The sequence below is a fragment of the Eretmochelys imbricata genome, chromosome 6, assembly GCF_965152235.1.
Source record: "Eretmochelys imbricata isolate rEreImb1 chromosome 6, rEreImb1.hap1, whole genome shotgun sequence".
Taxonomy (NCBI): domain Eukaryota; kingdom Metazoa; phylum Chordata; order Testudines; family Cheloniidae; genus Eretmochelys; species Eretmochelys imbricata.
The window spans coordinates 72,858,921-73,003,099 of NC_135577.1; the positions used below are offsets into that span (position 1 = coordinate 72,858,921).

Below are 144,179 nucleotides of genomic sequence, written 5' to 3' on the forward strand. Positions count from 1 at the left end.
TTACCCAGCCCAAAGAAAAAGCAAATGGGTAGAACACACACCCCCTATTTACTTTTAGGGGAAAAAAAAAAAACTCTGGGTTGGAAGACTGTGAATTTCCCTGCAGGAATTAAGTACCCTGCCTCCAGGCAAAGAAAACCTGCAATTCACAAAGATAATCCCCTTTTGTCTCTGCTTGGCCACAAAGCAGAGAAAAAACAAGCTGCTTTCAGTTTCAGCTGCTTTCTGGACTTCCTTTCCAAAGGAAAAAAAAAATTTCCTTTTTAAAATCTGTATTTCTAGTTCAAAAAATCTCAACTGGATCTCAAAATGATTTCAGGTTAATCCCACCTCTAACACCATGTCAAGGTTCCTCCCCCACTCTGAACTCTAGGGTACAGATGTGGGGACCTGCATGAAAAACCTCCTAAGATTATCTTTACCAGCTTAGGTCAAAACTTCCCCAAGGTACAAAATATTCCACCCCTTGTCCTTGGATTGGCCGCTACCACCACCAAACTAATACTGGTTACTGGGGAAGTGCTGTTTGGACGCATCTTTCCCCCCAAAATACTTCCCAAAACCTTGCACCCCACTTCCTGGACAAGGTTTGGTAAAAAGCCTCACCAATTTGCCTAGGTGACTACAGACCCAGACCCTTGGATCTTAAGAACAATGAACAATCCTCCCAACACTTGCACCCTCTCTTTCCTGGGAAATGTTGGATAAAAAGCCTCACCAATTTGCATAGGTGACCACAGACCCAAACCCTTGGATCTGAGAACAATGAAAAAGCATTCAGTTTTCTTACAAGAAGACTTTTAATAAAAATAGAAGTAAATAGAAATAAAGAAATCCCCCCTGTAAAATCAGGATGGTAGAGACCTTACAGGGTAATTAGATTCAAAAACATAGAGAACCCCTCTAGGCAAAACCTTAGGTTACAAAAAAGATACACAGACAGAAATAGTTATTCTATTCAGCACAATTCTTTTCTCAGCCATTTAAAGAAATCATAATCTAACACATACCTAGCTAGATTACTTACTAAAAGTTCTAAGACTCCATTCCTGGTCTATCCCCGGCAGAAACCAGCATATAGACAGACACACAGACCCTTTGTTTCTCTCCCTCCTCCCAGCTTTTGAAAGTATCTTGTCTCCTCATTGGTCATTTTGGTCAGGTGCCAGCGAGGTTACCTTTAGCTTCTTAACCCTTTACAGGTGAGAGGAGCTTTCCCCTGGCCAGGAGGGATTTCAAAGGGGTTTACCCTTCCCTTTATATTTATGACACACGTGTTACAAATTAATTAGCTGATGTTTACCAAGCACTTGGAAGATAAAAAGTGCCATACAAGCACTAAGTTTTGTTGCTAAAAATAAGCACAGAATAGAACACTTCAGTGCTATGAATATTAAGCCTATTTTAAGGATGAATAGGCTGGCAGAAAGCTTCTTGCCTAAGGTCACAAAAAAACAACAACAAAAAAACAAAAAAAAAAACCACAACCATCAGTGGCAGAGCCACTAGCCAAGGGCAGAAGCCAGGAGTGGGACTCCCAGTTCCTGATGAAAACATTGGTCCAATGTGACCTCAGCAAAAACTGAGCTGTGAAAGGCTTTAATGGAATCCTGGGGGATATCACAAAGGGGCCTTCTTGCACTTTCCTCTCCACTGGAGGGAGAAACACATGAGCTGCATTTAAAATAGACATAGGATAATTTATGTCCAAAATTTAGGTTTCACAAACAATTTTTTTAGAACAGATCAGTATAAAAGCTTGGAGTGGACAGAGTTAATTTTGAAAGGCTTATTTCCCTGCTCGGTTTCCAGCCCCAAAACACTGCAGTATCCTGGTAAAGTATGAAAGCTAGCAAGTAAAATGGATTAGAAATAAACAATTAAAAAGACAAAGAGATTGAATAGTCTATGTGTATTTTCTGGGTGGAGAGAAATGCAGAAGGAGTAAACAATTTAACTGGGGCAAAAATTGCTAATGTTGCATTCCCTTGGACCTTGGGGTATCAGAATTTCATTTGTTTTCCAGTCACCCATAGAATCTTCCACAGCAGACAAGATCAGAATTTCCAATGTAAAAAACAAGCAGGAGACAGAAACCCATTAAATAACCAATAGATAAACCATTTCAGGCCTCCATGCAACCACAAAAATGGCACACACTCAGTGGATTCGTGTTATGGGTGGTCTTTAAGGGGGTTTTCAGCAGGATGAACAGATGTCCCTGTTGATTGCAGGATCACCTGCTGCCAGACCTACACAGCTGAGACATTGGTGACACAGGATGCTCAGCCATCTCAGGCAGACTTCATCCCAAAAGAAACTGAGGCAGAACAATACATTTGTGAATCTGATTCTCCCACAGGATGGTTCAGCTTTCTCCTCTTAGACAAGGAAAAACCAAAACCCCCTCCACATTTGTTGCGTGCATGAAAATGGCTAAAATGGTAAAAATAATTTATGGCACTAATGTGCCATATAATCCCTTTTTATAGCCTGTAATTATTCAGTGTGCCATTAACACAACACTACTTATTAGCCTCAGTTCAGCACTGATACAGGAGGAAAGGGAATTTACAAGGTCATACTTCATTAAGGAAGAATTGCCACCCCTCAATCCCTTCCCTGAAGAAAAAAAACGAAAGGCCCATGACATCACAATGATGAAATATAAAGGTTTAATTGCTAAATCACCCTCATCCTGTAGCAATTACCTTTGTATTGAATGTGATTTCCCCCTATTATGAAATTAAGGCTCTAGTTCCTATTAGTAGCAGAACCCTGCTGATCCTCCTACTCTGTTGGAATTAGATGTAACCCTGTTGCTTAGGCATGAGGGGACGCACATATTTCATTGGGGGGAATAAAGAGGCTGCACATCACGTACTGATCATGAAGTAACATCCACATGTGTGTGGTCTTTTAATTTCCTTGCTTTTCCCTCATCCCCACTGGATTTTCCATGTTTGCCTGGATAATAACATTATGAAATATACAAAGGCAAATACATGTCGTGTTTTAATTTGCAGGTCCCTGGTGGTGATACAAGTCCTGCTAAGATAAAAGAGAACATGCTGGGTAGCATGGCTTATTAAAAATGGCATTTAAGAGATCGTCTGCTGTTCAAGATTGAGGTTTGAAATGGATTAGTGGACACTGAGTATCCGAATGCCCCTGACAAGGGAGAAGGATGTTGTGTAAAATTCTGCAATGTCAGATCATGGGATACATTTTCAAGCGCAGAACTCCAGACACCCGCACTGTGAACTTCTGTGGCTGTTGGCTGTTAACAGATTTTGAAGGCTGCCTAAATCAAGACTGGGTATCTTTAAATCAGTATTGGATGTCTTTCTAAAAGATATGTTATTACTCAGACAGGAATTATGGGCTTCATACAGAAGTTATTGATGAGGTTTTATGGCCTGTGTTATGCAGGCAGGCAGAGTAGTTGATCATAATAGTCTCTTCTGCCCTTAAAATCTATGAATTTTCATCTGTGATATTAACCCATCAGTTAGCCAGAAGAATTTTAGTTAGAATCTAGTTATTGCTGTCAAACCTAATCCCCTAGGTCTTCACCAGCTGAAATATTGAGAAATTGTTATACAAGACATTATAGCACACAGACCAATTGGGATGGGGCATCTCATTTCCAGGAGCTGGCTATCAGTTGCTCATGAAGTCAACTTAGAGTCATAGAAATGTAGGGCTGGAAGGAACCTCGAGAGGTCAGCTAGTCCAGCCCCCATGCTGAGGCAGAACAAAGTGAACCTAGACTATATCTAGTTTGTTTAACTTGCTCTTAAAAACCTCCAATGATAGGGATTCCACAACCTCCCTTGGAAGCCTGTTCCACTACTCAGCTATCCTTATAGTTAGAAAGTTTTTCCTAATATCTAACTTAAACTTCCCTTGCTGCAGATTAAGCCCATTACTACTTGTCATACCTTCCCTGGACATGGAGAGCAATTGATCACAGTCCACTTTGTAACAGCCCTTAATATATTTGAAGACTATTATCAGGTTATTTTCTAAAGGTTAAACATACCCAGTATTTTACCTTTTCTCATACAGCAGGTTTTTCAAACTTTTTCTCACTTCCTCTGGACTCTTTCCAATTTGTTCACATCTGTCTTGAAGTGGGGTGCCCAGAATTGGACACAGTACTCCAGCTGAGGGCTCACCAGTATGAAGTACAGCAGGACATTTACCACACTCCTGTTAAAATACCCCAGAATGACATTAGCCTTTTTTACAACTCTTATCGGCCTTGTCATAAATATAAAGGGAAGGGTAAACCCCTTTGAAATCCCTCCTGGCCAGGGGAAAGCTCCTCCCACCTGTAAAGGGTTAAGAAGCTTAAGGTAACCTCGCTGGCACCTGATCAAAATGACCAATGAGGAGACAAGATACTTTCAAAAGCTGGGAGGAGGGAGAGAAACAAAGGGTCTGTGTGTCTGTCTATATGCTGGTTTCTGCCGGGGATAGACCAGGAATGGAGTCTTAGAACTTTTAGTAAGTAATCTAGCTAGGTACATGTTAGATTATGATTTCTTTAAATGGCTGAGAAAAGAATTGTGCTGAATAGAATAACTATTTCTATCTGTGTATCTTTTTTGTAACTTAAGGTTTTGCCTAGAGGGGTTCTCTATGTTTTTGAATCTAATTACCCTGTAAGGTCTCTACCATCCTGATTTTACAGGGGGGATTTCTTTATTTCTATTTACTTCTATTTTTATTAAAAGTCTTCTTGTAAGAAAACTGAATGCTTTTTCATTGTTCTCAGATCCAAGGGTTTGGGTCTGTGGTCACCTATGCAAATTGGTGAGGCTTTTTATCCAACATCTCCCAGGAAAGGGGGGGTGCAAGTGTTGGGAGGATTGTTCATTGTTCTTAAGATCCAAGGGTCTGGGTCTGTAGTCACCTAGGCAAATTGGTGAGGCTTTTTACCAAACCTTGTCCAGGAAGTGGAGTGCAAGGTTTTGGGAAGTATTTTGGGGGGAAAGACGTGTCCAAACCACTCTTCCCCAGTAACCAGTATTAGTTTGGTGGTGGTAGCGGCCAATCCAAGGACAAAGGGTGGAATATTTTGTACCTTGGGGAAGTTTTGACCTAAGCTGGTAAAGATAAGCTTAGGAGGTTTTTCGTGCAGGTCCCCACATCTGTACCCTAGAGTTCAGAGTGGGGGAGGAACCTTGACAGGCCTGTTGACTCATATTCAGTTTATCAACTATAACCCCCAGATCCTTTTCGGCAGTAGCACCACCTAGCCAGTTATTCTCCATTTTGTAGTTGTGCATTTGATTTTTCCTTCCTAAGTGTAGTACTTTGCACTTGTCTTTATTGAATTTCAGTTTATCAAATCTTGATGCCAAGAACAGAGGAAGCCCATGCTGTGATGCCAGGGATGGAGAGTTTGGAAAAGAACCCAAGCCTTACTGTGAAAAGGGCAAGCAAGAGTACCTCTCCTCTGAAGTTAAATGGGGAGCATCTTGCAACATGGCACAGAATCACAGAAAGTCACTTTCTTCTAACACTGAATAAGGAAGGAACTTTATTAGGAAAACAAAAACATCATTATTCTGAAAGCTATTCTTTGTCCTCTTCCTGCTTAACTGTAGAACATCTGTCTAGAACCTTTCCCAGCCCTATCTTATCTGGCTGGTATGGTATTCATATCCTGGTATGAATTTAGAAAAATAGTACATGCATACTCACAGGGAGAACATGCTCTTATACCTGGGATGGAGGATATGGAAGAGTCGTTGGAATCTAAACAAACAGTATATTTAAACTTTAAAAAAAGAAAGAAAGCTGCACAACTTGTCCACAGTCCAATTATTGCTTTTCTGACTTGCTGTACCTTTTAGTTAATAAAACAGCTTTGGTCTCAGAGATTTCTCAAACATCATCACTAAAGGAACATTCATTATATTCCCATGCCATTTGTAACCATCACACTCACAGTAGTGTCTTTCATTAAGTCTAAAAATGTGGGTATTCCCAACCCCAAATCCATGCTAATTATCTCCCAATGAAATATAAATTTTTCTTATTTTCTCCTTCACAGAGCTGCCTTTGCATTTCCCAGCAAAGAACTGATATGATCAATAAGGTATCTTCATTATGAATAACAGTATTTAAATAAAAAGAAAAGGAGTACTTGTGGCACCTTAGAGACTAACAAATTTATTTGAGCATAAGCTTTCGTGAGCTACAGCTCACTTCATCAGATGCATTCAGAGGAAAATACAGTGGGGAGATTTATATACATAGAGAACATGAAACAATGGGTGTTACCATACACACTGTAACCAGAGTGATCCCTTAAGGTAAGCTATTACCAGCAGGAGAGCGGGGGGTGGAGGAAAGCTTTTTGTAGTGATAATCAAGGTGGGCCATTTCCAGCAGTTGACAAAACCCCGAGGCACCCAACTCGAATTGAAATCAATCAATCAATCAATCAAAAAAAAAATCCACTAGGCACCTACCTGCAGCTTTAAGCACCTAAATACCTTTAAAAGTCTGGCTGGTAGTCACATTGTGCCTCAGTTACCCATCTGTAAAAGGGGGATAAAAGCACTTCCTTATCTCACTGGGGTGTTGAGAGGATAAGTACATTACAGATTTTGAGGTGCTCAGATACTATGGTGATTAGGCCACATAAGTACCTAGATAGACTTCTGAACTCAATCCCTGGATCACTGACAGAACCATAGAACTGGAAGGGACCTCGAGAGGTCATCTAGTCCAGTCCCCTGCACTCAAGGCAGGACTAAGTATTATCTAGACCATCTCTGACAAGTGTTTGTCCAACCTGTTCTTAAAAATCCCCAATGATGGAGATTCCACATCCTCGCTAGGCAATTTATTCCAGTGCTTAACCACTCTGACAGTTAAGAAATTTTTCCTAATGTCCAACCTAAACCACCTTTGCTGCAATTTTAGCCCTTTGTTTTTTGTCCTATCCTCAGAGGTTAAGAACAACAATTTTTCTGCCTCCTCCTTGTAACAACCTTTTATGTACTTGAAAAAACTGTTATGTCCTCTCTCAGTCGTCTCTTCTCCAGACTGAACAAACCAGATTTTTTCAATCTTCCCTTGTAGGTCATGTTTTCTAGACCTTTAATCATTTTTGTTGCTCTTCTCTGGATTTTCTCCAATTTGTCCACTTATTTCCTGAAATGTGATGCCCAGAACTGGACACAATACTCCAGTTGAGGCCTAATCAGCGCGGAGTAGATAGAAAGGAAGAATTACTTCTCGTGTTTTGCTTACAATACTCCTGCTAATACATCCTAGAATGATGTTTGCTTTTTTTGCAACAGTGTTACACGGTTGACTCATATTTAGCTTGTGGTCCACTATGACCCCAGATCCATTTCCGCAGTACTCTTTCCTAGGCAGTCATTTCCCATTTTGTATGTGTGCAACTGATTGTTCCTTCTAAGTGGTGTACTTTGCATTTGTCCCTATTGAATTTCATACTATTTACTTCAGACCATTTCTCCAGTTTATCCGGATCATTTTGAATTTTAATCCTATCCTCCAAAGCACTTGCAACCCCTCCCAGCTTGGTATAGTCTGCAAACTTTATAAGTGTACTCTCTATGCCATTATCTAAATCATTGATGAAGATATTGAACAGAACTGGATCCAGAACCAATCCCTGCGGTACCCCACTCGTTATGCCCTTCCAGCATGATTGTGAACCACTGATAACTACTCTCTGGTAACGATTTTCCAACCAGTTATGCACCCACCTTACAGTAGCTCCATCTAGGTTGTATTTCCCTAGTTTGTTTATGAGAAGGTGATGCGAGACCGTATCAAAAGACTTGCTAAAGTCAAGATATACCACATCTACCGCTTCCCCACTATCCACAAGGCTTGTTACTCTGTCAAAGAAAGCTATCAGGATTTGTTCTTGACAAATCCATACTGACTGTTACTTATCACCTCATTATCTTCTAGGTGTTTGCAAATTGATTTCTTAATTATTTGCTCCATTATCTTTCTGGGTACAGAAGTTAAGCTGATTGGTCTGTAATTCCCCATGTTGTCCTTATTTCCCTTTGTATAGATGGGCACTATATTTGCTTTTATTTTACTTGTATGTATGGATCTTTAATCTATACAACACCAAGTCATTAAGTTCCACAGAAAATGCACGTTATACTTTTCAAGGTTGTCCTTCCTAAAAGTCTCTTAGCATCTAAAAATATAATTAAATAGAAAATTTGTAAAAAACACAGAAAAAATGTCAAGTCTTCAGTCTGGTTTGGAAGGATGCTACAGGTGGCTTATTAAGGAAGTGAATGATCCAAACTGTCAGATCATCAGGGCAGGCCCTGCCTCTCAAGATTGTATTTAGCAAGGTGGGACCAATTCATCATTCTTTACTCAAATGATCTGAACACATGGCAGCAGAGGACTGTATACAATAATATAAGAATATTTTACAGTAGCCACTCAAGACTGGAAGTTACTTAGTCGAAGTGGGTGGTCTTTAGAGAAACTTTCTTTCGTAGTGCTTTTAGTATTAACAGTAGAAGCTCAAGATGCACTAGACTACTAACAGGTAGCTATTTTGCTTTTTATTTTTAGCTCAGTTTGGACAATGAAGCTAGATTGATCAGTTTTGCTGTTTCTAGTCAGTTTCAGCAAACTTTAGCATTCAGGTCCTCATGCACTTGCAGAAGACTTCAACATTCTCTCAAAGCAAGGGAATGTTTGGGTTTTAAAAAAACAAACAAACTTGTGATTAGTTTTTTTTATTTATTTAGAAGCATTTCAGCTGTCTTTACAATAGGGAAAGCAAAAAATATCAATCCAGATCCGGAGCTTTTACATTATTAAATTGATTTACTTCTAAGAATTATTTGATCATTTGAACAGATTTGGGTTTTTGGAGATTGCTCTTGTGGTGGTGTGGATAGAGAACTTGAGAGACTGTTTTTACATAATAGACCCCGGTGTGTGTGCTGCTCTTCTTATGGGCTAAAACAGACTGGTAAGGCATAATATTAAAATTAAATAGGAAGTCACAGAATAAGTGGGGCTTTTATTCAGTATATCTCGTTAATCCAATATAAATTGTTTCCTTTATTAAATATCCTTTCCTCTTAAAAATGGATTAGCCACTGTCACTAGAGGCACTGAAGGAAAAACCATCTCATCACTATAGCAACAAGTTTTATGAATGTAACACTCACTTCTGCAATGGTTACCTTTGCTAAGTAGAATTCATTACATTGTCCCATTTTAAATCCACTGCTCCCAAACACTTTCCATTATTATTTCCATTGTACCAATGCCCAGAAGCACCACTACGATTTCAAGTCCTGTTCTTGTTTCCTTTGTGAAGTATCTTTGCTTAGCCACTAATGTGACTGAGTTTAATAGTTGACATACAAGTTCTTGGTGTGGGAGAAAAGTAGGGTTTTTGGGCTGGTTTGTTTTATGCCAGCCCCGACCTGTAAACTCCATTTCACATACTCCAGTATCTCTGCTTCCACTCTTGCCATTGACAAAGGTTTTTTGCACAACTGCAAGCTCTCACCAATTGATCTGCTGTGCTAGGCCCATATATGGCAAGACAGGAACTCATGTTTCAATTACGTATTGTTTGTAGGTTATTATTTAGGAGATGAATGCTCTATGTGTAAGAGAAGGAGATGGCAAAATAGAAGAATGGATGCATGAGCAAGCCCCGGGGCTTCATTCATTTTCCTCTTGTTGGATTTTTTTTTATACACTTGTTGAAAGTTCTCATTATGAACAGCAGCTGTTCACATTGAAAACTTTATATGGCGTCACTTTAAATTTTCATTGTAGGTGGCCAGCCCTCGTGGTCATTCTCAAATGAAGGAGCTCCTAGCAGGCATTTGGCACTGGGGTTAGGGAGGAGGCCGAGGGGATAATTTCAATCTTTATACACTATCGTTTCAATACAAAGCAGCTGGCATTGCAAGATTTGCTTGCCAGCATTTAAAATGTTCAGTGTGAGGCGCTGGCGTTGAAACCTTTAAACAGGCAAATCTTTCAAAGGTGGCTGGCTTCATCTACAGTGATTTAAATTATTACTTTTATTGTGATAGCGCCCAGAGTCCGCATTCAGAGATCATGACCCTGTTGTGGTAGGCACTGTAAACACATGATAAAATGAGACACATGGAGTTTATAACCTCAACAGTAATGGTGTGTAGTATCACTAGCTTTAATGGAAACCAATTTTTGTCAAAATTAGTCTAAGCATTCCATTCATTTAAAAAAATCCTTTAACTCCCTGGAAAGTTTGGCCTGTTAAAATCAAGCCATTTCAGATCAAAGGAGAACCCAAAAACATTAGACACTTCCATCAAAAATAAGTAATTTTAAGGACCTACTTAATCAAACTGCTCAATTCATTTTCAGCTTTCCACTTTTTTTTTCACTCCTGCCAAAATTTAAGCACAAAGTTACTGAGCAGCTCCATGATAAAACAGAGCACTCCTCATCAGAGGAGCTCAAAGCACTTTACAAAGGTAGATAATTACTCTCTCCCTATGTTACAAATGGAAAAACTGTGACCTGCCCAAAATCTTCCTCTGCTCCTGACTCAGAATGAACAATGCACAGGTCACCTCACTGACTAGCCTGTGCTGCCCTCTTCTGCTTAGCAAAAAGTGGACAGAGACTCATTTCCCCCTTTGAATGTCATCTATAACAAAAACAGGAAATCCTAGTTAAAATCAAGGGACTCTGCTACACAGCATTCAAAGCCATACTTGTCCAACTCTTGCCCCATCCTGTCAAGTAAAAGGGCTGGCTCTGGAGTTTCACCAGAATCAGAGGTGTTGGCTAACACTGGCAGCCTGGATGAAGTCTGATTTTGATGGGTCTTTCCCGCCGTACGTGTTCTCTAAGCACAGCACTTCTCTCTTTATGAGGATGTCAAAATCTGCCCAGAGATTGGAATTATTCAGCATCATAGAATATCAAGGTTGGAAGAGACCTCAGGAGGTCATCTAGTCCAACCCCTGCTCAAAGCAGGACCAATCCCCAAACTTTGCCCCAGATCCCAAATGGCCCCCTCAAGGATTGAGCTCACAACCCTGGGTTTAGCAGGCCAATGCTCAAAGCACTGAGCTAGCCCTCCCCCCCTCTTGAAGACCAGCTGTTCTTTAACCATTTGGATAGCTGTGATCCTGGCCATTTTCAGCTTCTCTCTGGCTTTCCGTGCATTCTCTTCAGTCAGATGGCTTAAAAGGCCATTTTGGACATGGCAAAAGGTCCATTCCTGGCTCTTGTGTGTCCATGTGAAGCTCCACAACTAGCTGCAGGAATTACATTTTATTTACTTGCTCTTTAGATAATTTAGATTAGTGATACTCAGACCCCAGTGGTTCAGGAGCCAAATTAGCGATCAACATTATCCAAAAGTGCCACAGTAGTGTGAATTCATTGTTTCATTTACTATAGTACTATATATTCATATGTAAATAGTATGACAGAGGAAATATTTAGTTTATTTTATTCTCAGACATAATGAGGGACCAGTATTATTATTTTATCAACTACAATTGGTTAATAACGTAGTAAAAGCATCAGATTGGTTAGTAATTAAACCACACGGCGTTTTACTATCATGTGCTGCAAAGAGCTGCAGGAGACACATTAAAGAGCCACTTGCGAGTTGGGAGCCTCAGTCTGAGGATCACTGATTTAGAGTAATTAGGAGTGGTAATGATCCCATTTATTGTGAGAAACTGACTTGCTGTGAGGTCTCCAGTTACTTACCTTTGTCAGCTTCCCCATTGTTTCAGTTGAGCTAATACCAGCATGAGAGAACCCGTTAGTGTTTGCAGAGCTCTTTAAAAAGGAACGGTATCTACAAAATAGTGTTTTGCTACAGTTCACAATGCATGTAGCATATGGCACTTTTCCAGAAAAGCAAGTCATATGATCTGTTCCCACCCCCAAACAAGGGTGAAATCCCCTTTTTGTATTTGGGGGCAGGAGAGGTGAGAGGGGTACAATAAAAATGAAAATTAATGCTATAATCAGGGATGGTCTCCTGTACTTACCTCCCATCTCACCCCCTCAAATACCCACCACAGCTAAGCCATTTCATGGTCCTTCACGTTTGTAAATTGACGCCTCATTTACAAATGACAGATGATCTCTGTGCTGCCTGTGCCTGTACCTTAGGCTCCAAATGCTGTTCATCTTCTGTCCAAGGAACATGCAGTCCTAGCCATTCATCACCTCCCTGGTTCTGCAGTCACAGAGACACTCTAGTGGAAACTGTGCTTAATCCGGGCCCTGCCTGATGGAAAGGAGACAAAGAGGCCATTCAGTATCCAAGAGAAGAATCTTAAGCATCAGTTTTCCTGGCACCAGCAGCAGAAGAAACTTGTATCAGGCTTTTCAAAATTCTTTATATTTGCCTTTAAAATGCCTCCTACCCAAATCTCTAGAATACCGGCAGAAATAGGAAAGAAGCCTGGGTACACTGACTGAAGTGCTTAACATTTGCTTTCATTATCAAAACCGTACAGGTGCTGGTGTGGGTATATTTTATTACTTACAGAAAATCATAGATACGAATGGTGTTTTCCAGAAGAAATACAGTGTCCCTGCCCCCAAAGAATTTACAAACTCAGGGATTAACTAACTCCCACTGAAGTCAATTTTAGATTTTTCATTTACTTCAAAGGGAGTGGGATTGGGCCATACATTTGGAGGAAGAGATGACAAGCACTGGAGAGGATGACTAGGGAGTAGGCAATAAAACCAGAGGGTCACCTGGCTGCAAGCTTCAGGACTCCTGTTTTCACTTGGTATTTATTTTTCTATTAATATGTATGATTAGTTTATAAACCTCCAAGAAAGAATGAATTTTGAGAAGGGAGATTAATATAATTTTATAAATACATACAGAAATGTTGTATTATCAATATATATGTATTATGTACATTCAGTCAGTACAGTGTATTAAGGAACCTATCATTTTGGCCACTTTTAAGTATATGATCGATAGATGATCCAAACCAAAACTCTGGATCCAATCATGCCTAAACTTTGCAGGAGTTCAGAGCTACATTTTTGACTTTGTGGCTGGCTTCTTTTTTTAAATGGTTGAACACCCCTGAACTCTACAGAAGTTCAGAACAAACCCAAACTTTGCAGCTCAGAGTCACCTCTAATCCTCTAACCCAGGGTTTCTCCAACTGAGGTCCATGGACCCCTGGGGGACTGTGAGGGTACTCTAGGGGGTCCGCAAGTCATGTCCGGGGCTGCTGGCCCTGCTGACCAACTCCTCCCCCTCCCTCCCAGTGCCTCCTGCATGTCGCAAAACAGCTGTTCAGTGGCGTGCAGGAGGGAGTGGGTGGAGTGGGGACGGGGCATACTCAGGGGTGGGGGCAGAAAGAGGCGGGGAAGAGGAGGAGCAGGAGTGGAGTGGGGATGGGAAGAGGTGGGGTGGGGGCAGGGCCTGGGGCTGAGCAGGGGGTTTTGGGATCCGTGAAAATTTTTTAATCAAAATGGGGGTCCTTGGTTTGCTAAAGCTTGAGAACCACTGCTCTAACCTGTGCTGGTTGTGAGGGGTATATGCAGCTTGCTAGAGGGACAGTTAGATGGTGCTTAGTGGGGCTTGACTAGAGATGAATAGTTCCTCTACATACAATACACAGTAGCGCAATACACACAGTAGAAGGACTAAAAAGGATTTTTCTCCTTGTTAAATGTGGCCTGCAAAGGGAAAAATTGAGGAGTTGTGCCCTTTATTTCTCAGTCTGGATGCCAAAGACTTGAAAAATGTTTGTTTAGTTTTTTCACTTTTCTTTTTAACATGAAAAATTCAAATCCTCTCTAGCCTGGAAGACTCTATGGTGATGGGAGAATCAGTGAAATGTTGACATTGTAAGAGTCAAAAAACTGAAAGTTAAGCGATTGAGAGGGGAGGGGATTTTTTGCCAGATAATTTAGAACTCTTTCGGTTTTTCTTTGTTTTTACTGAACACATTGAACTTCAGTAACTAATTAACATTTTGGATAAAGTATGGGTTTGTTAACTATCCTTATGGTTAGAAAGTTTTTTCTAACATCTAACCTAAATCTCTCCCTGCAGCAGATTAAGTCCATTACCTCTTGTCCTACGTTCAGTGGACATGGAGAACAACTGATCACAGTCTTCTTTATAACAGTCCTTAACATATTTTAAAACTTATCAGGTCCCCTTAGTCTTCTTTTCTCAAGACTAAACATGCCAAGGTTTTATAACCTTTCCTCACAGGTCAGGTTTTCTAAACCTTGTAACATTTTTGTTGCTCTCCTTTGGACTCTCCAATTTGTCCACAACTCTCGAAGTGTGGCACCCAGAGCTGGACTCAGTACTCCAGCTGACCCCTTATCAGTGCCAAGCAAAGCAGAACAACTACCTCCCCTATCCTGCATCTGACACTCCTGTTAATACACCCCACAATACTAGCCTTTTTTGCCACTGCATCACATTGTTGACTCATTCATTTGTGATCCTCTATAACTACCAGATCCTTTTCAGCAGTACTACCAACTTCGACAGTTATTCCCCATTTTGAAGCTGTGTTTGATTTTTCCTTCCTAAGTGTAGTATTTTGTACTTATCTTTACTAAATTTCAGCTTGTTGATTTCAGGCCAATTCTCCAATTTGTCAAGGTTGTTTTGAATTCTAATCCTGCCCTCCAAAGCGCTTGCAACCCCTCCTAGCTTGGTGTCATCTGCAAATTTTATAAGCATACTCTCCACTTCATAATCCAAATAATGAATGAAAAAATTGAATAGTTTGACTGTGAACCATTGATAGTGACTCAGTATGGGTTTTCAACCAGATATGCCATCATTTTATAGTAGTTTCATGTATACCACATTTCCCCACATTTTGCTTATGAATATGTCGCATGGGACTGTGTCAAAAACCTTACAAAAATCAAGATATATCACGTCTACTGCTTCCCCCTTAGCCACTAGGCCAGTTACCTGTCAAAGAAAGAAATTAGATTGTCTGGCATGATTTGTTCTTGACAAATCCATGTTGGCTATTCCATATTAACTTCTTATCCTCTAGGTGCTTACAAATGAATTAATAATTTGTTCCAGTATCTTTCCAGGTATTGAAGTAGACTGACTGGTACCTAATTCCCATGGTTCTCTTTGTTCCCTTAATGTGTTAGAGCTCATGATAAACATCCCTGAGACTTGTAAGAAATACTCCTATAAAACCAGAAAAGAGAAAATTTGGCATTCCTGATATTTCTTAGGGTTAAAACAAAAACAGATCTTATTTTTTTAAACACGGAAAAGAAAAATCTTTCAGACATTCTTTCTCCATCATAAACAAACAAACAGGCAAAAGCTCATTTGTAATAAATTCTTTGCAGATCATTTTTAAAGTTTTGCTATTCAAGCCTTGGTGGGATGTGCTTTCTATCTTAGCGGGATGTTGGTTGTTGAGTGTGCTCATCCATTAGTTCTGAGGAAGCTCTGTTGATGGTGCTGCTGTTACCTCAGAAAAGAACAAAGGAGCCATGATAAGTAAATGCAGTTGTGCTTCTCTTGAAGACAAGTGCTGGGTTTGTGAATAAGACCTTCAAGTTTCTAAACAATTATTGATCTGGGAAAATGGTGTTGGCTGAAAGGGAGAGAGAAAAAGGCTACATACCAACGGCAGCCACTGGAGGAGCACATCTGCCTCTATTCAAGCCATGATTTCTCTTTCTTGGTTGTCCTAGATTAGTTAATATGGGCCTATGCTAATGCTCACACTTTTTTCTGGAAGATTTTCCCTCCCTCTGCGCCTGATCCTGCCATCTTTAATCAGTCAAAACACTCAGCTACACATGCTACTTTGTCTGTGGCTCATTTTTCAGTTGTCACTTGAACGGGAAAAAGCTGTGGGAAAATTGTTAGGAGTATTCTGTCACTTTAATCTGACAGTCAGAATTGCTCCTGTCACTTTGCTGTGACACAATTACTGTCAGTTACAATTACACATGTTGTCGTGGCAGTTAAATGTAACCAACAACTTATGGCTTTTGTTCTCTGACTTGATAACACGATGGCATCCAGGAATTGTCCACTATCGAAATGAGGTGGTGGTCCCTTCTGGCCTTACCCCCTGTAAAATAAGTACCACAAGTCACAGAGTTTATGTCTACGGCGGAAAAGCTGTGCATGGTCTTGCCCATCTGAGCTAGCTTGGGTCACCGAGCAGTGCAGACAGTGCAGTGTGGGCTTCAGCACAGATCATACAAGCCTGGCCCAAACCCTGGCTCTGTACTTGGCTTGCTAGCCTGCGTTGTGTTACCTTCACTGCTACCATTACGCATGCTAACTGGAATAAAGCTAGCTCAGATAGGCTAGCTGATGTACAGCTTTTGCTCTGTAGAAATGCCTGGAGTCTTATGCTGCCAGAGACGCATTGGTAAGCCCTCTGTATTTCTCCATTTTACAGGTGGAGAACATGCCCTAGAATCCATCACTTGCCACAGAATTATCATAGAATAATAGAATATCGGTTGGAAGGGACCTCAGGAGGTCATTTAGTCCAACCCCCTGCTCAAAGCAGGACCAATCCCCAACTAAATCATGGAGCACTAAATTTCATTTAAAAAAATATTTTATATCCAAAATAAGAAAAGCGTAAAACCATGAAGCAAATGTAAACAGAGTGTTGTCTTTGTGAGACTGCAGACAGTATGAAACAATAGCTCTGAGGTCTGAACCGGCTCATTATCTCAGTGGACTTCATTCTGAAACCTAAGATGACAATTTAAATGTCAACATTCATCTGATGTGCCATAACCCTAAATCACCTCCAGTGCTTTCCCAGGTGCCAAATGCCCAGTATGCCCAAACCTCCAGCTTCCCCCAGCAACTTCTACAAGGTACTTACACATTTTCACTATAGATGTGGCCCACTGAAAATATGGAGCAGCATGCATTTAATATCTAAACAAGCAGCACATGGAGCTACTGCACTGGTTGTGCTAATCATTGTCATTTAGTTCATTAAAGCGTTACATTTGTTATTTAAATGAATCCACCATGAACTCCTGAGCCTGCCACACCACAGCGCTGAAGAAACCACAGGTCCTGCTGGAGAACATAGGTCCAGCCTGACAGATTACATGTTGCCTGGCCTATTAGCTCATACAGTCCATCTCTCTAGCAATGCACAATTGTCACACCTAGTGATCATAAGAATGGCTATATTGGGTCAGACTAGCCCATCTAGCCCAGTATTCTGTCTCTGACAGTGCCAATGCCAGATGCTTCAGAGGGAATGAACAGAACAGGGCAATTATTGAGTGATCCGTCCCCTGTAATCCAGTTCCAGCTTCTGGCACTCGGAGGCTTAGGGACAACCAGAGCTTGCAGCCCCAAAGACCTCTGTAGCAAGCCTAACCCCTCTGGTGTGTCAGGCCATAAATTCCATACCAATATCAGGTTCACAGAAAGAGTTCATTTAATATAAATATGAAAACAATTGAGACTAGGTCCAGTACTCCTCATGTTGCCTGCTTTGATACGAAATCCACTTCTCTTTTACATTGTCCCCATGTTTTCGATGTGCCATGGATTTGTGTTGCAATGCCTAGGGAAGCTAACAAGGGGAAGCTGGGGGATTTGGCCTTTGATTAAGGACCTGGTGGGGCTTTTAATATTTGGGAAGGCATGGAAGGTGGTTGGGATTGTGGGATAGAAACATTACCCGGCTGTTTCAGCTAAAACAATGCACAGTTAAATAGTTAATGCTGACAATCTTGTCATTGTTGGTTTTCAGTATTAACAAGTGCTAGTCACACACTTCTCTTAGAGCTATTGCTTCAGTCTGTCTCCAGACCCGGGTAGATAAACAAGCAAGGTACTGAGTAAAAGTAGATTGACTTTTGCAAAGATCTCTTTGCAACCAAAAGGATTGAAATAAACAAATAAAAAAATGTAAGAGCAATGATTCTGGAACAAAAGCCTGCAGTCATGGAAGCAGGAATACGCAGGGCTCTGCCTCCTGAACTTACTGTTCTGTGCAGTCCAGTTTAAATGTTACATGCAGAAGTTACCTCCTTCCTTTGGGAGACTATTCACAGCTTAATCAATTTTATTGTCAAGAAGCCTTTTTTTTCCTGATCTCACCCTACATTATCTCTCACTTCTATCAATTTTTCTGGTTTACAGGTAAAACTTGCACAGAGTTTTCTGTAAGGAACAGCACTGGTAACAAGGATTCTTGGTAAAGAAATTGAGGGCACTGTATGCTCTGGCAAAAAGCATAATCCTACAAAGAAGCAAGCCCTGGAGCTTTAATGAAACGTACCAGAAGGCTGGTAGGGGCAGTATAGAATTATAGAATCGTAGGACTGAAAGGGATCTTGAGAGGTCATCTAGTCCAGTCCCCTGCACTCAGGGCAGGACTAAGTCCCTGACAGGTGTTTTCTAACCTGCTCTTAAAAATCTCCAATGATGGAGATTCCACAGCCTCCCTAGGCAATTTATTCCAGTGCTTAACCACCCTGACAGGTAGGAAGTTTTTCCTAATGTCCAACCTAAACTGCCCTTGCTGTAATTTAAGCCCATTGCTTCTTGTCCTAGGAGGAGCCTCAGAGGTTAAGTAGAACAATTTTTCTCCCTCCTTCTTGTAACAATCTTTTATGTACTTGAAAACTATTATCATGTCCCCCGTTAGTCTTCTCTTTTGCAGGCTAAACAAACCCATTTTTTTCAAATCTTCCCTCATAGTCATGTTTTCTAGACCTTTAATCATTTTTGTTGTTCTTCTCTGGACTCTCTCAAGTTTGTCCACATCTTTCCCGAAATGTGGTGCCCAGAACTGGACACAATACTCCAGCTGAAACCTAGTCAGCACAGAGCAGAGTGGAAGAATTACTTCTCGTGTCTTGCTTACAACACTCCTGCTAATACATCCCACAAAGATGTTTGCTTTTTTGTGTGTGTGCAACATACCCTGTTCACTCATATTTAGCTTGTGATCCACTATGACCCCCAGATCCCTTAGAATCATAGAATATCAGGGTTGGAAGGGACCTCCGGAGGTCATCTAGTCCAACCCCCTGCTCAAAGCAGGACCAATCCCTAACTAAATCATCCCAGCCAGGGGTTTGTCAAGCCTGACCTTAAAAACTTCTAAGGAAGGAGATTCCACCACCTCCCTAGGTAACGCATTCCAGTGTTTCATCACCCTCCTAGTGAAAAAGTTTTTCCTAATATCCAACCTAAACCACCCCCACTGCAACTTGAGACCATTACTCCTTGTTCTGTCATCTCCTACCACTGAGAACAGTCTAGATCCATCCTCTTTGGAACCCCCTTTCAGGTAGTTGAAAGCAGCTATCAAATCCCCTCTCATTCTTTTTTTCCGCAGACTAAACAATCCCAGTTCCCTCAGCCTCTCCTCATAAGTCATGTGTTCCAGTCCCCTAATCATTTTTGTTGCTCTCCGCTGGACGTTTTCCAATTTTTCCCACATCCTTCTTGTAGTGTGGGGCCCAAAAGTGGACACAGTACTCCAGATGAGGCCTCACAAATATCGAATAGAGGGGAATGATCACATCCCTTGATCGGATGGCAATGCTCCTACTTATACATCCCAAAATGCCATTGGCCTTCTTGGCAACAAAGGTACACTGTTGACTCATATCCAGCTTCTTGTCCACTGTAACCCCTAGGTCCTTTTCTGAAGAACTGCTGCCGAGCCATTCGGCCCCTAGTCTGTAGCGGTGCATGGAATTCTTCCGTCCTAAGTGCAGGACTCTGCACTTGTCCTTGTTGACCCTCATCAGATTTCTTTTGGCCCAATCCTCTGATTTGTCCAGGGCCTTCTGTATCCTATCCCTACACTCCAATGTATCTACCTCTCCTCCCAGTTTAGTCTCATCTGCAAACTTGCTGAGGGTGCAATCCACACCATCCTTCAGATCATTAATGAAGATATTGAACAAAACCGGCCCGAGGACCGACCCTTGGGGCACTCCACTTGATACTGCCTGCCAACTAGACATGGAGCCATTGATCACTACCCGTTGAGCCCGAAAATCTAGCCAGCTTTCTGTCCGCCTTATCGTCCATTCATCCAGCCCATACTTCTTTAACTTGCTGACAAGAATATTGTGGGAGACCGTGCCAAAAGCTTTACTAAAGTCAAGGAACAACACGTCCACCGCTTTCCCCTCATCCACAGAGCCAGTTATCTCATCATAGAAGGCAATTAGATTAGTCAGGCATGACTTGCCCTTGGTGAATCCATGCTGACTGTTCCTGATCACCTTCCTCTCCTCCAAATGCTTCATAATGGATTCCTTGAGGACCTGCTCCATGATTTTTCCAGGGACTGAGGTGAGGCTGACTGGCCTGTAGTACCCAGGATCCTCCTTCTTCCCTTTTTTAAAGATGGGCACTACATTAGCCTTTTTCCAGTCGTCCGGGACGTCCCCCGATCACCATGAGTTTTCAGATAATGGCCAATGGCTCTGCAATCACATCCGCCAACTCCTTTAGCACCCTCGGGTGCAGCACATCCGGCCCCATGGACTTGTGCTCGTCCAGCTTTTCTAAATAGTCCTGAACCACTTCTTTCTTCACAGAGGGCTGGTCACCCCCTCCCCATGCTGTGCTGCCCAGTGCAGTAGTGTGGGAGCTGACCTTGTTCGTGAAGACGGAGGCAAAAAAAGTGTTGAGTACATTAGCTTTTTCCACATCCTCTGTCACTAGGTTGCCTCCCTCATTCACTAAGGGGCCCACACTTTCCTTGACTTTCTTCTTGTTGCTAACATACCTGAAGAAACCCTTCTTGTTACTCTTAACATCTCTTGCTAGCTGCGTCTCCAGGTGTGATTTGGCCTTCCTGATTTCACTCCTGCATGCCCGAGCAATATTTTTATACTTTTCCCTGGTCATCTGTCCAATCTTCCACTTCTTGTAAGCTTCTTTTTTGTGTTTAAGATCAGCAAGGATTTCACTGTTAAGCCAAGCTGGTTGCCTGCCATATTTACTATTCTTTTTACACATCGGGATGGTTTGTCCCTGTAACCTCAATAATAACCTTTCCGCAGTCCTCCTTCTGAGGAAGTCGTTTCCCATTTTGGATGAGAAGATTCCCTTTAAAAGCAGCTCAGGAGCTGCAGCCGCATCTTTCTAAAAAGCCAGGGAGGGCCTATCCACACTGCACCAGAGCATGTCTGAACCTGGTTACACAAACATGGCTGGTTGTCCACACAGCATTACTCCAGCAAGCAAAACTGTGTCTCAGCACTGCATGTCTTCACTTACCATGCTTCAAAACAGTCTTCGCAACAGTGCACTGTGCTTGTGCATACTTGCAAGCTCAGGTTACCGTGATAATGTTTACTGAATTTCACTTGGATTCCATCAATATCAGGAAGTGTTCTATAATTTGGAATTGTCTCTATGGATTATCTCCTACAACTTCATAACATTACCTTTGCCCAACAACCTAGATAAACTTATAATTTAATTGTATCCATAGGTGAAGAAAAAACAAACAAAACGAGCATTCTTTACGACAGCACAAAAAGAGACAGCCCAGAACTGGGATCCACAACACTCAAAATGCAGCTCTAAAAATCCACAAGAAAAGTCATTGTTCAGTCCACAGAGGTCTGTGCTGAGCTTTCACAGACCTGCAAGTTGTTTCTCTATATCCTCACTATCTGCCTACATAGCACCCCCATGGACCTGAAATTGGCAAGGACAGTTAATATGTGAGGAGTGGGTATTAGTGAATGTATGGGCTACAGAATAGCCTCCCGTGGCACTGATGGGGTTAAAGATAGGATGCATCACTGGAGCTCTGGGAGTGAAAGACAAGAGGACTGCCCTCACCAGAAGCTGGTTACACCACCCACTGTATTTATGACCTGCTGGGCTGGGGTCTGAGGCATTTTGCACATACTGTATGTGGTTACTGTGTGCTACCCCACCATCTCTCCCACAAACCACACCAATTTCCCCCTCTGCCCCGCGCTGTATACTGAGGTGCTAATTCAGTGTCTGTAACAGACATAATTCTTTTTTTCCCCTCCTCCCTTGTCTTGCTCCCAGGACTCATTCTCTCCCTTCCCTTGTGTAAGGGGTCCAGCTCCCATTAATGAAAAACAGTCCATCACGTCTATAAATTGCCCTTTCCACTTCCAAGGGCCTTCAGAGAGGAAATCACCCCATAATCCGAACTGCTCTGTGTCTGCCCAGATTGAGGGGCTTGGCTGAGCCTCATGGAGCAGCACTCAAGGCTCTGCTGAGTTTTGGAGATCTTCCTGGTTCTTTTCATCAGACCTCAAGGTAAGCAGCTCAAGGCACTGACCCCCATCCCAATGATCTCCGCTCCCTGCTGTGCCAGCCTGGCCATCCAGCAGCAGTGTTTCTCCAGGGAGCTATGCTTGGTGGGTGTGATACAGCTATAGGTGTTATGGGCCAAGCTTGCAGTTCTCAGTCCTTCTCAGAACAAAAGTCTCGTGGGGAGGGAGGGGGAGGAGGGTTTGGGGTTTGTTTGTTTTTTTGGTAACTTGAGTAAGGACTCCAGGATTTGGCTCCTTTTAAAGTAACGTTGATGATAGCTAGATCAGTTCCTACCCTCACTACCACACATAACATTCTGGCTATGCCTCCCAGTCATGAGTCTGCCACCAGATGGCAGACCTACCCAATAGTCAAGCACCCATCAAAGGTCCTACTTCCCGTCTCCTCCCCAAAATCCCAAACTTCAAACCGTCTCAAGATATACAAAACTATACTCGCCTCTGCCCTTTGGGGCCCTCTTCATTGGAGGCATTTTCTTCTTTTAGAGCGTAAACCTGGTTTTATAAGATTGCTGTAGAGACCTCCTGGACTGTGACGCTGGCAGATGACAGCATCACACCCCGCTGCAGATGTGTTTTTACACATGGAGGTAGCCACTGAGGAAAAGGCCATGGGATCACTCACCAGTTTCCTGGTGCAGATGGCTGCCCATGTAGAATGCTTCCTTGCCTGAGCCTGGTGCTACTGTCTGCAGGAGCAAGAAATGAAGACACTCAAGAGAGAGCGCACACACCAGAGAACGAACGAACACACAGGCTACTATTCCACTGTAAAAGAACACAGCAAGGCATGGCCAATATGGCTTCATCAAGGACTAATCAGAGATCTGGGGTATAATAGAAGCCTTCCTTGAAAGTGAGACAGAAGCAAAAGAGAATATAATCAGTTAATGCTGCAGAGAAAAGATAAAGGCAGGAAAAATGCAGAATTAGAGCAGCCAAAGAGGGTAAGGGTGTTTGTGTGGGTGGGGGTGTGTGTATCAGAAAGGGTATTACTAACATGGGGAAGTCAGAAAATCAGAAATTAGGTCCATTACTAGTTGATGAGCGAGGATACCATCAATAAATGCTCTTTGATGGTTGTGATGCCCAATGCCTCTCCAAATCTGTGCATGAGAAGGAAAATAAAAGGAGAGACATTTGAACAATTCAGAAGTAGTGAAGAGTTTGTGAACGCAGCTCCTGACAAACAGTATGACACACTTAGGAAATGGACCATGCACAAACCGGCAAGTCCAGAAATGTCCAACATTGTAGTATTTTCAAAATACAGAAATTAAAATAAGTATAGAGCTTCGTGGCTCAGGATGATCACTAGCTAACTCCCTGCATGCATCTCCCCCTCCTTGTGCCTTCACTGACTGCTGGTGGCTTTGCCAATAGATTGCGGTGGCCTAGTCACCGGATGGTGCACAGCCACATAACCTGCAATGCCAAGTTTTCCCACCCAACTAGCGGCCTTAAAAACCCATTTCCGCAGCCACCTCAATCTCCAAGCTTTCTCCAACCTGCTGAAACAGACGAAGTTCCTCTCCAGTGGATCCAATTCCCACAGCGAACCTGCCAACAGACTCAAAGAAGACACAATAGATAATTTGCATTAAATAAACCAGCTCAATTTAGATACATTTAGATTTGCACACAGAGCAATAGACAAAGAAAGTGAGTCCAGTGGATGGAGCACCAGCCTAGGAGTCAGAGGACCTGGCTTCTATTCCCAGCCCTGCCACTGACCTGCTGGGTGGCAAGTCACTTCACCCCTTCTGCCTCTGTTTCCTCTCCACCCTTTCTTTGTCCTGTCTATTTCGACTCTAAGCTCTTTGGGACAGGGACAGTCTCTCACTATGTGCATGTACAGTGCCCAGCACAACAGGGTCTATCTGTCACAGTTGGGGCCTCTAGGCGGTATTGTAATACAAATTACAGACATCCACTGATCTCCTGGTGATGTTGAAGGGACTCTCCCTTCCTCCCCCCACTCACAAGGTGATAATCTGTCATCCCTCAGAATGCTTTGCTAAATGCGTCTGTTCCAATGGGTGTTTCCGTCTGGTGGTCTGAAGGCACAGGACTTGGAGGCTGAGGGGTTTTGGCTTTTACCACTAAGAAGTCAACTTCTTTTTTATTTTTAATTCATTTGAGAGGAAGACATCCTCTCTCAGATACTCCTGGGATGGAGGCCACAGGAAACCAGATTAAAAAAAACAATGCCCCCATCTAGTGCTCACTCAGCATCTTCCTCCTTGGGTAGCTCTCTTGACACACACAAAGATACCGAACTACTTTCCCTATCCCTCTGTGGGCTCATTCTACAACCCTACAGATATCCACACCTCCATGAGTTCCCCCCCCACCCCACCCCTCGCTCCCAACTGCAAGTTTCCCATCAATCACACATACCAAGGTCGCACATTAACATCTGCTCCTAACCGACTCAATCTTGCTCGCTTCTGGTTCCTGGATTACTGGCATCTACTCAATTCTCCTCTTAAATTGTTCAAAGAGCCCCCCGGCCTGAAAACTGGCCAGTGCTGGAAGCCATATGGAATTCTAAGTGACTGCAGAAATAAAAACTGCACAACACTTGACATTTGTTTTCTAAATCAATACAATTTTTCAAATTTATTTTTTAAGAATTACTTCTAATATATCTTTCTCACAGAAGGAGGGTATAGGGAATGCTCTCATTCCATCTGTAAACACTGAAATACAGATCTGGGAAACCAGGGAAGAGACACAAAAAAGTGCATTTTACAAAATTCTCAACTAAAATATATTTTACATGTATTACATTTCAATTTAAATTCTACCGACTGCATTTTCAGTTTCAAAAAATATTTCCATATCTAATAGATTAAAAAAGCATGAAATATTCTCATTATGGATAAGACATTTTGATTCATTTACATGCTGTTTGCACAACAGCATAAGCAACCATGTGAGTCTTGAACAATGTTCTTGGCCTGAAGCAGATTCTGACATAACATCAGAAGAGAGAGGATTTCTCCTCTCCGGACAGGCGTGACAGCACATCCCAGAACCTGGGTAAATACAATTTTTCCTCTCCCCTTTGGGCAAGTTGGATTTCTTTTCCCGTCCCTGGAAAGGAGATAGGACAGGTGAGGGGGTGGGAAGGGAGGAACCAGGAGAAGTAAGATTTTCAGCAAGTGACTGTGGTTTCTGAGGCTGGATAGTAAACGCTTTACTGACTTTGCAGTAGTGTGCAGATTTGAGTTAGTAGGAGGGCTTGAGAAACCCTGTCACGACATCAGTAAATAAAGCTACTCCTTTTGCAAAAGAGGATCCCAGACATCTTAGCATGGTCTGTCCCTGACCCCATTGATCCTACTCAGGATGGCTCTCCAAGGGGTCCCAAATCTGACTCAGGACATATCAGCTCGTCCATATAAGCGTTCCTATCATCAATCTGGGCTGTTTCCCCTGTATTAGTCCCACTGCTCCATTTTCCCTGTGCACCCCTTTTCACCATGTAGCCACAAAAACTACCTCTCACCATGGGACCAGAAGGGCAGGCAGCAGCTACAGAAACTACAATATTGCTCCACAAACACACCACTGTATACTATGAGGGGGCAGGAGCTGTACCGTCCTCCCATCTAGAACCAGTGAGCATCCCCTCTATGATGCTTCTCACTTGGCCAAGTGAGAGCCCTGAGGTTCCTCCTGACCTGCCCTGTTGCTGTAGTGAAATGCGCTCTGTAGTGCCAATGGCCTGACCTCCTTATTCCAAGTAACTGTTAAGGAAAACACAGACAATTACTTGACACCAACAGTACCTTGAGGTATAAGTGGGATTAGATGCTTAAATTATGGATCTGTGCTCAGGTGCCTACTGTTAAACCTCTTGAAAATGAAGGCTTGGGAGTTTCTCTCTGGGGTGCACTGGCAGGGACTTTGGAATTTTTCATCATCCTCTGGAATATTGAGCAGGAATTGTCCACTGAGACCAGGTGAACATGTGCCACACTTCCAGGCATGGCCCTCATGGGCCTCAGACCTTCCCATCTTCTTTCGAGATCCTCTTGTCCTTCCATAAACATTCCCCTCTTTGGTATGTAGAGCAAATCTATGGATAACACCTGTACTAACAGAAACACAGGCTGCACTGTTTTCACTTAACGGAATTGAATGTGGTAGGGATATTTTCTCCAGGCCAGGTAGGCGTAGCCTCAGTGATCAGAGCAAGAGGGAAATCCCCTTGATTCCAGCTCCGTCAGTGTCCATGGTGAGTACAGGTAGTGCTACTTCCACTTAAAGGACAACAACGTTAAAGCAGTATGAACACTTCTATTGTTTAACACTAGTTCAGGCACCCCCAAAACTGAAAACACAGGTCCCTAGTTTAAATGAGTGACTCCAGCAGTCAGCAGGTACATGGATTGATACAGTGTTGATTCTCATTCTTTAAATTAGTGCAATCTACAAATGGATTCCCAGCTTTGTGTGACTGATTCAATGGACTCTGTTATGCTGTCCTTTGGTTTTCTTTAGAATTAACTTCAATAGTTTGTGTTAAGATAAACTAAAGTATCTCTAGGATCTATACACATAAGGCAAGAGGCAACAGTATCTGTAGGAATCAGGTAGCATTTTTCAACAACGCACACCTCTCATTGGTCAGTTCCTTTCAGAAGCAACCAAGCCACCCCGGTGAGCATGTTCAGATGTCAGTATAAGTGGTAGGGGAGGAGGATGGAAGGCAGTACCAAAAGAGAGCACTGCTAATTTTCTCAGCAGTATGACCATGCCCAAGACCAAAACAATCGTGTCAGGTGTCATTTTTAGGATGAAATAGCCAAAGGAAATATTTTTCATTTCTTCCCCTGCCTCTAGCTTACCCACCTATGGTGGAATGTGCGCATCTAGATTCTATATGGACTAAACTACAGCAAAGAAAACTGAACTTGGAAGGGAGAGAATAAACCATTTATACTGCTAGGGATAGCCTCTGATGTCAAGGAGGGCAAGGAGACAAGTATCCTGAAGAGAAGAAAAGCATGGCTTTCACCTACAGAGCAAACCTCGTGTGTTCCATATCTCACAACAGTACGTGTCTGCTGGAAGTGTGCCCTATTGGCCAAGGACCTCTGACAGACATGAAGCTTTCCATAAAGGCGTGAGGTAAGGCTTACTATCCCTCGCCCCGTTTTCTGCCTTGGAGCTGAAACAGAGTTCACGGCCTGCCTAAAGGCCCTAATCTGGGTAGTAAATCATAGACTGCAGAAAAACTGTATAGGGAAAAGGAGTCCCTCTCCCTTTACAAAGCAAAAACTATTCAATACGGCAGACAGCCACACTGCACCTGGCACAACTTCACGAGGAATTACTGGATTTTGAAGTAGCAGTGACATCAAGAATCCCCACACCCTGCCTTTTCTGCTGGGCAAGCATGGCTATCCTGTACCATGCAAATGAACCAGGCTTTGCCCTCTCTCTTCACATCAGGACATGAAAACCATGGACCTATCACAGCTTGACTCATACCTGCACCACAGCATCCCTCCTACATATTCTGACCACCCCCACCAATGATGGCTTTGGATTTAGTATACTGGCTTTTCTCCCCTGCAAAACCCCTCTCAATATATGCATCTCTATATACATATATAGATATAGATTTACATATGCAAGTACCTATATCTATATACATATATTTATTTATAGGTATATATTTTAATTTATCCTCTTTAATGAAGTGCTGTGCTTTGAACTGCTGGCCTTCCTTGACAGGGATCTGTTCCTGAATGCGGAAATCTTTTCAGTCCTTGAGGACAGAGTGCTTGGACGTTCCTTCTGGCCTGCAAGCAGTACTAGAAAAGTTGCTGAGCATGCATGGATGTCCCAGACAGTCAACCTGCCACTGGCTCTCTGGTGCCACTTATCATCACCATAGCTGGACTGAAGAGTTTTGCTACTGCGGATTCTTCAAGATGCGCCCATGTCGAAAATCATAGACATGGCGGCAGAGGAAAACCAGATCAGGATCAGTGTCCTCTGGCACCTTGCGATGTGGAGGGGTGGAATATTCTTCTGACGGAGGAACCATCATTGTTTTCCTGCCTGGGATCCCCTCGACACGACGCTTCGCCAAGGCACAAAATCTGCAATGTGATTAAATACAAAATGTCACAGGGAACCTTCATTTAGTGCCTTCACTGCTCAAGCTTTCACTTTTCCTGCTAAGGTCTCGAGCAGAAAGAGATTATAGTCTCTTCCAGCAGCTTAGGGTCACACCCATTATAGTATATTCCTGCCAGGCTACTGCAGGAGTGGGGAGGATAAAGTTATGGATTCTGGAATAGAACTATCCTTTCTCCAAAAAGATCTAGAGGTTGGTTTACAAGTTATAACTACTCTGAGCTTTACCAAATAGCACAATAGTTTAGATTTCCTGGCTGGTAGATTCTGTACAGTTTTACAGTATGGAGGATTACAACAGCCAATCTGCATTGTTTAACCACCTTTGTTTTATTTCTGTTGATCAGCACTGGAAAAAAATTATTGCTCAAATAAAGGTGATTAAGCAAGAACAGAAGCCAAGTCACAGAACACTCCATTCTCTGAGCCAACAAGGCCTTCTACTGGTCCTGCAGGATGACAAAACAAACTTAAATTAACGCATACTGGAGTTGGATACTCTGGAACAAGACCTGCCGTTTGTGAGCCTGGTGCAGGAGGAGGAATATGCCCTAGTGCATTATAGTACTTTAAAACAATGACTGGACATTTGCAGAAAAAAATGTGTGTGTATAAAATGATTCACCAGCCAGTCAACCTGATAATTATACCACAGTGTTTTAATTTATAAGCACTCACGGCAGAAGGCTCCTGGGCACCTTAAAAATATAAACATTTTAGCTCGAATGGAGAGAACGTGCACAAACAGAGCTGCGATCAGGAGCAGAACAAAGCATGCCACCCAAACACCAAGTAAAATAAAAAACCTTGAGCCTTGCCCAGTGGGATGACACAAACATTCAGTGGGGCGTGTTGAAAAGGACAGCATTCCTGGCCCTGCAGAGAAGGTCCTGCCTTCTGTACTTTCTCGAGTTTATTTATAGCGAAGCTGCTGTAAGAACCTCACTGAGCTCAGCTGTAGCAGCAGGACATAAGCAGACAATACCTGACGTAGAAGAGCCCTCTTACATGAGGCTATCTGAGTATAGCCATAAAATAATGATACACTAGCTGCCTGTTCTGCAAGTGAGAAACCTATGGAATGTGGGTGTAAAACTTGTAGGCGAAGACTCCTGCACAGTAGCCAAGCTTGTTCTGCAATAGCTGCAGAGCTGGAGCGGTTTAAGGGCACAAGTGTGCACATACCAGTAATCCCGCCTAAAGATCAAATGCTGGCATATCCATGCTAAGGTCGACATCACGAAGAAAGCGCCTACATCTGAAATATTTTGAAGATTAAAACCAAACAAACAACTATTGACCGCTGATGAAATATGGGCTTCGGGGATCAGACTGTGATTGAACACGATTCTCATGGTGAAAACTCTTCTCATTGTGCTTGGTACATACCCCAGAGACAGAGCTGCCATTGAAGCAGCAAAATCCTCCATCCACAGGTAAGATCTCCTTCCTATCTCGCTTGAGTTCAAACACTTACTTTGCAACGACTGTGGTAGCACTGAGATGGAATCACCATAAACAAAGCTTACGTAATTTTGGGCATCTGCTTACTAACCCAGCTGGTTGAACTCTCATCTGAATAGAGGCACTTAGGAATGGGGGAGGATATCTGAAAGATCTCAATGAAATGGATACCACAGATCATGCTACTTATCAGTTCTTCAAGTGGTTTCAAAGACACATTGTGCAACAGTGGTTATCTGAACAAGAATCCATATAGGAGGTTCTTCTGAGTCAGTGAATTCAGCTTTGCTGACCAGTTTGTGAAAACACCTTCCCACTGCCTTTGCTGGTGTCTTTAGACTCCCTGAGCATTCAAACCAGTTTAGCACAGGTCAGCAATGGACCGCTTGTACAGTGTGCAGAGAGGCACATTTCCAAGGAACACCGCCAACAGGTCCAGTTAGTACAAAATTTGTCAAGTTGGCTCCACTGTGCAGTAAAAATATCTCAGCATGTGGCCAGTGAGTCAGGAATTGCTCCTGTGGGTTCTGAAATGGGCAACCCCTCAGCATGCCGTAATTTATGAGGAAAGGCTGTATTCCAATCACAGCAGCTTCATGTCAGAGCTGATGCAACTTCACAAGTTCAAAGCAATTAGAGTAGGAACAAACCTGTCCTCTTTTGCTGGTGGTTTTTATCTGGACATACCAAGCACATTTGTAAGAACATCCTGTCTTTTTTTTTTTTCCAGGGACTCACTGTGTAAACAAGCTTTTCTTTACTACACTTTCATTCTATGGCTCACTTTAGCAAGTCCTTCTGAAAGGTAAGTTATACCAAAAGGAAAATGACAGAAAGTGGTCTTTCCAAATGATTTTAATTCCCCAATTACTCAAAGTGGATTTATTCCACTTTTATTGAAGTTCCATAAAGGCAATTCTAAATAGTTCAGCGCTGCTCTAGTTGCTTTAATGTAACATCTGCCTGCCTCTGTCAAGCCATGCCACAGGGAAATGGGACTCCTGTCCAGAAGTTTCAAACCAGTGCAGAAGCCCAATGGTATATTATTCCCAGTCACTCATGTCTGCTTTTTCGGGGAGTGAGTTATTAAAAAAGCAGCATGTAGTTCAGAACCAGGATGTACATGGTGTGCAAAAGAACTTTTGTAAAAATCAGTATAAGTTTAATTAAAAATAACTATTGTAGGAAATGACCTTCATTCTTAGAAACCCAGTGAAGCATTGGAACACAGCATAAGGAACAGTGTGAAACTGGCTAAGCTAGTTTTACTGCCCAAGATGAGCAAAGCATACAATGCAACCAACAGCACACAGTAAAAGCACATAAAATAGGATACATTTTTAAAGGGTTATTTTCCATTTTAATAACCTATGGTCTGGACTTTAGAGCTAATTTCTATTTTGCCACTGTTACTTTAAATGGTGCAATCTGTTAGAAAATACAGATACTCTGAAGTCCTTGGTCACTCAGACTGATTAAAAATAGCAAAAATTAAACCGTAAGGTCAGTTAAATACTTCTCTAGTCACTATATTGGGTGACCTAATGACCAAAACACCTGATACTATAGGCATGTCTACAAAGAGTGCTAAGGACAGCAAACACATTAGGCACATGCATTTTAGTTGAACTTGGAGCGCACATGTGCGTGTGGAGGAACTGTACAATATTGTATGGGTTTCTCTATTACACTCCAGTGTTGTAACTGAAATGTTACCGTGTTTTACTGTGTCTACTGATGAGCATGTTCCGTAGTAGAAAGGTCATGCATGTGTAAACACTTATAAACCGCTTAAAGGGTTTATAAAACACAAAGCAAAGAGATACCCAAAGAGCTAGAGCATGACAAACACGCCTAGATTAGCACAGCCCTCTCATTCACTAAACGTACTGCAAGTTTACCTAGGAGAGGTAGGCTGCAAAGCACACGCAGTCCTGCTGAATGAGGTCAGGTAATAGAAATGTTGAAAAGAACTGGTGATACAGAGATAACTTGCTGTTGCTTTTGCAACTTAAGAGCACCACCTACCTGCAGTACTCTGCAAAGGTCAGAACATAGCACTTTTCCTCAATGCAGGCAATACTGTTTTCATCCTGATGTCGGGATGCAAAGATCTCGTTCTGCAAACGGACATACAATGGGGACAGTCACTCAACTGGGCAGGAGCGCTTAGAGAGACAAAGCAGTCCTAGGTATACTCTCCTTAAAGAGGAGAAAGGCTATGCACACATGCAACAACACGCTTCTTAAAGAGAAAGCACAACCCCCTACAAGTCAGATGTTGCAATTAACCCAAACAATTTACAGTTACAATTTTATAGCCTAATTGTTTTAGTGACCAAAAGAACATTTAACATTTGACCAAAATGTTATAGCTTTCCCATCACATAAACTCACCACCATTCTACTTTATATTGTCAGGTCTCCACATGTATTGCAAATATCACTGTTCAGTAAGACAGCTGCCACCATCAGGCAGCTCAGAGATACTGCTTATAACCAAATCTCTCATTTCAAATGCAATTGAGAGGCTGTGACTTATATTGTGATAAGTGTTTCTCACCAGGTGACCTTTCAGAATGCTGCATTGAGCAATATGAAGGCAGCTTTTTCAAAAAATGCTCTTCCAATACCAGACTCAGCAAGAAGACAGCTCAGAGGGGAAAATGTCCTCTAATGTCTGTCAGGGAAGATACTACCACACAAGGCCCAAGATGCAAAGAAATCCAAAGTAAAGACAGAATTTTTCACCCCATCCAATCCCAGTGTCAAACCTCTAGAACTGCATGTGGGAAGACTGGAGAAATTGCATGGCAAAGAAGGAACCTTCTTACAATCCCCCCCTTTGTTTTGCAACTTAGGCAGAAGGCAGGAGCTCTCTTCCTCCCCCATTTCCAATACCCTGCAGGACAGTCTCAGTTTTCTCTTCCCTGCGCTGGAAATCTTTTCTGATTCATTTTCACAAATAAATTATATGAATGGAGTATGAATGGTATTTAGCCAACCTCTCCCACTAGCCTCTAAATTACTGTAGTGATCAGTCTCAGACTAAATAAATTGTCCCCTTTTTTTCTCCAACTCTCCCCCAGCAACTGAAAGAGCTATTCTAAGTGATGAAGAAATGGCAGTAGCCTCTTCTCCCCAGTTTGAGTCTCAAAAGGGTGCATCTGAAGCAGCTAGGGAGGGGTGGACAAGTGCTGCCACTGGGCATAGGCCAACCCAGCTGGAGCTAATTTAGTGAGTATTAGGTGTGGCAATCAGAAGCAAAGAGGATCTGGGGTAATAAGGGTGCTGTTGTGTAAGTGCCTGGAAGCAGCAGCCAGGAATGTGCTTCAGGGTTAGTTTCGCCTGGAGTCCTAGGGAAGCAGGGTAGGTGGAGGACAGGCTTCACTACAGCCTCAGGAGCAGGGTCAGAGTCTGGGAACGTGATCAACAACTAGACAAGCAACAAAAAACTAACCAACAAACAAACCCCAACCCGTAGAGGTGTGTGAATGTTTTGGTTTCCTCCTTGCATCAAGTTTACCTGAGTCATCCTTGGCAGCCCTATTCTACCTACTCAGCCCAGTGGCAGCTTCTCCTTTTAAAGCAGTTTTTGTATAGCAAGACAGGTGTGGGAGGAGGAAAATGAGGTAGTTCCTCCCTAACCCAACTTCTTGCTCTCTACGCACTAAAATGCAGTTAGATAACCTCAGATTTCATTTGTGGACTAAAATGTCACAAGGTACCAAACTGGTTTCCAAAAGAAAATTGGGGATTCTACATGTGGCATGCACAACTACTGAATGGAATTTAAAAACAGCACATTGTGGACTTTTTGTTGGATGGAAAAACGGCAGTAACTCATTCCTCTCTAATCTGTGTGCTCTTTTGGTTTAAAAATGTACCTTTCCCCCTCCATGCAAAACCAAGCAAAGCAACAGGCCTGGGTTTGAAGACATACTGGGTCACAAGTTTTACTTTTAAAAGTGAACCCTTTGTGCAGAAGGAGCACAGTATCCTTCTTAAGTCTGTTTTTAACCCTCCGAATAAATCCACCCTTTTCTGCCCTACACAGATTTACTTTCACATTATACAAAAAGGGAACAGGAGATTTTGGTCTAGTATGTCTAATTTCAGGCCAGAGGGACTGGACTGATTCCCTAAAAGAGGAGTTTTTAATAGAAAGTCAATTCAATTCATAGATTTAAGGAAAGAAGGGACCCATTCAGATCACCTAAATCGGATGTCCCACATAACACAGGCCAGAGATTCTCACCCAGTAATTCCTGCATCGAGCTCATAACTTCTAGTTGAACCAAAGCCTATCTTTTTGAAAGACATTCAGTCTTGATTTAATACAAAACACAGCATTTTCTGATTCCCAACACAGTGCACCTTCCCCTAGCTAAAGTCAAATAGCCTCTTTTATAAAGTGGCATAGGACTGTTTTCAGACCAGAGAAAATAGTAAATTTTAAAGCAAAGAAGGTCCTGTGAAAGGTACAGATACTTCTGTTACCACCCATCCTTGTAACTCACAGCATTAGATTGCTTGTGTCCTACGTGAAACACACTGGTTTTACCCATTCAACACAAAAATATGGCAGCATCTGTGGAGCAGCCAGGAGACCAGTGTGACAAGGATCCTGTCTCAATGTGTTAAGAAGGGCTAAGCATGAATGCTGAGCAGGGATGTTCATTCCACTCCCATCTCCCTGGAATAGAGTGGATCCTTGCCAAATATCCCCTAACCATCCCAACTAGGTATTTGGGATTGCTCACCTGATGCATGCTGGGATTGCGACCTCCCTGAGTGTGCTCCGGTCTGTAATACCACAGGAGACTCATCATTAGCTCCCCTGGAAGGAGACAAGAGACATTTTGAAGTCAGTCATGAAAACACGCATTAAGGAGTGTCACCATCCAGTTTCAGCTCTCCTGTTTCATCCATCAGCCCTTTTATTTCCATAGCTCTCACCTAACTGCAGCTATACAGTGATAAATATTTGATGTTGAGCTAAGTTTCCTTTTGTTATAGCAATTGACTAGGTAAAACAAGTGGTGTCACTATTCCATTGTACCCTCACCACCTAATAACTATTCACAGTCCCAGATGAAGAGGTCACTAGTCAACAAAGCCGAACTGTTTTATTCAAATATAAAATAGCAGCTGAACTGGGATTTGTCAAGTACACGGGTCCAAGGTTTAGGACTTGCAATATTTAGTCCTGGACAAATGCAAAAAGAGCACTACCATGGCACCAGCAGAGGCCTTACCATCTTAAGTTTTGCTATTTCACAAGCTGTCAGGGGTATGACTTGCTCTGTACCATTTGGCATACTAAGCTTCCAACTTAGACAAAGAATTAGGCTCTAGCCCTGGAGACCTGTCAGACATGGAATCTTACAATCAAAATCACACTATTCCAATTACCATTCAGCTTGTACCTATTACATGATTTTCAGTGCTAATATCAAGAACTTCTGCAGCTACAAATCAGTGCTTCATCTCCCAGATTACAAACTGTTTAGAATATTTGCACAATTAGTGGTTCATGAGATACCTGCTCCTACTAAATCATGTGGGAGAAATTGTTGCAAAGATCTTTAGTTGGTAGATCTGTACAGATGCTTTCAGGACAATTACTGATTCTGAGTTAATGACTAAAAAGATGAATTTTCAGTTCCTGTAGCAGAGGTCACCATGCACAGCTATAGGGCTCTGATTACCTAGCTCCTTCCCTTTATCACCCAAACCGGTAGTGGTGAGTTATTCTGGCAAATTAGCGTCCGCTACTCAATTCTGCCATTAACCCATTTCCACTCAGTTCTTTGGGATTTGACGGACAGAGGGTGAACATAATGTATTCTGGCTTTCTGCCCAGTACCTGTTTTTGGGTCTTCCCACAGCGCCGATATCTTTGCCACATAAGGCATAGATTTCTTTCGCGGTCCTGATTTCAAAAGGACTGTATCTCGTACCCGGATAATTTCCCCATCTCTCTCCACAGCCTGGTAGCTCTTACGAACAGCTGGCTCTGGCTCATTCTATAGTGTTGGCAGGGGAAAGAGAGGCAAAAAGTTAGGCTAGGAAATACTTTAGAACAACTAATCCAAGCTGCCTTTAATCGTCCTGGTCTTGATTAAAACAGTTCACTAAAAACCCTGTCCGAAGTGGTGCACCTTGGCTGCAAGAGCTCCCAGAGAGAAGTCACATAGCACAAATCCACCCATAGCATCTCTATATCCAGAGGGCAAATTTGAAAAGTGGGTGTGAACTATTTGCTAATGAACCTAGAAAAAAAAGCCACAGAACATTCTCCTGGGTTCAGGAATCAAGTGTCTTCAGATCAGGTATGGCCACCAGTCTGATGTTCAGAAGGGCTATGGAGAAAACGTAATGCTACTGCTTCGGTACAGTAGATTGCAGAATCTTCACCATGCCAGTTTAAGGATCAGTCTTAGTCTAAAAGGAAAAAGTAGTACTTCGAAACCGTCTCCCCCATTGTATTTTAAATTAATCAAAAGTGAGCATTCCTATACCTGTGCGCACACAAACCTGCTTTCAGGTAAGTGTTCTTCTGACCACAAATTTTTAATATTACCAACCTAGATATTGTAGGTTTCCAGCTGCTTATGCTACTGATGCAATTGGAGACTAAATCTGTTGTTTGTTTTGAAATATAATAGTTATGCTTCCTAAGAGACTGTTAAAAACTATTTGTAAGAATGCAACAACATGTAATATGTCCTCTTGAAAATACAGGCAAAGTGAAATCCACTTTACTAACGAAGTGAGGTCAAGGGGTTGTGACAACACAAATTGGGCTGGTGCAAAAACATTTGGGCTGAGTTATTTGTTTCTTGGCTTCTCATTCTTCTTCCAGCACTACAGCAGCACATGCCCTTGTCCCCAGCATGACAAATGAGCAAAGAAAAAGCCTAAAAGGTGAAGGTTGCTTTTTTGCTCTGTTCTCATCTGACCTCTTGGGCACGAGGAACAAGAGTAGCAGGCTCTGCCTCTATGGATACATCTACAGAACAGAACAAAACCCAAAGCCGACATTCCCACTCAGTCTGGAGCTTGGGCTCTGAAACTCAGCAAGGTGGTTGGTCTCAGAGCCCCAAGCTCCAGCCCTAGTGGGAATGTCTACACAGCTATTTTTAGCTCTGCCGTGCATGCCAGAGTGTGCAGACCTAGGCCCTGAGACTCTGCCACAGGGTTGTTTTTTTGCAGTGTAGATACACCCTCTGAGTTAAGAGCCACCTATTCTGCCCCAAGAAATGGGATAGTTTCCTTCAGATTTTTTCTTTCTTCCAAATTTGTGTGTACACTTTGATATTATGGATAAAATGAAACCGCAGAGCAGGGTAACCTCTGATGCAGCAGAGTTGCCTCACTGGGACAAATCTCTACTCCTACAGGCTCAGAAGGCCAGAGATCTGTTGAAGGGGGAAGCCTAGTTGGGAGAAGAACCCCCATGGAGAAGAAGAGCTGACTAGGCCCCATAAATAGGGCATAGAAGGGGTGCACTGGTGGGGCCCCCACTGGACTGACTTTGTGTCCTTCCCAAGGCCGCACACTGGGCAACAGAGGGGAGTTATTGCTGGAGCTACAGGCACCACCAATGCCTGACGAGACAAGCTCAAGCAGCTTGGCAGTTGCTATTTTTGCCTTAGAATTGCCCTTAGATTGCTGCTTCCTCTACTCCCTGTAGTGGGGCTAGAAGGTACCACTTGCCACTTCCCTGCTGGGGTTCACCGCTTCCACGATCCAGCACCTGTGTCCTGGCTTACAGGAGGCAGCTGTCCCTCTCTGACTACAAACCCAGCGGCACGCGCTCTCAATTATCTGGGAAGAGGAGCAGGAGAAGCATTCCCTTTGAATCCTAAACTCGACAGCATTGCTGCATGTCGCTGCATCTTCAGAGACAATTCCACCTCCGAGGTAGATGAAGCAACCCCAGTTTATAGATTACACTGTATTTTGGTAATAGCAACATATATATATATATATTTCCCTTTTAGGCTTTTTCTCTGCTTGCCTGTCATGCCAGACGCCAGGGCAGACCAGGGCATGTGCTGCTGCAGTACCGGAGAAAGAACGAGAAGCCAACAGTCAAGTGGCTCAGCCCCAAAGCCCAGCAAAAATGTTTTACACCAATCCAATTGTTCCCTTGTTAAAGAAATGCTGGATGACATCCAGTGAGATCGTGCTGTTACAGAGGTAACAGCAGGAGTGTCACTCTGGAGAATGCTCTTGTACCTGCAGGCAAGTCTACCTAACCTGAAATCCTGCAACCTCCCGTCCTTGTCCCTACAGGATCTCAGTTTACTGTGCAGCATGCTTGGAGGCATACATAGGAAAGCAGAATTTTTCCAGCACTTACCACAACATACACGGCCTTTTCGCAGGCTGCACCCACGGGTATCCAGCCATTGGTTGCTCTCCTCCTGCTGATGCGCTGCTGCTTTGGATGAGAGTGACCTCCTGCTGCTTTGCTATCACAGGCATGTAAACAGCCAGCAGTATTTCGAAGACCAGATTTGGAGCCACTGGGGGGCTTGGAGCTCTGTGGACACTCTCGGGCCATGGTCTGGGGTTCCGAGTTGGGGGTCTGCACGTGAGGAACTGGTTCTGCAGCTGGTGGAACACTGGGCACAGGACATCCTGAGAGCGGGTGGGCAGGTGATGCAGGGTGCCCTGCCACAGGGATTGTGAGGCTCAGCTGGTCCAGAGATTTGCAACTTTCTAACAAGAGGGGGAAAGGGGGAGAGTGATATATTTGTACTGCAGTTTCTTGATAACGACTAAATTAGCAGGATGATCCCAAGCTAAGCAATACTTTCCTAAGGAATTCTCTTTATTGCACTACTAGTAGTGGGCAATACTTCTATTTAAGTATGGACCTCCTGTACTAGGAAACATTTTGTACTACTGCTCAATTCTAAAAGCAATGACACTTGAGTATGCGGCTTTGAAAATGCACTGAAGTACAACCTCACTATGACAAACCCATTTGATATGCCCCTCGCTAGTGCCAGCCTCTCATGTACAAAGGGCTGGGTTAGCACCCTAAGTGATACTAGACTAGATACAGTGATTCCAGCCTGTCAACATACATGGAAAGGTGAGTAGCAAAAGGGCTTCCTGTGTGAGAGAAGTGAGAACTCGCAAAGGACTAAACTATACATTAACCATCTGTCAGGGATGGTCTACACGTACTCAACCGTGCCTCAGCACGGGGTGGTGGACTAGATGACCTCTTGGGGTCCCTTTTAGCCTTACATATCTATCCCCCCATACTAACCCAAAAGCCCAATTTCCTTCAAGGTGCCAGCGTAGGCACTAAGTTTAGTCAGTGAAAGTGAAGAGCTTTCTCTGATGAGATCCAGACCAATGATAAAACATGGGGCCGAACTTGAAACAAAGCATATGCTGTTACCTTTAGGACAGCCCTATATCCCAGAAGCAGACATATTTACTACCACAAGCTAGCAAGTCAGCTGACAAAGCCTTCCAAAAACATCCCAAAGCATTTTACAATGATAATACACATCCAAAATTTCCAGTGCCCGAAGCGTTCAATCCATGAAATAAGCCCGAGTAAAAAAAGAAAGAAGCTTAGATCTGAAGAAGTCTAGTGACACAGCATTATCAATTCCGGCAAGGAGGGAGCCCCAAGCTTAACAAACAGCCCAATACATAAGAAAATCCCCATGCTTCATAAATCTGAAAGCATGCATCCTGGAAATGCCAACAGGGCAGCTTCAGGCAATCTCAGACAGCACTAAGGTTCACAAAGACGGCTGCTTTGATACATCTGCAGGACCCCAAGTGCGCACCACCTTAAAAATAAAAGCAGTTTAAGAGAATCAGCGTAATAACTGATTCAATTTACAGAGTGAAGCATGGCTGAGGCTGCTCCAGACAGTGGGAAACTGCTGCCCTCTGCCTCCCACTCAGTGAGCTGTAAAAGGTTATGAAACAATCACCATCCTTGGAGATAGGAGCAGTAACAAAAGAAAAATGCATTCACAGATTAGCAGCAACAGCTATAAAAACAAGTATAGCTCATAGAGCTGGTCGGAAAGATTCTTGATCTCTCTGCTTGCTCCGTTTGTAGTCTGTAGTGCTACAGATGTAGAGCATTGTTCCCCTGGGAGGAGGAGTGTTTTCTGTCACTCAGCAGCTTCCCTCCGACTCTTTAGCTGATGGGGTTAGTGGGTGATTGTGATGGGTGTTTAAAGGATGGTGAAGCGGGAGGAAGAACATTGGAAGGTGCAGATGGGCACACAAGGAGAATGGAGCAGTTGTACTGATAAAGGAGAAACAGCCCAGAATGATGATGTGGGAAAGTCTCGGGAACTCTTAAATGGACAAGCTGATATTCTTGAATCAGATTTGGGACCACTTGGGCAGCCATCGTGAGTAGCGGTATTTAATGGTGTGAAGATTAGGAACTGAACTCTGGTGGCCTAGGCTCCCAGGCTAATTTCACAGATGACCTGGATAGTAATGTAGCAGCCTCATGGACATTGAGATCACAAGCTCTTTTCAGTTCCAAACTGAAGCATGACAAACAGCTTCACACTAATAGCTACCCGCCTTAAGAAAGGAAAGACTTCATTCAACAGGTGCTCAATAGGGCCACACGAACCCCATCATGTCCTACATTCCCATCTGCCATGCATATATTCCCACCACCGAAAATGATCTGCCCGGGTTTAACCTCTCTAGCATCCCTCCACCACCCATTAATTCATTGGTTTCAAGTGCTACCAATAAAGCATTTCCCATGTTTAAAAACAGACAATCATTGTGGCCAACTCCTCATCCAGTCTGCTCAGTCTTAACCCCGTTACCTTGCGTGCAGTTTTACATAGCAGGCTGCTGTCACTGGAACACAAGAGTAATCCCTCTCTCTCTCTCTCTGCTGGATATGGCACACAAGCACTGCTCACGGCACCAGCCTAATCCCTTCACCTGTATACAGCAGACCCCCATCATTCACCTACAAGTGAACACATCCTCCCCAGTAAATGAGACTGGCACCTCATTCTAACAACGCACTGTGCTATTCTGAGGACAAAATTAACACCTGTAAAGAGAAGGCTAGTATCTATGAGCAATACTTAACTAATCCCATCACTATCAGGATGACAGCGTTCAAAATTAGTTACCTTTTCAAGCAGTTTGGCCCCATTGGGTACCCAGCTAACCTCTCTAACAACAGACTGTAATCAACAAGAATATAGATGCAAGGTACTTGATATGTCAAGCTGGCAGCACTGGGGGATCAACCTTATCCCCTCTTCTCTGCATATGACATTATTCAGGTTAAAGTAATCCTTTAACTCATTGAAGCTGACGTTTCCAGGAAAGACTCAGATCTTTTTCACAAGTATCAACAAACCAGACCTAGAACATTAAACTTTATTTATGCTAGACGAGACCTCCCTCCACACTGCACTCAGCAAAAGCAGAAAATCTAGGGTATTCCAATTTTGCAGAATTCTAAATGGAAGTTACTCAGCAAGGAAGACAAGAGGGCCTGTCCACACCTTTGAACACACACAACCCAAATGCACCATATTTAAGAAGTGTGCTACCTTGCCACTTGCCTTTAAAAAGAAAAAACTATAGCAGGGAAAGTGTGGAGGAATACACCAGAGTTGGAGAAATCCTACCTGTGGGACAGACTGGCACTACTCATGGCACCTTAGCTAATCTATCAGATTTCCAAGAAGGGCTGACATCAATCTTCTCCCTCTGCATAAGACATCAACTTTTCTCTCTCTACATAGGAAATCACTCAGAGCACCACCAAAACATCCTCACACCCCTTTCATGTGAATGTTAAGCTAGCATCACTAAGGTGCTTGAACCAATTCCTTTTAGTAAAGTATAGATTGGCATGACTCAAGGCAGTATGTCAAAGATCAGTATTCTTATTTCTGAACTAGTCTTCTCACAAGTAGTATTCAGTTATTAAAACCCTTAGAGCTATTACTGAGACTTTAATGTACTGTCTAGCTGCCCAGCGTAGGGGGTCGGGGGTCACACCAGGACAGCAGAGATATATTTTGGAAAAAAAGGAAACCTACACTTCACTCAAGTGCTTCTGAGTTACAGCACCTTCTCAGAACAGAAGGAGGCCATAAAGCCCATCTCATCCTGTATTCTTGACTTAGAAGATTCATCCGCCTACCTAAAATCCATCAGCAGTTTGAATTGCATAAGTTAACCTTCCCTTTGAATCCTAAACTCTACAGCATTGCTGCATGTAGCTGCATCTTCAGAGACAATTCCATCTCCGAGGTAGATGAAGCAATCCCAGTTTAGAGATTACACTGTATTTTGGGAATAGCAACACACACCTCCTTTATAGCTTGGTGGCTTTTATACTGAAAATGTACTGGTAAACGATTGTCCTGTCACAATTCCGGTAGCCAGTTTTAAATATTTTGAACAGACATTTCTCTACATAGTGAAGGCAAAGCTCCTGGATAAAAACCGTAGTACAAAGACTATGGATACCACAGCTAGGGAAATAAAGCTACACAAATACCTGAACCATTTATTAAACATATTACGCTTCTGGGTTTCAGTGTTTAATGGGCTACACACACAATCAGGGGAAAGGACCTTATAGGATCTCAAGAATCCACTGACATTCAGTGAGTTAATTATCTCAATGTACAGGGTGCAGTTGTGTTACAAGTCTCACAGCTAACATCTTTTGGTGTTTTTCCAAACTGCGTTGTGTGACAGAGTGCTGGGCAACAGCAGCTGTACAGCACTCCGATCACTGGATCACCAGTTAAATCACCCCGAAGGAAACCTGGGGAGCAAAGCTGTGCCTAATTGATAGATTGGGGATGGGCAGGAGAGAGCTACAAGGCTAATGAATCCATCAGCCCAGAAAGTAGAAAACACACAGGAAGGATGTGCTCAGTGGGGAAGAGAGAGAGACTGAGAATGGTGGGCAGGCAGGCTTTTCAGGGTCAGAGGCAGAAACAGGAAAGCTCTTTCAGAAGGAAGATACTTTCTGTCTCCCCCCCTCCTTGGCTGAGAGAGCAAAGGATCATATGCTATTGTAAATACAGAGCTGCACAACTCTGGAAAGTTAGTTGGGAGAATACTGTAATACATTGCACAAGGTGTTTGACTAGAAGGTCTCCGAGCAGTTTGTGGCTACAGAAGAGACAGGAGCAGGACGGTGCCCTGTCACAGGTAGCACCTGCTGAAATACTCAGTAACTTTGGTGCGTTCAAAGGAAAGAAAAAACCCAAATAAGAAATTTTGTGAGATCCCAATAAAATGTATTTTGGGAATTTCACTGTTCGCAGATCAGGTACAGTGCAGAAGGCAGTGCCAGCTTCCACACACTGCTCTACCAGCATGCCTCAACCCTTCACTAAAGTGATCCCCTCTAGGGACAAATGGGTCATTCGATCTCCATGGTCTAGATCAGCCTTCGGATTCAACTGGAACTCTGAACTAGAGCTATACACACTGATGGCCAGTTGGCAAACTGGACCACTCTCCGCTAGGAACTAAACAGACCACCCCCTCATTTTCCATAGATTAGACAGATATTGTACTGTGGTTACCGCTAATCTGGGCAGAATTCAAACCAGGGACCACCTTCTTTCTGTCCCAAACCTTACCAGCCTTCTGATTCAATTTTTCCATCCACATAAAACATTTTACTGGAAACAGCCTTCAGTGGAAAAGGAAGGAATGTCATAACATCTGGAAGTGTAGCTGAATGCTGCATCTTCCTCAACAACAGAGAGTACATGTCCCAGATTTAGATGAACCGAATACATAGGGAGCATGCCTCTTACTTGGTCATACACAGGCAACAAGATGCCCCCCTCTGCTTATCAGTGCACTAATCTAACCTTCTTCACTTAGGCATGCTAAGACCTCTATTTGTTGTTTTGTCTTACCTGCTGCAAAAGGCATTTTGTAGGGGTAGCTGTTCCGTCCTGTATGCACACTGCTAATCCTGCTCTCTGGCACGTGCATAACTCCACAAAGGCTGTAACTGTTAACAGCTGTTCCTTCTCCACAACAGTATGGAGAGTTACACCAGTGAAGTGGCTGGAAAGGAGTACCTGATGGTAAGGAAGTTGGAGATACCAAAAGCCCCTCACAGGTAGACTGCGAAAGCTCATCCTTAGGGTAAACCGAGCAGTGAGAGTAGCCACTGTATCCACTTTGGCCATAATAAACATAAAACCCGTTCAATGGAGTCAAATCTGAAGATTCACAGAGACATCCACAATCCGTGTGATTTCCTGGCACAGGCAAGGGATGGAACTGCTGCACGGGGAAGGAAGGCTGATGAAACTCCTGTTTGGGAGTAGGAGATTTCTCCCCAGGTCTCCCATACTCAGGCTTCATGGAAGCTTGCCCACCCATAAGCAAAGGCAGTCTGTGATAGAAACCATCTGTGCTATCGTAGGAACTAGATAATGGTTCATAATTGAGAGATTCCATTTTTCCATGGGGACTAGGGGAGTCCTGATGGTCTGCTTTCCTAAAAGCACTTGCAGGAAATCCTTGCCAGCCATGTGGACCCTCCATTTTTACATTGGACATTTCCTTTTTGGATTTGACACAATTCTTCCTATTGGCTTTGGCCCACTTGAGCCTCGACTTTGAACAGTGGTTCTCAGACTTGCCCTCTCCATCTGATTTACTCCTCGGCTTCAGAGGTTGGTCTTTTTCATGGGTCAGTTTCAAAAATGCTACAGCATTGAGACTGGCCAATCTCTTTGGGGTGGGATGATAGGGAATTCCACTATCCTCCCTCTTTGTTCCATCTTCAAAGACATCATCCAATGAATGGTCAGAGCTATTACACTTCTGACTGGATCCATTCTGACTCTTTTCCTTAACTGTTTTTACAGCTGGTTTTCCCAATGAGGGCCAGTTGCCACTAGCTTTGCAGTGCAAGCCCTTAGTGCTACAATCTCCACTGGCTTTGACAGAGTCTTTCCGAAAACGCCTGCCAGATAATAAGCCATCATCCCGTTCAAACAGCAGGTTATTCACTGCCTCTGCATTCAGAGAGGCTAGTCTTCGTTTCCTGGGCTCCAAAGGAGCAGCACTGGGTTCCTGTTCTGTTCCAGGACAAGTTATTGTGCACTTTTCCCCAGATGGATCACTTTTCCCTGCTCCCAGAGTCTGAACTTGTTCTGGGAAACAGGGAGGTCTGAAGTCATCCATCCAACTGGAGAGGTCTCTTTTTGTGCCACTCTGGGTCTCTTTTGACAACGATCCAGCCACGTCCTCTAGTCTGGTGAGAAGCACTTTGCACGTTTTTTTGTCCACAGAAGTGATCAGACGTTTCCTTAATGGGTACGTCTTTCTGATCTCCTGCAAATTCCTGCTTTTGTTTACACCCATAAATCCATTCTGGCAGTTTTGAATATCAGTGGTCTCTCCTTGCTCACTGCACTCTGCCTCTGTCCTATCCATTCTTTCACCGTCTACTGGTGACAAATCTTGGCCAGCAGAACCAGATGGATGTTTTAGAAGGAAAAGTTGTTTCTTCCGGGCATGAGTCATAGGACCCGGTTTCACTCCTGTAAACAAACAGAAAAAAAAAGTCTATTAATATCATTGAAAGGGACCCATCTCCTCACAATATACCAAATAGGAAATATTTGAGGATGCTGGTTACTATACAAAATATAGTATTTCTGGGTCATGGCCAGTTTAAACCAATCAGAAAACAGGATGTAATGAGATGTGGTTTAACATTAAACCACAAAATATGACAGTAATTAAATATGTGACTGATACTGAAAACCCAAGAAGCCAGGAAAAATCAGGATTAAAGCCAAAACTCCATCCTGCCCTATTATGCCTAAGTACTATTACAAGTATGTTACATGAAAGTCCAGTCCCCAGTTAAATGGACATGATTTTTAATAAGTCACAGATATTAATCAAACTAATTAAAGTTAATATAAACCCATGCCCAAGGTGTATGGTATAAATACATTCTAGGTATATTTTTGATTACTCGTGTGTTGTTACAAACAGGGCTATTGCCCAGGACAATTAGACAAAAGATAAAAAGTTCACCTTACCAAGCCATGTGAAAGCTGAACTTTAAAGAAAGTCAAATGGACAGAGACAAACCAACTATAACACACAAACTTAGTAACAAATCTTTGTGCAGGTAAGAACGTGGCTAAGTGCTATGCTTAACAATTAGTTTGACATTTTAATTGTTTTAAAGACCAGCCACAACCTTTAAGTAAGCCATCTGATCTGTAGATAGGCCTGCATAATAACTGAATCCCAAGAATATGATTTTGGAAAGAAAAAAACTTTTATTCCACTGAGTTAAGGTCTAACCTTTCATTCAGATTTTGAGAGTCAAAAATGCTAAACATCAAAAACTGAGCTAACGCATAACAAAAATATAAAAGGGGAAGTTATAAGCATCTGTCTGCAGAACAGGAACACGTTCTTCTACCTGAATGGTTGAGTGAATGTATGATTGGTGTTTTCCTAGGATTTAAGTTCTAACTTTTTGCTAGCTTTGCATTTTAAAAATTATTTCTGAGTTGGGATTTTTTAGGATGGTTGAGACAACGTCTGTAGACTGACTCATTACCTCAGATGTCTCAAAATATCTATGGACTTGCCCACTGACTGGATATATTTTTGGGATCCATGGTCTTTGAGTCCATAATTACTGAAATGGGGAAGGTTCTTAATTTGCATAAGGGTGACGCCAGTGACTTTAGAAGGAGATGCAATTATGATCTGCCACGGGACTCCTGAGGAGGGATTCCCAGTGGGAGGAACCAGCCATAGCACCATCCTCAAAAACTGGAGGACAGGAAGAAGCTAATACTTTTTACTTTAGTTTTGTTGGCCACCATGGCTTGCTTGCAATGGCTGTTGCAGTGGCTGCTACAGGCCTTGGCTGCTGGCCTCTGGCCATGAGATGCCACCATGTCTGACCACATGGCCTGTGCTTCCTCCACCCACCCACGTGGCCACCAAGGGGTAGGAGTCCAGCAACATGCAACATCTAAGACTCGACATCTACAAGCAAGTAACTTCTACCCAATCAGCAAGTCCACCACTGTTAAAACCTGAGCCAACAAGAGCACCTACTAACTTTTCAACCACATGCCAGCTTTCTTAGGCTATCCACAAGTGTTGACACCCATCCTGCATATGTATCAGCCTTTTTGGTTTTGTTTTCTTTTCTAACTCTTTCTTAATGTTCTTCCACTTTTAACTCCAGCTGATCATAGAATCATAGACTTTAAGGTCAGAAGGGACTATTATGATCATCTAGTCTGACCTCCTGCACAACACAGGCCACGGAATCATAGAATCATAGAATATCAGGGTTAGAAGGGACCTCAGGAGGTCATCTAGTCCAACCCCCTGCTCAAAGTAGGACCATTCCCCAATTTTTGCCCCAGATCCCTAAATAGGCCCCTCAAGGATTGAACTCATAACCCTGGGTTTAGCAGGCCAATGCTTAAACCACTGGGCTATCCCTCCCCCCAAATCTCACCCACCAACTCCTGTAACAAACCCCTAACTTATGTCTAAGCTACCGAAGTCCTCAAATCGTGGTTTAAAGACTTCAAGGTACAGAGAATCCTCCAGCAAGTGACCCATGCCCCAAGCTGCAGAGGAAGGCGAAAAACCCCCAAGGCCTCTGCCAATCTGCCCTGGAGGAAAATTCCTTCCCGACCCCAAATATGGTGATCAGCTAATCCCTGAGCATGGGGGCAAGACTCATCAGCCAGACACCCAGGAAAGAATTCTCTGTAGTATCTCAGATCCCACCCCATCTAACATCTCATCACAGGCCACTGGGCATACCTACCGCTAGTAGTCGAAGATCAATTAATTGCCAAAATTAGGCTATCCCATCAAATCATCTCCTCCATAAACTTATCAAGCTTTGACTTGAAGCCAGATAGATCTTTTGACCCACTCCTCCCTTTGGAAGGCTGTTCCAGAACTTCACTCCTCTGATTGTTAGAAACGTTCATCTAATTTCAAGTCTAAACTTCCTGATGGCCAGTTTATATCCATTTGTTCTTGTGTCCACATTGGTATTGAGCTTAAATAATTCTTCTCCCTCCATGGTATTCATCCCTCTGATATATTTATAGAGAGCAATCATATCTCCTCTCAGCCTTCTTTTAGTTAGGCTAAACAAGCCAAGCTCATTGAGTCTCCTTTCATAAGACAGGTTTTCCATTCCTTGGATCATCTTAGTAGCCCTTCTCTGTACCTGTTCTAGTTTGCATTCATCCTTCTTAAACATGGGAGACCAGAACTGCGCACAATATTCCAGATGAGGTCTCGCCAGTGCCTTGTATGATGGTACTAACACCTCCTCATCTCTACTGGAAATACCTAGCCTGATGCATCCCAAGACAGCATTAGCTTTTTTCATGGCCATATCACATTGGCGGCTCATATTCATCCTGTGATCAACCAATACTCCAAGGTCCTTCTCCTCCTCTGTTACTTCCAAGTGATGCATCCCCAGTTCATACAGAAATTCTTGTTATTAATCCCTAAATGTATGACCTTGCACTTTTCACTATTAAAATTTCATCCTATTACTATTACTCCAGTTTACAAGGTCATCCAGATCTTCCTGTATGATATCCCGATCCTTCTCTGTATTGGCAATACCTCCCAGCTTTGTGTCATCTGCAAACTTTATTAGCACATTCCCGCTTTTTGTGCCAAGGTCAGTAATAAAAAGATTAAATAAGACTGGTCCCAAAACTGATCCCTGAGGAACTCCACTAGTAACCTCCTTCCGGTCTGACCTTTCAATGTGACCTGCTGTAGTCTCCCCTTTAACCAGTTCCTTATCCACCTTTCAATTTTCATACTGACCCCCATCTTTTCCAATTTAGCTAATAATTCTCCATGGGGAACTGTAACAAATGCCTTACTGAAATTGCGTTAAATTAGATCTACTGCGTTCCCTTTGTCTAAAAAATCTGCTACCTTCTCAAAGAAGGAGATCAGGTTGGTTTGACACAATCTACCTTTCGTAAAGCCATGTTGTATTTTGGCCCATTTACCATTGACCTCAATGGCTAGTAGTGAGCAGGCGTGTGTATGGATAAAACCCACAGGATCTGAGAATTGCGCCAATAGAACAATTCTGCCAGTACCTGAAACAGCCACAGATTAACCAACTTTGCTGACTGAAAGATCACACAGTATTTCATGGGTTAGAAGTTGTATGCTTATTCCTGAGAAATCATGTTAGTTTCCCCTAAATTTGTCATTCAAATTTTAAAAATAACAAGCTATCATCTTGAATTGTATTGGAACATTTCATATAACCCTATGACTGAGGATGGGTGGTGTGCAAGGTTGGCTATTACCTAACCACCATTAATTTTGGGAGAGCCCCCTTAACTGGCATCAAAGCTCAACATTAACTTGAAGCTGGGAGGGATTAGATCCTTCCTGTATCAGCTATTTGGCTGAAACATAAATATACTGACTGACATTGAGATTGATAATGTCCTCTCTCATTTTGGGGGCTCTCAGTTATGCCTGCCCAAATTATTAGATAAAGCTGTTGATTTAATCTGGTTTAAATCAACCTGATGTATTTTTTTTATATTATCTCACTTTTAATTTACTTATTTATATGTATTTTATTTGATTCTTTTGTTTAGTTAATAAAATACATAAATTAGAAACCTGTTTCGTTCAGATGTTTCTTTCAGACGTCAAAGTTCCAGAACTAACAAGTCCCAGGGTAAAAAAGAAGTAACTCAGCCTCAGACCCCTCCTATACTGATGGTCCACAGAACAGTCTCATAGTCCTTCCATACTTGGTGCTGAAAGAGGAACACTGCTGACTTTTGAGGGAAAGTTGATTTATGTACTGACCACTTCTTTCAGTAAGAGATGTAGGTTTTAGAACTTTTGAGGGCCTCGGATGGTGAATACCAGCTTGTCAACCTACCGGCTGACCAATTCCCCTTATTTTCTCATACATCAGTGGGCAAATTTAACTTCAAAAACATCAAGAATAATCAGAAATAGGCAACAAGATCTTCTGTTCCTCTATTTAAAAGAAATGAATTTTGTCATATTAAAGAAAAGTCTTTGACTTATCCAACAAACAGGTTCAGTAGTGGTAATGCAACCACCCTACACAAACCTGCCCTGGAGGAAGCCCTTCTACCAGACTGCATGGACAATTGATTTGTTTAGTATGGCTATTTCTGTGATCCTATTTCTTCTTGTTCCCATCAAAAGGGTAAGTCTCTGGCATAAGTGCTCTACAGAGAATTATCTCTAGGTTGTCCAGAGAGAGTCACTTGAACTCTGGACATCAGCTATCCCCTTCCTCTGCTAGCTCCCACCATTCCTTTGTAGGACTTAAGTCTAATCCCCCTTGAACAGGTATTTTTTCCCAATATTTTATAAATAAAATTAATAAAACAGTCGTATTTTAATTACTTCCAAGTCCAAAATGCCGGACTTAAATAGATGTTCAATTTTATTAATATTCCCCTCCTCTTTACCTTTTCTAGTGGCCAGTTACAACAAATTTCCCCTGAAACGAAAAAGAGTGATGCAGACTCATAAGGAGGTGGATTTTTCTGACAGTAAATATTACTCCTGAGGGAATTCTGTGCCAACAAATTAAAAATTCTGTGCACAATATTTTAAAATTCTGCAAAGTTTAGTTGCCAATAAATAAATGTGGAGGCTCCAGCATGGCAGAGGGCAGTACAGGCCACCGGCTGCATGGAAGTGGGAGATCACCCTGCAGACCCCTCCCCTCCATGGGACACGGACTCGGCGGTGAGGCTGCACCTGACCCTAGGGTGACCAGATGTCCCGATTTTATAGGGACAGTCCTAATACTTGGGGCTTTGTCTTATATAGGTGCCTACTAACCCCAACCCTGTCCCGATTTTTCACACTTGCTGTGTAATCACTCTACCTGACCCTGACAAAGTGCAAGAGCCAGGCCTGCCCCAGAAGCACCCCAGGGACCTGCCCTTCCACATCAGGTGTGGGCAGGCAGGCTCAGCCCAACAGGATCCAAGTGTGGAGGCACTTAGTGTGGGGGGATCTAGGTATGGGGGGGAGAGGGCTCTGTGTGGGGCAATCTGGGTGCAGGTGGCTCAGAGTGGGTAGTCCGGGTGTGGGGGGGATCTGGATGCACAGGGGCTCGTTGGAGGTGGGTTCCGGGAGCAGGGGCAATGGGACTCTGCAGGGGGGCCCAGGTGAAGGAGGTTGGGCTCAGCATGGAGCGTCTGGGTGTGAGGGGCTCACTGAAGGGGTCAGGTTGCCGCAGGAGTGGGGCTTGGTGGGGTGGGGATTCGGGTGCAGCTTGTTGGAGCTCAGTGGGGTGGGGGTCGAAGTGTGGGAGGCTCATTGGAGTGATCTAGGCACACAGGGGATGGGGTTCATCAGGTTGGGGTTCAAGAGCAGGGGGTGGTCTGTGTACAGGGGTGGGGGATCCAGGTGCAGGGGGGTGCGGCTCGGCAGAGGGTGATCTGCGTGCAAGGGGGAGGGGCTCAGCAGGGGTCTGGATGTAAGGGAGTGGGGCTTGGCAGAGAGGGCTGGGTGCGGGGGGGAGGGCTCACCAAGTGGGGGTTCTGTGTGCAGGGAGATAAATCTTGGCTGGGGGAGTGTCTGGGGCGTGTCCCAATGCACAGGGGTTGGGCAGATGGGGGAGCAGCTCCCTGTACAGTGACTCATTCACCCATGGCTGAGGAGCAATGGGGGACAGGACGCAGGGGTGGTCGGTGCAGAGCTGGGGGAGATTTCTAGGGGTGGGTCGGACCAGGCCCCGACCGCTCCGTGCAGGGGAAGGGTGCTTCTCCCCCACTCCCAGCCCAGCCAGGACTAATAATTGAGCCCGATGTAAGGTAGGAGCCGCTGGCCAGGGTGTCAGGTGCAGGGGGGCAGAGCTCAGCGGGGAAAGGGGATTTGGGTGCCGGGGAGGACTGGGTTTGAGGGGGGTCTGGGTATGGATGCCCGGGGTTGGGCAATTGTGGGATGGGTCTGACCCGGCACTGGCCGAGGCATCCCCAGCCCCATCCCACCCCACCCCGCAGTGACTTACCTCTCCATTGGCTCCTCCAGGCACCCGAAACAACACACCTGCACTGCTGGGGAGGGGTGAGTGGCCGCTCTTGCGGCTTCCCTTTGCTTCCCCATCAGAAAGTCATTTTTCTGCAAGGAAGCAAAGAAATCTGCAGTGGACATGAATTTTGTGCGCACACAGTGGCACAGAATTCCCCCAGGAGTAAAATAAGGAGCAGTTTACAGCCCAGGATACGTCCCTTGCAGGTTTGGTGGCATAGCCAGCGCTACCAAGAGACTAACTGCTTACAATTCTTTTCAAAAACTATAAATATGAATGCTTAAAATCATATGCCACCACCCCTGAAAACTACATTTAGTAAGATACCTTTCAATAGTAAGTATCACTTAGAATTCAGAAGAAAATTCATACACTCTCCCAACCTTGACTTTGAAATATATGTTCTACTGCACAATACCTAGGCAGAACATGGCAAGTTGTGGTTTATTTATAGCTAGTAGTTTAAAAAAATCATTCAGCATTGATGGACTCAAATCCCACAGATCAAGACACACTGAATTTATGGCTTATTACAACAATTTATAACCCACTAACAACCCCCTCCAGCTTCTCCCCTCCCCTCTTCCTTTCTTCCCTATGACTAGAAGGGTGTTAGGCCACTTCACCTTGAATGGTCCCTTGAAGTATGTGTTTACTTATGCTAAACAATCTGTTCCACCTTGCATTTAGCTGTGACACTCTGAGTAAGTTTCCCAGATCTAAGAGCTTGAAAACTGGTCTCTCTCACCAACAGGAATTGTTCCAATAAAACATATTACCTTACCCACCTTCTCTCTCTACACATCAAGAGAAGCATTTACATTAGTTTATCATGTGAAGAGATTGCAATAGGTATCTCTATACTAGAAAATAACACATTAAAAGGTAAAAGTATCAAGAATTAATATGTATCCAGATTCCATGCAATATGTTTAAGGCAGACTGATTTAAATCAAAGCAATTTAAATCATGGATTTTAATTATGATTTCAAGCAGCAAGAAGGAAACGTTGATTTTAATTGATTTTAGTTACGTTTTGCATTTGTACTTTTTAGTTCTTTTCCTAATGAAAAGTTGATTCTCACTGGTTGGTAACCATTAGAACATGTTGATTTGCAACTAAATATAGACTTTATACTAAATTTTGTACTTCTTTTTGCTAACCAGGAGGATATACTATATCTATACACAATTATTTAAGCAATTATATAGCTTAACTTACATTTATTCAGTCAGATTCTTAATTTTTACTATGTGAAAAATGGTGAATGAGGCATTTCTTACTTATTAGATTAATATTTTTACTAGTGATTTGTGTCAAGCCCGACACGGATGAAGGTTCAGATAAATAATAATAATTTAAAAAAAGCACTTTTAAAATCAAACAGAGCTACCTTAAGTGTGCTGGATACATGAGAAAAAAGTTTATCAGAAACGTTTCGCATTAAAACTAATTGGTTTATTAAACAAAGAAAGTATTATTTGTACTTAATGAATTGAACTGATTGTTTCCTGTTACCATGTCCTTCAAGATTTTAAAACTAGTAAATCTCACCCTCTCACTTTGAGATTTTATTCATAGATTGGAAGAAGAAGAAAGCTTTTCTGCTCTTTCAACTTCCAAACACTGTCTCTACTTTGAATGAACTAATCATTGAGCTGAACTGATTGAAATAAACTAACATGAAGAAGATATTCTCTTTGAACAGTACCTGCACAAGAGACTACTGCTGTCAAAAGCTAGTTTAGCACTTCAACAAAATCCAGTTGCAGAGGCTTAGCCAGTGACTTCCACCAGTTCAGTGGTTTAATTTTCTTTAAAACTTGGCAATAAACATGTACTCCTTAATTTTTTTTTATTTAATTGAAATGATTTTAACATACTATAAGTAGCTTAGGACTTAACATAGGTTGTCAATTTCAAATGTAATGTTTAATAAGTTTATTTTTAAAAAATTAACTTATATTTATTTTAAAATAATCTTTGTCTAAAAAATCATCTCAATTTTTACCTACCCTGAATCTGTTTCAAAGGTTTCAATTGAATTAGATCTTTGATATGATGAGTGATTATACACAGTACTTACACAACAATCACAAGCTTCTGCTTTTTAAAGGGGTCATGCATGCATATAATTCCAATTCTTGTTAACTGGTGTTATGGGGAAACATCAACTCCTTAAAAATTTCTCCCCATCTTTAAAAGTCAATTTCCCTTAAACATCACAAAAGGCTAATTGATATAAAAGACCAGATATTCAGATTTAGAGATGCAAAATGAATAAAAAATAAGTGCATTTTTGGCATTATAGCTGAACCTCTCCTTTAAACTTTTGGTGAACAAAGTGGTAGTTTAACCCACAGGTAATAAAACACTTTGAAAACTAGGTTTTTACCACCAAGTACAAGAGAGATGATATGGAAGCACAAGTCAGAAAGGCACAGTAAGAAGTGTTACTGAGGAATTCCATATTTTCTATTTAAAAGATTTCTACATTAAATTTACTCCGTTTAGAAACCAAAGAATGATTCCCCTGCCAGCCAACTGCGAGTACTGCATACTCAATTTAGGAACCAAAAAGTCAAGACGTTGTCTTTCTGGCTCACAGGTTATCACCAGTATCCTAGACTGCAGTCAAAGCTTTGATTAATTTTGCTGAAGATGGACAAAGCAGAATAGAATCCAGCTCATTTGCAAGTAATCTCACTTTTAATCACTGATTTAAATCTGCTCGCTATATGTAGTTAAGTAAGAGGATACCACTACTACATAGTCATTTTTCTGAGAACATCACCACCTTAAAGAGGACCTGCTACAATATACAGACGTTCTTGGAAGCAAAACACTATTCTCAAAAGTGCTTTTTGCTTTTAGTGCTAAGGAGAATCCTATTACCATACCTGTGGATGCCAGATCTACTAGGGCTTGTTACAAATGATAAACACGTAATCCAAAACATTTCTGGAGACATACTGCATCTGGGGTGCCGACGTCATCATGAAGAATACAAAACGAAGAGTTTAGAATCAGTGACTTGCACATCTAAAGTAACATCACTAACTTAAATCCATTCAAATATTTGGATTTTTCTCCTCCTGCCCCATCATCTTTCAGAAAAAATATTTTTTAGTCTTTCCACCTAGGTCAATCCCTCACATCAATAATTTTTGCTGCATTTTTTTGAATTTCCTACAATTTGTCACATAAAAAAGACACAGCAAGAGAGACTTCAAGGTTTTCACCTAGAGTTCTGTGTGATTGTGGATATAATAAGGTTGATATCATTAGAAGAGATATATCAGGATACAAGTGCAATGTATGACTGGATCATTAAACTGACAACATTGCCAATTCTCAGCATGAAGAAAAAACTGGACTATTTTAGCAATGCAAACATCATCCCACATTCTGAAAAGAACACTCAAAAGTTAGTACTCAACAGAACTCAAGTAATCTAGCAAGATTTATTATTAAACAAAAATACCAGAAAAAGTAGTACTATAATGTACTTAGTCTATGTTGTTAAAGGACAGTTCTTAATACTATGTGGATTTTCTAAAATCAAGTTTCCTTTGGCTCCAAATTTGTGCTACGTACAGTAGTTTGTAATAGCTACCTGGACAACCTGACTCAATATTTGGTGCCTAGTATTCTCCATCCCTTGCCACATCAACACACAACTTCCAGAGCCTTATTCAAACCTAGAACAATGACAGATGAGTATTATTTCATGGCTTAGTATCAAAACCACACAGGTTTACGAAAATACACAAGCTTCTGACCCTTGGTATGAAATACATTTCAGCAGGGAAATGACATCGTCAGGTTCTTCATCCCACTGCAGTCCCTGCTAACTAATGGATCCATGATAATGAACCAAAGAATTCACACAAATGACTTATACTTGTTGAGCCCTCGTGGAAACCTTGATAATCCAAGTGTTACAGTCCAGATCTAAGTTTAAGAGAACTAAAAATTAAGTTATCTAAGGCCACAACAGCACTACTCTGTACCTAAGGGAACAGAAGACAAAAAGATATTTAGATACACTACCTTGCATAATGACAGGTTTCAGAGTAACAGCCTTGTTAGTCTGTATTCGCAAAAAGAAAAGGAGTACTTGTGGCACCTTAGAGACTAACCAATTTATTTGAGCATGAGCTTTCGTGAGCTACAGCTCACTTCATCGGAAGCTCATGCTCAAATAAATTGGTTAGTCTCTAAGGTGCCACAAGTACTCCTTTTCTTTTTAGATACACTACTCATTTAAAAAAAGAAAGTATTTAATCACTAGTTCCCAGCTTGTCCTTACCACCCCAGTTACTCTAGAATTCACTAAACGGTAAACTATAGAACCACCACTTGCCAAAGAGTAAAATCACAAGAGAATTGATGCCTCATTAGCAGGAGAATAACCAAATGTGTTAACAGCTGCATTTTCTGTAATCATGCAGCTGCAGCATCTGTCTCGTACTCTGCATCCCTTGATTGCAAGTGAAATCAGGAGACAAACAAGCTTGGGACCATCCATTCAAGCACCCTCTTATTTAGTCTATTTCCTTTCCAAAGCTTTACCAAAAAGATATATTCGCTCCAAGGGACTTACACCAGGAGAGAGAAGGTTTAATTTCTGAGGTTTTTAAGCAATTGATCCAAGAGCATGGTTGAGTTAAACATTTGACACCTAGAACCAAAAAAGATTATATGGCACCACGATTCTTCCATGATTTTATGCACAGCATTGCTTTGTCTACTTTTAGGTCTGGTCAGCATAAGAAATTGCACTAATTTAAATTGGTGAAATTTCTGTGATCACACAAACCCTTCATCTGTAAAGTATCTTGTGTGCAGGGTTCTTCTCTCTTTTTTGTTCTTTATAGTGAGAACATACCGTTAGTACTCACAAAATGAAACTATCACATACCTTGGGGTGGTGAGGGGGAGAGCCTTGTCTGGTCAGCAGGAAGAAAAGAGTTATGGCTCCTTTAAGGGTTCCCCCTTCCTTCGTGTTGGGGAGGCATCACCTAGCTGGGAGCTCGCCAGAGGAAATCAGAGAAGCCACTGGCTCCCTGTGCACTAAGGCAAGGTGTATATGCCCTGTTCATCCAGACAGAGCCTTCTCTCACACCCTGAACAATATCATGCTCAGAATTTGAATTGCTCTGCAGGACACTGGAATAGACAATGGTACAGGAGGCTGGTTTAAAACAGGTAGTTCGCTATCTGTATGACTTCCTGTTTGTGGCCAGAGTAGATTTCGGAGTGTGCCAGCCTGCTGGCCTCATACTAGGCCCCTGATAGTACACTGGCAGTACCAATACAAGGAGAAAAGACATAGGACCCTCTATTAAGCTGACCCACTTAGGAACTGAGTTAGATACACAGGCTGGTATCTCTAGGCCCCTAGCAAATAAGCTAGCAGAACTTTTGGGATTGCCCCAGGGGGCCAGGGCATCCAAAGCAGTTACACTGCATGAACTGCAGGCTATTATTGGTCATCTTAATTTTGTATGCCAAGTACTGGCCCCAGGACAATCATCTTGTGCTCACCTCTCAACTACCACCTCTGGAATAACAAGGCCCAACCAATTTACAAAAAAGAGTGAATAAAGAAACAAAGGGGGATTTATGGGTCTGGGAACAGTTCCTGAATCACTGTAATGGAGTTTCCTTTTAGAAAAAAGAACAGATGCTAGAAGCAGACCTAAATATTCACTCTGATGCAGTAGGATGCATTGGGCTTGGGTTTTTAGTGTTTGTAAACACACATCAGGGCAAGTGGTGTTCTCAGAAATGGCTCACCCACTGGCTCCAAAAGGGGATTGTAAAGGACATAACATTCCTGGGATTCTTTCCCATTTTAGTTCCAGTGACAATTTAGGGGAAAGGAGCTCACAAGAGAGTGAGATTTTAGAGTGACAACCTGATGGTGGTACATGTTATCAATTGCCAGTCCTTTAGATCACTCAGTGTGATGAAGGTGGTGAGGGCATTCATCCTGCAGTGTTTAACTTAACATCTGTTTTACTGCTAAACATGTGCCCAGTATTAATAATGGTGTAGGCGATGCTTTGTCTTGATTACAGGTGGAGGGATTTTGAGACTTGTTATTGGGAACCAACAAGGAACCCGAACAGATGTTGCTAACACTGTGTAACCTTGGCACATGACTGCTACTGGATTTCACAGAGATCAGTAGCACTGCAAACATTTAGGGTTTATGAGAGGAGTTAATCAGTTTCAGCTGGATGCCTATTTTGACCTATTCCTGAAGATCAGGTTCTTCAGTATATGGCGCCATTGATAACATCATAGGCTGGCCTCAACCACCATCTCTTGGCCCTCATCGGGGATAAAAGGTTACCCAGGTTCTTGTAGCAGGTTGTTAGTTAAGAGATTGCTAGAGGAGTGGTCTCAATCCAAAGGCCCTAGGGAAGATGTGACAACTTTGTCACTATTCAGATATTTTGGGATCTGGAGTGAGTTCTTCACCAGACATGCCAATGAAGCCAGGAGGCATTCTAGTTCTTGGTGGTATTTTTTTTTTTTTTTGAGCATTTAGAGTCAGTGATCTGATGCCTGGGGTCAGCAAGGGATACCTCTAGTAGGGCTGTGGAGTTAGGGACTTTTTAAAAGGTAAACAATTAGTCACCTTAACTCTGAGATGTCAAAGACAAACCAAGGAGGGCAAGGGGACTCCATCGCGCCGCAAGAGGAGGCAACGCAGGGATTAGCCCATTAAGGACTTATATTGCACTGAGACTGACTGAGGATGGGCCTCTCTTCATGGTACCAGTTTGAGGCATTCTTTAAAGAGGGGCTTACAGCAGCAGCATTCCTGCTGTGAATTCAGGTCCTATTCATTGAAGCTTGCGGCAATGATAAGTGCAGCCCAACTGGGAACAGGGACTCAAGAGAGGCAGCCAGGCACTGGCATTCCAGTAAATGAGAATCAGAGTCCAACAGTGTGAATTGCTAATATTACTATGATTTCAGTTTTCAGGAGCAAGGGAGCGAGTCATGTGAACTGCTGTTTGGATCTGCGGACACAGTATTGTGCATTGGACCCACAGATGGGTTGCGGGATCACCTGGAGGGTCCCAGCTGGACCCTGATGGCAAGGCAAATGAATAGGGATGGAAGGACAGCTGTGCTCTGGGACTAGCTGATTCCCATCTTATGCTCTTTAACAGCCACTGAACATGATTATTGTACACCTGGGTGAAAATGAGTTGTGATTTTATAACTCATTCGCCAAGGCAAAGAGCTTTATGACAGATACAGGACTTTTTACTGGGGTCAGCCATAAATTGGTCTGAAATGCTGCAGCAGAGGATACAGCGGGGAGCTGCTAAGCTTCCACTGGTTGACAAGGCCACAAGATATGTGAATCTATAGGTGGCTAAATCTGTACACAAAGGGGGAGGATTGGTAATTATCCTTCAGAAAATATCATACTGGGCACCTGTGTTATTCAGCGAAGACAGGATATACCTCTCTGATTAGGAAGCAGGTATATTTTTGGTCAGTGGTAAGGAGGTAACTTAACTATCTGGGATGCCCGTCGGGGTGCAGGGGAGACAGCCAAGCTCATTGCTGGTGCCTGCTGGTGGCAGATGTCCAAATGAAGGTACTAGTTTTATAGGGAGTGTGGTTTCTTCACAAATTAGAGTTGGACAACATCCTTTCCCCAGCCCTTTAACCTTCCAACCAGGGTAGAGTGGTGGGGTCCCAGCAGGTTGGGAACAGCTTTGGAGGGATGGGAAGTTGATGGTCACCCTCAAATACGTGGAAACAAGTGAGGAAGAAATGAAGACCTGCACCATGCGTTACTGACAGAGGATTCCCAGATGAGTAAATACAGTTGTGGCCTAGTTAAGCCACACCCCTCACATTATGATAGATAATAAAACAAACTATCCTTTTCGTAATGGTTCCTACTTTGCTAGCTTTTTTCGATTGCTGTTGCACATTGAGAAGATATTTTCAGAGAACTATCCACAACTATTCCAAGATCTCTGAGTGGTAAAAGCTAATTTAGACCCCATAATTTTGTATGTACAGTTGGGATTTTTTTCTCCAACATGCAATACTTTGCACTCACCAACACTGAATCGCACCTGCCATTTTTGGGTTTGTCTACAGTACAACTAAACACCTGCGCCTGGCCCATGTCAGCTGACTCAAGCTCATGGCGCTCAGGCTGCAAGGCTGTAAAACTGTGGTATGGACACTGGGGCTTGGGCTGGAACCCAAGTTCTGGAGCCTTGAGAGAGGGGAGGGTCCCAGAGCTCAGGTTCCTACCTGAGCCCCAGTCTTCACACTGCAGTTTCATAGTCCAAGCCCACCTCAGCTGACACAGGGCAGCCACAAGGTGTTTAATTGCAGAGTAGACACATCGTTTGTTGCCCAGTAACTCGGTTTTATGAGATTCCTTTGTAACTCTCTGCAGTCAGCTTTGAACTTAGCTAGCATGAGTAATTTTATATGATCCACAAATTTTGCCACCTCACCCCTCACATCCTTTTCCAGTTCATTTTATGAATATGTTGATCAGCACAGGTCCCAATTCAGATACTTAGGGGACCCCACTATTTATTTATTCCCATTGTGAAAACTGACCATTCATACCTATCCTTTATTTCTTATCTTTTAACCAGTTAATGATCCATAAGAGGATCTTCCCTCTTATCCCATGACAGCTTACTTTGCTTAAGAGCCTTTAGTGAGGGACCTTCTGAAAGTCGAAGTACACTAAATCCAGTGGCTCACCCTTGTCCATGTTTGTTGACATCAAAGAATTCTAATAGATGGGTGAGGCATGACTTTCCTTTACAAAAGCCCTGTTACCTCTTCCCCAGCATATCATTGCTTTTCAGTACCTGAGAACACTTTTAAAAATAGAATAATTTTTCAGGCTGAAATTGAACTTTCTTGGTTTCAACCCAAAGTCCATCCCCCCACCCCAAAGCTTCACAAAAAGCTCTTCAGCCATCTGAGTAAGCTGAACACAGAAAGTGTTTTTACAGTGCCTTTTTTTTTGGGGGGGGGGGCGCTATAACTCAAGAATGGCTTGGTTTTATACCAGCACACTTTCTATGAATTGATTCCGAATGATTTTCAAGCAAATTTCTGGAAGTTTGCAAATACTGCACTGAGGAATGCGCAGTACACAGTTTAACTTCAGAAAGATGTATCAACTGGACCTGGAGGCCCCTATAGCTATCACAGAGCCAACGGAGGGAATTTGGAATTTTTATTCAGGGTCAGCACTGTTCACACCCTTGCCTGACAAAGGGTAGCTTTCTCTAACTTATTTTGAAAGCTAATGCTACAAACACTCACAGCACATAAAACTACAAAATGTAATAAACTACAGGATATAAAATACATTGCAATTACAGCCAGCCACTGATGTACAATAGCTACATCAGTTTGGATATAATCTCTGATTAATAGTTAAGCATGTTTGAGTGCAGTCCATATTTCCGTGGCTGACCAACTGAGCATTCTATACTTGCTAATTCTCTGTGAAAACTATTGTTATTTTAATAACTATTTGATTGCTTTAGAGGGTCTATCCTATACTTGATCATCTATTTTGATAACCTACTTAGTGGCAGAGCTCTGAATTGCGTTGCAGGAGACCAAAGTTTGACTTCTTCTGTGTCTCACTCTCCAAGGCCACAATGAACAACAGTTATTTTAAACAAATCATTACTTTGTAACCCTACTACCACAGCCTGATCTTATCACACACCAACCAGGCAAGCCTGGACATTGTCATTACTTGAGGAACCTCCATGCATGTTTGTTTGTTTTTTTAATATATGTATTTCAAATGCAATAAGGTTTAATTGAAATTCATAACCCAAATCAATTGTTGCTCTAACATTGTCTTCTTGAGATTTAGATTCAGAATTTAAGAATTTGTTGTCCTCAATCTCCATAAGAATACACCCATTCCCTTCACAAGGACACATTTTTGTGGGAAAAGATATCACAATCTAATTTCTACCCTGGTACTCTCAAGGTCTTTCGTAAAAACTATCAAAGAATCAAGCAATTTACTCTAATCTACTTTGAACAAAGAGATGCTATTCTTCTTTTAAACACTTATGGATGCGGATCAGATACTACAGCGATGGGCACCATTTACAAGAAATAAGATAAAATTTGGTGCTGAGATCCTAAGGGAAGCTTCTCAAAATTTCCCATTAAAAGGAAAATATGTTTTTGCTGGCTTGGGTGATTTTAGTAGCATCTGTCTAATGTACTTTTTTGAAAAAATGTGGGTTTTTTTTGCTTCAGTCCCAATGGCAAAACTATGCCCTATTCTAGTTTGAGTGACCACCAACTAAATTCAATATCCTACCATACTGTATTGAGGAACTATTGGCAACAGTAGAAATATGAGAATTAGGCAGCCAAAACAGCCAAATTACCAAAAATAGAAAAACTGTAGAGGCAAAGTTTGATTACACAAGTTTGGTCAAATAAAAACCAAGCCTCATTATCCCCTAAGCCTCCATTTAACACCAGTGTAATTTTTAAAGGCATAAGCACATGCACATGCAGCTCCCGGTGGGGTCGCCCAGTGTGGCAGGCAGCCAGGAACTGTTCTCCACTCCAGAAGTGTCTAGCCAATCTCAGCAGTTGCTCTCTGACGAGCAAGAAGCAGGAGAGGAAACGCCTGATGTGGTCTTCAGGAACACTCCACAGGCCCGGCAGAGTGTCTCCGCCAGATAAGAAAGTGCCCAAGACGCAGCAAAGACGACATGTTCCAGGAGGTATCACACTGCTCCAATGCAGAGAAAAGGGAATGCAAAGAGTTCTGGGAAGCCGAATGGCAGGACAGAAAAAAGAATCAGGAGTTTGTTAAGGATGCAACTAAGCAGATGTTTAAAGTAATGGAGGAGCATATGCAGATGCTGAAGTCCTTCTCCTGCTGACAATAGCCCACCTTAATCGACTGGTCTGGTTAAGAGTTGGTATGGCAACCCCCATTTTTTCCATGTTCTGTGTGTGTGCACACGCGTGTGTATATCTTCCTACTGTATTTTCCACTGCATGCATCTGATGAAGTGGGCTTTAGCACACAAAAGCTTATACTCAAATAAATTTGTTAGTCTCTAAGGTGCCACAAGCACTCCTCGTTCTTTCTGCTGATACAGATTAACACGGCTACCACTCTGAAACATGCATCTTCTGTTGCTCATAGTTTTGCCAAGCAACATAGTGAAATGCTGGCCAGTTGTACTGATGCTATTCAGAACTATGGGCAGCAGTGAAACTGTCAAAAATCACATCAGTTTCATACTGCTACCATTACCAGGCAAAGCTATGAACAGAGGCAAGCACTGAGTTATTCACTGGGGAAGAGGAGACCCCAAAACCAAATGGGGCAAGGGATGACAGTAGAACTCTTCCCTCTCCATCCCCCTTGAAACAGCTAGGAGATTCTGGTGCAATGGGAGAGTACAGGGGCATTTCTCTCTCTCTCTCTCTGTCACAGCAACAAGCGTCTTCTCTCTTCCAGCAGGCTTTGAAAGGAAGGTAGGGGTGCTGGCGGCGAGAGATTATGGAGCTTCAAATTAGACATCTAGTCAGAGGCCAATACAGGATATGGAGATCCAAAGCAGGGTCCAGGGACAACACCTTGGCAGAAATCCAGGGTGGATTGATTTAAATCACTCGTCAGGAAGACTCGATTTAATCATGGATTTCTACATAAAAGCGCATTCTTGTTGGTTGTTATAACCTTAATACATATTCTTCACAACTCAGAGATAGATGTAGGTTTCATTTTTAGACGGTATACACTATACACTTTTAAGGTGATTTATTTTGAAAAAACTTTTCAGATTAGTTTTACAGCTATATCAGAAAATGAATGATTAGTTATTTCATTTACCAAAAGGTAAATGAAGCAGATCTTTATGAAGTCATTGGGGGGTGAACTATCTCCAGTTCAACAGGTTAATCATTAATATTTGGAGGATTTTCTTGACATGCTATATTAGGAGGAGAACATAACCAGACAGACATTTAAATTGTCTTATTTAACTAAACAACGTTATGTATTCTGGATTTTTTTCTTCAGCAGCAAACAAATAATATTTTAACAAAACAAGCACATGAATTTTTGAATGTAGTTAAACACTCAAGTTTTTTAAAATCAGGTTTGTTTGGGTTAAAATTGTTAACTAAAATAGTTAAATGAAATATTAAAAAAAATTAAATCGACTGTGTCAGCCAGGTCAACATGAGAAACTTAAAATATTGGCTTCTACAGCTAACTCAGTCGTCTTCACCTTCATTTTCCTGTTTGTTCACAGTCTGGGAAAGAAAAACAAGCTTTCCTCCTTTTTCAGGTCCCAAACTATTTCTCAATTTGGAATGAATTAGTCCAAAGGAAGAAAATATTCTTTCTACAGCAGCAGAAGAAGCTACTGCTGTTAAAAGTGAGATTATCACTTCAACAGTCTCTGAATCCAAGTGCTTAAGTGACTTCCACCACTTCACTGGTGTGACTTTCTTTAAAACATCATCAGCAAACATGTATTTCTTGAATGGTTCTTATTCCCTAACTGGGTCTCTCTTATGGCCTGCTGCCATTATAGGTTTTCCCCTCTAGTGAGAGAATGGTATGGTAGATCTCAAATCAATGAAGGCTATACTCAGAAAGACCTCAAGACTTCTGAAATATGCTGCTCAAACAGTTTCACTTTTGTTTCTACTGCCTGTCCCTCCCTTCTCACATTTATCTCCAGACTTCTTCTCCTTGTCCAGATCTATTCTGTCCCCAACACTCTTCCATTCATTGAACTTTTTGAAACTTTGCACTTTTAGAGAGAGGTAAGGGATTGACTCTGTGTACACAAATTTGCAGAGGGACAATAGGGTTGACTTCTGTTATTTCTCACCTCTATATATTAATTTATTTATTTAAAAACATTTTTGCTGCTAACAAGCATGTTATCTCTGGAGACACAAATCCACAGTTTGAGAACTGAAAAACTAAGCATCTCTGATGGTAATCTTCCAGACCAGGGGTGGCCAACCTGTGGCTCTTCAGAAGTTAATATGTGGTTCCTTGTATAGGCACCGACTCTGGGGCTGGAGCTACAGGTGCCAACTTTCCAACGTGTGGTGGGGTGCTCACTGCTCAACCTCTGGCTCTGCCACATACCCTGCCCCCACTCCACCCCTTCCCACCCCCTCCCCTGAGCCTGCCATGCCCTTGCACACACACACCCCTCCTCACCCCCTGCATGTCACAAAACAGCTGATCAGGAGGCACGGGGAGGCGCTGATCGGCAGGGCTGCTGGCTGGGGGGAGAGCTCATGGGGGACTGCTCATGTATTACCGTGGCTCTTGGGCAATGTACATTGGTAAATTCTGGCTCCTTCTCAGGCTCAGGTTGGCCACCCCTGTTCTAGACTGAGCACTGAGTCCCACTGGGTAGGTAGAAAGATTCACCTAAATAATCTATATAGAAGCCCCTGGAACCCCAGATTGGGTCCCTAATCAATGAACTATTGGAACTCATTCACAAAACTTTTCTTAAACATTACATGACTACAATGTCTCATACTAAAGAATTAATAATCCCTATTCCATGACAAAATATCTTTGAGCTATAATGTATCTATCTTTAGATGTTTTTTTTCTCAAAAAAACCATTTTATCAAAAAAATCTGATTTAAATAAAAAAATTGGATTTATTTTATTTTTAAATCATTGGTTTTTATCCACCCTGCAGAAATCCCAGAACACAAATTCCCCCAATGACTGGAGATGGTAAGGGGTGTGCTTCTTACAAGATACAGTCCCTTGTTCACAATTCTCTCTTCTCCAGGCAGTAAGTTGAAGAGTTAGGTTTCAAATGCGTTCATTGACTTTTGGTACCCAATCTGACTCACCTTGGGCCGGATTTTCAGCGGTACTGAACACCGACGACTCCAACTGAAGTCAATGGGAGTTGCAGCTGCAGACATTCGGCACCTCTGAAAATCAGGCTCAAAGTCTCTCAAGTTTGGCACCCGTAAAATGAGGCCAGCATCCACTTTTAACATTTTGGCCTTAGTCGACCGGCTAGTGGGTGTCTGACATTTTTCAAAACCCTGGTCATAATATCCCTCTGCAATGTTCACAACCCAACCATTGCAGTACTGCACTTACGAATCCTTGGGGAGTTGGATGGGGGAGGTAAATCCCTTCCTATCCTTCCCAGTTTAGGGGTGTGGATAATGCCACTTTGCACTCTTAGCCTGATCCTGCAGGGGTTCCAATTTTTTAATTTTTATTCCCACTATTGAGTCTCAGGGTGCATAAAAATAGGTTTGAAAAAAAAAGTCAGCTTTTATTTAAATTACAGTTTTTTGGTTTTTTTTTTTTTTTTTAAAATGAACCTATTTAAAAATAAAATTTCAAATTATGGCAATGTATGTTAAGATCTAAACTTACCCTTGGCTATACAATAATTTAAAATTTTATAAAAAGAACATTAAGCCATACATATGCTATCTCTCCCGAGTGAAACTATGAGAGATAGCCACTGGATTAGACAAGATTATGAAGCTGTCTGGCAAGTCTCCACTCATGAGGATACACAATGGAGCCGATGACACAGAATCGCATGGAACTGTTCAAATTAGAGAGGACCTCAGGCACCTTGGAAGGTATCAAAAGAAAAGGAGTCCAAGTGATTTCATTGGAAAGTCTACCAATCCAATGAGCAAGAGAAGGCAGAAAATACAGGAGGTGAATTTTGGCTGCACAGTTGATGAGAAGCTACAGGAAGAGGTTTTGTGGAACATTGGCCCATATTTCAGTGAAAAAGGGAGCAATAAAAACAGGATGGCCGGCATCTCACAGATTGGGGGCTAACCTTCTCTGTAGGAGACTAGCTGGAGCAGCTAGGAGGGCACTGAAATACCAACACAAGAAGAGGTGCTAAGGAGGCAAATGCAGTACAAAACTCACACTCAAGATGTCATGAACAAATTGAATTGATGTGACAAAATACGTGAAGACAAGACATGTTTCCACTGCTTATATGCCAATGCTAGTTGTTAACCGGACTTAAGAGGAATCAGAAATTCTTATTGATGAGGGAAAAATATATACAATTGGCAATACTGAAACCTGGTGGGACAATTCACATGACGGGTTATCACCTATTCAGGAAGAACAGAATAGGTAAAAAATGTGTGCATGGCAGGCCACTCTACATTAAGACACCATTACCTGTTTTATAGTTATTGATAATTCAGAATCACAGGATCTTGATTACATATGGATCAATTTGGTAACTAACAAAGCCCAGCATGTGGTCTAGTGGGGGTGTTTTACAGGCCACCGAATCAAACCAGAGAACAGAGTGAGTTATTCCTTACAGACAGGTGCTTAATGTATTGACAGAAATGGTGCTGTTATTGAGGAATTCAATTTAGGAGACATATGCTGGAGGTCTCATGCAGCAATCAATGTATAGTGTAATCAGAAGTTATGAAGACTAGAAAATGGTTAAAGGAAGCTAAAGACAGAGAAAAATCCATGGCTAGCCAGGCTAAGGACAATAAGAAGGCACTTCTAAAGAATATTAGAAACTAAATAATTCCTAGAAATGGTATGGGGTAAATGGTGGATTCTCTGTAACCTGAAGTCTTTAAATTGTGATTTGAGGACTTCAGTAACTCAGGCAGAGGTTATGGGTCTATTGCTAGAGTGGGTGGCTGAGGTTCTGTGGCCTGTGATGTGCAGGAGATCAGACCAGATGATCATGATGATCCCTCTGGCCTTAGTCCATTAATGTATGTTTATTGCCAAGTTTTAAAGAAAGTCATATCAATGAACTGGTGGAAGCATCTGAAACCAGGGTTTATTGAAGTGCTAAACCAGTTTTTGACACCAGTAGCCTTTTCTACAGATGCAGACAGAATATTTTCTTCATTTCAGTTTATTTAAATTAGTTCAGTTCAATGACTAGTTCACTCAGTGATGAAAAAGCAGGAAAGCTTTTTTTCTTTTTCCAATCTATGAGTAAAAACTAAGTGTAGGAGGGTGAGATCTACCAGTTCTAAAATCTTGGAGAACATGGTAACCACAAGCAATTAGTTCAGTTAATTAATTAACTACACCCACATTCTTTGTTTATTAAGTCAGTATCAAAACATTTTTTACATTTAAAAAGCTTTTCTCTTATGTATCCAGGACTTAAGGCAGTTGCGCTTAATAAAAGTGTTTTTGTGCATTTAAATTTGTGAAATTCCAGCCAGCCAGTTTGACACACATCAAATACAAAATTAATCTGGTAAATATGAAATGAATCCTTCAACATTTTCTAACAATAAAAAGAACGTAAAAATTAAGACTCAGAATAAATGTAAATTAAATAAACATTTATAGATATAGTGTATCCTCCTGGTTAGCAAAAAGCAGCAAATTTAGTGTAAATGCTATATTTATTTAGGAATCAACATGTCTTAATGGATTACCAACTAATAAAACAACTTTTCTTTTGAAAAATAACTAAAAACAAAAACTTTTACTACGAGTAAAATACTTTACTACTAGTCATTACTAAAAAGAAACCAAAAATGCAAAACGTGATTAATATCTATTTTTTAAAATCAAGGTTTCCTGGTTGCTGATTTAAATGAAAAAAAAAAATTGGTAATTTAAACACTTTTGATTTACGTAAATCCACGCTGCTCAGTTATTCATCTTGAAGTCTGGCCCAAAAGCAAGTGTTATTTCTCCTGTGCTGTAACTCTAATTCGACATTTGTGTCCCTATGGGCGCTACGCTTCAGCAGTGCATGCACCTCTCAAACCCTCAATCAGAGGCCTCTAGCTAACAGAGCCCGTTTGGTCTATGCAGCCCTTGTGGCAGACACAGAGGCTATATAGGCATGCATGGGCAAATTGCCCTCAGCTGCTTCTCTACTCAGTCATCCCCTAGGCAACAACCAAAGGAGAGGGGAAAGAGGGCAGATAGTGGAGCACCCATGGGGATGCACATCTTGAAGAATGACAGTTACCGCACGGGGTGAGTAACACTTCCATCTTCAAGGGAGGGGGGCTGAGCACCTGCAGACTCATAACAGGAACAGATACAACCCGAAATCAATTTTGAAAATCGGAGCAGAAATGGGAGCCCCCCCTTTAGATCTATTTGCAAAGGATATGAAGAGCCCAGACTATCTCCTAAACTGCTAAGGGAGTTCTTTATGTGCAAAGGGACTGCCAGCTGCCCTGGTCAGAAAACAGGCAGTTCTCAACTAGCCTGGAAAGCATAGGAGCATAGCCTTGCACGACTGCTGAATGCTGCCATATGGCCAAAGAGTTGAAGACAGATCCTTATTGATGTCCAAGGACTTCCTTGAAATCATCCCTATCAGTGTTGACAGAGTCACAAATCTGTCTAAAAGGAGGTACACTCTGGCTGTCACAGAGTCTAAGTATGCTCCTATATAAACTGGATCCTTTGCAGCGGTACTAACATGGATTTCTTTGCATTCATCAGTAAGCCCAACTCTCATAACACAGCAAGGGCCTTCTGAGTGGATGAGAACACTGCCTCAAAAGAGTGGCCTTTGAGAAGCCAAATGTTAAGATACAGGAAGACGAGAATCACTTCCTGCCAAAAGGTAAGCCACCAGTACCGTTAGAACCTTCAAAAAAAAAAACACCCTTGGGGTCAAAGATAGGCAGAAGGGAAACACTCAATACTGGAAATGACCTCGGTCTGCGGCAAAGTGTGGTTATTTCTTGTGTGATAGGTTTATAGTTTTATGGAAGTAGGCATCCTGCAGGTTGAGGGACAAAAACCAGTTCCTTTCCTCTAGAAAAGAGGTTCTAGTTGCTAGAGTCATCATCCTGAACTTTTGAGGCTTCATGAACTTATTTAATTGCCTTACATCTAAGATTGGCCTCAGTCCTTTATTGGTTCTAGGAAGTATTTTGAGTAGAGCCCCCGCCTCTGTAAGGGGAAAGGACCGGGTCTATTGCTCCTACCCCAGAACGAAGTCCATCTCTTGTCTTAGTAAAAGCTTGTGAGGTGGTCCCTGAAGAGGGATGGGGATCCTTGTCATAAGGGGTAGTCTTGAAAAATGCTGCCTCCCCCATTCACTCCCAGCATCTGCCATGAGGGAGTTAGGCGGGTGATGGGAACATAAAGAGTTGGAATCCTTAGGGGGCCTGTAGTACTTCTTGTCTGCCTTTTTTGTACATTGGTGGAATAGTGGCTGGCGTCTGCCATACCATCTTAGCTGGATCCAGGAGAGCCTCGTTAAAAGTAGCACAACTCTGGAGCATGTTGCCAACTGCAAAATATCTAGCAGCTTGATCAGAGGGATCTGCAGAGTGTAAGCTACCCTTCTAATGAGGTCCTGGAACTATCTGAAGTCATCAGCAACAGAAGGAGGGAGAGGCATAACTGCCTCATTGGGAGACAACTGTGAAATGGGAGTCGCAGGGGAGACTCATCTGCCCTCGCCTCCAGGTCCTCAAACATCTCCTCCTGCTGTCGAAGATTAGAAGGATGTCAAACCCTGATTTCCCTAACAGACAGTACTAGTGGTCTCTTGACCTGTCCATGGGCGGACCATAGGTGAACAAATCATAGAATATCAGGGTTGGAAGGGACCTCAGGAGGTCATCTAGTCCAACCCCCTGCTCAATCCCCAATTTTTGCCCGAGATCCCTAAATGACCTCCTCAAGGATTGAACGCGCAACCCTGGGTTTAGCAGGCCAATGTTCAAACCACTGAGGGTCCCAGTATCGCCATTGCAGCGGGTGCGGGGGCAGGGCGCCCCACACAGGGTTGGTTCCATCATCCTCAATGAGCTGCAAAGTCCTCCCTGCACAAGGGCAGATTCCCAAAGGGATAAACAAAAGGAGCACTTCTGGAAGGTGTGGGATTGCCCCAGGCAGACAAACACATACTTGGGAGTGTCCGTTGCAGACTAGTATAGCCCCCAGCAAGAGGCACTGTTTGAAGCCTGGTGAACTTGTTATACCCAGCCAGGAGAGGACAAGTTGCTCAAGGGAAAAAAAAGATTGAAAAACAGTTCTTTCCAAAAAAAAAAAAAAAAAAAAAAAAATTATATATATATATACACACACACACACACACACACACACTAACATCAACTCTAAGCTAACTACCTTTGATAGAAAAAAAGGTAAAGCGAAAAGGCCAAGTACACGCTAGGTCAGTGGTTCTTAACCTGGGGTGCGAGACACCCTTTCTGAGGGTGTGAGACATGCCAGATTTTTTTTTTTGAAGGTAAATCAAAAACCACAAATTAAGCACAGGCACGTAAGTACAACTACTTTGTTTCATCAAACCTATGTATTTATTAACATACATTTAACGATTACTGTAATATACAAACAAAAAAAAATCTAGGTTTAAAGAATTGACCTACTTCAACAATTTTCGATAAGGGGTGCGAGAACATATTTTGAGAACCAAAGAGGTGCAGGCTGCAGTAAACGTTAAGAACCATTGCGCTAGGCAGATACGCTAGTGTTCCATCTTGGACCAAGAAAGTAGAGAAGGAACTGAAGGCGGTTCGCCTGTGCACCCCTACATAGTCTCAGTGTCTGCCACAAAGCAGCATAAGACATCACAGGCTGAATGGGAACTGTTAGCTAGAAACCTCTCATCAAGGGCTCGAGAGGCGTATGCGCACCTGAAGGGGAATGCTCATAGGAGCGCCACTCAAAGAAGTTTAAATTTTGCAAAAATAAGCTTTTATTAAAAAATAAAATCAGATGAATTCCACAAGTTTTGAAAAAATTTATTTTGAACATTCTACCTCAATGTTTGAATCCTGAGTACCGCAGCACTAAGTAGTGAAACATCATTAATTCTCATTGTACAGGATGAAAAAAAGCACAGGTAAACAGCATAGTGACAACCAGATTTCAAAGTTTAATTATCTGAAATGTTTTAAGCAAGGAATTTGTTTACAACCTATAATTAAAACTAAGTGATCCTTTATGACCAAGAAGGGAAGAAATCAGGATGAATAGGAGAGGATAGGATGCTCATCTAACTTTTTTAAAGGGTGAGAATCATTTGGGTCTGGTTCTCAGATATAAATTAGCACAGCTCTACCCTTTTTATTTTTTTGTTAGTAAAACTGTTCACCTCCCTTAACATTTGCCTAGATACTTAAGATTAGTAAAATATTCTGAGTTAAAAGCCTCAGTAACAGAGCTGTACAAATAATCAATTTTTCAGTTTTCTGACTGAAATGGAAAAAATAAAAATGACCATTTTGATTGATCCAAGAAGTTTTTCAGTTCCTAATAATATAAAACAGAGGAAAATATTGTTTTGGGTGGAATGACTCTGTAGTCTTGTGGTTAGGACACTCAACTGGTGGGACACACCTGGGTTCCAATCACTGCTGCAATTAATATGTATACAAAGTGGAACAGTTTCAGAAAGAGAAATGGAGAGAGACCCTCTCCAGAATAGCCCAGAGCACTCACCCACATTGTAAGAGTGCCAACTTCGAATCCCTGCTCTGAATTAGGCAGAACGGGGACTTGAACCGGGATCTCCCACATCCTAGCCAAGTAACCTAGCCACAAGTATAAGGAGGGCAGCACTATTACTGCCTCCCTCCAGTGGTTTTGTGAATAGCACTTAAGTTCTCATGGGAATTTAGTCGAAAAAAACTTTGGTTGTGACTGGTCAATGTGTGTCAAATTTGCAAACAGTTTCAGTTAACCCGCAAACTACATTTGACGACAAATCAACTATTCATCCGAAAAATTTCACCCAGCTGGCATAATCACCCTGTGGATGGAAAACAGGATTCCCACTGTCACTTTCCTAATTCATGGAACAATATTTTCAGGCAAAAACCCTTATCTGTATTTGAAATAGCGACTGGTCTATGAGGAAACAGAATGACGACATCTGTGGGATTTCAAAATACATTATTCACAAGTCCAGGTAACTGTTCTCTTTCACAAGCAAAGTAACAGCTATTGCTCAAGGAGACAGTCAATATTACTACTTTTTTCTATTCTTTTCTCTCCATCACCCAAATCACCGTGAAATAACATGCTTACTCCATACCACTGCCCAAAAATTAAATAAAATCAGCACACCTTTTCATCTGTCTCTTGAATAACTCTGCACTTTCAAGAGCCCATCATCTCAATTCCAGCCCAGAATTTACATTATTCAAAAAAGCTTTTATAGAACTTTAAAAAAAATAGAAGGGCTTTTATTTATTTATTTATTTTTTAAAATTTCACTGGAAGCAGTTTAACCAAACATACATTCTACCTTCTACGTTTGCAACTCGAGCAGCAGCTCTGAACTTCTGAAAGCATCCGATGAAGTGAGCTGTAGCTCACGAAAGCTCATGCTCAAATAAATTGGTTAGTCTCTAAGGTGCCACAAGTCCTCCTTTTCTTTTTGCGAATACAGACTAACACGGCTGTTACTCTGAAACCTGAAAGTAAAAGTGACCTGAAACAAAAACAAATTGACAATTGATTTTCAATCCACATGCCACGAGAAATGCAAAAAATAATGGAAGATTATTTCTTCTGAGGTATTATAGCACAGGCTTCTCATGCTGGGTCTCAAATGAAACCGGTAGAACATCCCTAGGTCATGGTTTTGGGGGCCTGTTAAGTAGTTACAGTAGTCTTGTATACCACACTGCAACACAGCTCTTGACACCAGCTACCACCCCCTCAAGTCCTAGAACCTTCCAGCCAAAGGTTACATTTCTGCAAGAGGCTAACACTCCCCATTCAAGTTAGATAAAGATGAATAAAAATGGCTAAATATGTTTTAAGACTAAAATACCAAAGGATGTTCAATTTCTATGTTATCTACACATGTGTAGGTATTCATAATATATACACAGATTTTTGCAGCAGCTCAATTGTCACTGTAGGCAAAACTGCTTTGCTAATTCCACTGCAAGCCTTGTTTTAACAAACAACCCTACTTTTTTGATGAATGTACACAATTTGTTTAAAAAGTGTGTGTGTAATGTAGGCGAGAAGAAGTTCCTCAGAGAATTTCACAACTCTAGCTGTTTTCACACACTAGTCAGTCAAAAATTAGCACAAAAGCTAGTGCAGTATCTCACTACTTCTCATTCTGTTTTTCTTAATCGCGTATATACTTTTTAATTCCTAAATTGGCATCAGTACTGTTTGGTCTGTATGCTCTAATATAGCATAGTTAGAGTTATGAAAAGAAATGGTAACTTAAACAGATTACCCACCATCTCCCTTGGTGGGCAAAGATACATAGTCTGGTTAGCCAGCAAGCACAACATTGTTTTGATTTTCATGACCACCTCCAATTTGACAATAGAACATGCTATGAACTCTAAAATTCAGCCACTTGTGCATAGACTGGTCACTAGAATTTTCGTTTTGAAACAAAATGTAACTGTCTTCATCAGATTAGAGGATCTCCACCAGCTTGAGTGATTACAGTTAATTGCCTGGCGATTAATTTTTTCATTACTAAGCAACTAGCACTTAAACATTTAAGTGCTAAGCATTTAGCATTCCAGAAACACTAGCAGTTAGGGAGTAAAGCTAGTGGGGTTGGGAGGAACAGAGCATGAGCAGGGGTCTACAGGGAAAATAGGAGGCTCCACGTTTTGCCATGCAGGCACCTTTGGCAGCTGGCAGACCTGCTAAAGCCTGATTAAGAGGAGTCCTGCTCTGGAGAATAACATGTGGCCCAGTGGAGTGGGATTTCCCTTCCTGAAGACCTTAGCATAAGAGGAGAGTGGATTGGCAGAGGGAGGCTGGCTGGTGGTTGGAGCCAGGGCACCAACACTCCCAAATGTTTGGTGCTCGAGAGGTAGGCAGGCTGGGAAGCCAAGTCTCCTTTTGGGCCATGGCACCACAGCCTGCCCCAAACACAGAGAGCAGGGTGGAAAGTTCATTTTTTCCAGATGAAATGACTGGCACCGTATAATATCAGATTTACAAAAGAGAGGAGAAAATTCCAAAACAGAAAAGTTTAATTCAATAGTAGGCAAACTATGTAACTCTTGTTAAAACATTAACAATTATGAAAGTAAAGCAATTCAGACAACAAACAGGAAGTCTCAATACCAGCACCCAACAACCTTAATTCTGTTCCTGCACCTGTGGTACCCTTTGAGGCACCAATCTAGCTCCCATGGAGACTGATCTGACTCTTACATATTTAACTGTATAGCTAAAAGTTATTTGACTACATATATATTAATTAGTTCTGGATCATTCATTGCAACACACACACCCACTCACCCCCCTACCTGTTTTAATATAACAGACAGTGTTTGGTGATGTGGTTTGGGATTATATTTCATCTATGTCCAAATAGTTACTGTTGCATGGAATTTAATCATTAAGAAAAGACTGCAATTTGGATGTACTTATTTATAACGGTGATGGGTGCCCATGGGGTGGATTGCTTTAAATCAAAGTGGTTTAAAGCAGATTTTAAATCAGCAAGCAAGAAACCTTGATTTAAATCAATTTGATCAAATTTTGCATTTGTACTCTAGTTATTTCCTACAGAAAAAATTCTCATTAGTTGGCAACCATTAAAACAAACCGGTTTGCAACTAAACATAAACGTTTAAACTGAATTTGATACTGTACTTTTTACAAACCAGGAAAATACACATCTACACACATTTAAGCAATTATATAGCTAGTTTACATTTATTAAAACACTTTTTTTTTTTTACACAATTGTTTATGGTTAAGAAATGCATCATTCACAATTTTCTATTTAGGAAGTGACAAATTTTTAAAACTCGTTTGTGTGTCAAGCTGCATTTTAATGCAAACTGAGCTAAATTAAAAATGCACAAAATTTTATTTAACAAACAAAATTTAAAAGTGCTATCTTAAAGGGGCTAATTCATAAGAAAAGTTCAGCAAAATACATTTTACATTTAAATATAATGGATTTATTATTAATAGATAAATTCACTAAGTACAGATAGCGCGTCCTAACTGATTGTATCTGGTCACCATGTCCTTCAAGTTTGTTTTTAGAAGCAGTAGATTTCATCCTCGCTTAGTTTTTATCCAGAGATTGGAAGAGGCTACTGCTGTCCAAAGCTAGTTTAGCAGTTCAGACTCCAGATCAAAGTGCTTAGCTAGTACTTCTAGCAGTTCAGTGGTTTGATTTTTTTTTTTTAAGAAAAGTCAAACATATTGCTTGAATTTTTTTTTATTTAAATGATTTTAGTAAGTTATAGTAAGTTTAGGCCGCAATATAGGTCTCTAAATTTGAAATTGAGGCTTTTTTAAAAAAAAGTATTTAATTTAAATTTTAAAAATTAGAGTTGATTTTTTCTGAAGTTAAGACATTTTCAGTACAACAATTCAGACTATCTGAATCTAATCAAAGTATTTCTTGATTTTGTTGGTCCTTTATGGTTGGAAAATAGGCCAGATTTCTAAAAAAAAAAAAAATAAAAGGAGGACTTGTGGCACCTTAGAGACTAACCAATTTATTTGAGCATGAGCTTTCGTGAGCTACAGCTCACTTCATCAGATGCATACCGTGGAAACTGCAGCAGACTTTATATATATATGTGTATATATAAAGTCTGCTGCAGTTTCCACGGTATGCATCTGATGAAGTGAGCTGTAGCTCACGAAAGCTCATGCTCAAATAAATTGGTTAGTCTCTAAGGTGCCACAAGTCCTCCTTTTCTTTTTGCGAATACAGACTAACACGGCTGTTACTCTAAAAAAAAAAAAAAAAAATCTCTGAATAAAATAAGGTATAAATATTCATGTATAGTTTTGAGTGAAAGCTAAGGGATCAATGTTTTTGTTCCTTTAGGTTAATTGTGAGTTCTCTTAAAGGGTTTTAAGGTTTTTTGGGGGAGTTGCTCACTGAGGATTTCTGTTCAATGGTGTACGTGCACATGCATGCTGGGTGTGATGCTGTATGGAATTTGAGGGACACTTTAGGATATCATGAATACCAATATTGTAAAATTGCAATGGGTTATGCCAGATATGCCATGTAAGGTATCCGCAAACATTTTATAATTTGCCAAGTATGATAATCTCATTTATGTGTTTGTATCAACTTTGTATTTTAAGTTTTAGATGTGTGGTATGTCTGTAGTTCCAAACTTATGCTTTGGAAGGGACATCTGGGTGACACCCCCAGACAGACTGGCATTAGCACCGTCTAGCCTGCTTGACAGCCCATCAAGGGACACCAGCTATACAACTGACCCATTGAGAGAAGGAAAGGGATACACCTTATGACTCAGCAAGGCATGAATGGGCATACCTATGGACAGAACTCTAAGGCTTCCAGGACATGTGCTGGGCAGCTTGTTTTTGGAACAAAGGAAATCAAGCTGCATGGCAAAAGTCTATAGAAGGCAGCTCCATCTTCTGCTTTTTGTCTTCAGTTCTGCTTCTAACCTCTGGAGTAACCTTCCTACAAATGAAGTTCTGAACAAAGGACTGAATGACCCATCCAAGCTGTGGATGTGTTCGAAGGACTTTCAAGCCAGCAGACTCACTAATACTGCTGGGAACCTGATGGACTTTGTAGTCTTTGTATGTATGTGACTGTTTTACCATTTAACAATCTCTTCTTGTTCTTTGTTTCTTTATAAATAAACCTTTAGTTTTAGGCACTAAAATATTGGCTGATAGAGTAGTATTTTGGGCAAGATCCAAACTGATACTGATCTGGTAACGTGGCTGATCCTTTGGGGTCAGAACAACAATAACTTAAGTTCTCACCATGCTGGACCTTGGTGCTGACGGAGAGCCAGCAAACTGGAATGCAATGAAGGGCTGTGTGATTTCTTTTTGCTTCTTGATAACCCCAGTGTCAGGATCAGAAGCACAGTCAGTGACTGGCTGGGGAGTCTAACTTCAGTGTTGCCCACTAGTCTTGGGAGTATCTACTCTACCTTTTGCAGCCTGCCCTGATGTTGGCATTACCAGTGAGGGCTGCCTAGGCACCACAGGTCATAACTGGGGACTTAAAGTTGGTGTCAAAATTTAAGTAAGCTTAGCTTAGATTTTTTTTGTTTTTAAGATGTATTCACTGGTATGTGGTCTTTGGAATTGCACTTAACTCAGAAGGAACCATAAAACCTCTAAAAGTCCGATGCAATCACTTTTCTGTACATAAGTTTCATGTTTTAATGTCCAATATCTCTGGCCCTTCAGTGAGAGGCCTCAGTGGGAAGTGCAGGCCCTCTACTTTCCAATGGTATAAAATTCCTGTTTCTAGATTCTTTAACAAGGGCATGAAACATCTGACTTTAAATTGTGATGTTTATATCTAGAAAACAATCTGACTCAGTGCTGAATACTGCTGGCCTGAGACTCAAGCAGGGGATATTTGGAGGGAATTCTACATCAGTAGGGACCAAAGGGAACTTCCCTTGCAGGTTGATAATTGAGAAGATGGCGTCTATTTGAAGCAGCTCAGGGGTTTGGAATGTTAGAATAAATCCCAAGGGAGATGGATTCGTGAAGCAGCTACAAGTGCATGATAAACTGTAGTCATGTGACAAATTTTAATCACAGCCATCACCTCCACATGTGATATGCCTGGGAACATATGCATGGGTGTGATAAAAAGGTCCTACACCAGAATTAGTTTAAAATTGTGGCATTATTCCATCTGGAATTATGAGAAAGGTGTCTTCCACATTATCTGATAGTCAGCAAAAGGATGTCAGAACACAGCTATGTTATTCATGGGGGAGATCACGGTCTAATAACTTAGTGATCTTAGACCTTAAGGATTCCATGACAGGGACTGCTATCATAGCTGGCTTCCATAAGAAGCCAGAAAAGGCAAGGTCCTCTATGACCAAGTTGCTCCTCTGCTCCTGTGGGTATGTATTTGGCCTCTGATGAGTAAGTCCTCATCAGTGAAATTAGTACTCCACATTCATTTACTTAAAAAGAAAAGGAGTACTTGTGGCACCTTAGAGACTAACCAATTTATTTGAGCATGAGCTTTCGTGAGCTACAGCTCACTTCATCGGATGCATACCGTGGAAACAGTTTCGGTATGCATCCGATGAAGTGAGCTGTAGCTCAAGAAAGCTCATGCTCAAATAAATTGGTTAGTCTCTAAGGTGCCACAAGTACTCCTTTTCTTTTTGCGAATACAGACTAACACGGCTGTTACTCTGAAACCATTCATTTACTTGTTCCTATGAAAGTCAGAATGGCACGGTGCAAGTATAGTAGAAGAGTCATTGTTGTAGGCATTATGACCAGCTACAGAATGACTGCTGGTGAATGTCATAGCTCCACTCATGCCAGTTTCTGACCTAAAAGGCACAGGCATCTTCCTTGGTGCAGAGAGCTCTTAAAGATGCAAGAGCTGCAACCTGCATTGGGACTGGGACAGTTGCATCATGTCAAAATGTCATCAATCTCAAAGCAAACTGAGACATGAAACTGAAAAACTGTAGGCAGTCAACATAGACCATCATTAAAAATAAATAAATAAATCAAGGTTCCCCAAATAATGCTGCAACTATACATAGAGGATTATTTGAAGACTCTTGGCTCCTCATACCTTCAGAGCTTCTGTAGAGGCGATGCCTCCATCAAGGGAAGACTGCAGCTTTGACATCAACACAACTCACCATGAAACAACTGGTGAAGCATATCTAGTGATTCTTGTAGATAACTGGATTTGCGCTCATTGGCGAGTGGTGCTAATGTCAAATTCAGATGCCTTACAAAGGGACATGACTCACGCTTCTTCACAAAATCTTTCAGAATCATACAGGCAGGATTTATGGAAACATCTTGAGGGAGCCTTAAGAGAACCTTCAGGTATGCCCCTTGAAGCCAGACAGCTCTGGACAACACTGCCAAGCGGATCTGACATGTGTGCACATTATCAGAGCCCCAAGAACAAAATACAGCAATTGTATTCATCTGTGAAGGACATTTTATGGCCACATCAACTCTTCAAGAATTCACTGGGTTTCTTCTTTCTCAGACATCAAGGAAGAGGAAGACACCCTGAAAAAGAACCACCCAAAAGAAAAAAAAAAAAAAAAAACTTAGGCACATCAACTGCAGGAAAGGACAAATCCAGTGTCAGATCTGAGGGTCCAGCTAAACCTTGAGAGCGCTGATTGAGCAATAGAGGGTGTCATGACCAAAATGCACTAAGATGCAGAACTAACAAAATGCACTAAGATGTTGAGGTGGAAAGTCTGCAGTACATGATGTGGCAAGAAAGTTTCCTCAAAAGCATTAAGGGCATCAGTGCAAGATCACCAAGACAGACCCTTGGGGGCAAAAATAAAAACAGCTCAAATCTGCTAGCTTAAAAGGAGCCCAGACTGTAGTTTGTACTGTCTCTCTCATTCTTTGAGAATTTGTTAAAACCGACTGGAGAGAAGATCATCAGCGAAGGATACCTGAAGCAGAGAGAGCTGCCAGGTGGAGCAAAGCCAGAGTGGCTTCAGGAAACACTAGAAACTCTGTCTGGCCACAGAAAGACTAGCTGAGAGTTTCTAGGAGCTGAGGTACGGACAGCTGGGGGACCTGAGAATGCGGTGGCATGCTTTGCTAAGGAAAACATGTAGGAAATATGAAGAAAGAGTGGATGCAAATTTTAGTAGTTGTGGAATCTCCCTATGCTGACTAGTGGTTCTAGTTCTAGCCAGGAACCTACAGGCAGCCCAGAAACTGACAAGAATCCTATCAATTTCCTACTGCTGCTGTGAAAAGATATGAGTAGCACAGGAAAGCAATGGTATTTGAGGAGTAAAAGCAAAACAATCAAAACTGAGGAATGTGGAATAATAATGAAGACCAGCTCTTTACCTACACCGCCCCTCTTTGCAGTAGCCAGGAGGGTCTGGATGAAGAGACTAGACAAAGTTCCTTCATCTTTCTAGCAAATTTTTTTTTTGGAGGGAAGGGTTGGGTCATGAAGAAGGGGAAGGAGGATGTTTCAATTATGTAAGATACCTATTAAGTCAGAGGCTTCTATTAAAGTTGAAGCCCCCAAGTAGGGAGATAAAATTTTTATTAAAGCTAATGTTTAAAATCAAATTTTCACAAGTTAAGACGGAAGGTACTGTACATCTGGGGTAAGGCTTATGATGGATTACAACTATTGGTTACAAGGTTCACAGGATACATACATAGTACATAAGCAGCACAGACCCAGATTGCAGTGCGGGAGTTTTTAAAAACGTCAGTGGATAAGTGGCTTCGAGAACGTCACCCAAGAATGTATTTAGAGCCCAAGTCAATATTAGTGTAGTGAATAAGTACATGGGTGAGGTGCATCCTTTGGTTAGTCCGGGAAGGAAGGAAGGAAGGGTGTTATCTCCCTGTCCAGCTTTCTCAATTACTCGACCTAGTACTGACTGTGTCCAGTGAAGATGTCTCTGGACCACCTGATGGTGTTGGACACCATGAGCTGTCTCATGAGCTGGGCGTAGTGCCGACTGACTCCGCACATTCTCAGTACCGGCTCGTTGCGTGGGTCCAACGCACACTGGGCTCCCACGGTCAGGGCATGACTCTGGACCTCACAACCCTGGGCTCTAAGGGTGTCGGCCAGCGGGGTGTATTTTGACACCTTACGAGCTTGGGCTTCATGGAAGGCCGGTGATCTGTTTTCAAACAATGTCCACCATGAGGACCTTCTTCTTTTCTGTGTCGGTCACAACAATGTTGGGTCAGTCGGCTGTCCATTCCGGGGATGGCAGAGTCGATGGTGATCTTCCCCACGGACGGTGGGATGGCTTTCACCAGCAAGTTCTGGATGGTGTTGTGGTGATGCTGCCAGGCTCCAGAGTGGTGCTTGCATCCACACAGGACACGGGGCAGGGTCTCGTTGGAGTAGCCGCACTTCCTGCAGCGCTTGTCCTGGTTGCCATGACAGACACCTCCGTTGAGGGGAATGCAGTTGAGTCAGGCCCAGTGGATGAACTGCCAGTCTGCGAACCTGGTGAAGCTACACCCAGGGAGGAAGTGGTTGCTGGCATCCCACTTGCTAGATACCTTGAACACCTTGCCCTGGTCTGGCTTCCACTTGAGGTTCTCGGCGTAGTGGCAGTGGATGGCATCTTTCAGGTCCTTTCCAGCATCGTTCTGACAGTCGGGATGACAATGGTGTGGTGCGAGGTCTTTGTGTGCAGCACCAGTATTCCCAGCTCCCATTGCTCCTTGCACCACTTCCAGTGGCAGCCGATCCTCTTTTCTAGGCATCTCGAGGCGTTGTGGGCACAGGACCAGAGAGAGGACAGGTCTCTCCCGAACTCAGCCTCCAGGCAGCTGTGGAGGTAAATGGTGATATCCTGCTTGGAGGGGGCCCTGGCAATGTGTTTCCTGACCACATCCCACACAGCTTCATCTGCTATGCTCCTTACCGTCGGGTCCGGGCACGTCAGGAGGCGGAAGTCGTGGGTGATCACCGCCACGTCACACAAGTCGCCCCTCCAAGGTATGTTGGCGCCATCCTGTCTGTGGGAAAATGTAGATGTCAGTGCTAGCCCTCTGGGGAAGGTAGAGCCATTTCCTCACCAACTGCACGATGGTGCCGTCGGCCTTGTTCAGGGGCACCTTGGCCATGGCCAACCCCTCAGGACGAAGGGGATGCGGGGGATCAGGAAGGTATTGAAGGCATTGATCTTTTGCCAGGGGGAGAGCAGGGAGGAGTCGATTTGGGCCGTGTCCTGCAGGATCTCCGAGATGGTGTCTTCGGGGGTCTGTCAGACGCGTACTCCTGTGGGTGTGCCAGTACACTGGCATGAATCCCAGCATCTGCCCTTTTCATAACAATTGGAAATGGCAAAAGGCTGGGCTTTTCACCAGGGAGCAGCCTGTGGACCTCATTAGCAGCTCTTCCCTACCTTCTGTATCAATGAAGTAAGTTTAGTCTTTCAGCCAGTATGCAGCAGGAAATCCTCAAGTCTGTGTATAAAATACTGCCCTTGATGCATCTTCTATTGGTTATGGCAGCGGTTCTCAACTAGGAGTCCGGGGGCCCCCCGGGGGGCCGCGAGCAGATTTCAGGGGGTCTGCCAAGCAGGTCCAACATTAGACTCGCTGGGGGCACAGGTCAGAAAGCTGAAGCCCCACCATTCAGGGCGGAAGCTCAAGGCCTTGCGCCTCACCATGCAGGGCTGAAGCCAAAGCCCTAACAGTTTAGCTTCATGGGGGCCCCCCACAAGCAATTGCCCTGCTTGCTAACCCCTAATGCAGGCCCTGGCTTTTATATGCAGAAAGCCAATTGTTGTGCCACAGGTGGGCCGTGGAGTTTTTAAATAGCATGTTGGGGGGGCCTCAGAAAGAAAAAGATTGAGAACCCCTGGGTTATGGGATACCTGATTCTGTACCACATGCTCAGTAACTTTCCAAAGCAGCACATATACACACGATAATGTGCAGTAGCAGCAAGCTACTATCTTTCGGCTCAATGGTTTAAAAGGATGCTGCCAACCTAAAGAAATCTTTCATTGACTATTACAAGTACCAAAAAAAGAAAAAAAAACTCCTACATTGGTTACTTCATATATTTAATCAGTTTCACTGTTTTCCCAAGTTTGTGTGGATCTTCCATAGAGCCAAAGTGGAAAAAGTCTTAAATACAAAAGTGTGATTGTAAGACCATAAAAATAGGCAAATGGCCTTAGAGGCAGGGGCAGTACTTGAAGCTATTTTAATTCTTTTTTTAATTGAATAGATTTCATCTAAGCAGAATGCAGGCCCATCAAAGAAAGACCATCTCACTGTCACCTACTATACTGTTTTATTAGGGTTACTGCTGTTAACTAGATTTTAATAATGCTCAAGTACTGAGACAGTAGAAATGCTTGTGTGTATTCACTTTCCTTCCTCTCTATGGTCCATTTCTGCAATTGCCTCTGATGGTTACCTTGGAAACATATGCAGGTTAAACTGGATTCACGTCCACTTAGTGGTGGACGGATGGAGTTTTGAATAGGCCAGTGCATGGAATTCAGAAAACAGTAAGACTTGGGAGAAGTTCACATTATCTATTAAAAGGAAAAAAAAAAAAAAAAAAAAGCAAGCAGCCATGCCCATGGCCCCCCTACCCCAGCAAGTAGGGCAAGAGATCTATTATACCACAGTGGCTATGTGAGCTTAGCATCATAAACCCCAAAATCCCTGCTAACTTTTTATACAGATAGCAAGACCACAGGCACCTTCAAAATTCCCACTAAGGTTTTACGGTTGTGTGGGTGTTTTTAAGGTAAGGACAGGACAGTTCTTAATCTTGGTTAGTAGCTTCAGGCAGGAGAGCTTGTGTAAATTAAGGCTACATCTGGGGGGATGATTCCCAGCTCTCATTCACAGACTCACATTAGCTCTTATCTGAACGAGTGCACTAAAAACACAGTACTGTAGCTGCAGTGGCATGGGCAGCCTGTGCCGCTATTGCCCCTGTCCACCCCAAGGACACACTCAAGGACTGGTTATTCCAGGGGACAAGGGTGATGAGAAAACAGTTATGAATTAGGGCAGACAATGTCAAACCTGGGCAATCTTAAATTGAAAGAAGGAATCAGATTCCTCGCTTCTGGCTGGCTGGGGGAAAAGGCTGGGAGGGGAGGAGATATTCTGAAGAGGGAACAAAAGATTACCAGCATCTCTGGAAATGCGTGGAAATTAGACTGCAGTCCTGAGGGCATTCTTGTAAAGAAAGCTACTTCTAAGGTCTCCTAATGGCTACAGAGACAGGACAGCATTGCAGTTGTGGATTGTGGGTCAGCGTTGGTACATTACACTGCATGCTGTGAGACTTGTTCAACAGTCATTAGAAATAACTGCGGTTATGCTCTAAAGTTATTTTCAATACCCTTGGTAGCACTGGTACAGTATTTATATCTCACAACCTGAGAAAAGCTCTCCACAGCACCATGCATATAGGGCTACTTCTACACTATGAGACGGGGATGTGATTCCCAGCTTGCATATGCATAATCTGAGCTAGCACATTAAGAACAGTAGTGTAGCCACAGCAGCATGGGCAGCCGTGGCACAGGCTATTATGCTCTGAAGTTATTTCTAATGCTGGTAATCCTTGTCTGCCCTAATTCATAACTATTTTCTCACCTCTCTTGTCCCCTAGAATAACCAGTCCCTTAAGAAACCTCCCTTCTCCGCTAACTCCTTTGTGTTTGATTTCATCATTCTTCTGTTGTTCCCTACATTACTACAGTCCTCAACTTCTTTTCCTCAGATACCTTCCTCAACTTTAAGAGTCTGCTGCTGCCCACCATTCTATTAAACAATCTTTATTCCTGACAATACTTACCTTCCTACCGCCAACCTTTTCTTAAAATGCTTTGTAGTTCACCTGGGCAACAGGAGAAACATCAAAGAAACCCCCTCCTCTCTCCTTAGCTGGTGATTTGCTTCCATTGTCCATAAACTTGGCTCCATCCTTGAGTATGAACTTTCTCCTTACACGTGTATATCTGCTCACTGACACTTTTGCAGCATTGCCTGCCTACCCCAATGCTTCAGTTTTACCTCTGTTGAGATATTCAGTTCCTCTCACCTCAAATATTTAAACTCCCTCCCCTCTTTACAGTCTCCCCAAATCCCAGTTTGTCAGACTTTGGGCACCTACAATAAAGGGTGGCCATATCACGGCCAATCTCAGAGAGCTTCACTGACTCCCCATTCATTTCAGGATCTACTTCAAGTTGCCCTTTGTTTTTAAGGCTCTCCACAGACTTGATTCATCTCGCAAAACTTATCTTTCATTCTGTTCCCTTCTCTACTTCTAGCACTAGCCTGCCCGTTCAGTCCAGTCACATAATTTTGCAGCTGCTGGTGGAAGGACTTCTGCGGAGCTCTTTCTATATAACCCCACTTCATATCAAACTCAGTTGAACTGAGACTAATCTTTCTCCCTTGCCTAGAACACTTAGTTTCTTCTCCTTTGCAGTTAAATTGTTTTATTTATAGGTATTCTACAATCACTTGAAGATACAGTCTGTATAAGAGACACTATATACCTGTGCTGTACTAGGGGACAATTTAAGGAACACTTTTCAGTAAGGCATTCAGGGCCACATTCTGCAATAATAGAAAGCCAGCACGCTTAGGGTCTACCTTTGTCTCTACAGCTCTAAATTCTTGTTTAAAGAACAAGATTTAAACTAAGATACATTTGTGAAGAAAAACTGTTTAATATAACTTAATGTCTACAATTTTAGTTTCAAAGAAAACTTTAGATAAATTAAAATATACTAAGTCACACATACATAAGAATTCACAAAAACCTTTGAGATATTACTTGATAAAAATCCAGCCTACTTTGTTCAGGAGATGCATGCTTCCACCCCTGCACATTTTAGGCAATATTTTGAATAAATACTCTAACAATGGATAGAAGGAAACATCACCATAATTGGCTCACAAAGGAAAACCACATAATTAAGTTGTGGCTAAAACAAGGAACAAAGTCACAGCCCAAGTTAACGTTAGAACTGATAGCCCTGAACTAGAGCGATAATGGACCACATTCAGAAATAAGATGCTGTAATAAATCCCATTTATTTCAATAAAAAAAATCATTCCACTTTAGCCATCCAGGTGCTTACTTGTATAGAGAGCAATTTCTATGAACATGTGCATCTATCCCACATTAAAATGCAGTGAAGCATTTTTCCTTACACTCAGGTGTATATGCAAGTATTTGGTGTAGCATTGTTTAGTCTTTCCTACTAGTGTATAGAGAGACAACATATACAAGCCCCAAGACATCGGATTTATGTACCAGTCCTTCCCAACACCAGTCATGTATAAGAATATTACAACACTGTAATATGCTGAGAGAGTTGGTGTATCAAACATATGCATGGTACCAGGCAATACTAAAAACCATGCCAATAATCTGTTTTAACTGCCATTTTCACAACATTTACCTGTTCGAACTTAATTGTGTGTCTGCCTATGATTATAACTGAACATTTAACAGTGTACTTATCAGTAAATGGTACTGAAGCACACATGGTTAAAAAAACTTCCCTGAAGTGTTTTGGAACCAAACAGCCTTGCATTAGCTTTAGTGTAGAAGAACCAGAAAATGAAAATGAATAGAACCAGTTAACAGCAAGAGTGAAACTGACCAGCTTAATGAAATCTAGAGGTAAAAATAGCACAATTATTTTTCCCCCAGTGTTAAGCTGTTCACTCATAGCTGCGAAAAGCGTATTACGAAAGTGAAGTTTCTAGCCCTGTCAATCACAACAACCTTAAAATGTAAGTCTCTGGAAGCACTGCTGCCATGATGTATCTGCATCCTGACACAGAGTTTAAAAATATGTTTCTACCTTTTCATCTTAATAGGTGTTTATTAGCTGCACTTCACTGCTAATGACATACTAGCTACAGACAAGCGCACTTGTTTAGGGCAGTTGGACCTATGGCACATTATGTGTCCTGACATTCCATACCTATTTGCTGCCAGAAAAACATTCACCCTTCCAGCAGCTACAAAGGCAAATTATACAAGTAAGGCGGTGTAACTTGTCTTAGGGCTCTTAGAAAAGGGCTCACAGAAAATTTGAAGAGAGATCTGCATGTGCTGCTTAAGCTCAAGAGTTTTAGCTAAAACAGTGTAGTCTTTTATCAAAGTTTCACAGAATATTAAATGTAAATAAGTGATTAGCTGGACACACAAGCAGTAGAATTAGTTTTACCCATCAAAGCTTTTCCTCATTTCAAGAGCCCCAATTTAAGTAAATTTGTGTGACGCAGAACACCTACCCTTGTTCATGGAGTTTCATTACAAAACCTTTAAAGGGACATCAATTTAAAGTATAAGTCTACATGGACTTTTAAAACTTACAGTGTGGCTACAACTGAGATTGAGTGGAAGTTTGTTTGGTAGTTTGACTCAGTTTCACTCTTTTCCCTTTATACTGTTTCCCCTGCTGGCGGGTTACCCACACAGCAATAGGAAAATGGGATTGTAAAAATTACAATAATTGGCAAAGGGACAGAAGGCAGGTGTAAAACCCAAAATCATTTTGAAACTAACTAGATTTAATTTGACACTTTTCTATTTGGACACTGTCAAATCAATAAAGACTCAATTTTGGTTTCATTTAAAATCTTTCTTAAAATAAGAGTATTTTGTTACTATGCCAATGGAAGAGTTATTTAAAGAAAAAACAGTAACCGAGACATTCCGCTGAAGTGTTTGTGACCCAAACATTGCATTCTTGTGCTAGTGCAGGAAGACCGAAAAGTGAAATTAACTATTTTGTCCAAAAAACACAACACTAAAAAAATCTATCTTTATTTAAATCTTAACAAAAAAAGGTGGCATGAGTAATATTTATAAAGAAATTTGTTTTCAAGCCCCCCTGCCCCCAATTTCAAATTTATATTTATTCAACAGTATGTATTCAATATTCAGGATCCACAACATGAACTTAAGTAGCGAAGACCACTATGATTTAACTTTTATATTAGCACGTACAGACTAGGTACAGATCAGGTGCTATTGTTTGTGTATTTATACATCTGTAAATAGCATGTTTTTGCCCCAGTTAAGAAAGGCAACTCATGGTGTTAGGCATCATGCACATTCTAAGATATTCCCTGCCTCAAGAGCGTTTACAATCTAAATCATGTTTTGCTATTTACATTCTTTATAAAGAACTGCTTACACAGCATTCTACCACAGATGCCACCTAAAACCAAGGTTTTAATATGTTCCACACACATAGCAGTTTGGGGAAATATCCAAAGATACGTACTAGACTGGCATTAGTGAATCATAGCCAATTTACTTGCTGTGAGCAATAAATTGCCTTGATGCCGAATGACATTTAAGGAGTATGGCAAAGAAGAAAAAGCCCTTCAGAAATCCCATGGAATGTAGAGGGAAATTCCAAAAAAGAGTTTTACCAACATTTCCCTAATAGTCATATACAATATTATCCCTGACCATGGCATATTCTGTGGTATAAAATGTAGAATGTGTATTTTAAGCATTTGGGTTTTTTTCTTGTTTCAATGTTTGTTGAGGTGCGTTAACTTGGAAGCATACTACAGAAAAATTAACTTTACCATTTTTCTGAACTTCTGTTTTCATTTGATTATTCACAGGGAAGATACTTGAGACTTTTAATTAGTTTGATCAATTAATTGGGAAGTGAGTTCTCTCTCCATGGTGATTTTTGTGTGTATATTCCCCCGTTCTCCCCCCCCCCCCGCCCCCCATGTGTGTTTTGTGGTGGCTCGGTGAATATTAGATGGGGCAAAAATTTGTCTGGAACTGTGTGTGGGTGTGTAATATATTTGGACATTTTTGATGAATCTCATAAAGTTCTGATGTATTAAGTCTGATAATCAGCAATAAATATACTAGTTTTCTGGTGGCCTGAGTTTAATGACAGAGTGTAACTGCATGCCTATGTTTGCCTAGGATTTCTAATGATTTTTTAGAATTGTTTATTTTGGATAGGTCTGCTGTTAAGAGCTTGGTTTCAATAATGAAGTATATCAGGTCAATGTCTGAAGGAGGAGTATACATTTCCCAAATAATTATTCATCACTATCTCAGTAAAATAACCATGTACTGCACAAGCACAAGAATAGCTGCTCACAATACACACTCACTGCACAATGACAATTATTGCTAAGACATAACACTAAATGAATCCAGTAGTTTCAACCAATGATGAAAATGAATAAAGGTAGTATAAAGATATCAAAGAGGAGACCCGAAGGTGACAAAAATTACATTTTTTTAAAAAGTTACTGTAAGCCATTTTAAATGCAGTGATGCACAACCTCAGAGGCTTTGAAAGTAACCAAATTCCAGCTAGAAATCCAGTATTATCAGCCCACAATGCTGCTATATAAAAAATGCATATGTACATTAATGCCAAAAGTCTGAAGAGGGCTAAGTCATATTTTTTTCCAAGATTTGAGCCCAATATTCAAATGTGTCAGATTTCAACATCAACTACAGATTCAACCAAGCCAAATGCTAAAGTAAGTGTGGGACGATTTTAGTCACTGCTTATAATTGTCGATTTCTCAAAATGACAAAATCCATCATGGCACAAAAGTATTTTACTAAGGCAACGGCACTGTATTGTTCAGCATAACTGTTTCAGTAGATAAACTGGATCATCCAGATCCCACACATGGAGTTCCACAGTAAATTATTCTTCCCTCAACAGTAGTTCTGGGTCTTTAAACTAAATTGTACATCTATAATGTATACCTTATCAGTGAGGTCAACCTAAATTCTGCATCAAGGACCCCAGATTCTGCAGCACTCATAATACAGCAGCCTGGAAATGGAGGCTGCTTCAGCGCCATTTAAAAATGGAGGGATTTACTCAATTAAATATGAAAATGAATACAAACAATTAATGCAACATTCCAGGTGTTTAATCTGACTAAATTAAAATTAGTTTAACATAGTTTTGTATTGAAGTTGCAAAACTCCCTCTTAGAAGTTGTCAAGGAATCTGAAGTTTTTGGCAGCTCAGCAGGGGACAGTTGGGGTATTTGGCACTTGAGAAAGTGTGGGGAATGATTTCAAATTGTGGGATAGTCACATTAGCAGCTGGATATTTCTGCTAAAATGATCAGCAGTGAACTAGTTAATGCCGGCATTTTAGTTATAATTAGATTTCAAAGGAAATGCATAGTACAGTGCATCACATTCGGAAGGTTTGCTTCACAACCATAAGGGTGAGAAACTTACGTTTTTAAAAATGAAAGCTCAGATTCTGGAGCAGTTTTGCAGCCACAGAATCACAGAATGCACTGAGCTCTGCTTAGTAGTAGCAGTGTGGAATTATCATATTCTAATTGTGACAGACTGATGGATAGGTCACTTAACTGTAGTACCAACTGCCCAGAAATGTTTTCTTAAAAGTTCATCTGCTCCTGATGAATATAACTTCCTATGTGAAAGAAGAATAAGCTGTATTCTTAAAAAAAAATCCTGTTTGCAGGCTACTGTCTCTTTAGAAAGACGTACCATAAAGGCAAAATAAGTTCTAAATTTAACATTTTCAAAGTTGTCTTTAAAAAAAAAACAAAAAACCAAGCAATATTTTATAAGAGAGATTGGGTAGCCATGATGCACAGTAGAAAGTCACAGGTTGTAACAGGAATATGCTGGGATTTTAGCATCTTCGTTTATCCAGCTCACTGGTTCTCAAATCATAGTCCAGAGAGCACTTGCTAGTCTACAGAGATCTGGCCAGTCACATGGCGCTGGCTCCTGTGTCTTGCAGAAGCAGCTGGAAAGAAGGAGCCAGTGAAGCTGCCTCTATTAGAAGGCACTGCTACACAAAAGAAACAAGCTTCTCTCAGCAATGAGAGCCACCAACAGGAGAGAGAATATCCAGGAGGATGGGAACCATGCAAATAGGCAGCATGTGTAGGGGAAGAGGAGGAATGTTTAAAGTGAAGAGCAATGGAAATGGTGGATTTAATCCACATATACCCCAAACAGAACAAACCCTTATTACAGTAAAGCCAGTTAATTGCAATAAATACTCTAATATTACTACTGTAGGTAAACTATTGCTTTAGTTGCCAGACATAATTAATTCAAAACAAAGGAACAGTCCAGTCACTCTATTAACACATGATCTACACCATGAGAAAGTTTGAGAACTTATCTGCTTAATGAACATTTATTCTTAGTACAGTTATTCTAAATTTCTGGCATACCCATAAGAGCAATCTGCTCACAAAAGCCACACAAGCTAAATACCTACCATTATATATACACCTTTCAAACTTCTGTTCAACTATAAAACAGATTTCGTGCCCTATATCTTACTTTAAAAATACTTGAAAATAAACACTATAATGAAACACTAAAAGCCTTTATACTTGCATAAGAAATGATATAGTGAGCATATACAGTCTGCTCTCCATCTATTTAGGTGTTACATCTAATGTACTCACAAATCCAAACTTGGCATTTCGCCCTGGAATTATATTAAGATAACCTTTCTCTGAAGGGGGAGATAGATGACACCTTGTTTTCATTCTCTGTGTGAAGTCCACTACCCTAACAAAATTCCTTCTCCATTTTTCTTAACATGGTGTTGCTTCAAACACATGCACCACAGGAGATACAAAAACGTAAGTTTATGTTTTCCCCCCTTGCTAACACACTCCACTTGAATCAATATCAAGTGATTCTGTTTCTTGCCGTTTCCAGAGAAAATCCATCAAGATTCATTTTCAAACATTTTTCCCTTTAAGGCTGTATGTAATGCTTAGTCACTTCTCCAGTTTTTTTCCCCTGTTTTAAATTGCCTGTCAAGTTGCCCAACATCTAGGAATCAAGCATTCTGTTTGTCTTTGTCCTTTAGAGCCATTTTAATAAGGACATCCGTCTCAGATTTTTTTCCCCCAAAAAAGAAGTCTGTGTAGATTTTGTAACACACTCAGAATTAGCAAATTGTAGAATATTCTTATGACTTTAGAGAGACAGAGGAAAGGGAAAAAGATAGCTGGCCAACGAGCACAAACCCCATTTGTGTGCTTCCCCCTGAGCTCATCACATGCCCTTCTCCAAATCACTTGGAGTTTGTAAGTTAATTGTTTTATTACATAACTTTAAACCTAAAACTAATCCCAGAGCAAAACGGCCTGGTCACAGATATGATATGGCACTGATGATAGATACCGGGGACTCTCAACCCGAGCTCAACCCACCTGCCACAAAGGCCATTTCCTCTACTTTCTGTGGAAAGGGAAGCCGCTCAGACAACAGGGTGATGGGCGGGGTAAAATGGAAACAACCCACTATGTCCTTCAGCTCGCCTAAGTGCCAGCCTGGAGCAGGATGCCCTTTGCGGTCAGATCGCACCCCATCTCCCAGCCTAAGGGTTACAGACCCGCCCGCCCCCGCTTCGCGAGCTCAGGGGAGAGCGAGTGTCCTAATGGGCAGCTCCTTACAGTGGCTGGCTGAGCTCTGGGAGGCCGACGCAGCCGGATCTCCCACCCCGAGCACACGCGAAGGGGAGCGGGGGCCCATGCGGAGATCTGGGGGGTGGGGAGAAGAGGCTCCGCCGCCCCAGCCCCACATTATCTGTCAGCTCATGCCGCCGAGCACTGGCCGCCCGCCCACATCGGGCAGAGGACTCCCCCGGGAGAGGGGGCTCGGATACCCGCTGGAGTAAACCAGCCCCCTCCTTCCCAGCCAGATCCGGGCGGAAAGTTCCTCGTCTTCCCGACCCGACCCGGCGCCCTAGGCAGGGGCGTCCCGCAGGAACCGCCTCGGGGGCGGCGGGAGCTGCATCCCCACCCTTCGGCGGCACCTGTTCCCATCACCCCGCTCCGCAATGGAAGTTACCCGGGGAGACGGAGCCAGCCGAGCGCCACAGCCTCCGCCGTGCGGGATCCCGGGGCGGGCGGAGCCCCGAGCACCATCGCGTGGGACTCACCGCCGCGCTCTCCCGCGCTGCTCCGTGGCCGGCCCGGCCCGTCGGGGCCCAGGGCAGCCGGAGGCCCCGGCCGGGATGGAATCCAGCAGCTGGACCCCCCCCTGGGGCGCCCGAGTCCCGGGCTCCACGCTGCTGCGTCAGCGCCGCCGCCGCCGCCTCCCCCTCCTCCGGAGCCTCCCGGCTGCGGGATGGGGATGGGGGCGGCCCCCCGGGGCGCCGCGATCAGGCTCCTCACGCCCGCCGCGGCCGCCCAGCGCACACAGGCCGGGAGCAGGCGGCCGCTACGACTGGGACAAGAGGCTCCTCCGCCGCTGCCGCTCGGCTCGAACTCCCCGAAAGCAGCAAGCCCCTCCGTCCTCCTTCCTGCTTCCTCGTCCGCAGCCAATCAGCGCCCTCCCCACCAGGCCGCTTCTCCGCGGCCGCCAATCACACGGGCCGCTGCTAGCCAATCCCCGCTCCAGCCACCCGCCCGAGCCGGGCCAAGCGCCCCCCCACCACAACCGGGTCCCAGCGCAGGAGGCTCCCAGCAGCCACGGCATGGCCACCACCGCCCCAGGGCGGGGGAGGGGCCAGCTCCACACGAGCCTCGGCATCCCCCGCGGAGCATCGTTGGGCGAGCCCCTGACCCAGCCCGGCTGCCTGCCACCCCTCTAGGATCCCTTCCTCATCCCACACCCCTCCTGTATCCCCCCTGCACCCCATTCCTCCCTGTATTCCCCTAGAGCCTCGTCCCCTGCCCCTCAGCATCCCCCTACCACACCCCCGTTCCCATCCCAACCTGCCTACAAGCGCCCTACATCGTGTCCCACCCCCACTCGCGCGCTGCTGCGCCCTCTTTCCAGTCCAAACCGTCTCCCCCAGTCGTTTGCCCCTCCCCATCCCACAGAAACCAGACTCATGCCTGACCCACTGAAAACCATCCCTAGCCTAGTCGCTGCGCCAGCCTGCCACCCACTCTCCTCCCTTGTGACTCTACACCACGATCTCCAGCCCCTCACTGAGCTTCCAGAGCCAGTCTCCCACCGTCCAGCACTTCCCTTGCCTTGGAGGAGCTCTCTGCTGCTCCCTCATTCCTTTCCCATCCCAGAGTGTGTATAACCAGGTCACTGCCATTCCATGGAGCCTTCAGTTGAGTCTACTCCCCCTGCACAACTGCCATATCCAGGTCATTGACTCAACTTGTCAGTCAACCTCCACTACTTCCTCCCCAGCCAGACGACCCCCCTGTGCACTCTGCAAAGACCTTTGCTTGGCAGTTGGTGATCTGGGAATATGGTCTACATTTTAAACTAATCCTACCTTCCCCACCTGGATATTACAGAAGCCAGCCGAGTTTAAAACTTACTAACAATTGCTGTATTAACCTACAGTCAGGCAGACTTGAAATAGAGGAGGAGATCACATCAACACTTGTACCTTAAATCAGATTCCCAAAAGGTGGTCTGGTCACATGCCGGCTTCTCTTTTCCACCTGCTAAATAGCATTTTAAAAGTAAAGATACATTAAACACCTTTCTATTTAAGCAACTGTAGTTGCCACAGAGATGTTGTGTGATCGTGAATGGGAGGAGAAGCAGTCCACATGATAGTCTTTGTATTAAGTATGTCCCATACCATGAAAAAATGGGAACCCTTTGGTTAAATCAATACCTGTTAACCACACATTTGTCTAGTTATTCTATTAAACTAACCTCCCTCCAAGGATTACTGCAAATCATAAACAGGCATACTATTAAATGCAAGAATACTGTTAATGCTGACAAATCAAGCATTCACATGTAAAGGAAATAGCCAACGTTTAAGATTCCTACCACTGTAATAACTTTGTATATCCTGTTAAAAAAATTATAGGTTACATGGTAATATGATAAGGTTTGCAATTCAGAAGGTAAATTACAATAAAAAGTACTACATCTGAATAATGTGACGGAGTTAACACTGTGGTAAAAACTTAACTTTTGAGATTTCCTAAGGGGAGTTCTTGATTTCATGACTAACACCACATCAATGCTAATTTTTGTAGTTGATTTTCTCAAGTGCTGAAAAAACTCATAGTGCACTTTTACCTGACACCTTAAGGTGAGGTGGCTGTAACAAATGGATTCTTTTATTAAAAAGATATCCTTAATTGACTGCCTCCCCTAAATTGTGGCATCCTTACAAATGCATCCTCCCCAAATCACTAACTATTCAAATGTGTAAGTTAATCACATGCAAAGAGGGAAAAATACACTTTCCTTTAACTGAAAGTCGGTAACATTTTTGTTTAAATTTTCCCAAAACAAACATTCATTTTTCAGCTGAGACCAATATTTGAAAAATTTTGAGCCAGAAAGAGAAAAGAAAAAAGGTAGTTCAGGAAAGTTATAAGCAACTGGAAAAAGCCGCAGTAGCATAGAAACTGGAACTCAGGCTTACCAATAAATGATCACTACTAGAAACCTATCAAATAGAAAACAAAAAAAAACAAAAAAAACCACCTTTACCAGTATTTACATTGCAGTGTCTTCAATATAACCAGGGTTCTCCAATGCTTTCCCTATTTACATTGTTTTCCCTTTCCATTCAAGGTGTAGATCAGATTACTTTTCTCCTGGTACGCAGCATGGCAGAACAAATGAAGACTACGCTGCTGCCTCCACAGATATTTGTAAACTGGGTCATGCAAGCATGAACATCTGATGGCAGGGATGGACTCCTGGATGCTGTGGAGAAATATGAAGATAGGAAGTGTTCTAGAAAATCATCCCCTGCTGCCCTATCACCATCAGTAGGAACCCATTTTCTAGCACCTCAATTACCAGTATTTAACACTGTCATTATAGCACAAATAAAAAGGCATAAACTCCCTCTTTGAGAGATTAGATAGCAGGTGATTGTGCTTCCATTTCTGTGAGAGGTCACAAAGAAAGATTCCCCCTTATTGGTTCATTGGCACAAACTCCTTTTGTAAAGAGTTTTGTAAGCCAGTATCAGCAACTTTCCCGTTCCTTCAGGGGGAGGCCAATTTTACTCATTAGCCAGGAGGGATCAGCTGTCACAGAACCTCCCACTCCAGTATTCCATACCTTCTCCCACTGAAGGGGCACGTTAATAGCAACAGAGGGGAAGGGGGTCACTCCATATGTGTATCATGACATATGGAGCTGTTTCTTCTGCTCTTGCAGCCTTTGGGACAATCATTACAGTAAACACATCAGTTAAGAGTCTGTGTCTTACATATTTTAGTGGAAGTGCTGCTATCACTAAGGGCTTGCTTTTGTAATCACCTACTGCCATTCCATAATAGGAGGATCCTACTACACAAACCCCTTTCTGTTTTGAAGGAGAAAAATCTATTTTTTTTAAAACGTACTTTGTTATCACCAGACTCAGCACTCTCCCAACAACAGGGCACCAGGGACAAAGGTCTGTCTAGAACCAGCTGTGGAGGCCAGCCCTGGGACTAGCCATTGCAAGCAGAATGCTTCTTCAAAAGCAGTGGTTCTTATCTGCACTATCCAGCCTAGGCAGGCTGCAAGGAGGAAACGATGCCCCCAAACAGATATCAGCCTGGAATAGTGACTGGAGCCAGTACCAGGGCACTACCATTGATAGTCAAGTTTCGACTGATTAATCTTCTGTGTGTCTTTTCCCATTCCTGGCCATCTAAGCAGAGTGGGTGGTATTTCCAAACAAGGAGACAGCCGTGATGGTGAGCTCTCTCCTGAGGAGCTGCAGTGAGAGCCACGTAACGTGATTTACAAACTGGAAGTTATAAAAAGCAATGTCAATTTTCTCAAAGATAAAAAGGTGCGTTACTTTCACTGAGATTAAGACAGGAGATACATGCTCCCTGATTTCCACCAACTCACACCCATGCTAGCCACATACTGAAACTTATCCGTCAGCTTTAACATGTTTGCCATTCATTTTACTACCACTACGGTTCAGGAGGACTTTGGGAAGCAAGCACATGCCACACAGGATAGCCCAATCACAGTGCGAGAGTATGTCTAAATAGTAAGCGTACACCAATGAACACACAGTGTCAACTAGGCCTTAAAAAACTAGGTTAAAATAACATTTACAGGTCTGGTTGGAATTCAGCAAAACCCAAGGAAAGTTAAGAGTCTGAAATACTCTCTTCCCATTGGGCCTGGATACTGTAACCCACAATGGCTGATCATGCATACTGTGTTTTGAAATCCTTGCTGGGCCTGAGTGAATTGGGCTAAGAGGTAAAAGGGAGCATTTCAACCAATTGGAGATACTGATCTGCTTTCTAAACCACACACACAATTTCCTTAGGCAGTTTGTGTAGATGTAAAATTTCTTTTAAGACACCGCTCTGCAGCCTTCTGTTACAAATCCTGGTTGCTGAGAGGAGTTTGAAGTTGCTGATAAAGTCTCCACACTATGGAGAAGTAATTTCTGAGTCTACCACGCAGTTTATAGTAATGATTTCACACACAGTACCACATGCAAGGGAACAGAGTAGGGTTCATTGATGGTATATTTTTCCAGGCTAGCCATCCCCAGAGCAAGTAGTCAGCCACTACTAGATGTCACTATGGTGAACACTGACAGACACTTGAACCTAGCACACTGGCAAATTACCATGAAAACTAACCAACATGCTTTTGGACTGAGCTATGATAACTGATTATATGAGGCCTGACGGAAGTTTCATTTGAAACCTGGCCTCTCCAGCAAAGACATGTACACTACCTGTGACAATGGTACAGAAGCTAGAAGTGAGGCTGCCTGAAAAATTTGCCTTCATCTTTGATAAAGAACAATGCCCCCGCCCCAAGATTGATCAGCTACACTGCTGAGAGCCACAGGGGATGTACAGTAGCAATTGGCCTTCATCCAATAACATAGCCACCTTTGTAAGATCCTTGTGTTTTGAGATGCTCAGAAAACAGGCTCTGTAGAAGCGCACAGTGCTAACACTAAGTTTTCTCCTCCTTTAAGGTAGCATTAAAACAGAAAATAATCAATTCACAGAAGCATATGGAGAGGATAGTGCAGTCTATCTTAGAAGTATATACATACTATGTACTCCGAAGACCGTAATGGTTGTAAAGGAACACTCAGTCTCATGTAGATCCGTAAACTTACTAAAGAGTTGATTTCTAACGTGACAGCATGCAACAGCTCCTCAATCGGATCAGACTTTTCAGAATCATGACTGCTCTCGGAGCTGCTTCCCTTATGCTTTAGCAACTTTATTGCAGTTTGGCATTTAAAGAAAGATAGGGGGAAAAGGAGGTACTATCAAAACATTCCCATTATACCTTATTTCACCACTTCCCTCAAGAGTCTCATAGTGCAGCAACGTATCCTCAGAACATGCAGTTACCCTCCCAAAACCCATCAATACTAGTGAGCGTCAGCTAAAGGGAGTCACCCAAGGGTAAAGGGTACTCCCTGTCCCCAGGGGCTGAGTGCTGCCTACACAGTGCTCCCAACCTGAAGAGTGATGGAGTCAACCTTTGAGAGTCAGCAGTATATTTTACCGCTGGACTACCAAGCTGTCCTATACATTTTTAAAACAGGCTCTCTCTCCAGTGAGCAGCAGCAATAGGTTAACTAAGGTACTGGCCAAATGCAGAGCACAGAATCTAACAGAGAGTTCTCACTTTACTCTCCAGAAGTGTTTTAATGACTCTGCAGCCATACCACTGTGGACTGTGATTTCATCAACTAAGGAGGGTCACATCTGGTCAATAATTGGATTGGAAACTGACTGATTTGGAGATGCTCTGAAATAATTTATGATTACGAATACTGTATGTTGACCTCATTTTTGGGATGTATACTGTATGGTTTAGTTTAATAGGGGGCTGTAAGGGGGGAGAAAGCAGAAAGGAAAAAGAATGACTCAAGATAGGCCATTTCTCCGCAAATGCTTGAGGGTTAAGAGACAGTGCCACACGAGGAAAGGTGTGCACACTCCGCCAGCTCACAAGGACCACAGCAGTTTAGAGAGACTCTCTTAAGTGATGGGGGAGATGTTCAGAGGAATCAGGAGGAGACACAGGCACCCAGTAGGGGGTATGAACAAATTAGCCCTGTCTAGCTTACCACCAGGCGAGGACAACCTTTCGGTAAAATAGACATGCAGAAAGACGGCTTTAAAATCCCTTTTCTCTAAAGCTTTGTTCCTACTGTTAAAACAAACAATGCTTTGGTTTTAGGAAGGCTGTTTAGCAACTATATTCACCACTGGCCACAGAGCTCCTGATGGGAAGAGCCACAGGTGCCAGAACTCAGTCCAATCTGCTGGGTAAGCACGGTTAGTACAGAGTGCTGTAGCCCAGGGCCCAGTCAAAGTGTGCAAATTGTAGAATGACAGCCCAGGAGAGGTAAGGACATGAGGCATGTCAACTGTGAGGGTGCTCTCTGAGAGACCAGACAGGGGACAGAGGTGCAGCTAACCCTGTAACCATGACAGAAACTTCCAAAGAAACAGGTGTTAGCAGGAATTGGTGCTTATGATTCAGTAGATGGCACTCTTCCCTTTGAGTCAGTACTGAACCAATACCCCAACATGATGTTAGGGGTCACTGTGCTGCTGGACATTCCATCTTTCAAATGAGACAGAAAACTGAGTTCCTGACTGCTTTTGGCCAGTGAAGATCAAGACACAAAGAATGGATGTGAACAAGGGGATCTTGATCAAAGTCTAACTCGGGTAATTATACTGCAACTTCTTAAATCCCCCCTTCGGTTTCAGCTGGAGAAGTTATTCTTCTGTTCCTAACACATATAACCCCTCTCCCCACCAACACATATCACACACACCCTTTTTGATACATTGTAGCGTGCGCACACACACACCCCTGTACCCAGTAGCTGCCATCCATTCTATCCCAGGTGTGACTGCCTTTCAACGATGAAAGAGATCTCTGGATTTAGAATACATGAAGCATGGTAGGATCCCTCTCTAACAGTGTCCTGCTGCTATCATTTTAAGACACCCTCTTGGGCAATAGTTTCTGTGGGCTAGAGGTGCATATGTAAATTAATCTCACCTCCCACACAGTGACATAGTACGTTTTGGAATGAGGGAGGCCAAAGGACACAAATGAAGACGTTAGATTTCCTAACAGTTGCTTTATAATCTACATCTAGGCAAATCTGGAATTAAATTAGCTAAATTATCTCTCTCTCTTAATAACTGAGCAGTAATTGTTAAATCAGAAGTTTTTCCAGTTACACTATTAAACCAAACTACCTCTAGAACAAATAAGCACGTTGTTAGACACTTGTTTCTCACTCAAACAGCAATACATGCACTTTCCAGCATTTAGAGTTCAAATTTTTCAGTCTAATTGTTGCCGAAGAGAAACTTGTCAACGACCATGCTATCCCATTTACAATTGTCACCTCCTCATTCAAGGTGCAGGACAGGTAACTTACCTCTGTCAAGGATGCAGGATATCAGAACATCTGGAGACCAGGCCAAAACACACATGTACTTCTCCATCGGATACAAGTGTAAGAACTGGAATTGACATAGAAAGCAGACTTAGCCCCTGCATCACCAGAGTTCTTTCTCTGACACGCTTTATATAGCCACCTTTTCCTTTGGGACATTAAACTATTTAAACTTCTTTTCTTGTCCCTTCCACAGCCATCAATTACACTCCCAAAGAAGGGGGGGGGGGCAGGAGTAGAGGAAATAATGTAATCTTTGGTTACAATACAAGATAACTGGCTATCACAGGAACCCCATGAGAGTGGTTTTTCTCATTAACCATGAAGAATGAGGTGCCAATGCCCAACTGTCACAGAACATTCCGATTCATGTAAAGGGAACAACATCCAAAACATTCTGCTTGTTGTCTGAATAGCAGCAGAGGAGAATAAATATCCCTTTGTTTGTTGACTCACCATTTCAAATGTGCTGGTATAGGCAGTAGCAGTGTTTACTAACCTGCTGTCACATTCACCTCCATAGACAGTGAAGGCCTGGTCATAGTTTCCTGTGGCCTCCCAGTAGCAGGATGGCTCCAAGGAAGTTACAGCATGACCCAGGAAGTGAGAGAAACTGAAGGTTTGATTCACCACAGCTGTGCAGCTTACGCAGTCATTTACGCCTGTACAAAAGGGACAGGTATCAATGAGAAGGGATGGAGACTGGGATGGGGCAGCAAAAGGAAAGAAAGGCAGTGGGGAAAAAGACAACACTGAAAAAAGAAAGAAAACAGAATGACATAAAGGAAGAGAATGGCTTTGGAAAAGAGGGAGAAAGAGAAGGGAGTTATGTTTCTTTATTCCTAATTACCCAAACAATCAGTTAATGACTTTAACTGGATAAAAAGAAACAGACATTGAGAATATAACAAATGGATCAACTAAGTGTGGCCGGAGAGTCCTTCAAACACTATGCTCCAAACACTACAGCAGAGAAGAAGACAAGCTCCCTGTGTGCTACCCTCTCCTTCCCCTCTATTTCAGGGACTCCCAGTCCCTGCAATCCCATATCCCTCCCTCATGCCAGGGGCTTGGTGTATCTGCCACGGCCTCTCCCCCCATACCATTTTACCCCTTTCTCCATTCCCCTCATGGCAGGGGCTCCCACGTGTGCTCTCCAGCTCCCTATTTCCTTATCCCATCTCCACGACACTGTTTCTTCTCCGCCCTGCTTTTCCCCTCCCTGTCTTCACTCCAGGTCCCTGCTTCTATGCTCATCTATTCAGTCTTCCACCCCCTGAGTCCCTGCTTCCCTTACCACCACCACCACTCCCCTCCCGCCATTCCCTTGTAGGTCTCTGCTTTGCTCCTCACACCCACTCCGCCTCCTTCCCCTCCCCCACCAGTCCCCAGTTCTCTCCTAGTCTCTGCTTCTCCATCACCACTGGCCCACACCCTCTCCAGGTCCCTGGTTCCCCCCCCGAAAAATCACCAACAGCCCATCTGTCTGGTCCCTGCTACTTCCTCCTACCATGGCTATTTCCTCCTCTCCCTCTGGGTCCCTATTCCCTCCATAACCACTCTTCCTCCCATACCCCCCAGTCCCTGCTTCACACTCTCCCTGTAAGACTGTCTTATTTCTGTTAGAGTGCAGACAACAATGTGCTCCCCAAAAAATTAAGCTGCCACCTCTGATGTGTAGGCATCAGAATCCTCTGCCTGCAACACCAGGCTATCTGGGGGCATGGGTTTCCTGTGAATCAGTGTTCAAATTTGCACCAAAACCACTAGGCTTGTGCCCTCTGCTGCCTAGAACATTCCCTGAAATTTTGAAATTGATCAGATAAGGCATTACAAAGTTACCACATTTCAGACAACTGGCTTCACTTGGCCAAAACTGCGGGCTTCCATATGCAGCAGTTGCTTCTGTGGCCCTAAAGCAGTGTATGACAACATCCCTCTTTATGCTATTAGCCTCAGAACTAGCCAACCACTGCAAACTGACCTCTTGGACAGACCTATAGCACTCAGGAACATCACCCTGACCACACAGTGTGTGAGAGGCAGGAAGAAGTGTCTCTTCCTCCAAGAGCAGGAGATCTCACCTGAATCCTGACCAGGACCACTAATGGAGAATTCCCATTACACTTGCTGCTTGCAATAAATAAAGATCTATATGAAGTTGGACAACAAGCTTAAAACTGTTGATAGCAATATACTAGAAGCAGCTGCATACAGTATTCTTGAGAACCCCTACTTTAATCCTTTCCTAGATCAGCTTTAATGGGTTTCAGGGAAAGCCTTATCCAGCCTTCCTTGGCTGGAAGTCATAATATGGTGCTTTTGGGGAGCAGGTAGGATCCTGACAAGATTTCTTCCTCAAACCACTACACACCAAGCAGTTGCTGGGATCACAAAAAGCTTGAGTTAAGTCAATCCCTTCTGATAATAATATCTGAAATTATATCGTTGCCAGACTTACATTTCAGTGCATCAATCTGCTGTATTAAAGGGATTCTTCTTATTTTACAGCTTCAGTAATCCCCCTCAGAAAAGTCACAGAGATTTCCATTGCAATCTACTGCTGTGTTAGATGTTCGCAAAATCCAACATCCTCATTTAGCCTGGATTTCTGCATAGACTTGCAGTTTTTAAAAGTCGACCTGTTCGCTCTAAGCCAGAAGAATCTGGCAGCACATCACTCATCTCTCCAAAAGATTGGGGGTTCAAACAACACTGCATGTCAGAGAGAACAAGATCTTTCAGCAAACATCAAAAAACCAAACTAGAAACTCCATGTACAGGTTAGGGCAGGGGGAATGGAACTGAAAGGAGGCAGCATTCAGTAGAATTAGGACCCATACAATAAAATATAAAAACTAGACTCCCAAGAAACTTCTGTTTGAAACCTATAGAAAAACACAGTAGCATAGTCCCAAATGCATGGAGGGATATAGAGTCCTATTCCTTAGGGACTGAGATGTAAGTAACTATCAGCCCCTTAGCAGAGCGATTTTATACACTGATAGGTATTTAAACATACTGCACACAGATTAATTTGATAGAAGACTTTCAGTTTCATTTACTGAAAGTAACAACCAACCCCACTCCCTCATCCCAGCCAAATACAAGGAAATTACTAGCTTTCCCAGCCTGGTCTGAGGTGCTTTTAAATTAGAGCTTTCCATATCCTGTGAGGGAACATCACCGTTATACACATGCTGTGGGCACCTTTATTTTCTATTAGAAGCTCCTCTGCGCTTCCTGGGATTAAAATGAGACACAGTTGCTCGGGCAGGCTTTTGTACCAGGTTCAATTTACCCAGGACCCCTCCCTTGTAAAGTTCTCCCTCCCCACCCCTTGCAGGGATATCTTTAAATGACCAGACTCTAAACCAGTGAGCATACACATATCCAAATCAGCTGAGTCAGCCCTGCCCTACCTGATGCAGAGCAGCCTCAGCATAAAAGGTGCTCACACTGCACAGTCTACTGCTTAAAGAGACAGTTTCCATTCCCTTTTCATGGAGGAACAGCAAGTAAATACTGCAGGCCAAACTAATTTCTGATGGAACTCTATTCACTTACTTGGAATGACATTACACTGAAGGTGAATTTGGACATCAGTGTTTAGCTACACAATATAACACCTTTAGTTACAGATAGTGTTTCCTTTGAGACCTCTACTTAAACATCAACTTTTCTATATTCTTTTCATAGTGATTTTTTTCTCCTTTCCCATGAAACGTAATGTAGTCTCTGCCCTGATGAGGACATATTAGAAACAGGATCAGTGTAGGAGATCTGTCAGCCAGCATGAAGGTGCCATATAAATCTGAGATATTTTATTTACCTGGAAAAATGGCAAATGTGTGATTACTAGATAATTGGAACTCCAGACTTCATATAAAATAAGAAGATTTTTAGTACAGTTATTGTGCTTTTCACCCAAAGGTCTCAAAGCACTTCACAAAGGTGTATGTAAGCTTCATTAGTTACGTTTTACGGGGGGGAAACTGAGGCACAGAGAAGTGAAATTTCACAGTGAGTAAACAGAACAGCTGGGAATAAGGACATGGATTTGGAAAACATGCTTAAGTACATGCTTAAAAGTTAAACACATACCTAAGTGCTATCCTGAATAGCGATGGACTTAAGCTTTGAACTGGATGTTGCTACCATTAGTGAAAATTCATATGCACTATCAGATGATTAACCATCCCTAGATAACAATTATTTTATGAAGTGTGATTCACAAAAAACTGTAGTAAGGCTGTAGTAATATGAACATGAAACACATGTCCCAAGCAGACAATATAGTACATAAAACAAACAGCAGTTAAATGATCTGCAAAATGGAATCTGAAAAGACAGATTTGTAGTGGGCTTGGAATGCTGATGCAGTTGTTCCCAGAGCATAGATGAGGGCTCTGTATTATAAAGTTACACTCAGTAAAAGCCAGACCCCTGTCATTTGTTGATGAGTGCCGGTGACACACTGGATACAATTGGCTCAGATAAGTTAGTAGATTCAAAGACACAAAGGGTATGTCTACACTGCAATATAAGCCGAGAGTTTGAACTCAGGCCCACACCTAACCCCCCTTCCATCTACACACATATTGCATTAATCCAGGGGTCTGACTCAGGGTCCCAGACCCCCATGGGATGTAGGGTCCAAGCCTGAGTCAAGTGGGGCCCGGGATTCAAGCCCTATTGCTTTGCAGTGTAGACACAGCCCCACTGGACTCATGCTCTGGGAGTCCACCAAAAGTATTCCAGAATCCTTTGGGCTGACTTTCATTGTCCTCTCTGGACAGTCAAGTTTAGTGAACAGTCAGGTTTTCCCACACTACACCATGAATAAATGGCTACGGTGGCCACATTTCAGCGGAGCTCTAGAAAGTCTGAGATGGTTGGTGGACTGAGGTCAGTGTGCTGAGCCCCAGGTTCAGGCACAGGTTAGAAAATTCCTAACATAGGGTTGACAATCAGTGTAGATACTCAAGCCCTAGGTTCTCTAACCCAGGCCTGCTGACTCAATTTCCACTAACCCTAGGCTTACACTGCAGTGTACATGTATCCTCTGAAATTACATAAAAGGTGCATGGGTGCCAGGGCTCAGTGCAACACATGTATGCAGAGAGGAAGCAGATGCAACACCAAGAAAGCTACATCTCTTTCCTGTCTTCATTTGCCAAGTACAAAGGGTGTCAGTCCGGAATGTGCACATTTCAATTACATTTACAGCCACTTCCAGGTCCCTTTATGCTGCCAGAGTGGAAGGATGGTCCAGTGGGTAGGTGCTAGCCTCAGACTCAGAAGACCTGGGATTCAATTCTCCACCAGAGACTTCCTTTTTGACCTTGGGTAAGTCACTTAGTTCCTCTAGCCTATATCCACACAGCTATTTAGGCTTCCAGCTTCCACTGAAATCACTGGAACGCTGAAATCAATGGAAGTTAGGGCCCTAACTACCTTTGAGGATTTGGGCCTCAGTGTCCCATCTGTAAAATGGGGATAATCGCACTTCCTTCTTTCTCCGCGATGTTGTGAGGATAACTACATTAAAGACTGTGAGGCCGATGGTAATGATATTACCATAGATAGACAGAGGGAGGTAAAGGGGCCTTAGTTAGGGAGACCAGATGTCCCATTTTTATAGGGACAGTCCTGGTTTTTGGGACTTTTTCTTATATAGGTGCCTATTACCTCCCACCCCCGTCCCATTTTTTCACAGTTGCTATCTAGTCACCCTAGCCTTAGTATAAATGAGAATCATGCCATAAGCTGAAATGAAATACCAGACCCACCCCATTCACAGTTACTAGATATATCCACTGACACAAATGTAACTACCACTCAACTGTCCATGGATGTGAGGAAGAAAGTGGCTCAGTCAGGATCCCCCAAAGATACTTTAGCCTCTATTGGTAATGTCTGTGGCCTTGTCTACACTACAGAGCTGCAGCAGCACCAGTGCAGCTATGCTGCTGTAGCGCTTAGTGAAGACTCTACCTACACCAATGGGAAAGCTTCTCCCATCAGTGTGGTACTCTACCGCCCTGAGAGGCAGTAGCCATGTTGGCAGGAGAAGCCATCCCATCGACATTGTGCTGTCTACACCAGGGGTTAGAATGGTATAACTACACTGCTCAGGGATGGGATTTTCCACATCCCTAATTGACATAGTTAGTTATACCAACATAAAGTTCCTACTATAGATGAAGCCTATGTTTACATTACCCTTTGGTATCCTGAGTGTGGAGGAATTCCAGGATTCTCTCAGGATAAGACACAGAAATGTACACTCCGAGAAACTGCTCCCTTGCACTCCATGTACACCACTGCATGAATATAGGTGCATTGGGAAATATTTTTGCCTTCCCAATTGAAACATCAGATGATGGCCAATGCTGAGGCAAGACACCTGATTTGACAGATCAGTAGCCTGACCCAGTGTGGCAAATCACACAGTCTCAGTCCCTAATTCTGCTCTCAGTTACACCAGTGTAAATCTGACTTAACTGCATTGACTTTGTTAGAGTTTCTCCAAATTTACACCAGTGTTACTGAGATCAAAATTTATTCCTCTGAAAGTAACACACAATCTGACAAACTGTCCAGGATTCCTACGGCTTCTTCCAAGGAAACCCTTTTGCTATTATGATGTACACGGATAGACTGGTATAGGTACACCAATACATGCTATAGTGTAGAACCTCACTAATTTTCAGGGAGACCCATTGCAAACAACTGAATTTTCTAAATTAGTGACTAAATGAACAAAACAGAACAAAAAAAAGCAGGCTATGGTGTCTCAAAATGAACTTTGTTCTTTTACATGGTCAATTGGGGATGAAAGATAGCTCAGTGGTTTGAGCTTTGGCCTGCTAAACACAGGGTTGTGAGTTCAATCTTTGAGGGGGCCATGTAGGGATATGGGGCAAAAATTGGGTATTGGTCCTGCTTTGAGCAGGGGGTTGGACTTGATGACCTTCTGAGGTCCCTTCCAACCCTGATATTCTATGAATTGTAGTTAGTTTGATTTATGATAACACTTCATAGTAGTGTCTGTGGTATATATTGTGAAAATAATGAAATCTTACACAAGACCTCACTCCATTTAATCTTTGCAGAGAGATGGAGATAGGCTGCCATTAATTTGTGCAGATTATAATAAAGTGTACAGTTTAGTGGAGAATGGATTATGAGATTCTACTGTAACTAAGACTGATTTATAGCTGTCATTCTGTTCCCAATAGTTGCTGATAACTATCTCAGACAGATTCCTTTTGTGCTGAAATTTTCTGTGCTTAGTCTCACCCCAAAAGTGAATTGTTCTGAAAGTTTTGTGAGGTTTTTTCCATAGATCCCTTACTTTAAAGAACTTTAGAACATTAGGCATGCATGGAATCCATTTATCATCAGATCACACTTAGCCACTACTAATTCTTCAGACCTTAGCATTAAAGCTGGCTCAGGCCTTACAATGTAATTCTACTCTGAAAACTGACAGTAAAAATTGTACTTTCTTACTAAACAGATCTTCATCCTGGAGGCCTGATTTGCCATGGCCTTTCACCTTGTGGAGTCATTTCTCTGCTCAGAGATCCCTGAATAGGAACCTGCTGCCTGGAATCAGGGTTAGATGCATTTTGTTGCTGGAATGGATTAGATGCCTGTCTCACTCTACACAAAATGGAGCAGCCCATCATATCATTTTTAGCCCAATGGTTAGCACTCTTGCCTGGGATGTAGGAGACCCAGGTTGAGTTCCCCCCTCTCTGCCAGAAGGGGAGAAAGAATCTGAACAGGGGTTTCCCACCTATCAGGAGAGAGCTGCACTCACTGAGCTATGGAATATACTGAATTGGGGTTCCCTCACTCTCTCCTGTTGGAGCTGTTACACTCTGGATAACTAACAAAAAGAAGGGTTGGAGAAGCGGGATAGAATCACGGATCTCCCACCTCAGGGTGGGTGCCCTAACCACTGGATTACAGAGTCATTCTCACTCCCTTTCTCTCTCTGACCCAACGATTATTTAGGTGTCTATCCACAGTGGAACAGTCACTGGACCAGAGAGCAAGGGACTGGGAATGACTGTAATCAAGTGGTTAGGGCAGCTTGCTAGTAGGTGGGACACCCTAGGACCACTCCTCTTGCTCCAGTCACTCTTTCATTATTTATCCAGAGTGCAGCAGCTTCAACAGGAGAGACTGAAGGATACCCCCACCACAGAATATCCCATAGTTAGGTAGGTAGGGTACTCTCCTGAGAGATGGGAGACACCTGTTCCAATCTTTCTCCCACTCTGGCAGAGAGCAGGGAATTGAACATAGCTCTCCCACATCCCAAGAAAATGCACAGGCCACTGGGCAAAAAGTTGTAAGGACATCTTCTCCTCCTCATTTCTGACTGGTACTTGATCAAGTAGGCATCTTCAGAGGCCGCCTACCAGATTGGGCCCTGCACATGATTTAGGTGGCCAAACACCTGCCTTCCCCCAGCTCATGGATCATTCTAGGGCCTAGGTGGGAGATAGGCATCTGTACACCTAGAGGGAGGTAGGAGCGCACATGCCCAGAGGCAGAAACATAGGTGCCTAGGGAACTTTTACCCTGAATAACTTAGGCATCATGTGAGTTAGGCACCTACAGGAGTCAGTGGAAGTTTTGTGGATCACAGTGGAGCCAAAATTGGACTTAGGCACCCAAATGTGGGATTTAGGCACTTAAGTAGCTTCACGGATCCCACCCTAAGTTACTATATGAAGTGAAGGACAATAGTGAATCAGCAGCTGTGTGTATTCAGAAATACATCTGTTTACTTCACTGAGTAAAATAAGTTTGTACTACTTGTTACTCCTGCTAGATGTGCTGGCTCTGCTGTGCTAAGAGGGAGGCCACTGAATTCTATTTCTTTTCATATATTGTCAACAGAACTTGCATGGCCAAATTTGCTCTGAGTGAAATCAGCACAACCCTTCTCTAAACAATGGAGTAGCACAAGTTTAACTGCAGGTTAGATTTGGCCTGCAATCTATATTACTGGTGATGACGGATAGGCAGGAAAGAAAGAACGCAGCATGACATTCATAACCCAGTTTCAGTCTGGTAATTAGGAAAAAAGTGTCTTTTATAGGTAAACTGAGCAAATCTGATTTGAAGTCACTGAGACATACTAAACATGAAACCCCATGATACCATTTTTAAAGTCCTTTTTCAGAGCAGACTCTTCAGTGCCTTCACTTCTGAGCTGCCTTAAGCATTTTACCTCTAATGATGCTCTTAAGCACTTACTGGTGCTGTTGGCTCTAAAGCTTTAAAGTTAAAGGCATGCTTAAAGGGACCTGACTCTTTAAGGTACCTCTACACTAAAGAGAAAAGCCGTTGTTTCTGGCATCCACAAATCTTGGAAATAGGTTCTGTCCACACAGATAAGCGCTTCTGACCTCACTAGTACCACTGTGAGTGTACTTTCTCGAAGCAAGTGTTAACAATACCACTTCCTGAACCATTCATTGCACAGCAGCATAACACCAATGCAAATGTAAACCACAGGCTTTGCAGCCACACCAAGGTTGCTTGTCCTTTTGGCTTGGATCTACAATGCTCTGCCACCCCTACCAATGATTGTTCTCCTGCTCTCTGTTCCAGGAAGATTCAAGAGCAGCCCAGGTGATGCCGGTCTCTTCTCTGTTCTCTCCAGAGATATCAAATAGCACACATAATCACTGTTTATTTATATAAAGTTTTAACTGTGACATTTACACATAACGAACAATAAAAATCATAATCAAAGCAGTTCTCACTTCATTTACTCCTGTAAAACGTGAAAGGGAGAGAGGTTTGTGAGCACAGACCACAAACACACACTGCACATCCATTAAATAATACTATAGAACTGAACAGCATCAATAAAAAATGAACTTAATTTAATGGTGGCCAGCATTTGAGTTATAATTTGGGAGCTGCATCAGTTTTACAATCCAGGGGCCAGGTATTTGAAAAAAATAACAGGAGAAAAGGGACATAGTGAAAAGTCATTGAAATGACAGATCCACAGTCACTATGCAAGGCTACTGCCAACCTCCAAATAAATCCTAGCCCTCTACTTACCTTTCCACAGTGTATCAGTGCTACAAAATGACCTCTCAAAACTGGGTGACTGGGCAACAAAATGGCAGATGAAATTCAATGTTGATAAATGCAAAGTAATGCACACTGGAAAACATAATCTCAATTATACGTATAAAATGATGGGGTCTAAATTAGCTGTTACCACTGAAGAAAGATCTTAGAGTCATTGTGGATAGTTCTCTGAAAACATCCACTCAATGTGCAGTGGCGGTCAAAAAAGCTAACAGAATGTTGGAGTCATTAAGAAAGCGATAGAAAATAAGATAGAAAATATCATATTGCCTCTATATAGATCCATGGTATGCCCACACTTGAATACTGCATGCAGATGTCACTGCCCTATCTCAAAAAAGATATATTGGAATTAGAAAAGGTTCAGAAAAGGGCAACAAAAATGATTAGGGGTATGGAACAGCTTCCATATGAGGAGAGATTAATAAGACTGGGACTTTTCAGCTTGGAAAAGAGATGATTAACTGGTGGTATGATTGAGGTCTATAAAATCATGACTGGTGTGGAGAAAGTAAATAAAGAAGTGTTATTTATTCCCTCTCCTAACACAAGAACTAGGGGTCACCAAATGAAATTAATAGGCAGCAGGTTTAAAACAAACAAAAGGAAGTATTTTTTCACACAATGCACAGTCAGTCTGTGGAACTCTTTGCCAGAGGATGTTGTGAAGGCCAAGACCATGGGTGGCGGGTGAACCCCTGCTTTGGAGAGGCTAGCTGGTGGCTGTGCCCCTTCTGCCTGAGGGCCCCTCCGCCCACACCAGAGCCCCAAACCCCTCCCATAACAGGAGGAGCCTGAGGGCCCCCCCCAACTGGAGGAGCCCCGCAACCTGCCCACCCCAGCCAAGCCGGCCCCTCCCCCAGCCCCTGAACATCAGTCCAGTCCCAGCCACGTTAGGCCAAGCTGCTGCCCCCACCCCCTGAGCTGCTGGCCCCGCTGGAAGATAGGTCCACCAATGGCTGTTAGCTAGGATGGACAGGGATGGTGTCCCCTAGCTCTGTTTGCCAAAAGCTGGGAATGAGTGATGGGATGGATCACTTGGTAATTACCTGTTCTGTTCATTCCCTCTGCAGCGCCTGGCATTGGCCACTGTCGGAAGACAGGATATTGGGCTGGATGGACCTTTGGTCTGACCATGTATGGCTGTTCTCATGTTCTAAAACAAAACTCAGTTCAGCAACAAACAGGGCCTCCGAACGGAAAGCAGGCTGCAGGATTGGGTTCACAAGGAAATTCATACAAAGTATGAAACTTTATATTTTAATTAATTTTAAAAGAATCAAATCAAATCCCTACCCATGGAGAATCATTACCCGAAGTTGGGGGTGCTCATCATAATATTCTGTAAGCCTGCTGCCTGTCACAATGTTTGGTAGGCAATATTGGCAAGGGAACACCCTGCCAAGAATTAACCATGGCATCCATATACTTGTGTGGGTATGTGGAAACTAATAATGTGCCAAGAGTAAAGAGTCAGAGAAAGCATCATTTTCTTCTAACACTGAACAAGGGTCTTATTAAAATAAGAAAAATAATATCAGCTCTAAAGATATTCTGTTTCTCGAGGCCAGAGCTGTAAACGTATTTAGGTGCCTAAAGATACAGTGACATGCCTCAGGGGGTTTTAAAATGTGTCTAGGTGCCTAATTCCCATGTACCTCCTAAAGATGCAGCTAGATGCTTTTGAAAATACCATTAGGCACATAGCTGCACCTTTAGGATCTAAGTAACTGTACAAATCTGGCCTTCCATGTCTTTCTGCTTCATCACAAAACTTCTGTTTAGAACTTTTCCCAGGCCTGGCTTCCTGCTACACATTTAAAGAACTGTACATATATCCTCACAGAAACAGAAAGTGAAACACAGGTCTGATTCTTCTCTTTAGAAATCAAACTCTACTTAAAATTAACAGATGCAAGTAATATACTACAAGTATGCAGTTGCCACTATGCCACACACCTGCTCCAGGGAGCTGTGGGGGAGGCACCACAAAGTACAAGGTACAATAATAACAACCGGGCCAAGTGCTGTACGTGAACATACTGCATCCACTTGAAAAAAAAAAAACAAACAAAACAAACAAACAAACAAAAAAAGGCCGTTAGTGTAGGCACAATGAACCATTGCAGGGACAGATGGGTCTGGCAATGGTTAGCCACATCATTTTCCCCTGAAATGGAACACTTCTATGGTGCAGATGGACCTTAAGAGAGCTTCAGGTCACCTTCACTTCTTTTATCCCCCAATTTGTTTCTTTTATTTTTTCTTTAAAAACTAACGTTAATGCAATATTAAGGCTGAGCCATCACGCTCACTTAAGTTAGGGAAACTCCCATGATGCTAACTCTGCCACACTGCGCACCTTGTATCATTTACAGTACACATTAATAACATCGCACATCAGGAATGGTAACATACAAAAGCCAGTAGGAGAATACTTCAATCATCCTGGACATTCTATGACAGATTTGAAAGTAGCTGTACTTGAACAAAAAAACTTCAGAAACAGACTTCAAAGAGAAACAGCAGAACTAAAATTTCATTTGCAAATTTAACACCATTAATTTGGGTTTGAATACGGACTGGGAGTGGCTGGCTCATTACAAAAGCAGCTTTGCCTCTCCTGGAATTGACACCTCCTCATCTATTATTGGGAGTGGACTACATCCACCCGGATCGAATTGGCCCTGTCAACACTGGTTCTCCACTTGTGAGGTAACTCCCTTCTCTTCATGTGTCAGTATATTTATGCCTGCATCTGTAATTTTCACTCCATGCATCTGAAGAAGTGGGGATTTTACCCATGAAAGCTTATGCTCAAATAAATCTGTTAGTCTTTAAGGTGCCACCTGACTCCTTGTTGTTAATAACACGCAATAGTACAGTAAAGGAGACCCGCAAAATGGCACAAACCCATTCTTTTCCCCTTTTCAGATCCCCTTTAAAGCTGACATTTAACAAGGAAGGTAGGAATAACAAATACTACATGGATGTAATATTATTATTATTTGCATTACCATAGCACCTAGGAGGCCAATCATTGACCAGGATCCGATACTGGCAAGTGCTGTACAATATGTATGTGTTGTTTAGCACTGTGGGAACAATTTTGAAGTGATATTCTACTCTGAAAAGTGACCTTAAGAACTGCACCCTCTTACTCAATAGATCTGCTCTCTGTATATATTCAGAGGCATATCTGCTGACTTTAGTGCCTAAAATACATTTTTACTATTTTTTACTCCTGTTAGCAGAACAAAATCAACACACTTATGGCAGAAAGAGTTGGATTCTGTTCTGGCTCGTGCACCATCAACACAATATTCGCTAAGTTCTAGTTGCAGTACCCTTATAGTTGATGGTATGTGAACCCAGTTTGACTTTCAGATTCTGGGTTGACTTTGCAGGGCTGGCATTTAGAAAAAAAAACCAGATTTTTACTTGTAAACTGAGCAGGTTTGATCTGGGAATCACTGAGAGACCATAAAGATGGAACCATACAACTGTATTCTAACCAAGTCACTTTTCAGAGCAGAACAATATCTTATCTTTTGAAGGATCTAGATTTCTATGTTCTTTATTTTTCATTCTTAACATTGCAGTAACACAATAAGGTTATTAAAATTTACCATCCCTGTTTCTTTAAAGGGAAAAAATAAGGAACTATTTGCTTACAGAATTTATAACTTCTGTCAACTTCTAAATGCATTACAAACTCCACAACCCTGCAGCTCTCGCGAAGCCATCATTAACTGCTCTTGTAAGTTCCCTGATATGTCACTATTTGCCCTGCAGAGTTTACAGGCGTAGTTAGCTTTAGTAAGGCATCTGTAGGGAGGGGGCATGGCTCCCCACTGAGAAAGATGGGGTGGGGGGAACAACCACAGACCCTTACAGCATCCTTAAACTTTTTTTAACCTGGCATTTTTAGACTTAATAAAAGCTACAAAAACAACATAAAGGCCCAATTCTGCCGTCAGTTACGTATGTTGTGCAGTTTTCATTTATATAATCTGGAGCTTCACCCTTATAACAATAGAGAGAACTGGGGCCTAGTTTTGAGCATCTAACTGCAGATGTTTCTGGAGTTCTCCATTGTAACATTTCTGATCATAACATATGGGGAAAATATTAATTTTCATACTTAAATTACTCAAAACAATTTGAATTGACTTTGGTCAATCTTTAAATCACCGCTGGCTGAAAGCAAAGTAGAAACATTTCAACCCCAAAATAATTTGACTGAGGACAGTTATGAGCAGCTGAAAAAGGAAATTAGAATTGGAGTCCAGCTTTAATGCACAGAGCTCGCACACACACATCTATATAAAATATAGATTCCAATACCTTGATTGATGCCACTGGACCCAACCTGACGTACAGCCTCAGCTATGTCCTATATTCACCAGAGTGGACCTTACACACACACAGAGCAGAAAAGGGAGTACAGAACAGTGAACAATTAAGAAAATGATAGTAGCTGTCAGAAGTGAGTCCTCCCCCGATTCCTCCTCTCCCTCATTTAGCTTTGGAAATGGCTTAGCTAGTTTAGATGGAATAACAATGTTCCATAAGGTCTTAATCAAACTTTCTGTAATGAAATTAGTTTTGTTCGATCTAGCAAACAAACAATTTCAAGCACATGTTAATGGGTGATCATCAGGGAGAAATGGTTTCTTTCTAATCACTTTTGTCAGCAACGGGTGACACTCCAATTTGTAGAAAAGACATTTTAGAGGTTAGCCATGGAAGTCAAGGTAGCCATGGAAGTCAAGGTAGCAGTGGCAGCAAACAAATGGCCTAATAGATTTCAGATTTTATTGTTTTATGTCTCATGAACTATAGGAGCCAGGACTATGGTAATGGAAAATATTGCCCCTTTTGCTCTTGGAAACACACTTATACACATCCTTGCTCATTGCTCACCCGCTACACCATCTAGTTCTCTAAAATCAAGTTCCCAGTCCTGTTTTTCATGGACACCTTTTCTGCACTCTCCTATCAGTTGTCTCATTTTAACACCTTCCTTGACTCCAGCTCATTTCAGTTCCATCAACAGGGAGAGAGCCTGCAGTGCAAATGTAGATCAAAGCAGAGGCATATTTGCAAAACAAAGGGCAGGGGGGAGTGAGGAGGAGCTTACAGTAGCCTAATGTAAAGCTCTAAAGTCCAGATACCGTTTTTTTCTACTGCATCTCTCACACACACACTTGACACAGGTATAGGAGAGGGAGCTACACTCACATACCCAGGAAAGGAAAAAGCTGCACTATGCTTTGAGAAGCAAAGCCCATCTGCTGATACACATCTTGCTAGTGATTTTTCTGGTGGACATGGAACATAGCCTCTGTAAAGCTGGGAGAGCTTCCTTGTGGGAAAGAGTAAAGGAGGACTTGTGGCACCTTAGAGACTAACAAATTTATTTGAGCATAAGCGAAAGGTCGCTCTGCCGGCAAACTAAAACCCGAGGCCAAATGCTGGGGGGGGAGTTGTTTTGGGTTTTTTTGTAAACGATCTCTGATCTCGTGCCTCCTCCAGGAGGATTTCTCTCTGAATCCACCTCAATCCTCTCCTAAGGGGCTGAGGGAAGCGAGCGGGAGCTGCCAGTTCACTAACAAGCCGGAAATTGAGCACGGGAAGCAGCAGGAGGCTCATTAGCCAAAGTGCTCTGCTCCGCCAGTGCATTAGCCACCCAGAGAGAGGGCTGCGGCGGCTGCCCTGTTAGCACCAGCGGCCGGCTCGCACATCTGCCGCGGGACCGCGTGGGCTGCAGCTGGCAGCGCGGCGGAGGGGAAGCGCTCTGCACAACGAGGCAGCCTTACAGCCCGTTCCCTGCTGCGAGCGCGGCCAGCCGCGGAGCCCCTCCGCGCTCACTACGCCTGCGGGCGGCGCTGCCTCGTGCCCCCAAACCAGCTGCTCCGGGCTCGTGGCCCGCTGAGGCTGGGGGCGGGGTCCCTGGCGCGGAGCGCAGCTCAGATCCCTGCGCCCCGGGGCGGGGCGGGGCTTGGCTGGCCACGCCAGAGAGGGGAAGGGGATGGAGAGGGGAAGCGGCGGCAACGGGGGGGAACGAGCAGAGGGCAGATGTGGGGGCGGGGTATAAAGTCAGAGCCAGGGCGCCCCCTGCGGCTGGAGGCGGCGGGGAGGTTTGGGGTTGCAAGGGGCCGGGGCTGGGAGAGGGTCAGGTTTTAACCCTAGCTGGGCTTCCCCTGCCCTGCCTAGCCAGGCTGTGTGGCTGCACCCCACTTGTCATTGCACTGGCCCTGGTCCTAGGCCGCCAATTCCAGTCCCTGCTCTTTGCCCCTAGCAGGACCCAGTTCCAGCCCCCCACCCCACTCGTCTCTTCCCCTCCCCCTGGCAAGGACCTTGGGTCTCCCTCAGGCACCTCTCTCTTACCCACACACAGTGTATGGGCTGGTGCCCCAGGAGTCAGAATGTTGGCTAGTGCCCAGTGCTGTGCGGTACAGGAACAGATTGCCCAAGCGCCGGGTGGCCATGTTCTGGCCCGCTCCAGCAGCCGCCATACTGATTTAGTACAGGAGCACAGCTTAAAGGGAGCCCGGCCCTGCTCCCCACCCTGGCTCAGCAGCCTATGGAACTTCGAGCAAGTGCAAAAAACTTGGGGGAAGCATTCGCACACACCCTCCAACCCACTTAATTGGCACCACCATAGGGAAGGGGACAGAGGTAAGGAGATAGTGTGTGAGACTGGCACTTGGAGCCATCCAGACCCAATCAGATTTTTGATGAATTGGGCACTTGAACGCAAAAAGTTTCCCCCTTGAGCCTGCCACTCTTTAGCTTATGACCCAAGAGAGTGCACAATGGTCCTGGGAAGAAAACAGGAATAGCTGTCAAAGACCTGACCTAGCAAGGTGCTGAGTGTCCTCCACACCCATTAAGTTCCTGCAAGGTTTCCAGTTGTCCAAGGAGAATTTTTTGGTTTTAGATGCTGAGGCTCGCTCTGCTGCAATAGTTAAAAGGTCTGGTCAGAAATTTTATTTTAAATTCCCATTCTATTCTGTATAGGATCTTATACTGCCCTCATCTCAGTAGTATCTTAGTACTTTCACATCAGGCATCTCCCAGACTAACATCTTTTACATGTGGTTCTGTCTCTTGTCCTCTTTGCAGGGGGAGAATTGTGCATACAATAGTCTTTTGTTTCACTGGGGTTTTATTTTGGGTATGACTGGGGTTTTTTTAAGTGTATATGCTGCTCTGTTTTTGTTAGAGAAGGCAGGTCAAAGCAATGTAGTTTGCACTTGCAGCAGAAAGTGGCGAGGTTTGTAATGATCCTTAGTTCCTGTGAGCATTTGTTTCCCCGTCTCGGACTAGCCCCTGAGAAAGCTTTGTCCCCTGCACTGATGAACTTTTCCATTATGACAGAAAGTTCCATTGAGCCTGAGAAGCAGTGTTGTTAACCATGGTCTTCTTTCTAGAGCTTTAGGGACCTTTTAGATATGCTGGGTCCTGGGCCGTTACACCTTAAGGATTGAAACCTTGAACTTGACTTGACTTTCTGTAGGAAGCCAGTGTAGAGAATGGAGGACAGATTTATTGTGCTCGCTGTAGCCTGTATGGCTGAGGAGACACGGCATTTTGTACTAGTTGGAACTTCCTAAGTACTGAAGGGGTATATCGTATGGCTGTAGTCCATCTGAGAGGTGATGAAGGTGTGAATAACTGAGGCCAGGTCATCCTCCACCATGATGGGGAATGGAGTCTCCTAGCCTACCAGCAATGGGGAAAGCAATACTAAAGGTGCTGCTACGTGAGAATTTAGCATCAGTGAGGAATCCAGGAGCAATCCTAAACTACAGACTGAATTGACCAATTGTAGAGATGTGCCTTCAACCAAAGGAGACTGCACCAGGACTGCAAACTCTGCAAAGCACTTGTCTCTGCCCACCAGCATCACCTCTGTCTTGCTTGGATTGAGTGTCAGCCAGCTATTCTTCTTCCACGAGCTGATCTTGCCCAGGCACTGTCCCATCTTGGTGGTAATGGTATGGTGGAAAGTGGTGAAGGATAGGTAGAGCATTATGTCATCTGCATATTGCTGCTACATAAGTCCATATCAGCTGACTGGTTCACCTAGTGCCTGCATGTTGAGAGAGAATTGGTCCTTGTGGAACTCCACAACTTGAGTGGTGGAGGTGCGGTTTCCCATCACTATTCATTGGATGTGTCCCTCCAGGAAGGACTTAAAACATTTTAGTGCAGTTCCCTGTACCGCTACCACCTGTTTTAGGCAGGACAGCTGTAGCCCATGGTTGACAGTGTCAAATGTTGCAGAGAGGTCAAGGAGGATGAGAATGGAAGTCTGGCCATCATCCATTGACAGCAGGAGATATGACCATACATTTGTCTCCTGGCCAAAATTTTCAAATTTGGGCACCTTGATCCATATTTAGGCATTTAAATAGAACTGATTTGATTTTCAGAGGTCCAGAACACCAGCGGCTCATTTTGACATCTGGAACCTGAGTTTGAAAATGTTGGCCCAGTTTTTAAGCATTTATAAATTGGACCGTAAATTAATTAGAATATGCTGCTGGTGAAACTGTGTGGCAGTACAGACTGACAGTGCTTTTTAATTTTTTAAAAAACAAATTGCTAAAAATCTGTCTGCTTTTAGTTTATACAGCTTTAAAGAATTGAAATGTAGTAGGTTTGGAACATGTTTGTGTGTATCGGAAACCTGGCAGTGCTTTTAAAGTGAACTTTTCCATTATGCAGCTGAGACGTGTTTGTTTGTCTTTGAAAGTAACAAGCAAAGTCATTGGTATTTTCATTGTCCGTGCCCAGTAACTTATAACATTGTAATATGCTTATGTGTAATAATGCCAATCTAACAATTTGTTAGGAATAGTCATAAGGTGTTCCTGTCAAAAGTCCGTGCAATGGCGTCAAAGGGTCTAGTGTGCTTTTCACCCCCATCAGATCAAAATTCATGTTTATTTATTCATAAATTGCATAAATTCATGTTTCCCTTATGAGACATCTAAGTTCCAAAGGAAATTGCTCTCCACTGGACAAATAATAAGAGTTTTACAAAGTGTTTTACTGAGCCATCACTTTCCAATTCCATTAGACTGCATGTGTGGAGAAAGACCTTTTGTAACAGATATTTTGCAAGCAGACATTGGGAAAATTTCTTCCACATGGCTCTGCCAGTTTTTCCTCAGTCCTGACGTGAAGCAGCTTCTGGATCATTACAAAACTATGACAAAATACCTGAAATGCCATGGAGTTCCAATTGTTAATTCCCATACTGCTTTCCTAGTGCACCTCCATAGTGGCCTACTGCATTACAGCTATTCCAAGCCAGGTCCTCTCACAGCAAAGAACATTAGTGATATCAAATTACGCCAGACTGGCTGCTAGGTTGTGTGATGTAGACAGATGTCCACTGGAGACTAGTCTGAGACCATCAAACTCATTTCGCCTGTGATCTAAAATAAATTTGAATGTAGATCTCCAAATCCAAAAGGCTAGGTTATGTAATCATTACAATCTTTAACCATTGTATTTTTCTTTCCTTTAGTAACTAACATAAAAACATGAAATACAGAGTCACGCACACCTATCATGTTTGTGTATCATCCAAACGGTGCTCCAGAGCTGCATGGCATTTTACAGACAATCCAGGTCCTTGCCCTGAGATGCTGGCAGTCTAAGGGCCTGGGCTTGCTCTCATTGATATCACTGGTACAAAATCAGGCCAGAAATTACACTTACCATGGATTAAGGGATGATAGACAAAAGTGATGTGACTTTTGAGTGAGAAGGTCTGAGACTGCTCAGGATTGCAGTGTTAAGAGACTGAAGGAGATATATATACACATACAATATACATAATATTACATATTTAATCCCATGCATGCTGCTGATTGTCACTCATGGGCTGTGAATTCGTGTGAAGCACACTAAACAACTTTGAAGGTCATATGATCTCTGAGAGGATATGAACAATTGGGCCGTGAACATGCCATTTTGATGGCTGTATGTTGAATACCTGCAGATCAGCAAAAGAGTTAAGATAATAGGGCAGTAAGCTGTACTGTGATGTTTGAATGTTTGCTGTGAAAATCCTATTAGCATTAACATCAACTGTGTGACTAAATCCTTGCATTTTGTACAGACAATGAACCTTTAAGGATCTGACTTAAAGCATCAAATGCCAGGAAAATCAGTTAGGATTGAAACTCCACCCGTAAACAAGGTCAGGACCACGTACTGTAACTCATATGAAATGTACATCAGCCATTGCTTGGAGACTTGGCAATGACGGGGCCCCGTTAGGTAAGTCGGTGCCGGCACTAGTTCCATTAGTATGTGTCCCAGATCTCAAGGAAGGCAGTGCAGTAGCTAGGGCAACTGACATGCCCAAGTGTATGATGCAGTACATACCAGTTGGGGTCAAATGGGGAAGGGTGGGGCCCGCCAGCATTGACATTGACACGTATAATCAGCAATTGATGCAGCAAAGAGAAGTGGCTGAAAGAGAAAGACAAAGTAGAAAAGGGACTGAAAGGAAAAGAAGAGGCAGCCAAAGAGAGGGAAAGGGGAGCAGAACATGGGGAAGGAGCGTGAAAAGAGAGAAAGGGGCCCTAGAGTGAAGGGGACAGAACAGAGAGGAAGGAAATAAAGAGAGAAGGATTCAGAAGAGAAGGGGAAAAAATGGGGCCGAACATGGGGACATTGAAGGGAAGAAAATATCATCTGAAAGCCACAAAATTTCGTATCTGACACTATAAACATTCCATTTTTGACCCTCATGACCAGAAAGACTCATCATCAGTGACCAAAGCCGAATAAGAGGAGTTACAAGGGGCTAGATTTCAGCCTTACATTTCCATTTCATTTGATTCTGCCAGTTTAAACGAGCCAGTGTAAGTTTCGGTATGTGTACACAACTAATCTGCCTCTGTATCTCACCAGGAATTCAGCTTTCAGTTTGAACACTTGTCATTTAGATAGGAACTTTTTAAAAAGTTTCTTTTCCTTTTACTTTCTACATTACACTTTTGTTAAAACAAAAAGCCACAATTCAAATATTGTTTGAAATTTATGTCAGTGTAAGTATAATTTTTGATCAGTCAAAACCCTTGGGAAAAGAAATAAAAAAACAATCTTTTCTGTTTTGGAACTAACGTATGTCGACAAGCAGAGCTAATCTTTTAGCTTCTGTGAAGTTAGCACAGTCCTTAGATAGGGAGGCCTGCCTGGTGCATGAATTTTTGCTTTAAGTCATCTGTGTTCCTCAGCTCTCTATGCTCTCTTCTGGTGCCCAGATAGTACCCTGGCACTGCAGTAAGTCATACCAATACCTTAATGAACAGCTTCCTGTCTTCATTATGATTCAACTGTGCTCCTCAGTTCCCTTTTTCTTTTTGTGAGTTTGTACTCTAATAGTACTTCACAACAAACGTCACTCAGTAACTTGGTAAACAGCAGATGCCGGGAAGCAGCTTTTCAGCAGGCCCTTCTTTTAATCAAAAATATGATAAGCTTGGACATAACCACAAGTGACACTCAGCTCCTGATTTAAAATAATCTGAGGAACTGTAACAGTGAGTGGAATAAATGTTAGATTAACTCTCATGAGGGGTTCGTGAGACCCTAACATAGCACAATGTGCAAAAGAAATTTCAAGGGAGATAATGAATTTGTTTGTCAGCTCCTTTACGTTCTTCGGAAAGAGCAGCAGTTCTCAGGCTGTGGTCTGTGGACCATGGGTGGGTCTGCAGGGAGCATGACGGCTGCATGGTGCTAGCCATCCTTCTCATTTTCACATAATAAATTGGATTAAAAATGCATTAAATTTTCCCAGTAAGCAATTGCTAGAGATACAAAGTGGGTAAGGTATTATCTATTATTGGACTAACTTCTATTGGTGAGAGAGACATGTCAGAGAGGTGGTATAGGACTACCAATGGGAGGGGGAGAGACCCGGGCAATCACAGCGACCAGGGCAGGTGATCCATGAGATAATCCCTCTACTCACCTGTGATCTATACTCTAAAACAGTGTGAGAACTCCTGCTGTAGAGAAGCTGTTTCAGGCAAAGGAAGAGCCATAATTCTTCCCAATTAGTATTACTAACATCAGTCTTTCAGCATCCAGAATGTCTTGACCAATCCAGTTCAGGATCCTGAACCACACCAACCCATGCTTCTCTCACCAATGTAGCTACTGCCGCTCACGGAGGTGGTTTTATTATGCTGACGAGAGAACTCTCTCCATTCGTCACAGAATGCTTTCACCAGACGTGCTACGGTAGCACAGCTGTGTCACTCGTAATGTAGACTAGCCCTAAGAAAACGCAGGATACTCCAGGGAGTGATGATGCAGTATGTGGCACTCTTCCTTTTGAATGTATTCTGAGCCAGTTCCCCGGAGTGGGCTTAAAGGACACTGTTGATAGAGTGACTGTCTTTCAGGAGAGTCTTGAAATCAGTGTTTTGGCTATGGTTCTTCTTGCAAAAGTAGAGGCGTTAACCCTAGTGTCCCAGATAAATATATTCTGCCAGCCTAAAATACTTCTGCAATTTCAGCTGGATACAATGATCCGGTTTTCCATATATGAGCAGAAAATTGTTTAATCTTATCAGACAAAGGTAAAATGAGATCCAACGGCTGGAAGCTGAAGCTAGATTAAATGTAGGGTAGAGAAAAGGTACACATTTTCAACAGTTAGGGTAATTAAGTATTGGAACAATTTACCAAATTATGCAGTGGATTTCTCATTACTTGAAGTCTTTATATCAAGATTGGATGTCTTTCTAAAAAATATGCTCTTGTTCAGCCACAAGTTATGGGCTTGATGCAGGAATTACATGGCCTGTGTGATGCAGCAGGTCAGACTAGATCATAAGGGTCCTTTTGGGCCTTAAAAAAAAAATTATGAATCTATTCATCTTTCCTAAATTTCTATTTGGTGTGCTATGTGCGGTAAAACAACACTGTTCCTCTCTAGAGGTGGCTGCATTCTATGGAGGGGTGAAGGGATTGTAGTATAGATATTTTAAAAACAGAAAACTGCATTTAACAAGACACGTAAAGTTGCTGACTGACAATAACATACATACCTATTACATCACTGGCAAAACCCAAGCATTTAAAAGCCAGGAAATGAATAGTTGAGGACATCACCGCCCACCTAAACAAATTATTCTTATCAAGTTTAAAGTAATGCACATTTCATCATAACACAAGCACCCTAACTCTGATGCCATATGAATACTGTTTTTCAGAATCGAATGTAGAAAGCAGTGGAATTGTGGTCTTAAGCTCTATGAATTAGTCCTCTCTGTAGGAACTGGGACAGCACATGCAGGCTTAGATCCCACCCCATCTCTGGGCCTGAACAGGAGGAACCATCGCTCTTGATGAAAGAATCGTTCAGTTTCTCTGTGCTGGTTCAGCTCTTTGGATCTCTTCTGAGTGCCAACGAAGGTGCCAGTTAGTTCCAGATGCAATTCTGGGTTTTGTTATCTGTCCAGCAAAAACTAGACTGAACCACCGACTTATTTCACATGGTCATCATACCATAGCTTTCAGTCTCTACCAATTTGGAGGAGATTTGAATGGACAACCTAGAGATGAAAGGCTCTCTTTTCTATTCCCAGTCCCTCACCCCCATATTATTCTGCATGTGTCCCCTAGGAGGTCCTGTCCTCCAGAAGTGGGGTTACCTCTTTGATGGGGCCCTCACTTGTTACCGAATAACATTAGTTATACAGTATTGAAAAAGCGTTTCCTACACTGATGGAAACATGCATGCAAAAATTTTGGCCCTGGCCTCACACCATGGTCTAAATACAATTGCTGTTGGCACAGTTTTCTTGACCATTATGGTAAGGGATTGTTTTCTAAAAACAGTGCTAGCTAAATCATGTCATAGACTAACCTCAGAGGGAGCACAGTTTGGCTAGCACAGTGCTTTAAAACAACAACAACACTTTGTTCACACATGTCCTAGAAACCATGTTAGTATCTGCCAGGTCTAAACAAGGTGGTTATTAGCGCTGTTTGGCCAGAGACTTTTATCCAAAGCCATTTATTCTGCTAGTACTATTCATTATTCCCATCACCATTACTAGTACTATTCACTATTCCTGCCATCGTTACTAGTACTATTCATTATTCCCTTCAGTGTTACCCTGGCTGTTTGAGCTGGGATCTATATAACCCAGGTTCTGCTTGTGCCAGAACCTGTAGTGAAGTCATAATTGTCACTTTGCAACATCACAGTCTGTTGCTATGGGAATGATTGTAATATCACAGATTAAGCATTACAGTTCCACTGTAAGAGCAGGTAGGAGAAGATGGCTTAGAGTGGGGAGAGAGCCCTTGTTTGATCACAATGCTCTTTGACAATTAGCCAGGGAAGTTACGAATCACAGAGGCAACAGGATGGAATTTATGTTTCATTTGGATCTATTGGATAATTGTCGTCCGTGTAGAAACCCTTTTAAAATAAACGATGATGCAGTTTGGTCAGACTGACAAGTGAGATTAAACACTCATGCTTCAGAGTTGAATCTATTACGTTATAAACCAACAAACACTGGCTAATGATCGGAACATTGAAAACCCAGTTTTTGTTTCCAAATCTGTAATTACACATTATTATTAATGACTGAGTCCGGAGCTACAACTTCGCAGAAAACTAGGGGATTTGATTACTAGCGGAGGAGCTGCCAATCAGATGAAGGAACCAACAAAACTGACCAACCACTTGCTCCAGGTTCTGGCAGTTATGTTCTGCTAACCCAGATTTTGTAGGCAGAGCAACCTTGATCTTTTTGAATTTGTGGAAATACTTAAAAAAATTAACAACTTAAGACACATTTTTGCACATGAGAATTCATAGCAGGCTGAATTTTAAAAGCTGAAATTTATTATATAGCTAATCCTCACCCTGGAATAAGCCCGTTTAAATTTGGGGAATAAAACTGATGGCAATAAGTGAAGTTATGAGAGACTGAGAAAAAAAACAGTTACTCACCTTCTCGTAACTGTTGTTCTTCGAGATGTGTTGTTCATGTCCATTCCAATCAGGTGTGCGTGCGCACACGTGCACGGTAGCTGGAAGTTTTTTCCCCAAGCAGCCTCCATCGGGTCGGCCTGGGTGCCCCATGGAGTCGCGCTTTTGTGGCACTTAATATAGAGCCCCGCCAACCAGCCACCACCTTAGTTCCTTCTTGCCGGCTACTGCAACAGAGGGGTAGGAAGGTGGGTATTGGAATGGACATGAGCAACACATCTCGAAGAACAACAGTTACAAGAAGGTGAGTAACCGATTTTTCTTCTTCGAATGCTTGTTCATGTCCATTCCAATCAGGTGATTCACAAGCCCAAGTTCAGGAGGTGGGATCGAAATCATCCACTGATTGGAGCACTGCCTTTCCAAAGGCCTCATCGTCTCTGACCTGCTGGGTAATCGCATAGTGGGTGGTGAAAGGGTGTATGGAGAACCATGTCGCCGCTCTGCAGATTTCCTGGGTGGGAACCTGCGCCAGGAATGCTTTGAAGAGGCCTGGGCCCTGGTGGAGTGCGCAGTGATTGGAGATGCGGGCACCTTCGCCAGGTTGTAGCACTCACGGGTGCAGGACGTGATCCATGATGAGATACGTTGAGAGGAGACAGGAAGACCTTTCATTCTGTCCACCACTGCCACAAATAACTGGACAGACTTTCAGAACGGCTTCATTCTCTCGATGTCGAAGGCTAGCGCTCTGCGGACATCCAATGAGTGAAGCCTCTGCTCCCTGCCACTGGAGTGTGGCTTAGGAAAAAACACTGGGAGGAAGATGTCCTGGTTGATGTGAAACTGGGAGACGACCTTTGGGAGGAAAGCCAGGTGGGGTGTGAGCTGAACCTTGTCCTCATAGAACACCGTGTAAGGGGCCTCTGATGTCAGGGCCTTGAGCTCAGACACTCTCCTGGATGGGGTTATTGCTACCAGAAACTCCAACTTGTATGAGAGAGAGAGCAGGGAGCATGTTGTCAAAGGTTCAAAGTCTGGCAAGGTCCAGATTGAGGTGTGAAGCTGGGACAGACTATTGGACATGTGGGTATAGCCTGTTGAGACCTTTAGGGAAGTGGCTGACCATAGGGTTAGAAAAGACTGAGCAGCCCTCTGCGCCTAGGTGGAAGGCAGAGATAGTGGCCAAGTGAATGCTTATTGATGACGTGAATGTCCCCTGCTGCTTGAGATGGAGAAGATTGTGCCATTTATGTTAGACTGAGGCGAGCATTGGGGACGAACAGTGCTGCGCCAACCAGATTGAAAATCTCTTCCACTTGGCAAGGTAGGTGGCTCTTGTGGAGGGTTTCCTACTGCCAAGGAGAACTTGTCTAACCTGATCTGAGCAAGAAAGCTCCATCGGGTTCAGCCATGGAGCTTCCATGCCGTGAGGTGTAGCAACTCAAGGTTCAGGTGTTGGAGATGGCCATGATCCTGAGTTAGTAAATCTGGGGAAGAGTGGCAAGGTGACTGGAGCTTCCACTGACATTTCCCGGAGTGATGTGAACCAGTGCTGGTGGGGCCAGAATGGAGCTATCACTGTCACCGAAGCTTGTTCCCTCCATACCTTGAGGAGCAGCTTGTGAATTAGAGGGATGGGCGGAAATGCATATTGGAGATGGCCTCCCCATGGGAGGAGGAACGCATCCACAATGGAGGAGCCATGCAGGTGCCAACTGTCTTGGGAGGAGTCCTTTTTCAGCACCGATTCCCAGGATGACGGTGCCGGGGCATTCCACACTGACAAGGACGTGCTGGGTGGGGGCAAAGAGCTGCCTCCATTTGGAGAACCTTAAGCCGCTGTTCTCTTTCTTTAATAGTTCTGGGACGGAACGCACAGCAGATCCTACACTGGTCCTTTTGGTGACCTTCACCTAGGCACCTTAGACAAGTCAGTCTTTGGCATGTGCTTAGCGCAGACCTCACAGGTTTTGAAACCCGGGGACCACGGCATACCCCAGTTCCGGGAGTTGGAAGGGGGGGAAGAACCCCCAACTAACTAACTAACTACTATACACTAACTAGAGAGAACTATATACAAAAAACGGAGATAAAGACACTTGCTAAACAAGGGCTATGGGATGTTTCAGCTAACTGTCACTCACGGTAAGAAGGAACTGAGGGGGTGGTGGGTCGGCGGGGCTCTATATTGAGCGCTATGAAGGCGCGACTCCAGGGGGCGCCAGACCAACCCGACAGAGGCTGTTATGGGAAAAATCTTGCAGCTACTGTGCACATGCCTGGGCACACATCTGATTGGAATGCACATGAACAAGCACTGGAAGAAGAACTAGTTTTGCACTATGAAATTCCTCCTCAGTGTAGAATTATTATAGTGTAGCTTATCTGACTGTGGAGCACAGTAAAAATAAACCAATCCCAATTTCTCCAAATGTTTTTTTCATTATTAAATATTTCCAGAATAGTTTAGACAAACAATTTTCAGCCAAAGTGGTGTTTATCAACTGTTCACTTTGAAAACACACTATTTTTGATGTGTGATTGGTCTCGGGGCGGGAGGAGGGGGCACATGATTTTGTTTCTGCTTCCTGATTGGAGGAGTGAAACTTTTTAAAACAGGAGAATAATGACCTTCAAATAATGCACATGATGTGCTACCAGTACAAATATTCAGACAAAATTATTTGTGCTAAACATTTTTAAAATTTTGGGAGTTGTGAACAACAAATACCACCTAGTGAATAGCAGCAGAACAAAGCTGGTTTTTAAGTGCGTACCAGCATTGTTTGATATTTATATGAATGCGTGTTTGTGCTGCTGTTTCATTGCAGAGTTTTAGATCTGCAGCCATCTGTGGAAGTATGCTGAAAATTAACAGAGATTAACCATTCACATCTAAATCTCTTTTCCTCCCTTTCCTTGTCTTCTGTTTTGTTTTTAAAGAAGGAAATTAAGGGTCAAGTCCTGGGAAATGTAACAAAGCCCTTATAACAGAGCTTTGCACCTAGTTAAAAATATCTTTGGCCCAACTGCACAGGATGTCAGTCACGGTGCCTCATGCCAGCATGCATGATATGCCTGGAAGCCACGTGGAACTAATCTTCAAGGCCTCTCCGTGTGGACTCCTGGCATGTTATCCCACCCTGGAACTCTAGAACCAGAATAATCCTGCTGTATCAGGGCTCTGCACACACGCAGAAGAGGGTGAGGGTGTAATAAAGATGTGACACTCAGCTAAGCGACTGGTCTTTATTCTCTGGGCCCCTGTAACTTAACATCAGTCAGGGTAACGCAAGGTTACTGGCTGTGATTTTCACAGGATGCCCAATTCCCATTGAATTCCAACAGGATTTGGGTGCCTAACTCACTTAGACGCCTTTGAAAATCTTGGCCTATACCCCTGTCATACAGCAGGCATCAGACTCCATTGACCCCCACCCCCCACACTGGCTACCTTTATAGGGGTGGTCAGTGACTTTGTAAAATCAGAGACTAAATATCAAATTAATTAAATTCAACCTAATTTCATAGTGTAGACATACCCTGAGACTGAGAGGATAAAAATAGATTGCCTTTTCATTAAAGGGGAAGGAATTTACTCTCTCACTGCAATCTTTTAGGTGGCAGAAACCAAAGCAGAGTCTCAGGGTATGTCTACACTACGAAATTAGGTTGAATTTAATTAATTTGACATTTAGTCTCCGATTTTACAAAGTTGATGCTGCATATCCCCAGTGTGCACATTCCGTTGGCAGAGCACTTCCTCACTACCATGACTAGCATCAACTCATGGAGCGATGCACTATGGGCAGCTATCCCACAGTTCCTGCTGCCGATTGGAATTCTGGGTTAGGCTCCCAATGCCTGATGGGACAAAAACATTTTCACAGGTTGTTTTGGGTACACGTCGTCCGCCTCCCAGGATGCACTTGCCTCCTCCTTCCCTAAAAGCAATGGCAAACAATCATTTTCACGCCTAAGCCTGGGTTACTTGTGCAGATGCAATAGCACAGCAAGCATGGACCCTGCTCAGTTGTGCACTGTTGTTGTGAGCGTTACCAACACTGCGCATTGGAAGAATGTGATGCCACGCAAATAGCCATGCCGGAAGCCACGGAATGGAGTAATTCACACATGCTGGCAGTGGCAGCTGGGTTTGTTGACAAGGTGGAATGCCACTTCTGGGCCCAAGAAACAAGTACAGACTGGTGGGATCACGTCGTGATGCAGGTCTGGGATGAGGGGCAGTGGCTGCAGAACTTTCAAATATATACGGCAACTTTCATGGAACTTTGCAAATTGCTTTCCCCAGCCCTGAAGCACAGAAATACCCAAATGAGACCTGCTCTGACAGTTGAGAAGCAAGTGAGGATAGCTCCATGGAAGCTTGCAACACCAAACTGCTACCGGTCAGTCGGGAATTAGTTTGGAGCGTGTAAATCTACCATGGGGGCTGCTGTGACCCAAGTAGCCAGGGCAATCAATTCACTTCTGCTAAGAAGGGTAGTGACTTTGGGAAATGTGCAAGACATAGTGGATGGCTTTCCTGCAATGGGGTTCCCTAACTGCGATGGGGCAATAGACGGAATGCACATCCCTATCTTTGCACCAGACCACCTTGCCAACCAGTATATAAACCACAAGGGCTACTTCTCAATGGTGTTGCAAGCACTGGTGGATCACAAGGGCTGTTTCACTGACATCCACATAGGATAGTCGGGAAAGATACATGACATGTGCATCCTTAGGAACTCCGGTCTCTTTAGAAAGTTGCAAGAAGGAACTTTCTTCCCAGACCGGAAAATTACCATTGGTGACGTTGAAATGCCAATAGTTATCCTTGGAGACCCAGCCTACCCCTTGCTCCCATGGTTCAGGTAGCTGTATAAAAGCAGCCTGGACAGCAGTAAGGAGCATTTCAACGATAGGCTGAGCAAGTGCAGAATGGTGGTAAAATGTGCCTTTGGACATTTAAAGGGGTGTTGGCGCAGTTTACTCACTAGGTTAGACCTCAGCAAAAGCAATATTCCCATTGTTGCTGCTTGCTGTGTGCTCCATAATATCTGTGAAAGTAAGGAGAGAAAGTTTCTGGTGGGGTTGGGGGTTGATGCAGATTGCCTAGCTGCCAATTATGAGCAGCCAGATACCAGGGCAATAAGAAGAGCACATCGAGGCGCACTGCATCTCTGAGAGGCTTTGAAAACCAGTTTCATGAATGACTCAACACTGATGTGACAGTTCTGTGTGTTATTCCTTACCAAGCTGCCCCCTTTTTCGCATGTACTTCCCTGTAAACTAAACCCCCACCAATCACAGTGTGCACAATGAATAAAGAGCCTCTTGTCCTCAATCCACACATTTTTATTATGCTAACAAACACTGAACAAAGACAGCAATGAATAGCAAAGATAACCCAGGTCTAAGGTCCTGATAACACAGGGAAGGAGGGGCAAGGACATGTAGCTTATTACAACTGCACTGTCTAGCAATCAAAGCTGTGGAAATGAGAGCCTTCTGCTACATGAACCATCCCCTGGAGTTGAGTTCAAGGGATAACGGAGCTTCCCCCTTACCCCCCACACCCTGGATTCTAAAATGCCTGGAAGAGGAGGATATGGAACTTGGTGAGGAGGGCAGCTGGTTCATCATTGGGTGCAGTGGGACTCTAAGGTCTAGCTGCCTTTCCTGCATCTCAACCAGACACCACAACATATCTGTTTGTTCCCCCATAAGCCGCAATATCTCCTTTTGTGTGTTATGATCTTGTTCCCCTCATGCTTTCCTCCCCTCTTCCTGTTCCCCGCATATGCTCTTGTGCGTATGCTCTCCAACAGTGTACGCTTCCATGCATTCAGCTGGGCCCTGTCAGTCTCGGAGGAATGCATCAAATCACAGAACATGTCTTCCCTTGTCCACTTTTTTCGCCTTCTAATCTGGGACAGCCTTTGTGCTGGTGTGGAGGAAGCACCCACAGACAAGGTTGCAGCTGTAAGGGAAAAAACCCCACAAGGGTAGCCTTACAGAACATACATTGTTGAAAACAGAAGGTTAACTCTTGCAATGAATGAAACACTTCACAGCAGTAAATACATTCCCTGAGGTACACGGCCATATTTTGTCTTTTAAAAGAAGAGCCTACCAGTAAGGTACAACACATGGCAGAGCACGGAGCAGCAGATTTCGGTTTGCAGGCAGTCATGGTAAGCACACAAGAAAGGGAAGGAGGTGTCAGGGCACACCTAGGGACATTTTTTGGTAGGGAACTCTTGGCACATAAACAGGCTTTTCCAGGGAGCACCCTTTGCGTAGCTGGACTGGCTGCCACTGTATCCCAATTGTTTACCTCAGATTAAACATTAACCACAAATGCATTTAACCCCTATAGTGTGATTACAAGTGTGCACTCACCAGAGGTGCGTTCCCCACCATCACAGTCCCGCAACTGTAGGTTCTGGGAGGGGACTGGCTCCTGCATGAGGAAAAGGTCCTGGCTGTCGGGGAGAATGGATCCTCCATTTGCCTGCTGCACATTCTCCTCCTCCTCCTCTTCCTCATCAACAATGTCCTCCTCGTTGTTCCCCGAGGCTGCCTGGGGCCCCTGGGAGGTATCCATGGAGAGTGTTGGGGTATTGGTGGGGCCCCCGCCTAGAATCTCATGCAGCTGCTCATAGAAGCGGCATGTCTGTGGGCTCAGAACCAGAGTGACTGCATGCCTGAACTGAAGTGCAGTGGAGTTGAAAGTGCTGTCCATAGCAGTCACATCGGAGTACTCTGGGACACCTCCTGGAGGCCAATCCCATCAAATTACACAGCGTTGTGTCTGCACTACACCTAATTCGACCCGGGAAGGTCGACTCTAGTGCTACGCCTCTCACAGAGGTGGAGTACAGGCGTCGATTTTACAAGCCCTTTAGGTCATCGGAAAGGGCTCAGTAGTGTAGACACGCACATTATAAATTCGACCTAACGCAGCACATGTCACTCTAATGCCGTAGTGTAGACCAGGCCTCAGTTCCTCACTCTCATTTGATAACATCGAAACCTAAGTTAGTTCCTTAGCTGTGAAGAAAGAGCAGGGAGGGACATAGAGAGGAGCAGTAGCTAGAAGAAACTTTCAAGTGATCTGGTTGCACGTGTCCAGGCAACCCTCTCCTCTCTCCCTCACTGTATTCAGCAACTTGAAGACCGCAATACACTGGATTTCACTGGCACGGGACGTGCTTAGTATGGAATAAAGTGGTTATAGGAGATTAAAGAGGAATTTCTAAACTAAATATTTTCCTTTCAATGTACTATTCATTAGTTTTAAACACATGGAAACTTTGCTTGTAATAGACACATTCTAAATGTGATTGTTACTCTACAGGGAAAGTGAGAGCTGGCAGGTGTCAAAAGGAGCAGCAGGAGCTGTGCTTCTCTGTTATTTTAAAAGAAAATAATTATCCGCGCATTGTGTCAGGCCTTTTCCTCATCAGCTCGGCAAGGACTTTCAAAGTCAGTCATTTACATTTTGCAGTGCAACAATTCCAGGCTGCAGGAGTCTCACCAACCAGCCAGCAGATCTATGCTGGAGTGAGAATTCACAGTACAAAGCTGCGTATAACTTTCAAGTGCCCCATGACCAGGTAAACTGTAATTCATTTGTTAGTCACTAAATGAGGTTGTTGCTGTATAAAGCACTAATTGAAGACAACCCCTCCCCTAAAGACTTTACTTTCTAGTAAACAAATAGAGACTATGGGATGAAGTTGGAAGCCCGGAGGAAGCCTCAACATTGGATCAAAGAAAGTTCCCATAGCCCATCAGACCGGTGGCTCAGTTAGTCCAACATCCTTTCTTCAACAGCAGCTTCAAGATGCTTCAAGAAGGTGCAAGAAGCCTTGTAATGGATAATTATGGAATAACCTGCCCTCTGGGGGAAGGTTCTTGAAAATCCCAAGTATTTAGGCATTGAAGCAAGAGGGTTTATATCCTGTATAGTGTAATTGTGGTATAGGGAGTATGATCAAAAGCCAGAGGGCATGGCCAGAGTGCAGCTGCACCCCATGAGGTTAGGAGGAGCTGTGTTCGAGACAGAACAGCCCAGTCAGTGGCCCCAGAATATGCTTTTTCCCTCCCCACCCATTTCCCAAGTCAACAAGAATTTGGGCAGAACTGAGAATCAGACCAAATGTCTCCTCAGTCTGATCTAGAGATAGGCCTGAACCAAACCCCCCTGAATCTGGGGGAGGTCTGGATTAGAAATTGAGGGCTCAGACCCATCTCTCAGCTAAGCCCTTAGGGCCTGTTAACAAGGAAAATTGACCATAACATGAGCTCCTGCTATGGTCAGTTTGCTTGTGCAGATGGGCTCCGGCTCAGCCTGTTGGGGAGACACACGGTTAGCCCTACTTGTTATGGGTGGAGTACACAGAGGGGAACAAACTACACCTGCGGGAATTGTGCTACGAGCCTCTGCTGTAGGTTTCAGAGTAGCAGCCGTGTGAGTCTGTATCCGCAAAAAGAACAGGAGTACTTGTGGCACCTTAGATTTGTAGGTTTGATTCCCTCTGCCACTCTGGAGACAGCTGGGTTTTGGTGGAGGTGGCTGGAGAGCCACTTTCCTTTTTCTTTGTGTTGCTCCCAACATGTTTGGGACACACCTGTCCCCTTGGGTGTGCTTCTGCCCAAGACAGCCACATGGTGTACACTCTCCTGTGAGATCTGATCACCCCCCCCCAAGAGACATCCCATGCATGCTTCTCTTCCTCTGTGAGACATCTGCTCCTCACCCACACAAGAGGTATTGTGGCTAAATCAGCCCATGAATAAGAGCCAAGTGCTTCCTCCTGTGGAGAACTAATCCCACCTCCGCCACTGACTCATTTTGTGGCCTTGAGCATATACTTAACGTCTCTGGCTGAGTCTCTACCAGCCTCTTTTCTGAAAGACTCCTCAACAGTGCTGAACCAAGTGCAGCTCTCGCAATGGTAAGAGCATTAGGATAGACACTGCCGTCGTGTTATAACCACCATGTCATCTCATCCTGCTCAGAGCAAGTCGACCCAATGGTTGGTGGCTACTAGCACTTTGTCTACCTACAGCTGCCACTGGGGGAGCTGTGCAGGTATTAGCAATGGCAGGACATTTTTCAGAAAAAAATAGACTATTGTAGACAAGGCCCCTGTGTTTCCATTTCTATTTCCCCATCTGTCACAGGTGAATGCCATACATAGGTGCTAACCAGCAACAACGATGTGGGTGAAACCAGACAATCACTGTGCTCTCCAAAGAACTCACATAAGAAAATGATAAAAGACCCGATCACCTTTTACAAAGTGACCACTCCATATCTGACCTCTCAGTCTTCATCCTCACAGGAAATTTGCACAGCACTTTCAAAAGACAGGCCTGGGAGCTTAAATTCATAACTTTTCTAGACACTAAAAATCATGGACTGAACAGACACACTGGATTTATGGCTTATTACAACAATCTATAATCCATGAACAATCCCCTCCAGCTTCTCCCCCCTCTTCCTTCCTTCCCTATGACTAGAAGGGTGTTAACGGGTCACTTCAACTTGAATGGTCCCTTGAAATATGTGTTTACTTATGCTAAACAATCTGTTCTACCTTGTTTTTAGCTGTGACACTCTGAGTACCTTTCGCAGACCTGAAGAAGAGTTCTGTGTAAGCTCAAAAGCTTGTCTCTCTCACCAACAGAAGTTGGCCCAATAAAAGATATGATCTCATCCACCTTGTCTTGCTAATATCCTGGGACCGACAGGGCTACAACATCACTGCGTATCACATTGGTGCTCTGAGGTTTATTTAGTAAATGTTTGTACTGTGTAGGGTGACCAAATAGCAAATGTGAAAAATTGGGACGGGGGTGGGGGGTAATAGGCGCCTATATAAGAAAAAGCCCTGAATATCAGGACTGTCCCTATAAAATTGGGACATCTGGTCACCCTAGTACTGTGCTGTGGAGATATACAATTATATGTAAATGCTGAGTTATTATATGGGCAGCTGCTCCAGGTGATAAACCTGCGCTCCCCATCATGTGCATCCCTAACACATTTGTTCTTTACGCAGGCCAGCCTCTGTCTATGCAGGTTTCCCTCCCTGCCATGCTTCAGGGGTGGGGTGGCTATTTTTTCCCTGCAGGGTGACTTCACAGAATTGTGTGCACACAAGAAAAGGAAAGGATAGCCTCTCCTGGCTCAACCTCCACTCTGTGCTCACTCTTTCACAAGGAGGAAAACCAAGAGAGGGCAGCATCTCCAAGTCCAATCCTTTGGTGTCCTCTTCTCTTTTAGGGGAGGTGATATTTCACAACCATTTCTCCCCACTGTAGAGCATAGTGTTGGGGTGGGCGTGAATAGGTTCACGTAGCCAGATCCTCCCCACTCATTCATTGAAAAAGAGCTAAGCGAGGAAAGGCCTCACACATCTTCAGTGATGGAACCCTACCCACTATATCCCAAAAGTAGACCGAGACAAGACTTACCGTCTGTAAGGCCCAGTGCAAGAGTCTCCTCTTCAGCCAGGTCTTCCCCACAGTGGAGTTACATGATGGGTCAGCAATGTTGTCTCCTGGAAATGAAGAGGAATCCTGGGCCACTCAAGAACACTGTTTAAAACAGAGAAGAAAGCTGGGTCCATCTTTAGGACACACAGAATGTCACTCTACATTTTGTATATGGTACATACCTAATATGGTTATGGATGCATTAGAAATGGAGGGGTGGATAGAAAAGAATAGATAGGAGAGGAAGGGTGTTGTTCCTTTGAGATCTGAACTCATGTAAACTGAAAAGATACCATTTCAGGGGAATAGCACAAGGTCTGCAAATAGTTATATGTAAGCTGAATTTTACTTGAAGAGGCAGTAAAACTCCAGGGTGGAAAGGAAGGGTCAGTGAAGGGTATTAGAGAAGGTGGGAGCAATGTTATAGCTACTAATTACTGCTGAGATAAAATGTTCTGTCCCTTAGAGGTTTCTATAGTGCTCAACCATAATGAGCTTCCATTGTCAATGCTTATAACGTTCACAAACCTTATTTTTAAGAATAAAATTTCTCAGCTTTGGTCTCATCCCCAAAAGCAAAAATTATTTTAGATGGAAAGTTTTAATAAAATGTTGTTGTGTCCGTGTCCCCCCCCCCCCTTTTTTTTTTTTTTTGAGTATTACAGAAGTGGTTGTCATCAGTGGAAAGATGGGTGTGGCCCCCGCACACACACACTTTTTTATCCCTGCTGATGGCTGTTTCCAAACTGCAGACTTGGCCCATACACAGTCCTGAATAAGGAATTCACCTTGTTGGAAGAACTTTTCATTAGCAGTAACAAAGCTGTTAATATTTGAAACTGAGTATGCCCAGTGCACTTTCTTCACTCGTTCAAGTATACACCAAAGTGCAATGTTTCCACGTGCAGACAGGAAATTTGGGATCATCCTCACCTGTGATTCAACTCCATTTAAAATGGAGGCAGTGGGAAGTAAGGATTGCTTTGCACCTGGCAGTCAGTAAGCCCCAAAGAGCTTTTCTCATGGGACTCCTTTGTCAATAAATGCACTCTGCAGAGCTTGGCCCTTTTAGTCAGGTTGAGTCCTGCTTAACACCCTTTCCCTGCAGTAATTATCCTCCTTAACTTTAAAACTTGCCACCTGCACAGTGGCTTATAAAATTTTAAAGCTAATGCTCTAACAAACTCAACTAGCTCTCCAACAGATGTTTAAGTGCGTACTCAGATGAATAAATTATGGGCGTCCACAGAAGTTGCTATTGAGGAGGCAGTAGGTGGATGTTTTTGAGAGCAGATATAATTGATTTAAATTATAGTGTCCAGAGCAATCATCTGGGATTGTCTTTTGCTGTCTGGTCAAAATGTGAACTGCAGCATTCAATGATAATGTGATAACAGCAGTGGTGTGAGTGCAGACAACTTGTACTAGAGAGTCTGTCTGCAATTATTCCTACTTTCCCCTACTATATTTCTATTACTGATGGGCCCCCAAACTAATACCTGAACCTAGATGCCTGCAAAATGTAGAAGGGGGCAGATTTGGAATTTGATCCCCAATCTGAATCTGGCAGCTCTATCTCTACAAGACGAACCAAAGCTCCCAGATACAAACAGCCCTGACCTTCAGGTGGAGGGAGGAAATCCAGGTTTAAATGTGAATTTTGTTACTTAGATCCATCACTTATTTTTATTTCTATCTAGGCCTTGGATTTTGTGCCTGTGCAATTGTATATCTGAAGTACTGTATCAAGGATACCAATCCCCTCTGCCATGTACATTGGCCAAACCGGACAGTCTCTATGCAAAAGAATAAATGGACACAAATCTGACATCAGGAATCATAACATTCAAAAACCAGTAGGAGAACACTTCAACCTCTCTGGCCACCCAATGACAGACCTCAAAGTGCCAATTCTTTGACAAAAAACTTCAAAAACAGACTCCAACGTGAAGCTGCAGAACTGGAATTAATTTGCAAACTAGATACCATCAGATTAGGCCTGAATAAAGACTGGGAGTGGTTGGGTCATTACAAAACCTAAACTTAATTTCCCCAATAAAAAGAACAGGAGTACTTGTGGCACTTTAGAGACTAACAAATTTATCTGAGCATAAGCTTTCGTGGGCTATAGCTCACTTCATCGGATACAAACTAACACGGCTGCTACTCTGAAACCTGTCAATTTCCCCAAAACTAATTTCTCCCTACTGTTACTCACACCTTTTTGTCAACTGTCTGTAATGGGCCACTCTCTTACCACTGCAAAAGTTATTTCTCCTCCCTTGGTATCCTGCTGTTAATTGATTTATCTCATTAGACTGACCTCACACTTGGTAAAGCAACCCACATCCTTTCATGTATTTATACCTGCTCCTGTATCTTTTACTTCATACATCTGATGAAGTGGATTCTAGCCCATGAAAACTTGTGCCCAAATAAATTTGTTAGTCTCTAAGATGCCACAAGGACTCCTCATTGTTTTTGCTGATACAGACTAACACGGCTGCCACTGAAACCAATCCCCTGTGCTCTCTTACTTTCTGTTTTGAATAATATGTTTATTGTATTTGTTAAAAAGAGCAGAGTGGTGGTCATCGGGACATATCTGATCCCATCTGCTTTTAAATGCTAAGCGGGAAAGTATGTGGCTAAAGGTGCTTCCAAGGCTTGATATGATTATCATGGGACAAGACAATAACAACCACTGTGCCCATGTGGTTCCTTCCTGTAATGTTTGCTGTGTAGAGAGCAAAAGACCCAGCACATCCATTCAACTCCATTAACCTCCAGGGGAGTTTCTCCTGGTTTACACTGGTGGAAATGAGAGGAGAATCTCATGCCAAGAACCATGCAGGTTCTTGTGACTCAAGTTGCTGCTTGCAGGCCTCAAATGGGAAGTAATGTACAGATATAAAGTAGATTCTCCCCTAGCTTGCCAGGTCATACGTCCAGGAACAAGGAATGCAGGCCAGACCGGAGGTGGGTGGGGGGCGGGGGCTGTATCCTGGAAAGTAGTGATGCTGAAAAGCATCCCAGGGTCCTAGTGGACAGGCAGCTCAACATGAGCTTCCAGTTCGATGCTGTGGCAATAAGAGCTAAAGTGATCCTTGAATGTGTAATCAGGAGAGTAGTGAGTAGGGGGCTGATTTTACCTCTGTGTATGGTATTAGTGAGACAGATACTGGAACACTGCGTACAGTTCTGGTGTCCATGTTTTAAAAACGGGAGAGGATGCAGAAAAAAAGACACAAAAATGATCCGAGATCTGGAGAAAATATCTTCTAGTGAGAGATTAAAGAGCTCAACTTGTTTAGATTTTTCCAAAAGAAGACTGAGGTGACTTGATTACAGTACCATCACGGGGAGAAAATACTGGATACTAAAGTCAGAACAAGAACCAATGGTTGAAAGCTGAAACCAGACAAATCAAAATTAGAAATAAGACACAAACTTTTAATAGTGAGGGTGATTAGCCACTGGAACAAACTACCAAGGAAAGTGGTGGATCTCCATCACTTGATGTCCTCAGCTCAAGACGGGATCATAGAATCATAGAAGATTAGGGTTGGAAGAGACCTCAGGAGGTCATCTAGTCCAACCCCTTGCTCAAAGCAGGACCAACACCAACTAAATCATCCCAGTCAGGGCTTTGTCAAGATGGGCCTTAAAAACCTCTAAGGATGGAGATTCCACCACCCCCCGAGGTAACCCATTCCAGTGCTTCACCACCCTCCTAGTGAAATAGTGTTTCCTAATATCTAACCTAGACCTCCAACACTGCAACTTGAGACCATTGCTCTTGTTCTGTCATCTGCCACCACTGAGAACAGCCGAGCTCCATCCTCTTTGGAACCCCCCTTCAGGTAGTTGAAGGCTGCTATCAAATCCCCCCTCACTCTTCTCTTCTGCAGACTAAACAAGCCCAGTTTCCTCAGCCTCTCCTCGTAAGTCCCTTGCCCCAGCCCCCTGATCATTTTCATTGCCCTCCACTGGACTCTCTCCAATTTGTCCACATCCTTTCTGTAGTGGGGGGGCCCAAAACTGGACACAATACTCCAGATGTGGCCTCACCAGTGCCGAATAGAGGGAAATAATCACTTCCCTTGATCTACTGGCAATGCTCCTACTAATGCAGCCCAATATGCCATTAGCCTTCTTAGCAACAAGGGCACACTGCTGACTCATATCCAGCTTCTCATCCACTGTAATCCCCAGGTCCTTTTCTGCAAAACTGCTGCTTAGCCAGTCGGTCTCCAGCCTGTAGCAGTGCATGGGCTTCTTCTGTCCTAAGTGCAGGACTCTGCACTTGTCCTTGTTGAACCTCATCAGATTTCTTTTGGCCCAATCCTCCAATTTGTGTAGGTCACTCTGGACCCTATCCCTACCCTCCAGTGTATCTACCTCTCCCCCTATCTTAGTGTCATCTGCTAACTTGCTGAGGGTGCAATCCATCCCATCATCCAGATCATTAATGAAGATGTTGAACAAAACCAGCCCCAGGACTAACTCCTGGGGCGCTCCGCTTGATACCGGCTGCCAACTAGACATCGAGCCATTGATCACTACCCATTTAGCCTGATGACCTAGCCAGCTTTCTATCAATCTTATAGTCCATTCATCCAGTCCATACTTTTTTAACTTGCTGGCAATAATACTGTGGGAGGGATGCCTTTCTGGAAGATATGGTTTAGCCAAACACTAGTTATTGGGCTCAGTACATGGCTGACTGGATGAAATTCTATGGCCTGCATTTTACAGTAGGTCAGACAAGTGGCTCTAGAAAAGAAGGACAGTCCTGTGGTTACAGCAGTAGCCTGGGATTCAGGAGACCCAGGTTCAATTCCCTGTTCTGCCACAGGCTTCCTGTGCCCTGGTTTACACTAGGACTTTAGGTCGAATTTAGCAGCATTAAATCAATGTAAACCTGCACCCGTCCACACAATGAAGCCCTTTATTTCGACTTAAAGGGCTCTTAAAATCGATTTCCTTACTCCACCCCTGACAAGTGGATTAGCGCTTAAATCGGCCTTGCCGGCTCGAATTTGGGGCACTGTGGACACAATTCGACGGTATTGGCCTCCGGAAGCTATCCCAGAGTGCTCCATTGTGACCGCTCCGGACAGCACTCTCAACTCAAATGCACTGGCCAGGTAGACAGGAAAAGAACTGCGAACTTTTGAATATCATTTCCTGTTTGGCCAGCGTGGCAAGCTGCAGGTGACCATGCAGAGCTCATCAGCAGAGGTGACCATGATGGAGTCCCAGAATCGCAAAAGAGCTCCAGCATGGACCGAAGGGGAGGTACGGGATCTGATCGCTGTTTGGGGAGAGGAATCCGTGCTATCAGAACTCCGTTCCAGTTTTCGAAATGCCAAAACCTTTGTCAAAATCCCCCAGGGCATGAAGGACAGAGGCCATAACAGGGACCCGAAGCAGTGCCGCATGAAACTGAAGGAGCTGAGGCAAGCCTACCAGAAAACCAGAGAGGCGAACGGCCGCTCCAGGTCAGAGCCCCAAACATGCCGCTTCTTTGATGAGTTGCATGCCGTTTTAGGGAGTTCAGCCACCACTACCCCAGCCGTGTTGTTTGACTCCTTCAATGGAGATGGAGGCAATACGGAAGCAGGTTTTGGGGACGAAGACGATGATGATGATGATGAGGTTGTAGATAGCTCACAGCAAGCAAGCGGAGAAACCGGTTTTCCCAGCAGCCAGGAACTGTTTCTCACCCTGGACCTGGAGCCAGTACCCCCCAAATCCACCCAAGGCTGCCTCCTGGACCCAGCAGGTGGAGAAGGGACCTCTGGTGAGTGTACCTTTCAAAATACTATACATGGTTTAAAAGCAAGCATGTGAAAGGATTACTTTGCCCTGGCATTCGCTGCTCTCCTAGATGTACTCCCAAAGCCTTTGCAAAAGGTTTCTGGGGAGGGCAGCCTTATTGCGTCCTTCATGGTAGGACACTTTACCAGTCCAGGCCAGTAACACGTACTCGGGAATCATTGTACAACAAAGCATTGCAGTGTATGTTTGCTGGCATTCAAACAACATCCGTTCTTTATCTCTCTGTGTTATCCTCAGGAGAGTGAGATATAATTCATGGTCACCTGGTTGAAATAGCGTGCTTTTCTTCAGGGGACTCTCAGAGGAGCCCATTCCTGCTGGGCTGTTTGCCTGTGGCTAAACAGAAATGTTCCCCGCTGTTAGCCACGGGGAGGGGGAAAGGTTGAGGGGGTAGCCACGCAGTGGGGGGAGGCAAAATGCGACCTTGTAACGAAAGCACATGTGCTATGTATGTAATGTTAACAGCAAGGATTACCCTGAAAGAGTGTAGCCACTGTTTTATAAAATGTGTCTTTTTAAATACCGCTGTCCCTTTTTTTTTCTCCACCAGCTGCATGTGTTTCAATGATCACAGGATCTTCTCCTTCCCAGAGGCTAGTGAAGCTTAGAAAGAAAAAAAAACGCATTCGCCATGACATGTTCTCCGAGCTCATGCTGTCCTCCCACACTGACAGAGCACAGACGAATGCGTGGAGGCAAATAATGTCAGAGTGCAGGAAAGCGCAAAATGACCGGGAGGAGAGGTGGTGGGCTGAAGAGAGTAAGTGGCGGGCTGAAGACAGGGCTGAAGCTCAAATGTGGCAGCAGCGTGATGAGAGGAGGCAGGATTCAATGCTGAGGCTGCTGCAGGACCAAACCAGTATGCTCCAGTGTATGGTTGAGCTGCAGCAAAGGCAGCTGGAGCACAGACTGCCACTGCAGCCCCTCTGTAACCAACCGCCCTCCTCCCCAAGTTCCATAGCCTCCACACCCAGACGCCCAAGAATGCGGTGGGGGGGCCTCCCGCCAACCAGCCACTCCACCACAGAGGATTGTCCAAAAAAAAAGAAGGCTGTCATTCAATAAATTTTAAAGCTGTAAACTTTTAAAGTGCTGTGCTTAAAGTGCTGTGTGGCATTTTCCTTCCCTCCTCCACCACTCCTCCTGGGCTACCTTGGTAGTCATCCCCCTATTTGTGTGATGAATGAATAAAGAATGCATGAATGTGAAGCAACAATGACTTTATTGCCTCTGCAAGTGGTGATCGAAGGGAGGTGGGGAGGGTGGTTGGCTTACAGGAAAGTAGAGTGAACCAAGGGGCGGGGGGTTTCATCAAGGAGAAACAAACAGAACTTTCACACCGTAGCCTGGCCAGTCATGAAACTGGTTTTCAAAGCTTCTCTGATGCGTACCGCGCCCTCCTGTGCTCTTCTAACCGCCCTGGTGTCTGGCTGCGCGTAACCAGCAGCCAGGCGATTTGCCTCAACCTCCCACCCCGCCATAAACGTCTCCCCCTTACTCTCACAGATATTGTGGAGCGCACAGCAAGCCGCAATAACATTGGGAATATTGGTTTCGCTGAGGTCTAAGCGAGTCAGTAAACTGTGCCAGCGCGCCTTTAAACGTCCAAATGCACATTCTACCACCATTCTGCACTTGCTCAGCCTGTAGTTGAACAGCTCCTGACTACTGTC

General features: G+C 43.2%; 1 protein-coding gene across 2 annotated transcripts; it reads right to left on the reverse strand.

The window, feature by feature from the left end:
* Nucleotides 1-24,940: 24,940 nt before the first annotated feature.
* On the reverse strand, nucleotides 24,941-93,915 carry BAHD1 (bromo adjacent homology domain containing 1). 2 transcript variants are annotated; one of them, XM_077818891.1, is made up of 7 exons: nucleotides 93,588-93,915; nucleotides 43,914-45,557; nucleotides 38,345-38,706; nucleotides 35,843-36,002; nucleotides 34,737-34,813; nucleotides 32,002-32,093; nucleotides 24,941-28,472 (listed from the first exon to the last, which is right to left on the reverse strand). In XM_077818891.1, the coding sequence occupies exons 2-7, from the start codon at nucleotides 45,538-45,540 to the stop codon at nucleotides 28,283-28,285; spliced, it is 2,508 nt and encodes an 835-aa protein (XP_077675017.1). In that variant the 5' UTR covers nucleotides 45,541-45,557; nucleotides 93,588-93,915; the 3' UTR covers nucleotides 24,941-28,282. The 2 variants fall into 2 exon arrangements, with proteins under 2 accessions (XP_077675017.1, XP_077675018.1); XM_077818892.1 differs by having other exon boundaries at nucleotides 93,497-93,915.
* Nucleotides 93,916-144,179: the final 50,264 nt, after the last annotated feature.

Bases quoted from the DNA above. Each gene is read 5' to 3' on its own strand.
- BAHD1 (XM_077818891.1), bottom strand. From the start codon at position 45,540: ATGACTCATGCCCGGAAGAAACAACTTTTCCTTCTAAAACATCCATCT. The intron at 36,003-38,344 runs GTAAGTGCTGGA...CCAACACTATAG, and splicing joins AAAAGGCCGTGTATGTTGTG to AATGAGCCAGAGCCAGCTGT. The intron at 28,473-32,001 runs GTAGGTGGTGCT...ATCACATTGCAG, and splicing joins ACCTTTGCAGAGTACTGCAG to ATTTTGTGCCTTGGCGAAGC.